Genomic DNA, 126,581 nt, shown 5'->3' with positions numbered 1-126,581 from the left:
TCAAAACTCCAGAAAATATCGAAAGAATGAGGCAGTAAGTTGTGCGTTCTCCCCGGCGTTCGGCTGCGTCCCGCAGCTGCTATGGCAATTTTTGACTCCACTGTTCCACGAATTTTCCATGGAGACCTTCAACTTCATCCCTATATGGCTGTTGTTCAAGAATTGACTGAACGCGATTTTGTTGCCCGTCAAAATGCATGTGATATGCTGATTGACAACCTGCCTGAAGACGCGGTCATTTGACAAGGCTCATTTCCACATGCGTTTCCTCATGCAATATTTATGGGGTTATTTGAAATCCCTGGTTTACGTCGAACGACCACGGACCATACCACACCTCAAGAACAACATTCGCGACGCCGTTGCCAACATAACGAAATTTGAAAAATCGACTTTATCAGTGTATGCGCAACGGGGGTCGCCATTGGTCTGATGTAATTTCCAAGACAGCATGGAAAAAATTGAGATATTATATTCTCATATAAAAAAAGATTGAAAAAATATCTAAAGTACTTTTGTTTTTATTGACCTTTCAAATAAGTAAGTTTCTCTGGCGCACCTTGTAGAAAATAGCAGTTCAATTCTGCATGATTAACCTATGTTTCGTGATTTGGCAAAGTTGAATGATGATGATAGCAAGTAACTTAGTTTTATTAAAGTAAAAAATGCATTTTATTTGTTTATTAATACATATCATAGGCTATTCAGAATAGCATTGACAATCGTCATACATATAATTCAATACAAATAATGATTACAGATATAATTAAACAAACAGTATTTATAATAATTTTAAGATTAATCAGCCTTCAAACAGGTTGTGATGACTATATAGGAATCTTGTTAGCAACCATTCTTTTACCCTAGACCTGATAGTCAAGACAGAAAAATTTGCTCTCGCCTTTTTTAGATTGAAAAATTCTGCATAATATAAGATCATTCGGAAATCTATATCTCAAATGAGAACTGAATTATGATTTTTCAAAAATGAGTAAAATTTAAATTGTGAAAAACACCTAATTTTCAGCTTCAACCATCATCACCAACTAAATTGTCGTCACATTGATATTTCGCACAATGCTATAAATTCATGAGATTATGTTCTATGAGAATCACCTGTTAGATGCACTTCATTCCAGTACTTCCTAGAGAGGCGCGCATAAGGACACCTCAAGGATCAAAATTTCAAACACACATAACTTTAGACAAAATGCTCGGATCTCATCGTACTACACTTCATTCTTTTCAGCTCGTCAAGACGGTTCCAAATCATGCATCATAAGTGAAATTCGGTCGAAAAATGGAAAATTTCCATGAAATTTTAATGAATAATCATCATAGACTGCTAAAAATAAAGCCTGTTTTCAAATTACTCATAATAAGGGTTCAGTCATTTTTTATTTAGAAACGCACATAATATGAAATAGCAAAGAAAAAATAAAGTGAAAGAAAGTGATTAAATTGAAAATCAGTGGATAAAATTGTTAAACTCACAGAAAGAGAATCTTCGCCAACCAAACTACTTGCTACAGCAAGAATATTCGGCGAGTAGAACTTTTCATACATAGATGCTGCTTGACAGGTATCGATCATGAAGAAAATCTCATGGTATCTGAAAGTAAGATAATAAATGTTTGATAATGGTGTAACGACCGAAGCTACAGGGTGGCGCACGATATGATCCAACATTTAGGTTCAACTCACACTTACACGACTCAAGTCGGCTCTAGTCTCTTATCATGTGTTTTCAAATGGCGACACTCAGACCAGTTGATTCTAGTCTCCGCGACTGTCACCATTTGAAAACACAAGACTAGACTCGAGTCTCTTCTCGACCTGAGTCGCTTGAGTGTGAGTTGAACCTTAAGGTGCGTACAGATATACATGCCTCCAACACGCTCCGCAATCGCTCCGATCATTAACGTTACGGGAGATGTTAGGTCTTCTCGCGTTCCACTCTTGCTCCCTGGTCGATCATCAATCGCTCTGCTCGAGTGACGTTCGATTGCGGAGCAGAGCGAAAGTCTGTACGCACCTTTAGGTTCAACTCACACTTACGCGGCTCAAGTCGAGAAGAGACTGCGGCTCTAGTCTCTTCTCGACGCAGCATGTGTTTTCAAATGGCGACACTCAGACTAGTCGAATCTAGTCTCCGCGACCTCATGACTGTGAGACTGAGTCGAGCCTCGACTTGAGTTGTGTAGTACCGTGCATTTTTAATGAAAGTGAGGTTATGTTTTATAAAAGTGATGTTTTATCATTTTAGATGAGAAATAATAAGAATTAGATAGGCTAAGACAATATATTTATAAAATATATAAAATAATAATTATATATTTAATAATAATTTTATATATAAATATATATATATATATATATATATATATATATATATATATATATATATATTATTAATATTATTATTATAAATATTATTATTTTATATTAAAATAATAATAATATATTTAATAATAATTTTATATATAAATATATATATATATATATATATATATATATATTATTAATATTATTATTATAAATATTATTATTTTATATTAAAATAATAATAATATATTTAATAATAAGAATTTTTTTTATAAAATTTGTTACATGCCAAGTAGTGACGAATTAGATCTTATATTTTTAATAAAGTAAGGTTAGAAAATGGAGTAGCATGGAACTGAAGTAGTGACAATGAGCAAGAAAGTCGTAAGGTCGAGAGACTGGAGTCGTACGATTTGAGTCGAGGGAGTGTGAGTTGAGCCTTAGTTTTGTCATAGAAAGTTTATTGTGAAAGCAATACAGAAAAATTAGATATAACTTGTTTACTGTAAACCTGGAGATTATTTTGTGGCCATTACATGTTCTATGTGGCCACCTTCTTGTCTGATAACTGCTTCAACACGAACGCCTATGTTATTGGTGACTCGGCAACACATATCCTCGGTTATCTCGTTACATGCCTCAATGATTAGCACTCGCAGATCCATCAGTGTGTTAGGTTCTTCCTCAGCTTATCGCAAGAGGGTTTCGATTAGAGAATCAGTGGTTCATGCAGGATGGAGCCAGACTACACACGGCTAATGCTGTTTTAGACTTTTTGCATGAAAATGTCAACCAAAATACCATTTCAAACCGATTTCCGAAAAGTTATATCTCATTTTCTGTATTGATTTCACAGACAGACAAAAGATATTTATTTTTAAAAAAAGCAATTTACAAAGCAAAAATCTCATGTACTCATTTTCAATATAAAACAACACAAAGAACAAAACAACCTCATGAATACACTAAGCCAAATAAATCTTTAGAAAATGGTCTGCATGGTCTAAGTTTCTCAATAAACTTTCCATGACAAAACTAGATGCTGGATCATATCGTGCGCCACTCTGTATATTAAGGTCCATGCTATAATGATAGTATTTGATTAACATTGGTGTTGCTATCCTTGTCTATCATTCGATAACACAGATAGCGCTATCCTTCACTAGTTCTGCAATTGTGCCAGATCGTTTTATAACGATGTTAAAATATAATTAGCAAAATATTCAATCTCAATTTTAAATCATTGATAAATGATTTTTTCAAATCATTTTTTTTAAATCATTGACAAATATACTTTTTTGGCGAATAAAATATAATTGATTATTATTAACAAGAATGAACAGTTGATTACAGTTTGTTAGTCAAACCATAAGAATAAAATAACGCAGAGTATAGGTCGTTTATGTTCCAAATTTCACTGTTAACTTACGCTGATAGTCCTAGTAGTTCTATTTCGAAAAGCTAAGTGACGCTGGAAGTCTTTAATACTGTGCTATTCTTACACTATCACCCCAACAAAACAGTAATAATAGACAATAGTCGACAGTAATCGACTTAACAAATCGAGTTAACAAAAAAATCGCCTCGAAATTTCGAACATAAACGACCTTTACCATGGGATATCACCATAAATGATACAGTATCACCACGCATGATACAGTATCAACACAATATGATACAGTATCATCTCATCCTGATAAATAACACAGTGTGCATCTAATGGCATGGATATCTTCCTATGCTATATTTTCTCTATGGTAGAAGATAGATGGAATTTAGATAGATGCAGCTTAGAGTGATGGTGGGTGAATATATTAGAGCAAGTTGTAGAGATTATTTCAAAGAGAAAGAACCAGGTGTATACCTACTACCAGGTGTATATATTTTGGAGGCTCTTTGTTTTATTGATAAGAATAAAGATAGGTTCAATACAGGAGAGTTGTTCCACTCATACAATACAGATAAAGACAAAACCTCAGAGACGACATTCATCGAACTAGTATGTATGAGAGAGTGGTAAAGAGTGCAGGAATTCGGCTGTATAATTCATTGCCATCACGCGTTAAGGCTCTCACAGGTGAGAAGTTTAGAATTAAGGTGAGGGAGGAGTTGTTGCAGGTTTGTCCTTATTCCAGTGAGGAATTCTTTTTGTATTATGAAATGCAAAGATTGACGCCTTAGAATATAATTGACAAATCCGTATACCCCTTTCATAGGTGATCAGTGGGAAGAAAAATTAAAATGAAAAAAAAATATGAAGTATAATGAAGAATGACCTCCTTTTCTGCCACATCTGTTCGAGAGCATCGGCCAACTCCTGACTGGTGACCTCTTCGGAGTCCTGGAACTTGAGAAAGCCATCCCCGCCGTGGCCAGTGAGGTAGACTAACACGTTGCTTCCCTCGTCAGTGAGCAGCTGTTTCGACCGCGGCGTGTCGGCGGGCAATCGCCCGGTCAACAGCCGGACAAAGTTTTCAACTGTCACCTAAAACCATGAGGCATTCTTCTTTAAAACACCCATCATCTAATTTTGCAAAGGGTACAGCTAACACGATCTTATAAATATTATGAAATACAAGTAGGTAATAATAATAATATCGAGTGACCTGGCTGGCTCAGGTCTGGTGTCAGAGTTTTCAGGTCTGCTTTATAGGCAGCCGGGACCGACGAACTTAACGTGTCCATCCGAAACACGAGTAGATGTAAAACTAGATTCACACACAACAGTGACAGTGACTTTACACCTACTCGTATTTCACTCGTAATTCACTCTGATGAACAGTATTAGAGGAGACTGTGGTTTATAACTAGGTGATGTTTACTGTTCACAGAACTACTACTGGTAGAGTAATTTTGATTCTTTTCCACAGCATAATGTAGGATATATACAGCATTTACGTGCTATGTTTGTCATATCTCTTCAAGTTGCAAGTACTGTGAAACAGGTATGATAGTCAACAAACAAAAAACGTTCATCATAAAATTGTTACCATATGAGACATTAATTTATGTTGTTGGTTATTCATCTTGTTTTCACTGGAATTATTACTATTGTAATATAATAATGTTTAATATATAATATAATAATATATAATATTGTTATATTGTAAATATAACTTTAAAGTGAAAAACACTCACATTCTTTGGTGTGGCGACGACCGTTTCGTGCTGGTGTTGCACATTAATAGCATTAATTTACTTCTAACTCACTGATTGTATGTACACAAAATGCAGTTAACTCTGCATTGGAACCGGCATGTAGAAATATAAATTTCAGCATTTTTTAATGAATGATTCAGTCTTGATTCTCTTACCTCATAGCCCCTATAATCGACTTCTACATCATCTCCATAAACATTGATATGCTGGTTGGCATTATTGAATACAGTGGCAGGCCTTGGATTTCGGGGGTTACAAGCCATATCATCAGCAACCATCAATATTATTTGACTGTGGAAACAATGAAATATTAAGACATTGATAATGCTAGTATTATAATATTAAAACTATTTTTGTGTCAGTTCATTTTGTCATTAAATTAACGAATATTACGGGATTTAAGTTACGTTACATTATTTCAATCATCATTATTGATGAAGTTTATTAATACTCCGTTCACTTCCGCTTCCGCTTCTGACCGATTTTCCCTCCACTATTGATGTAAAATAAATTCGCAGATAAACAAATAATCAATAATAGAGCTTGAGATTCTCTATAATATTCTATAACAGATTGTGCTCAGCTCTCTTCTTCTACCCTGCGACGTTGAAGATTTTTATTATTCGTTTTTTTTTTAATCTTTAAAGCCCGGTACAGACGCTCAAGTTTACCATCAGTCTTTTGCTCAAGCAAAAGACGGATCGTTTGGTTCAAGCAAAAGAAGGATGTAGAATTGCGTCCACACGCATCCGTCTTATGTCGTCCGTTTTCCTATTTTTGTGCTCACAAGCTCAGTTCGTCAACTATGGAAGAGCTAGTACTCTTGGCCACTCTTGTTTTGTGTGTAAAAATAGGAAGAAAGGTAGAGTTCCTTGTTCACGTTGGAGTAGGGACTGGTTGTTAAAAAGACACAAATTTGGGTAATAATTATATCGTATTTTTTCGCTGATTCAACTGGATAATGCTATATTTAACAACATAATGACAAAAATAATCTGATAATCGCTAAATGGCTTTGTTTACATGTCGTATCTCGAGACACAGTGATTGTAAATGGATTGAATTTTTTTAGTTAGTATTCTTATCAACAATATAGTACATCTTAATATATCATGATAGTAAATCATAAATAATATCAACATAAAATTCTGAGAGTATCATGAGAATCAAGAAAGAAAAAAAAGGGTTAAATGGCGTTATATACAATCGATAAAAAAACTTGCTTGTTTTCAAGTACTCGCGAGGCATTTTATCAATTTGAGGGCGCTGGATCCGAATCTGAAATCATAATTTCTTTATCTCCATTTTTACGCGATTTAGGTTTTGGTGAATAGGCAAAAGACGGACGGTTTGATGGAAACAGATTCCCGGCCGATACATTTTAAGTTTGACGACTCAAGCTTGAAGACCCATCCGTTTTACCGTCCAGACGCAACGACTTACATGCTCCGACTTTTGCTTGAGCAAAATACTGAAGCTAAATTGAGCGTCTGGATGGGCCTTAATAGTAAAATTAAAACAAATTATAGTATTAAATGTTGTTGACAAATAAAATTCGTTGTTGTTTTCCTTCTACTCTCATTTAAGAGTGGTTTCATCACTAGAATTTTGTCTTGGATTGTGTCATTTTATATGTGTGCAAAATAAGCTTATATACAGAGTAGGCCTATCCCACGAAAGGTGTAACAGACGAAGACCATAAATTCTACATGAAATTTGCTACAAAAAATGTCCAGTAAATGTTCTTATATCGAGCTTGATTTTTGAGATATATCGATTTCAGAATAACGAATTGAAGATATACTTAAATCTTAAGAAGGTGAATTTTACTACTACTTACCTATCTGGTATTCCCAAACGCTTGACACTCCTATAAATCGAAAGGACATTTGCCACATGTCTGTAGTTGAACCAAAATCTTGAGGTATCAACCAGAACTGCCCAATTATTTGTATGTCGAGCCTGAAACCATATTTTATACCACAATGATCTAGGCGTAAAATAAAGAAAATATCACAATGTCCATAATTTTTTACTCAATATTTTACTCACTTTATAAAGTAAGTAAAAATTATTGGAAGGCATTGTTGCCACTTTTCTTTTTTAACCGACTGCTATGCCCTTCTTGTTCAGGGATCTGAGAAGATGTATACCACAAGGACATCTCCGCATATTTTGCCTTCTTTCAAAGTGTGATGGCATATGGTATCACCTTGTGGGCTGGTGCATCTAAGGTAATAAAAATATATAGGCTACTGCTGGTGCAGAAAAAGGCCATCCGGATTCTTTGTGGAGCAGAATTTTTGACCTCTCTTTGTGAGTGAGAAGATTCACACTGTTTTCAATCTTTTCATTTAAAGGTCAGCTATAAAGGCCTTCCACAGTGTCCAGACTTTGTCTACTAGGGGTGATGTGCATGACCATGGCACCAGAAGCAGGCTGAGGCTGGACCTGTCATATTATAACTTGGGGAGGATCCAGAGCAGCCTAATCTACCAGCCAGCCAGAATTTTGGACAAGCTGCCAGTTTCAGCCAGTCGCCTGAGACGGTTTTGAAGAGGAAACTGAGGGCTTTCCTCAGGAGGGCACCGAGCCCCTTTTATTCTCTGAGGGAGTTCTATGATTGTGATCCTCAAACTGTAAGTAGATACTTCTTGCCTTAGTCTTGCTGCGTGGTATGTCTCGTGGCATGCTTTGTGTGTTTTGACTATTGTTCTTTTCCGTCTTATTTCAGCTTTTTATTGATTTTGACTTGTTCACTTGTAGACATACCTATGTAGTATGACCACACCATTAACAGAAATAAATCTTATTATATTAAAGCTTTACTATTATTATGGTAGATAGCTGTTATTAAAGTTATTCCGGTAAATCAGTTTTGATTGATTGTTGATCAATTCTATATTAAATGGTATTTCATTTGTATAAACACATATTTTCCATGATTTAAGGCTACCGGTATCTACTAATAAATATTAATAATTAAGATGAAATAATCTGATAGTTTATAGTTTCTTACATAGTCTAGATGCTGCGATTTGGCAACGATGCAGAAATACTATATATTTCTTAAAGGTTGTAGTCTAGTCTACCTTTGGATAATCAATCTTACAATGAGATTAAAATTCTAGCTTTCTTACTTAGGCTACAAGTCACAATAGGATTCAAATTTTAGCTTTCTTACCTAGGCTAAATTTTGAATATTCAAAACTTCTCTTTAACAAGACTTACCTCAACTTGAGAAGATTGGAGAAAAACTGATGTTGAACAGACCCATAAAAACAAAATGCTAACAATAAAAGACATTATAGAAACTGCTGGTTACTGATGCTGAGGAATTTTGTACATTCACTTCAGTTTTTTAAATTAAGGTTAACAGAACTCCAATCTAAGTACATGATCAGGTTCTATTCATATTCGGATTATTAAGATTTGAAATTGAGAAAGTTTGAATTTACATTTTTTTTAAGATTGGATACATGAAAAGCAATAGAAACATATTTATGTTAGAAGAGTATAAACATAACCTATAATAATCTTTGCTTTGATGCTTTTTGCGAGTATCGACTATCGAGTAATCTCAAAATTCGAGGTTTGGTACTATCGATATTTCAACTTTTGATATCTGCAAAAAAAAATATGAATGACATTCATTTCATCTAGATTTTAGTTCTTCTAGAGTTAGATGTCTGATCAAAATTCTTGCTCATTGTGCATATTATTTGGGATTATAAGCAATTCTAATATAACCATTTAAAAACAAATCTTATCTCCCTAACCTTTCTTTTTGAAATATAAATTTTCATTTTAGGTATGTTAAATTAACCTTATAGCCTAGGGTAGACAAACTAAAATTTAAAAGAACTGAGGCCTTACCAAATAGTTGGTAATATTATTCAGTTGATCCCAAATCAGCTGTATGGGAGGATCTCAATTAGTCAAAATTTCAGTTAGTCTAGTTTTTGTTGCTTTCAGATAGACCAGTCGATATAGTCAGGACCTCCTTTATACCAAGGTCTTTCTATAGACCTTGCTTCAGATAACTTTGATACTTACTTGGTACTTGATATCTAAGGGCGAGACCACATTAGGCGTTTTTCAGGCTTATTCAGTCGGCAGGGAAGATCTCCGTTTGGCTGATTGGATTGGCGCCTACAAAAACCGCATAATAATATTATGGTCTCACCCTCAATCTTTGACCAACAGGGCTGGATTGATTGCGTGTGGGTTGAAATGTAGGTTGCTTCGAAAACATTCAATGACGATCAAATTTCACGATATACGTCCTTGTTGATCTTGTCGAGTGTTCTGAGAAAAGCTCCCTTTCTATTGTTATATTAATATTATTCTTTAGCATTGAAGTCAATTCGACCATAATCAGCTAGCAATCGACAGGAACATTGATTATTTGTAATTTATGTTAATTTTAGAACAACTACTAGCTACTCTCTGTTCGTACAATTTTGACAAAAGCAACTTCAGTTGTTTCCGGTACGAACACAACTATAACGGCGTATAAAGGTGTGTACCGACTTTCGCTCTGCTCCGCAACCGAACGTCACTCCGGCAGAGCGATTGATGATCGACCGGGGAGCAACAGTGGTTCGACCGGGGAACGCGAGAAGATCTAACATCTTCCATAACGTTCATGATGGGTGCGTGACGGTGCGACTTTGGTTCGATGGTGGTACGAGGGCGGAGCGTGCTCGGTGCTGGTTGGAAGCGCGAATATGTGTACGCAGCTTTAGACGCGTTGAATTTATTTTGCTCGTCTTGAGAATACATGGCCTCTTATGGGGCGCGTTTATTACGCTCGTATAGTTTTACACACATGAATAACAACTATGAATATAGTTGTTATTGAATAAATTATGAATATAGTTTTACACAATTACCTAACAATACATCCGGTCAACGAGCGAAAAAAAATCATAGTGCGTCTAAGACGCCCGTATAGTTGAGGCCAAGGTACCTAGATACCTCATATTTTAGGTACATTTGTTGGGGCCTCTCACGGAGAACTGAACGGGGCACTTGCCCCCCCCCCCATTGTTGACAGCCCTCAATTACTGAACATCAAATTAAAGTCTGTTCTCCAATACTTTTATTGTGGAACTTGATATACAGTACAATAGCATAATAGCGTAAGATTTTCACACTGATAATGTCAATGAAAGAGAATAGAGTACATCAAATAGGATCTAAAGAGAAAATATATTTCAATCAAATATATAAAATCTAGGCAGTAATATTTTAAGATACAAAATCATATGTACACTGTTATTGTTGTGAAAGTGGTGGAGTAAAAAATTTAAAATAACAATCACCGTCGAAATAGAGGAATGAGAATGGTGGTTTATTGATAAGGGTGAACTCTACAACAATCCTTGCCTCTTCAAGTCTTCAAAAGTTTTTCTATTGACAACGTTTCCCAGTGAATCTTCGAATTCTTCTTCTTGTTCAGGTTGCCACCTTTCTTCTTGTTTCTGCGATTTCAGTTTCTCCCACACTGGAAAAATTGAAAAATACGTGAAATCAGACATAGATTACCATAGAGAAATCCCTAACAATAAAATGGATTTGTATGAAACACATTCTTTCAAAACATAGATATTATTACAATATATATTCCAAAATACACACCATAATGGCAAGTACCAATAGTTGATTACCGACCACTTGAAAAATTAAAAATCTAGATACTATAAATTGAAATGGAGTGGATACGGCTAAAATATTCGTTTTCTAGCGATTCAAACGTTACTTGATGGACCATAATTTATGTTTATTTGAATTTATCCTTTCTGAAAGAATCAAATTTTTGTATAACACGACTAAGGAACAAGAGCTTATCAACATTAAGTGGAACTGATTTAATTACAAGACATATTTTGTATGGAAAATTAATTTGATGAAGCAACAAAATTCTGGTTTAGGTAAATTAGAAAAGTACACTTACAAGATAGGGCATCTTCAATTTGAGTCACATTTGCAAAATGTGCAGTGTTAGGGATTCCCAAGCACCTCATTCCATGAGCATGTCTCCATTCCTGGAAAATATGAAATCATTATTTTATTGGATAATTAAATACTGGTAACGTTTTTAGAAAATGAGCTCCTCCACCTTGATTATTGTACAAGAGTTTTTCAGCATTTTGAATAATGATGAATGCATTTTTAAATAATCAGCATTATAAGGAACATGATATGCAATTGTTATAGAAGGATATGGATTTAATGAGATAATAAATTCTCGATAATAGGTTCCCGGGTTGACAAATAATTTTTGTATAGTAGCGCTCATAGAATTTTCATCTATCTGTTTACCCTGTTGTCAATATTTGCAGTGGCAGAAGTCTTCGGGGTGATTTACAGCATTTAATTGGGATTTTCGTTTAATAATAATTATTAAAAAAACCCAGCCTGAGGAGTTTCTTCAAAGTAATTGAAGCAGAAGTCCCCAGCTGTGATGAACCCTTGGGTCTGAGGTTTCATTAGAGATGGCGGCGGAAGAACCATTACTGGTCAACGGCGGCTCTCAGGTTCTCCAGGAGGATCAAGACCTTGGTGTCAGGTGGCAACCGACCGTAAAACCATATAGCCAAAACCCCATATCCAATCATGAGGCACAACACAGAGAGAAAGCGACATAAGGCTAGGGCGTCCCCCTCAAGCGACGATGGAAATGTGACACATACTAGGGCGTCCCCTGCAAGCGACGAAAACTCAAATAAGAGACACACACCATCAAAGATGGAACTACGTATAGGTTCTTGGAATATAGGTACAATGACTGGACGCAGCGCTGAGCTAAGTTCGATTTTAGATAGACGTGACATAAACATATGCTGTGTGCAAGAAACAAAATGGAGAGGTGCCAAATCGCGACAGATCGGAGATGGCTTTAAACTGATTTACAACGGAACAGAGACCACTAGAAATGGTGTTGGTGTTATTCTGGACCACCACCTCAGCAATAATGTTGTTGAAATATGCAGAATAAATGATCGAATCATGTATGTAAAACTTGCCTTGGATAAACAACCATGTCTGAACATTGTTTCTGTCTATGCTCCACAAGTGAATTGCCCAGAAATGGAAAAGCAAGAGTTCTGGGAGGAGTTACAAAGGCATCTAGCAACCATAGCTGTGAAAGAACTAACAATGGTATGTGGAGATCTAAATGGACACGTTGGTATGAATGGTGAAGGTTATGAGGGCTTCCATGGAGGCTTTGGATACGGAGAGCTAAATAAAGAAGGGGAAACAATTCTTGAATTTGCAGCCGCCCACAACCTAGCAATAGTGAACACCTTCTTTCAAAAGAAGGATGAACATCTGATCACATACAAAAGTGGAAACTGTAAGACACAGATTGACTATGTCCTCATTGACAGGAAATATCTTAGGCAGATCAAAGATTGTAAGGTTATCCCTGGGGAACCACTTACTTCTCAACACAGGCTATTGTTAACTGCCTTCAAACTGAAAACGCCCATTAAGATGAAAAGACCCAAAGTAGAGAAGATAAAATGGTATGCACTGAACGATGAGAAAGGAAATAATGTGAGACACAAAGTAGTAGAATATTTTAGCAAAACAGTCTCCCCAAGCAACCACAGCTCTTCGACAATATGGGCAAACTTTGAATCTTTCTGTGTTGCTACAGCAAGAGAAGAACTGGGAGTCACAAAAGGAGCGCTACATAACGCTAAAAGCACCAAGTGGTGGAATAAGCAAGCCCAAGACAGTGTAGCTGAAAAGAAACGCCTGTTCAAAATTTGGCAAAACACCAAAGATGAGGCTGATAAAGATAAACAGGCAAAGAAAGTAGCAAGAAGAACAGTGGCATCTGGAAAAGAAAAAGCTGAAACAAACTTATACCAGCAGCTTGAGCAAGTAAATGGAAATGAAATATATAGAATTGCTAAACATAGACATAATGAAACTAAAGATTTTGGAGCTACAAAATACATCAAGGATAAGCAAGGTACTTTACTTACTGAAGACAAAGACATCTGTTCAAGATGGTATGAATATTACCAACACTTGTTGAATGAGGAATTCCCAAGAGAGCCAGAAGTAGAGCAACCAAGGACAGAGGGACCTATAAATGAAATCACTGAAGCAGAGGTAAAAAGAGCTATCTCAAAAATGAAAAATCATAGAGCAACTGGACCAGATGATATACCGGCTGAGCTCTGGAAATTTCTCAGCTCGGATGGATTTATGTGGCTTACGGAGCTATTTAATAACATCTTGACCAGTGGGAGAATGCCAATGGCATGGAGAGAAAGCACTTTAGTCCCGTTTTATAAGAATAAGGGTGATGTCCGTGAATGTGGAAACTTCCGTGGTATTAAACTTACTTCCCACACATTGAAGATATGGGAAAGAATTATAAGCGAACGTCTTCAGAATGTAATAAACCTGACCGAAAATCAATTTGGCTTCACTGCAGGTAAGGGAACGACTGATGCAATCCACGCAATAAGGCTGTTGATGGAAAAAGCCCGAGAAAACAATCAAAATCTCTGGATGGTGTTTATAGACCTTGAAAAGGCCTTCGACCGTATACCAAGGACATTAATATGGCAAGCCTTGCGATATCAAAACATTCCTGAAGTCTATATAAATCTCATCCAGGACATGTATGACAATGTACAAACACGTGTTAGAAGTAAAGCCGGTCTATCAAAGAGTTTTGGTGTAAAAGTAGGAGTTCATCAAGGTAGTGCTCTCAGCCCAATTTTATTCAACATTACAATGAACTACCTTACTGAGAAGATTCAGAGACCCCTGCCATGGAACCTGTTGTATGCAGATGATGTAGCATTGATATCAGACAGCATAAAAGAAATACAAGATACTCTGGAGCAGTGGCGAGGAGCTCTTGAACCAAATGGGCTGCGCATTAGCAGGACCAAAACCGAGTATATGATGTGCAACTTCGACCCAGACACATTTGGTAGGACAAATCTAGATCTCAAACTAGATGGCATCATACTACCTAGAGTGAGCAAATTCAAATACCTAGGGTCAGTAATTTCAGACGATGGCACAATAACAGCAGATATAACACATAGAACAACATCTGCATGGAACAGATGGCGCGAGCTAACAGGTGTCCTATGTGATCCAAGAATGCCCATTAGAACAAAAGGCAGGGTCTACAAAACATGCATACGACCGGTTCTACTCTATGGAGGCGAAACATGGGCTTCATTGAAAACACATGAGCAAAAGCTTCATATCACGGAAATGCGCATGCTGCGGTGGTCAGGAGGATTTACCCTTAAAGATAAAATCCGTAATGAACATGTACGTGGCAGTTTCAAGGTAGCGCCTATTGCTGAGAAACTTAAAGAGTCCAGGCTGAGATGGTATGGTCATGTTATGCGAGGACCCGACGATCACGTGGTGAAAAAGTGCCTCTCCATGGCTACACAAACAAGAAAAAGAGGTAGGCTAAAAACTACCTGGATGACGAATGTCCAGAAGGACATGAAAAATTTGGATCTTTCTACAAACGATGCCTATAATCGGAAGGAATGGCGCCTCAGGATTGGTAAAGCCGACCCAGCATAACGGGAAGTGGCGAGGATGAAGAAGAAGAAGTTTAATAATAATAATTATCAATTAGATAATAAATCATCGATGAAGTTGGCAATTTGAATTGACCTGTATATAAAAATTTCTCCAATAGAAGTTAAACTTTCAGTAGAATCTTCACTATAGTAATACAGTATTTAAGAAATTTCATTCTATTCTAATTATTGATGAATCACAGTTTCAGTTTCTCCATTGAAGGGAATATCAGCTTCAACACGTAGTAAGTGATTCTTCCAATGAGATGGATCGTATTAATTTACCTAGGCCCGGTTGCTCAAAAGCCGGTTAAATTTTAACCGTGATTAATTTCACAAGAACCAATCAGAGAAGGCACTTTTGATAAGACGGCTTCTCTGAATGGTTCTCATGGAATTAATCACGATTAAAATTTAACCGGCTTTTGTGCAACCGGCACCTGGTTTAAATAGGTTCAAAAATTGAGTACCAATATCAACTACTTACAGCAAAGTGTCTCTGAAACGCTTTCGGTCCTTTGTAAATGAAATTTCCACAAATCTCACAGTTGTAACTTATATTGAGTCCGTGGAGTTTATATAACCAATAGGGTATTGGCTGAAAATTACAAAAAATCAATTATTAAATATTCACTTCAAGATGCACACGATTCGCCAATAATTAAATGAAATTATTTACATGAAAAATGTATCAACCAATATTAGAAAGTATTTCAACAAATATATATTTCTGTATACTATGGCCCGTGCAAACCTTAGTTTCATTGCCAATGTTATTTCAATATAACAACAGGAGCACAATGTTGCCGTTTTTATGCCGAGTCTATCAAAAAAGGCCTACGATCTCTTTTTCACTCTTTCTCTCACACAATAATAAGCTCACAGGCTCTCTGGATTCTGTGAAATCTGGCAGTACTGTACTCTATAAGGAATCTAAGGTTTGCACATACAATAGAAATAATTACTCATTCATTTGTTTAGGAAATACACACATAGCCTTTATCATGCTCATTTCTAAAATTGTTAATAGCAAAGTTACACCCAACATTTTCCCCACCATAGATATCTAAATAATTACAAAATATTTTTATAATAGAATATTTATTTATTTTTCCTACAGTTACGTTGAAAAGTGGCCATTGCTGCACTGATTACAGAACGCAAAGAATCACTTTTCCGCTCTAGTGCGGGAATAGTTATTTGTGCAACTAGTGCGCAAAGTGACAGTTTGCTGCATCGAAAGAAACGTTTACGCCCGAGCCGTAGGCGAGGGCGGAATGGTTTCTTGAGTGCAGCAAACGAACTTTGCGCACGTATTTCACATTAAATTTTCCTACAGTTACCATTGAATATGAAAAGTGGGTAATTATGGGTAAAATTGCCTGAATAATTTAGTAGTGTTTGAATGGCGGGGGGCAGCTGTGTGGTGTGTGCTGTGGTGGCACTGTGCTGTCGTTGTCCTCCATTATAATATCTACTTAATAATTAGCGCGTTGTGCTTCGTTGCACCTCTGCTCACTATAGCAGCCACAGCAGTCACTGTTACCAACTTCATTTTGATTTTGCTGCACTGGTGCTCCATATAACCTACTAACTATTTTGCGTCATGCTGCAAATCTGGAGTACGCAAAGTACTCACTTTGCGCACTAGTGCGGAAAAGTGATTCTTTGCAGCCTGCAATCAGTGCACAAATGGTCACTTTTCAGGGTATCTGTAGGAAAAAATTTTTCTGCACTCCAGATTTGCAACATGGCAACGCAAAATACTTAGTAGGTTATATGGAGCAACAGTGCAGCAAAATCAAAATGAAGTTGGTAACAGTGACTGCTGTGGCTGCTATAGTGAGCAGAGGTGCAACGAAGCACAACGCGCTAATTATTAAGTATATATTATAACCAAGGACAACATTTTTATTCAATTTGACAATAAATTAAGGTTTTTATCAATAATAAAATTACACAGAAAAACATTTGATGCATTTCAGGCAATTTTACCCATAATTACCCACTTTTCATATTCAATGGTAACTGTAGGAAAAACTTAATGTGAAATACGTGCGCAAAGTTCCTCTGCTGCACTCAAGAAACCATTCCGCCCCCGCCTACGGCTCGGGCGTAAACGTTTCTTTCGGTGCAGCAAACTGTCACTTTGCGCACTAGTTGCACAAATAACTATATTATTCTAATTTTTACAAGAAAGCACTGAATAAAAGACACTTTTCAACCGACTACCACAGTGTTCCTAAGGCTCTTTCTGGAGAAACTACACAATCTTCCCCTCAACTTTCTAAGAAATAGACAACCTTTTGGAACAATTTTGAGATGGCTCAAAACCAGATGTAATGGGACTAAAGTGATAGTTGAGCCCCGAGCCACACAATACGTACCATCTACGGCCATCTCAGTTAGTTTTTTAATGTGTTCACCTTCTAACGAAAACTATCCGGTGACAGCCAGTCATCGATGGTTGTGAATTTTTATATCTAATTCAATGGGTGGTTCACCAGTTTTTGTTGGAGTAAAAGCAATAAATTTTGTCTTATTTGAATTTAATGTGAGAGTTTGCTCATCAAACCATCGCTTAGCAATGCTTAATCCTTCATTTGCGTTTTCATATGCCTCTCTCCATGATGATCCAGTAAATAACAATACTGTATCATCAGCAAGAGATATCTTGGTGGAATTCGGGATATTTAATTTGAGAAGATCATTCAAATAAATCAAGAATAATATTGGCGATAAGACCGTTCCTTGAGGAAGACCAAAACTTGTTAGAATTCTTGTATCAGTTTTATTGTTCAAGGTCATAGTTTGTAATCTATCCTGCAGATAGCTGGTAATCAACTTTTTTGCCACTCCATGGATACCACATCCATTGAGCTTATCTATCAATGTCGAATGAGGTATGGTATCAAAAGCTTTGGCCAGTCTAGGAAAACAGCCAGTGTTTCAATGTTCTTATTGTAATTCCTGTTAACTGAATCAATCAATACCATCTTAACCTTAACCTACATCTAACTCGTGCTTAGAAGACTCTCATAATAAAACTGTTGGATAAACCTTTATTTTCTCTTCCAGATATCCATCCATCTTAACATTGAAATGTATAGAACATTTAAAGACAAGTAATGGATTATTTTCAATGTTTTCGTTTGAATGAGTTTTCTTGAGCAAAAGTTTACAAAATTCGACAAAGTATATTTGAAAAAGTTTTAAAAACAATAGAATTAATATCTATAGTTGTTGACAATTTAAGAATGTTGTTGATAGAAAAACAAATCATGTAATTGTAATTGGGAATATATTTATTAATTTACAACCATGGAGTGGCCGTAGTCGAGTGGATTAGATGATGGCTTTATAAAAAAATCAAATAATTTTTATTTTGCATCAAAACAAAAAAAAAAACATAATTCAGAGGCCCGGGTTTAAATCCCGGCCCGGGCAAGATATTTTTCTCGGCCCACTCCTGTGTTTCGGATAAACACAGATAAATGATTTATTTCTGATGAAAACTTAATTGATCCTTCATTTTAAAAACATAAGAAAACTACCTTTCAAAATAAATTTAATCAAAACACTTTGGAGGGCAAATGTTGGAGATTTAAAATGATGTTTTAAAAAAGTATGCAGAAAATAATTGATTAGAGGATTAGCAAATATGAAAATATTTACCTATACACTTGGCCTTCCAAAAATGCAATTTCTTTTTGACGTTCAGAGTCTCGGCTTTTTCCCGGCTTACTTTTCGCAAGAAGTGCTGGATCCAATGACTTTTTGCCCTTGGTGCTGAAAAGTCTCTGAGCTCGCTCTTCAAGTGTCCTACAAAGTTTAAGAATTTATTTGAATTAAGATCATACAATTGAATCTTATCTACTAATAAGTAATGAGAAATGAATATTGAATGGATAAAATTCTCCGTTTTTGAAATATTTTCAACGACACTAGAGTCTAATTTCTTTGAATATTAGTACTAGTACTAGTTTTAATAACTAATATTCAAATAAATTAGACAGTAGTGTCGTTGAGAATATTTCAAAAACGGATTATCAATTGCAGTTTGTCATGGATAGTGAAATAGATGAGTATAAAATTCTCATTGGTGAATGTAATTAATGAGTGTCATAGGCCATATTTCTTTTTACACGAAAAACACATAATTGAAAGCACATCATAATTACCTATATAAATAAGAGAATACATAGATGGACAAAAACAGGAAGTTTTACGAGGAGACTTCAATAAGTAACGGGCAAACTACTATTCCTGAAATACGGCTAAATTTATCTACAAGAAACTTTCAGGAAATGGAGTTGACAACCTTACGATGAAATCTGAGTAGTTCAATCATATTTTGTAAGGATAACAGCAAATTTAATCAGTTAATGATAGCACGTCCACTCAAGGATGCAACATGAAACAAAATAAGATTGAACATGTTAGGTGAGCTTATTTTCAAAGTATTCTTTTGAATGTCGTGTTGTTTTGGGGTAACTGTAGCCATGTTAGCAGTGTGCTTTTACTTCAGAAAAAACCATCAGGATATTAGCAGATGCTCGTAATAGAACTGAACATTGTAGACCTTTGTTTAAGTTGAGGATCTAGACATTCATAAATCTTTATATATACTCTGTTCTAATACATGTAAAAACAAAGGTAGGAAAAACTGCAAGACATACCATACGTTATTATGCAACAAGAAATAAGAATAGGCTGAATATATCATTCCAAAGGCTTTCAAAGTCAATGAATAGCTACAATATTATAGGACTGAAACTGTACAATAAGTTACCTCTAAGCTTAATAAACAACTCTACAGATAGATTTAAAATGAAACTTTTCAAATGGTTAGTGAAGACACCAATGTATTCTATACAAGAGTTCTTTGTTCCGATATATTTATTGATATTTGATTCCTTGATTGCTTAAAGCTTTTCTTTCTTGTTTAAACCATATTGACTGGGCCTTGTTTAGTTCTATGTTTGTATAGTGATGAATATTTGAATTCTTCTGGGTTTACTTTTGATGTAGTTATATGTTTGTGTTTATTATGTATATACTTTCAATTACATTAACTTATATCCTTCTGACTTGTATAATGTCTAGTATTAGTTTTGACTTTGTCTATTGCCAATGTTGCTTAATGACAATAAAAATTTATTTATTTATTTATAACAACTGTACAGGTGTCATCGTAAGGTTGCCAACCTCATGTCCTGAAAGTTTCATGTAGATCAGCCGTTTTTTGAGGAATATTAGTTTGTCTCATTACTTATTGAAGTCTCCACGTAGTTGGGGGTGATGAAGAATCTAAAATCTAGAAGGGGTATCAAAAATCTCTACAGACAAAAAATAATTTACTGTTGCCATAGTAGGGGCACATCATTGGTAATTTACTCACTAAGCTCGCAAATATTCATCTATTCATATTCTACATAAGTTTCATAATATTCATGTAAAACTGTTAAAATTTCAGGAAGACACAAAAGACTCAAGACAAAATCTTCTAATCTTTCAAGTCATACAATACTTCAAATTTTTAACTACAGTAATATATTAAGGATTAACAACTTAAATACTTAATACAACTATAGTGAGGTCCACGTTATAATGGCAGTGTTTAATTAGCAATTGTATTGCTATCCTTGTATATCATTCAACACAGCGGATAGCGCTATCTCTTTCTCACTTTGCTCTGTTGCCATATTGTTTTTTAACAATGTAGAAATATAATTAATTAACAAAATATTTGATCTTGATTATGAAAATTCATTATGAAATCATTGGAAAATATAATTTCTTGATTGATAAAATATCATTGATTATTTAAACGATAATGGACAGTTAATATTACATCAATAAACCGGTATCAGTTACCCTCTATAGAAGGCATTGAGAAGACAGAGGAATAGAATAGAACTTTATTAACATAATTCAGATAATACAAAAAGAGAAAAAGAAAACTCATTCACGGCAACAGTATGTAATATAAAGTATAGAAGCAGTAAAAATCAGTAAAATATTGGATCAAACTTAAAATGTAATAACTATTCTGTACCACAAGGATCGGTGTTAGGTTCATTTTTGTTTCTGTGCTACTTAGGGGGGTTGCCTAAATATATGTGCGATTTAGTTGAAAATAGTAAATTATGCTTATACGCTGACGATATAAGTCGGTGCATTGCTGATAAGGACTGGAACACAACAGAAATTAAATGTAACAATTCTATATCATTAACTAAAAAGTACCTAAATCACAAACATCTGCTACTTAATGATAACAAAACAAAGTTCCTCCATTTTACTTGTAGAAATTCAGAGGTAAAACAACTTAATTCCGTAAATAATAAGAAAGAAATTAAATTTTTAGGTCTATATCTTGAAAACACACTTAGTTGGTCCGTTCACATTCAAAAAATATGTAAAAAATTAAGCTCAGGAATTTTCGCGCTGAGACGACTAGCAAAAATTTCCAACTTAGAAACGTTGAAAGCAGTGTACTTTGCAATGATCCACTCCCACATTTCATATGGAATTGAAATATATGGAGGAACAAGCATCTCAAACTTAAAAAAAATACTCCTATTACAAAAAAAGCAATAAGAATAATTCTAAATCTTGATAGAGAGCAATAATGCAAGCCATTCTTCAGTAAGTTAAAGTTCATGACGGTGTACAGCCTGTACATTTATAGGACAATATTATAATAAAAACTAACGAATCTAGATTCCCACGGCAAGTAGATATACATTATTACAACACAAGAAATAAAAATAATTTTACAATAAAGAAACACAATAAGGAAAAATATAACAAAGTCCAACGTACATGGGAATAAAATTTATTGGTTGTCTCCCAGGTTGCATAAGACATGAACCTGATAGATCAAAATTTAAGGAATTGCTGAGAGCATATTTGATGGATTTAGCATGCTACAGTATAAACGAGTTTACTGTAAAAAAATGAATTTTATACAGTCACTAATTTCTCTTTAGCTTTAAGTTAGTTTTTGACTTTCTCATGTACATCTTCATGTATGTTTGGAAAGAAATAATGATTGATTGATTGATTGATATCATAAGAGAGAGTAGGGTTGTGTTTGTTCGCATCAAAACATGTCAAATTGTGGATTGCATACCGGAAAAACGGGAATGATTTAGATCTCCAAATTTTGCACTTAGATTTTAAAAATATCAATCTCGAGCACCTCGAATCCCAAATTTTAATTTTCCTTCTAGATTTTTCAGAATTAATGTATAGATTCCATTCACGGGACATGAAGTTTCATGTGGCCTACGTTGTCATTGTTGTTTTAAAATGTGTTTGTTTATAAGGAGGTTATAACGTTGTTACAAGACATTCGGTTTAGAGCTCAATCGTGGTCTAGCGGTAGAGTACTCGACTTGGGAGCGAGTGTTCCTCGGTTCGAGTCCCGGTCCATCCAATTTGTTTGTGCTTGATTTTTTCCCTTAAAACGTATTATTATAAATTATTTTTTGATGGAAGTTGTTTTCATTATGATTGAACTTTCCTTTTATAAAATAATTATTTAATGTGAAATTTTGCAACCTGTAAAAATGAAATGGACATAGCATATGCTGTATCAATGGAATTCATAAGAAAAACATGAATAGATCACAATACAATTAGTAATAATTTATATTCTTTAATTAAAAAGTACTATCAGACACAAATTCGGAAACGAATATTTATTTATTTCTTTCTAACAAAAACGAGGAAGACTACAGGCATTAAGCCAAAAACAGTCTTCAATTTAGTATTGTAGGTTTTTTTAAGGTACCGGTATTTGGGAAACAAATAATGGCTACCTGATTCAAATTAAGTATGATCTAATCGATACTAAAATTGATGTATTGAAAAAAATAAATATTATACTGTTAGGTTTTCAAGTATTATGACTTCTTCAGTTATCTATTAGATAATAATGGAAAGAATTGGCTTATACACTTATTATACACATACGGGATAGGAAATACATGAATGACGCATCATCTTGAAAATTTGCATATAAATTCTTAATTTTTACCAAGGATGATTACAGGCCTATTTTAGATTCTTCAAGAATTCAGTAGCTCAAGTTTTTGATTAGACCCTTGCGCAGCACGGGTTACCTGTTAGTAACAAATAAAAGTCAACGATTCTCACTGTAAAATACAAAGGTTTTGAATCAAAATAGTAGGTATGACCTTGGAAAATGATCGTTTTGAAAATATTGACAAGAGTTGAGGCAATTCCAGCCTCACATCAACTACTCACCCTCCACATTTCAGATTGAGAGCCATCAAAGCTGATTTGAGACGATCCAAACCAAGAGAGGCAAGCTCCTCCCATGATGAGAAAGCAGACAGGTCAAGATGCGCACCAATGTTCGTCAGTACACTGCCAGTCTCTTTCTGTTCATAAATAACAACAACAATCATTAATCAATTACTGCATTTATTGTAATTCTAGTTTCAAAAGTTTCTAGTTTAATATTGTTTACTTCTAGTTTGATAATTCTAATTCTAGTTTAAATTATCATTTCATCGAGTAAACTAAGGTTACTCTTAGGTTGATAATTCTAATTCTAGTCTAATAATGTATCATCTCATCAAGTAACTAGCACTTTCCATCACCCACGCACAAGCAAAAGTTCATGTGAGCATCATCCGCAATAAGTCTTCTCACGGAAGGGACTTGATGTTTATCACTTGAGCACCATAGCTGAAATTTCTAAAAGCACTACCAGTAATCTAGAATGGTTAAGAGCTTAGTCCAGTAATAGAATAGACACGCCCCATACTGAAAGTCGATGAAGCCAACATCTAATGCCATATGATCGTCACCACGTCAGCATCGTATAAAAATTTTTCTGTAGAGCTTGTTTACATTGTTTTCCATAGCAGATTGTGTCTATTTCAGATGGAAGTAGATTATTAAAGAACTAAAATTATATAATTAAGAACTTATAATTTTATATTAATAATGCTCACTTCACGCTGGGGCGATATGGCAGTAGATGTTGGCTTCATCGACTTTCAGTATGAATATACAATGGGGCGTGTCTATTCTATAACTGGTCTAAGGTTAAGAGCTACAATTCAAGTAATTTATTTACTGATAAGGAAAGTCAGAATATTTTTAAAATGATATCACAGTGTGGTGCAATTTTTTTAGTTCTTTACAACACATACATTTTTGATAAACATTCTATTTCCACTAGGAAGTGAAGTAGATTATTCGGAAAGGTCTCTGTACTTCTGGATTTCAGTTCATCTACCCTGAGAGTTCATCAGTTCATCTACCCACAACCTGAAAGTTTCTGTTTAATTGTTTTAACGGTAAAACGGTGGGTTAGGGAAGTCAATTTTTTTTGGAAATGGCAATATTTTGGTATTGATCAAAAAGTTTTTTCATAATTTCAGATAATGTCACCCGATTATTCGAGCTAGATATTTTATACTTTAAGTAATCTAATTGAACATGACACTTACTTATCCGAAATTGACAACCATCCTCACATAAAAGGATGTTTTTGGATAACTAATGATAGCTATTGAGATCTCGTCTTTCGGAGGAGACGATAAGTCGTCTGTCCCGACTACCTAAAAAGTACTCATCATCTCTCATCTTCATCCTTCTCACTCATTACCCACGCACAAGCCTAAGAGCCTCAGTATTATTATTATTATCATCATTGTATCCTTAATATTAGAAAATTTTGATGCGTTTTGTGCGAAAACAAACAATCTTCATGGAAGGGTCTCAGTTCTTCTGGATTTCAGTTCATCTACCCTATAAGGTTGGATGAGCATAGCCTAAAAGGTTTAGTTTAATTATGTTTCAATGGTAAAAGGGTAGGTTAGTGTTTTTGATTTTAAATGGCAATAAAATGTTGGTAATACTCTAAATGTTTTGATAATTTCAGATAATAAATACAAATAATGAAAAGACAGGATGAAATGTCACCCTTTTTATGTGTATTTTCAATGTGTTTTGAATGTATAAATCGATTTTAATTGGGTGAATAAAGAAAAATCAATCTAGTAAATTGAAATTCTGCGAAAGTTGATACAATTCGAAAATAGTATTCTAAAACAATATCTAGTTTGAATAATATCATTTTTGCCCTTCCCACCAATGTTATATGGCGTTTTCAAATGTTCCCGTTATTCTGGGTCACCCGGTATAATAAAGGAAAGAATTGGCTTATACACGTACGGTATAGGAAATTCAAAAATAACGCAACATCACGTCTGAACTACTGGACTGATTAACTTGAAATTTTGCATATAGATTCTCAATTTACTGAGGATGATTATAGGCCTATTCTGAATTCTTCAAGTTTTAAGTAGGCCAAGTTTTCAGTTTGTCAAGTTTCAATTACACCCTTGCACGTGTTACCTGCTATTCAGTAATATAATAATAGTATCAATAATCAATATTTTCCATATCAATAATTCATGGATTATCAGTAAATTTGTACTCACGGGCCATCCAGGAAATGTACCAGCCTCCCACTGTTCCTGGAAGACTTTCTGAATACTGTCCATCTCCTGGCCTATGTCGAGGAGAGGCTTTATTCTCAGTACGTAGGATTCTAGGTACTCTAACAACATCTCCAAGTACTTCCGGTATTCGCTATTTTTGCGCTCCTTCGGCATCTCGAAAAGATGATCGAACGTTGTCAGATAGGTGATGTAATCGACTTTCTGCGAATTGGAGAGAAATACATCTTAAAAGTGGAAATTATAAGCACACATGCATATTCATATCTACAGGTTAACGCTAGTTCGCCTCCATGGTGAACATTGGGTAACGCTAAATGGACTAGCAAATGATGGCGGTCAGACAAACTTATGTTCTCTTGACCAAAAAATACACACATTGTGAATAGTGTATTTCTAGGCATTTGAGACTCATGAGCTATATATTTTTTGTGTATCTGCCATACGCTAAATAAATAAACAGGTTTTCAACGACCATAAGAGAAGCTCAAGAACCAATGGAGATCAGTTAAGCTTTCTCAGTGGAAATGATGTTGGTTGCTGAATGAACGTTCCTTTAGAATATCATACCATGGAAATTGAAAGAAATAATTTTACATTATTGTATTTCTAGTTTATATAATGCAATTCCATGATGTAAAATTAATATGATGTTAGATGTATAAATTAATATGATAAGCTGTTAACACTGAGCGGTATGACTCATTAGTCGCACTGATGAGCTATCGCTTAGATAAGTTGAGAATCATGCGCCTGGTACTCCCGTTGGAAGGGTGATCGCTTGAGCCAACTCCTCTGAATATGATTCATGAGTTGTAAAATCGCTTCCCGGTGGTTCGGAACCCACCTAAAACTGTAGGTCCATTCATCTCCCATTATCATCCGCCTCATTAACCACGCACAAGCCTAGAGCTCATGTGGGCATCACCTCAGCAAAAAAAGAACTGATCATAGTAGGCTAATTGAATTATGTAAATTGTTTTTCTTTTTTTTAGTTTTTCAGTTTATCAGAGATTGACAATGATGTAACAACCGATCTTTCTAAGTATCAATAAATCTGTGGTTTTGACAATTTCTTAGTATTTTTATTTAATATGTAAATTGTAATCGAATAAATGTATCAGTAGAATAACCATATTGAAAATTCAAAATGGAAATAGTAATTAGTAATATCGAATCATGGAATTGTGTTATCGAATGGATACGATGAGCCAAATTGACGGCTCAATACATCAGGCTAGGTGATACTATCCTGTAAGCAAGGAGCTCCCAAGCTACAAAAGATGAAAGAGTATTTTTATTCATTCAAGTAATTGAATGATAATTATAATAATTTTAGCTTTGAATACAAATGTATTGGAATCGGTCAATTCAATTAAAAAATTCAAATTTATTATTCTTTGTCTCTCCCCAGTGTGCCATTACAGCGTTGGAGTGAATTCAATGTTATTTATTAGTTGAGACATTTTTCGAATTATGTGATTTTGATAGCTCTCAGTAAATTTGTTAATTACTTACTTCAACTCCTTTCAAATTTATGTATTTCTCATAGCATTCGTGTAAATCAAGATATTTTCCGTAGCCTTCTTCATCAGTAAAATCAATCAGATCTGAAAAAACAAAAAAAGGTTTCTTGTTTATTGAACAAACTTTTCCCCATTATTACAGCTAAAAACAGCTACTACCTAATTAATAAACGACCACTTCAACATAGATGATGGTTCATAGTGAGGTTCACGGTATAATGACAGTATTCGATTAACATTGGTGTTGCTATTTTTGTCTATCATTCGACAAAGCAAATAGCACTATCCTTTTCTAGCTCCACAGCGTTGCCATATCGGTTTTAGACAATGTAACAATATGGAGATTTCTTTGGAATTGATCTTTATTTAATAAAATAATTGAAATTTCCATTCAGCAATTGAAACTATTAATGTTTATTGGATAAAAAAGGAATAACATATTTAATCTATTTCAGTTTTCACAAATAATAATTATTTAAAAATAATTATTTTCACAAATAATAACATTTAACATTAAGATGATTGGAAGAGAATAAATAAGGTTAACTTCGAGGTAAATTCTTTACGAATTTGGACAAAATAAAAAGTCCAAAATAAGGTCAAGTCTTTTAGGTCTTCTTTCAAAAAAATGTAGTAAAATAGTTATAGCTATTTCTATAAACCAAAATTTCAAATTTTGATGAATTAAACACCAAATTAAAAATAAATATTGACTAAATTCACTTACTCTGCATTTCTTCGGTTGGGTTCTCCCTCATTTTGTGATCTCTTCAAATTCAACAGACATGGGAACACAGATCTAAAAAAAAAACAAATTAATTATCATTTCAAACAATTCTTAGCATTGTCAGATACATTGCCATCCATTATGTACAGGGTGCATTATGAATCAGTCACTAACAACAGAGATACGATAAGTGGATAACACCAACAAATAAGTATATTTTCTATAAAATTTCTAATTTCCAATGCTTTTGCACAGTAAGGGACAGGCCATATCAAGCGTTTTCCAGGAGTTTTTTGAGTCGGCAGGGCAGAAAGCTCTCTGATTGGCTCATTGAATTGGCGCCTGAAAAAACGATCAATATGGTCTGGCCCTTATACTCCATAGTAATCCACAGGAAACATGGATTGATTCTAGCAAACAGAAAAGATGATTCTAAAACATCTGGAATAATTAAATAACCAATAATCGAATCATAATCATTCATCAATTCTTAGATCAATTAACTGAGATATTTCTATGACACTGGTGAACTTTTAAATCAGTAATTACAATAGTGTGGTTTGAAAAGTGAACTCAAAATTTAACTTACCGTAATTTTATGATCTGTAACTTTTTAAATATTCATTCCACTGTTTTTGGTTTATTCAACTTCAATTCCAACTGCGATATTAACTTCTTTATGTTTTCAATTATTTAGACTACATTACATGCATATTGTGGTGACACTTGTAATGTATTTATGATGTGATGTTTATGACCTGTGTTAATATTGTATTATATACGATGCATAACATGATAAATAAAATGAATTGAATTGACTTAAATCATATAAATATTAACTTCACACCTAAAATATTCACTTTCTCACAAGAATATTAGATATTCAAGAAAGTCCTTCCTCTGAGACAGGTTCTTAACAGAGACAATTTTAAATTCTCTTCTGATATCATAACCTTCTGATGTCAGCGCGACACTCTTCCCAAATTGCCACGCAAAGGCCAACAGAGAAGGCAAGCGGTAGCACAGTAACCATTTATACACACTTGGCAAGAGTGTGGATGCGGCCTAACTTTACCTCGTTGGGAAGTCGCCAGTAGAACTCCTTGATGTTCTTCAACCTCGAGTAGAATTCTCCAAACTCGTTGGGTCCAGAAAGAGCAGCCACTTCCTCTTTCCTCATACCATCTCTGTCTTCGTACAAATCTTTCAGTTTTTCGGTGCTCTCCATGTATTGCTGTACAAAGCAAACGTTTCAAATACAATAAAATGTTTCGAATTTGAAAGCCATAACGAACAACGGATTTTTCTAATAATGTATCAATCAGAAGTTGAATATCAAATTTTCAAGAAATAGAAAGCACAGTTCTTACAAAATAAAACCCAACATTTTCAGTACTGTATTTTAATTACGATAAAAATGGTACTGATTTAATAACATTGGTAGGCTACATTACGATGGAGTTTTCTCTAGTCTATTAATTAATTCAATTTTCAAGTGCTCATCTATTCAGCTATTCCGGTAAAGCAATTGAGCTATGATCAATGTACATAAAACATATCATTCAGAAAACATTAAAACAGAATTTAGGATGTGATTACATTAAACGCTTATAGATATGTGCAGGTGCAAACTTGTTATGCATGACCAAAAGCTTTGATGTGAAACAAACTATGGAGCAATGGGAACACTCACACTGAAGAGAACGCACTGGTTGCGTTCAGTGTGAGCAGCTGCATGCACTTCACAACGTGTTTTTATGGCTCTTTCCGGATTTTGTTTTTTGGCTCATGCATGATCTGACGTGCACTTGCACTTTTTCGCATTCAATGCGATCATACCATTAAATATTACAAATTACTCAAGTAACACGGTTACACAACTCAGCCGTTCTATGGAGAGTTTATATATGTCAAGTTATAAATATTACGTTATTAAATCTTGAATCACTTTTAAATCTTAAGTTTCATTTCGAAATGATTTGTGAATTTAGAAGAATATTAAGGTATTATATAGCAAGCAACTAATGTCACTTTCAACTTGATTGAAAGTTCAACTCACATCAAGTAGGGCTTTCAAACGATGATCAGAATTGATGGTGTCACGAAACTGCAACAGACAAAAGAAAATAGCATTTTGAAAATATATTGTTTGAGCACTATATCCTAGATATGTTATGTTTGAAGGGACGGATTCAAGGATACAAAGGTTCAAAGAGCCCCACACGTCAACCGGAGCTTATTGTTGTGTCTAAAGTACGTTAGTTAAGCAAGACAATACCTGTGACCTTTACAAGATCCAGGAGTTTTTCCCTATAGTAACAACCCATTCATCACCTGGTTGCTTGCAGGCAATCAGAGCCCTTCTCCTTGCCCCTAGTCTCTCGCAATCCAGTGTGATATGCTTGGCAGTCTCTTCAGACTGATTGGTCCTCGTGACCTACGAGTTTCACCCATCTCTGGTCTCTTGGGTTTTTTATTTTTACCGCCCCGAAGTTTTGCAGGGTTAATGGGGTGGCTCGTTGGAGTAAGTGATAACGCGCCGGTCTAATAATCAAGAGAACTAGAGCTCGAATCTCGACCGGGGCAAAAGTTTTTGACCACAGCACAATCACAAAGATACGGCCACCCCGACTTTCGAAGGAGGCGATAAGCTGTCGGTCCCGATTACCTAAAAAGTAGTCATCTCCCATCATCATCCCTCTCACTCATCATCACCATCCCACGAACAAGCCTAAGAGCTTATGTGGGCATCACCCTAAGTATAAAATCCTCTCCATGTCCTGAGAGGTTTTGTGCCTGAATGGCAGCCCTTCTTTGAGCAATGGTAAGGTTTGATCTTTCCACCCGCAAACTCGTGACCTATGTGAGTTCCACTCCTGGCCTTTTTTGCCCAAAAAACAAGAATCTGATAAATAATCACCAAAAATGTGAGATTTTGTCATTAGAGTAACATACTAAATCGTTTGTAACTAATAATTACGGTGGTCATTAAACTACACTAGCCTAAATTGACTATTTATTAAATAGAAACTAAGATAAAATGATTGGTTAAAGCAAGGATTAGCTGAGTTTGGCTGGGGCTTATCTTTGGCTGCTTGAAAATAAACACTGGCAACCTAACCTAGAAAGACATGTTAGTAATCGAGAGATTAAGATTGTATCCTACAGAATTATTGTTAAATAAATAACGTGAGCCATAAACGAAAATGGCTTAGTTACAAAATAATAAAATATATTAGAGAAAAATATTGATCTACTTACGCTTGATTTCTTATGAAGCATTTCTTTTACCATGGCGTCCATAAGCCGTTCTCGTTCTTCATGATACCTTCTTTGTTGTTCCAAAATAGTTTCCATGTTGAATGAAAAATGGTTTGGATTTAAAAAAAAGACAGATAAATAGCAGCAAAAATGAGTCTCAATCTAACTTTATACTAATATTATATTCTAATCAAATCTAGCTAGCTAGAAATCGTTGTCATCATTCTATGGATGCAACGAATCGAACTCGAACATTGTCTGATTGTCAAGTCAACGTCAATAACGAACAATTGTCGAGTCTCGACTGAACGAAATGTTCGAGAAACGAGAATCGATATAATATATTGACTTTGATATCGATGCTCGATATCGTCTCTTTACTCTCAGTGAACTTAAATCGATATTAGGATATTGATAGTTTTATTGAGTTTTAGATATTATAATTCCATTTATTGAAAGCATTTAAAAGCTTATATTAGGGGCTATCGCGGATCCGGGTGGGGGTCGATAGGTCCTGATTTTGAAAATGTGTTTGATTTGTACCATGTTATATAGGGAGTGGCAAGGAAGTCACAAAAGTCCGCGCCATTCATACATTCATTGCTTCTGTGTGTATATATGCATTCATGGGCCAAGGTTATAAAAATAATCTTACACTTAATATTATGTTAAATACTAATAGAATCAAGTAAGTTCTGGAGCCACTGACGCCTCTTCTCCAGCATCATGAACTTCTGTCAGCCCTCCATGATAGGAGTGTTGTGGACACTCAGATCAGATATTAGGTGATTCATTGATAGAATTTGTCCACATTGGCACAGAGGATCAGAGGTGTATCCCCATGCACCTGCGTCCTAAACCGGTTAAGCCCACACCACTCTCTACGTTTGACGTGTCATGAGGCGACAAATGCGGTCGATTTTCATTCCTGAACCTTCCGACAAATGACCCACTTTGTCGTCGACCCTGTTTTGCGCTATACCCAACAGGACAGAAAGCTCTCAATCAACCAATCTGAGAGATTCCTGCCCTGCCGACTCGTCTAAAAAACGCCTCATGTGGCTTGGCACTGACTAACTATTTTCGAGATTATATCGAGAATCGATTTCAATTTACTTATACAGTAGTCCTACAGTATATGAGAATACAGTAGGTACCTGAGAGAGGAGATTGTAAGAATAATGAATGATACAAATGATCTAATAAGAAAGTATTTATATACATAATGATTTCTAAGGAATAATACTATTAAAATATAATTATTATGATACACCACAAAGAGTGAAGTTTGAAATAGAATAAAATAATTACAATTTAGCATTGAAATAACACCACTGATAAATAAATCATGATAGTAAACAACAATGAAACTGAAATAGCCTACATTAGAAATAAATTCTCAATATCATAAATAAACAATAAACAAATGTACAAAATAGATACATTCATCTTCAGTGATTAGCATTGGTTGAACCGTTTTACCCTCAATGGAGAGTGAAATAAGAATAATAATAATTTAGTTACGTGCATCACATTTTCATCATCATGTAACTAATCATCTTACATCTATATACTTGGTATATAGAAGAACTATATTGGGGAAATTCAAGAGATAACAAAGATGAATATTGTTCCCTAAAAACACAAATCTAATTATTTGAAAGTTGTTCAAATTACTGAGACTGAAAATAATTTCCACGTTGAATTTGTTTAAGATCTGTATTAAGAGTAAAGGTACTCCATTTTTTTAGAACAACAATATTTTCACAGAATTCAAATACAATATGTTAAAATCGTATTTATTGTTTTACAAGATGTTTATAATCGAACTCATATCGACAATCAAGTTGTGTCAAAAGCCTCATTCATAATTTTTTAGTTTTATGTTCTGTTTTGAAAACAAGTCTCGCAATGAGATTCCCAAAATTTAATTGCATGATAAAGTGTATGAAGGAGACATAAAAAAATGCTCTTTCTCTTGTCGAGCAAACAAGATTTAGCGACTGGAAATGAGGGAATCATGTTTAAATTTTAGTTTTATTCGATATCTGTCTTTATTGAAATCTCATTCATAATTCAACACCTTAGTATGGTGATAAGAATGTTACCTACTTGACTAACTTTCAGAAAGTTGTTTCTAAAAAACAGAATTTTCTGTTTTAGTTTAAAAAATTAAAACTAAACTATTTTTAAAGAATGATGATGATTACAATAATCCCTTACAACATGCACCACATGTTAGAACAAGAGAATGATAAAATTTTGCATATTTAAGTTTTTTTTATACCCAATACTATCTAGAATGTAGAGCTGTAAATATTTTGGTTCTTGATTAGTCAAATTAGCTCTAGCTTGATGCTTTCTGTAAAAATATGTAAATCTAATGCTTGTTCTCTAATTAATCAATGAAGATGAAAAAAATATAGTATACTGTTAAGGTAGGCGCACACTGATCGTCATAGGACGGATCGGACGATTAGATTTGATGCATTGTTTTCAATTGGAGTGCGCATACCTATCCGCATCGTATAGGTGCGGATCCGCATCCTATAGGTATGCGCACTCCAATTGAAAACAATGCATCAAATCTAATCGTTCGATCCGTCCGATGACGATCTGTGTGCGCCTACCTTTATGCGGCGGTCTGTGATGGGAAACTCATTCATCATCGGTCGGATATCGATAATTACAGATATAAATATTTATAAGCTAACAATTGGACAGATGTTAAAATTGTCTAAATTATAATATTATACATGATATTTAATAATAAATTCAACTACTTAAAATAGCATATAGATGATCCAATATCAACAGTTAAAATCAACGTTACAACTAAGTTAGATACAGATTAACAACTGAGCAGCCATACATCCAAAAAATACAACAAATTCATAATTTAGAGTTTTTACTTGGAAATCATGTTGTATTTAGTAAAACACAAATACCTCAGTAAAACCAGTTTTTACCAAGCACCACATTATAATAACTCAAATAGATATTGTTCCCTTAAAATTATACACAACACTCGACTTTTTTAAAATGCATCAACCTATTCAAAGTTCAATTCCAGAAGTATAAAAACTACTAGTTAAATATTTCGTCATTGAAAACTGCTTGAATATAATGTTTAGTCATTGATTTATTTGTTTCATTTTAAATTGATCAATTTTGAATGCCTTTTGTTACAGAAACATTATTGCAGTGAGAACTTTAAATTTCACTATCCATCTATACAGGAATCATACTAAATTCGTAACCCCGAACTAAAGAACAAGCTTTTTAAAATATCGAGTATACACACAAAACTGATGCACCAGACAAAATGAAACTCAAAAAGCAATTATTTATAATATTTGAATTAAATATGGGCTAAAAGTCCAATAAATCTACTCACTTGAACAGAATTTGATTACAAAACTAGGTGTATAACATCTAATTCGTTTGTAATCAACTCAATCTTACCACATAACAGATTTTATAAAGAACTTTGTAATCTTCATTTTTATATCATAGTTAATGGATAGTTAATAGTACTACAGAACAACCGAAATAACGATTTGAGTTTTTGAAGAGTCTACAAAGAGCTAATTCAATCTATTTGTTCCATGAATGGATATTCTATTTCAAGTAATTGATGTTAATTGGAAAACTCCTCATCTTGTAGAAATGGTATTACAACAACATAGGCGTTTCAATTTCAGTATAGAACCCTATCAGCCAATCTAAAGTAATTAAGCTATAATAAAAATCAATGAATATAAATTACAAATACATCCAACTCAGTTTCTTGGAGGCAGATTATTCTGCCAGGGCTCAGTTCATGTGGTGAAATTAAGGATGAGTTTATTGTTAACTGAGCAGCGATCTGATTTCTTTGTGCATGTGACAGAGAAAGTCAACATAAGACGAAGAGCCATCGGTACCTCTGTCCTCCATCAGGAAATGCTTCACTACTATCTCCAGCTTATCTCTCTGTCTCACAATGGTCAGCTGCAAAAACACAACACATTGTCAACATCGTCTATCAAATTGTAGTCATAGAAGCTCAAATTTGACAATAATTATACACTTTTACATGTATACATTGTTATGCTATACCTTAGTTGAAAGTATTATTAAAATTTAATTGATTGTATGGTAAGAGATGTTCTGGTAATTCTCCATGATTGAAATAAAAAGGCGTTGATGTTGTCAATACCACTATACTGTATTCATATAGCCGTAATATAGTGGTATTGACAACATCAACGTCTTTTATTTCAATCACTTATTTTCCTGAGGAGTACTGGATGAAATATTAAAACGCAAAAACAACTTATCGAATGTACAATTGTGTGAACAAATTTCTAAAAATAGTTCAATTATTGCCATAAAGAAGTTCATGAGTGACTTTGGGCTTCAGCCTGTTGTACCTGCTGTAATTTCATGTAATCAATAAATTGCCAAGATGTAAGCTTGGAATTTTATGCAGACATCAAGCCCTTTCTATTTGGTGAAATGAATAAAACATTTCATAAAATTCATCTCCTAAGTGATATACAGTAGTTTTATGCTCAGTGTCACCAAGCTCGGTCAAGAAATTTGAACATGGACAAATCAGGTACACTTTACAACGAGTGCACTAGAGCATATTATGTTTCTATGGCAATAGTTACAATCAATTATAAATTATATAATATATATATATATATATAATATTACTATATTACAATTTGCAATAAAAATTGTGGGTACCCGGCTTGACCGTGTTCAAATGTCTTGACCGAGATTGGTGAAACTGGGCACTAGCCTTGTAACATTCCTACAGTAAAATAAAAAACCTTGGAATTCGTTGTCATTTAAATTTATAATAATGAGCAGGTTGTTACATTGATATAAACAAAAATGACCTGGTGACAGTTGGTAATTGACCTTCCTAGATGAATCCAAAAAGTGAGAAGATAATACACCAGCATTAACCAGTCAAGTATTTCTTATGGCCCGGTTGCACAACAGCCGGTTAAATTTCAATCGTGAAAAGAAGGCTTCTCTGATTGGTTCTCTTGAAATTGATCACGATTAAAATTTAACAGGCTTTTGTGTAACCGATACTTAGGGAATCGGTTTCCGAGCTCGTGATTTAGCTAAGTTACAGACTTAAACAGCTGGAATAAGAAAATTGGTTTTCCGAAAGGGGGCGTAGTCGCAGTGAACGTTTAAATTAAATTTTGAAAAACTAGAAAATTGAACACAACATGAAATAAAGAGAAAATAGTGTAGTTTCAGCTATTTTGAATTATTTAGGAATGTTTCATTTCGTCAAGGAAAAACGTTTCCAATTATAGAAATGAGAAAATAAAGATTTCTTTTGCTGCGACTACGCCCCGTTTCGGAAAGCCAATTTTCTGACTCCATCTGTTTACTAGATCTTACCTAAATCCCGAGCTCGGAAACAGGCCCTTAGAGTTTGTACCTGCTTGGTTGCCGCATTAAGTGTTATAACACTTAATTTTTCACTTATACATCTATTATGATTAAAAAGTGGCACATCATTTCTACTATTACACTCAGAGACATTATAATTTATATTGTGTCTATTTACAAAAAAATTATTGAACATATCAGGAGATATATCTCTTCCTGCCGGCTCTTTCTTATCTTTCCTATTCAAAGAGTTATTTATTATATCCCACATCGCCTTAGCCTTATTATTAGAACTACCTATAAAATTTTTGTTGTATTCAAGCTTAGTATTATGTATTGCAGCTCTATATTTATTCTTATAATATTTGTATTCTACATTATACCTCTCTATTCCAGTATCTCTATACGTTCTATACAATGTCAGACACTGAGTTCTAAGCTTCTTTAACTCTGCATTATACCATCTGTTTATTTGACCATTTAAGCGTCCCTTGCACTTTATTTTTCTACTTGGGAAGGCTACCTCAACCTGTTGCATGAAATGATGGAAAAAAATCTCTACCTTTTCAGTGATTGTTTGAAAGTATAAATTGGCAACCAATTGAAGTTATTCAATAAATGACAGAAATGTTGGCAGTGGGAACTATTTATTACTCTAAGAAATCTATATGATGCAACAGGGCTTGGTACTTGACCATCATTGTTAATTTTCAGCACAACTGCATCATGATCAGACATGACTGTATGCAGAACCGATGAGATGCGATTCTCCTCTTGAATTGTTGTGAAAATGTTATCTATGCATGTTCCACTATTATCTCTTCCTGGCCTGGTAATTTCAAAGGTTACAGGGTGTAAGTTAAAGGCTTCAGTCAGAGCCAGTAAACTCCTTGTAATTCTATTGCTTTCTTTGATATTGATATTGAAGTCTCCTGACACTATCAATGACTTATTTCCACAATTTAGCGAACATAATACATCCTCAAACACAGAGAAGAACAATTCAAGATTAGTGTCAGGTCTGTATATGGACAAACATATTACATAAGGATAGGAATCTCAATAGCTGATATTTCACAAACTTGCTCTACAGACAACTCATTAATTTTATTTAATTTTATAGTATCAAGACAATTCTTAACTATAATCATTGTTCCTCCTCTAGTCATATTGGCTCTACAATAGTAACTTGCAATCTTATATCCAGGAATACCTATAGACTCAACCTCAGCTGTATTTACTAACCAATGCTCGCTTATACATATTATATCGAATAAACTCTCCTTTATCAAACATGTCAGTTCATCATAACTACTATTAAATCCTTGAGTGTTCCAACCAACAATAGAGATATACCTTTTACATGACAGTTCTTTTCTTATGTATGTGTTCAAGTTTGCTCGTGAATTGTCATTGATAGGCCTGGAGATATGAGATAAAATGCTCAAATCTTCACACAATGATATTGAAGTTGAATTATCATTTTCTTTAGATCTACACCCATTATCTGATATCCGAAATTGATCATACTCAACATCGGATAGCTCTCCTAGTTTTTTAGAATTATCGGCTCCCTACAGCTAGGAACTGAATTATAATTCAGCTCATTTAAAATACACTTGACAATATATTCTTTACCCCAATAATTCAGGTGCAGACCATGCTGTGTATGAAACTCGATTCCAAGCCCACTCAACTTGAAAATTGTAACATTTTTAAAATGCTTACTTATTTATCAATCTCTTTATTTGTCCACGTAATAGCTTCATTCACACAAGACCATTTAGGAAGATCATATCTGTAGGGGACATCAAAGACAAAAACTCTTGTATGCCTCATCTCTTGAAGCCTACGACGCAGTGTTGATATGAATTCCTTGGCTTCATTCCTAGACACATCAATTGTCCCCACTACGAATACAGCTACATCTCTTGGTCCAAGGTTAGAACAATCAGTTATAGATTCTTTGGTTACATCCTGAAATCTAGCACCAGGCTTTAGAATACTTTTAATGTCTGAATTATTACTTTTATTAATTAGTTTATTAACAACATTTCTGCCCTGACTATCCATGTACAGCCTGATTTTTGTTTTGGGTGCTGATATTTTTGTTGCGGGTGTTGTGGAAGAAAGAGGTTGTTTATTGGGTTGACTAGGCTTTGAATTATCCGACTCCTCCTCTTCTTAGTAGGCTCACTACTCAAAGTCTGTGAAAAATTGTTTCTAGTTGCTAGGCGGGGTTTTGTTTGTTACACTAATTTTGGAAGGCACTGAGGCATTTACTGATATTATGGGAGTGTCATATTATAGCATTCGCATGTGCCCAAAATAAAAATATTATTAAATCGAAGTATCCGGTTGGGTTACTAGAAGCATTATCCAGATGATTAAATTAAAAGAAATGTGCACGGAAAAAATCGTTTTCGGGATATTATTGAACAAATTCAAGGAATTGAGAGCTGCAATAAAAAGTGAAATCAACATAGCACAACAAAATTATATAGAATCTCTACAAAATAACAACATAAATTCAAACGTTAAACACTTCTGGAACTATGTTGCGAGTAAAAAAGAGTCTAGATCGGACTCAAAGTGTTTTGAGTGGAATGGGTGCAGGTATACCGATCGGGAAGTACCGCAGGCTTTTGCTGATTATTTCTCATCTGTTTACAATAACAGCAACAACCGTAATAACATCCAACATAATAATGATAATGAATCATATGACAGCATTTCCTCATCTCCTCATCTTGACATATTACAAGTTTCATATATTTCTGAAAATGAAGTAAATCAGCTATAAATAAACTTAAAGCAACTAGATCTTGTGGGCCTGACGGTGTACCAGCATACATTATAAAAGGTTGTAGAGATATTCTTATTCAACCTTTACAATTTATCTTCAATTTGTCCTTGAGATTGAATAAATATCCTAAAAAATGGAAAGCTGCAAGGGTGACACCTGTTCATAAGACTGGTGGAAAGAATATAATCTCGAATTTTCGTCCCATTACTATCCTCAATTCTCCAAGTAAGGTCTTTGAATATATTTTATATAGCAAAGTTTTCAACCATGTAAGACCGCAATCTCCTCATTCCAACATGGGTTTATGCCATCGCGCTCAAACTATAACTAATCTGTTGCAGTTCACCCAATCTGTCTCTTCGCAGCTAGACATGCATGGTCGTATGGATGTTATCTATTTAGATTACAAAAAAGCCTTTGATTCGGTGGATTTTGGGATTCTGTTGAAAAAAATTGAAATGGTTTTGCCTGTCTGATAGTTTGATTGCATTTTTGAGAGTTATCTAACCGATAGGATGTCTTATGTGGTTTTTAATAATCACAGATCTCTTTACTTTACCAATTCTTCTGGGGTTCCACAGGGGTCAAACCTTGGTCCCTGTTGTTCGTCCTACTCATGAATGATCTGCCTGACCATATTAAAGAATCTAGTATTTTGCTTTTTGCAGACGATGTAAAACTTTTCAGACCTATTTCTAGTCTGGAGGATTGCTGTCTCTTGCAGCGGGATCTGAATGCGATTCATGACTGGTGTTTGAGAAATAGATTGGAAATAAATATATCAAAAACAAAATACATGATATTCACACGTTAGAAAAATCCTTTCATTACAATTACAATATTAATAATGCAATCCTCGATTGTGTTATCCGTATAAAGGACCTGGGCGTCATAATGGACCCTACTCTTGAGTTTAAGGAACACCTAACACATGTTATGAATGGTGCTAATAGGTCGCTAGGGTTTTTATTTCGAAATTGTAGGCCTTTTACAGCATGTGACGTTGTTTTGAAATTGTACTATGCTACAGTGAGGAGTAAACTTGAATATGCTGCTTTAGTTTGGGCTCCATTTCACAGCAGCGCTATTCTTGATTTAGAAAAAATTCAGAATAAATTTTTAAGGTATTTTAAAAAGTTCAACGCATTCTGTCCGATAGCTTTTTCAACAGACAATCTAAGGTTGATATTTATGTTCAAAGATTGGAAGAAAGGAGATCTGTCAGTTCCCTCTTGCTATTATATAATATCCTAAACAATCAAGTATTCATGCCAGAATTTATAAGTATGTTGCAACTTCATGTCCCGTTTAATAGACCAAAACCAAATATTCTGTTCCACATGCCATTTATCAGAACGACTCATCATTGCAATTCTTATATATACAGAACTTTACGTTTGTACAATAGAATAAGCCACTGCATTGATCCGTTTGCTGACCGTTTCAAAACCTTTAAGAAATCCTGTGAACTAGCATATCGCTCTATAGCTAACTCATGATTGATAAATAATTATACTAAACTCCCTCCTTTTTTTTCTCTCTTCTAAAGCCCTATTTTCCTCTATTCTCTATTTTATTTGTTATTTTATTTTTCTTATAATTTTTATTTCATTCTTCTTCATTTTCTATTATCATTGGTTTATTTTATTTTTCATTTCGCCTCTTCTTATCTTATTAGTATTCAAAAATTGTGTTTACAATTTATTTTATTTTCATTCTTATTTTGCATCAAATATTATGTATCTAAACTAGTTGATGTCAATAAGGCTCTTCATGGATTTATTCTGTGAGCTTTTGTATGTAAATAAATAAATAAATAAATAAATAGCTATTTTGAGGTTTCAAGTAATTACATATTATCTTCAGGACATGCCATCTATACATATTAGTGTCAAAATTATCAAACTTAATAATCTTATCAAGGCAGCTATTCATATCTTCAGATCTAGATTTTACATAGCTTTCGAGGTGGAAGAGAACAAAAATTTCACAGTCATATGAATTTGTCTGCTGCAAGCAAGTCACATGAGTCACCTTTTTTGTATCAAAAATGGGATTCAGTCTTTCCACTAGAGCATCCAGTGTTCGCTTATTAAAATTCGATAGCGAGTCAAAATTATAGAAGGATTTGTCAACGTAATCATAAATAACCAGGCTCCAATGTGTGCCGTTCCACCTCGAATTTGAATCAACAGAACAATAATTGTCATTAAGTATGAAAGCAACATTCTTGTTGACGTACAGACCTGAATTGAAAAAAGAGTGAGCATAGTCACCATCGTTAATTAGGAGTGCAACCACAACCGGGTCCACCACAACTAGGTCATTATAGCTAGAGAACAATGACTCAGTATAAACACTTATATCGTCATCACTTAGCCATTCCTTACTGATAAATGAAGACAACCGTTTTGTCATTGTGCCGTCCTGGGCTTTGGCGGTGTGGGTATCAGCATCAGTCTCTGCATCCTTGGCACTTGCAGCATCAATACGCTGCAACCGTTGGAGATCCAGCTCAATGGACCGATTCAGGGCGGCATTCCGCTGCACCTCCATCTCCCGAAGTCGACTTTTTAACTGTTCATTTCTTCCTCTAGAAGCAGCAACTTTTCATCCAAGAATTCATGAGCAGGGCTTTCAGAGGTGGACGATGATCTAATACACTTTCCTGTTCAGTAGCATCACTAACATGAGAACTATTTGGAGAAGGCAGAGGTGGCGAAGCATGATCTGGGTCTGTATTATGATGTTTGTGCGCACCACATACCTCCACAGTTCCATCACAAGAAATTTTTGTTTTAATAGAAGCCGAACACTCCTTATAAAGGCATCTCCATGTGATAGTATTGGTAGCAATTGAGCGAAAAGAACAACGGTACTTTGGCTTTTGTAAATAATTCCCGGTTTGCCCTTTGTAGTTTTGAATTTAATAATGTCATCTGCCATTTTCTTTGATAGTTTCTTGCAGTAGAAGTCCAACCAGTAAGCAAAGATCAAAATTATAAAGAGTTACCTGTTTTGAAAATGATTGATGTCTAGTACAGTAATTCCATTACTAGGGTAAAAGGAAAATATAAGGGAAGAGAATGTGCTAAGAGAGCGGTCAAAGCAGGAAATAAGGAAGCTCCTGAAAAGAAAAGGAATATAGGAAGAGGAAGAGAGAATCAAATTGAGACAGGTGTAACGTAGATTTTCAATACCGCCGTTAAGACGAATAGGAGCCGCAAGTAGCTTTCAAAAACTGCCGCCGAAATAGCAGACTTGCGCAGTTCGCAATGATAGGTTAACGGTAACGGTACTGCCTGGCTCACAGTAAAGCGTCAGCCGTTGCCATAGTGATGAGACGCGGTAGATCAGCTGATCGCGAGTGAAGCTCTGACAGCTCTATAGAGATAGATAATCAGTTCGAGTCGGCTTCAACCGGCGTTATCATACTCGACTGAAATCCACCCTAAAAGGCCTCAATCTCACGATTTATCCCACGTAAACAAACAACAAGCAAAAACCACCACAAAATGGAGTCAAAACTTCGTTGTACGGGTCACTTTCAGAAGTAAACGCTTTCACCCCAGCCCACGCTTGAAATATGGATTCACGAAACAGGTACTTCACAACCTAATAATTACAATCACTGTACTCTATAGGATAACTTTTCCACTAATTAGCACGTAAACGAGAGAAATTACAGAGCACCAAATACTTTAAACCAACAAGGTAGCCCAGTGCTACCAACCTAATAACCAAACAACAAATAAATCAAAATCTATTTCAAATGTTGAATATGAAATTGGAGACTTACATCCTAGTCAAAACGTTTTTTATGTTATGTTGATTGACATTAGAACTAACCATTAATTTTCATTTCACTATAAATCTTACACTAGGCTATGAAAAACTATAAAACTTCAGTTCATCCATTTATGACCCAAGTAATTCTGAGATTATAAGAGCAGTAAAAATTATATAGTCTGCTTACACTATCAGAAATTGATTTTAAACCAGTTCAAAAGGTTTCCTTCTCTTCAGCCTCCTGGTAATATCTTCGTTCTTTAGTAGTTGGATTGCCTCAGGGTTGACATGATGATGGAGTCTCGACTCATGCCGCATGGCAAATCGAATTATCTCACTGGACACAAATGGAATGCGTACATCTCTATACAAATCATTATTTCTGATGTACCAAGGAGTGTTGACCATATTCCTTAATATTTTATTTATTACTATTCAAAACTTGAATGTAAAACGCAAGACATCGACTTGAAACCAGGTAAAATAATACCTTGTTACAAGGCAGCCATTTCATTTTAAATACAGTACATTTTTTTGTTGAGATGCATTTGAGGGTACTCTTACGTTACGGTTACATCAGGTTTACGGGTGAAATAATTGTCCGATTCACAATTTACCAGGTAAAAAGTTCCGCGTTCCATGGGATGAGTTTTGACAGATTCTGTACCAGAAACCAGTTCCAGTTCCAAAATCCTGCCCCACAGTCGAAGCGTGGTAAATTGTACGACCTGGTACAGTTCCAACTATCTGAGCTCTCATTGGTTGATTATTGTAGTCTGCTTGCCTCTCTGCGCATGCGCTGATAGTTTGTTTACCATAGCATAGCCATAGAATACATAACCAACAATATTATGTTTGATAACCATTCATTAAATGAATTTTCCTCTATAGAAAATTTTAGAGTATTGGAATAAAACAAATGCACACTTTTCTTGACGGTAAGTTTGTAAAACAGTCTTTCTTCATTCACACAGCTAGTAAACGACACATTTTAGTGTAAATCAACTTTATATGTGCGCGCCAAAAGCTTGAACCAACGATTTTGAAATGGCGTTCCATGGAAACATTTTGCACTAGTCACGTGATGGAACAATTTACGATTGGAACTGGAACAGAGAACTGTACACAGAACGTACGAACAGAGAACTGTACGTTCTGTACACAGAACGTACACAATGTAACCAATGTACATGAATAATGTAAGATTAAGGCCGCCTGTATGAAGATACTCGGTCTAAACGGAGAAATATCAGCTGTTCGTTTAAACCCCGTATGAAACACATTATGTTAAATGCAACCATATCTACAAGTAAACGTGGTTTGGCGTTAAACATGGATTGTGCATACATGCCCCTTAGTAAGCTACAACAAATAACCTGATACAACTATTTTTCCAGTGTTCTCGTGAGACACTGTACTTGGATTTATACTGAATTGTGAGAGATACCATAGAGAAAAGATAGCATAAGAATACATGCCATGGTATAAGTCGTTTATGTTCCAAATTTCAAGCCAACGTTTTGTTAATTCAAGCCGATTACTGTTGCCTGTCTATATCTGTCTATTATTACTATTTTTGCCAGGTGAAAGTGTAAGAACGGCACAGTATGAGAGACTACCAGCGTCACATAACTTCACCAAAAAAACTACTAGGACTATCGGCTTGAGTTGAAAGTGAGATTTGGAACATAAACTATGGGATACATTATTGTGCCATATTTACACTATTGTATCACCATAAATGATACAAAATCAACACGATCATCAAAATATGATACAGTATCATCTAAACTTGATACACAACACCATAATTCGATACAAAACTTCCAAACTTTGAATGAATTCTACAAACCGTGATATCTTCTTATGCTACCTTTTTCCTTGTTAATATTGATTAGCATTGACATTTGGAATATAAACGCTCTACACCATAGGATATCTTCTTAAGCTATCTTTTCTCTATGGAGATACATGTTTTTGAAGGGACGGATTCAAGGATCCAAGGGTTCAAAGAGCCTCACACGTCAACCGGAGCTTATTGTGTGTCCAAGTACGTTAGTTAAGCAAGACAATGCCTGTGTCCTTTACTAGATCCAGGAGTTTTTCCCTATACTAACATCCCATTCATCACCTGGTTGCTTGCAGCCAAACAGAGGCCTTCTCCTTGCCCCTAGTCTCTTGCAATCCAGTGTGATATGCTTGGCAGTCTCTTCAGCTTCTTATTGTGTGGAGATCTAACTCCGCCTAATAGAGGAAGATTTTATTTTCTAATTTTACTTACTTTGCTTAGCGAAGAAGTTGATAACAGTGTCCAGTTCACATGCTCTGTAGAGGTCAACCATTTGCACGCAAGTAGAGAGAGATAGATTGAGAATACGGACGCGTCTCTGTCCGCTACAGGAGGTGTACAACAGAGCCGTCTGAATGAAAACCCCTTCCTCCTCGGTTAACTTGTCGTCATGCTTGATTTCAAGAGCAACCGCCTGTAAAAGATCACACATAATTCAGATTCAATGTTTGTAAAAAATCACTATAGGACTCTAGTGAGGTCCACGTTTATTGCAGAAGAGTAAGATAGGTGATTCTTCAATATCTACTACAAGAAACAGTATTTAAATGGTACTAGAATGTTTGTACCGTATGTGTTTGGCTCAACTCACACTTACGCGACTCAGGTCGAGAAGAGACTCGACTCTAGTGGAGAGCATGTGTTTCCAAATGGTAACACCCAGACCAGTCGATTCTAGTCTCCGCGACTGTCACCATTTGAAAGCACATGCTCTCGACTAGAGTCGAGTCTCTTCTCGACCTGAGTCGCGTAGGTGTGAGTTGATCCTTTGAGTTCACATTGAACTAATCCATTATTTTAAAAATATTTCAATTAGCAGCCGGTACTAAATATTCTTCTCTTCTCAATCATTTTCAACTGATTATTTAACATATTCAACTGATTTATTCATGTTACAAAAGGCACTGATTAATAACATTGAGCTCGTTTTTGGAACACGGTATACTGTTCCAAGCGGTAAGTTGTGACTAGCGGTAAAACGTTCCGCGTCCCATGGGAACCATTTTGACAGTAAATTTTCCAAAATCCAGTTACCGGTAAATTATTCCTGCCTCGCACTCTGACCGCGGTGCATCAGAATGCACCACAATCGCAGAGCTGTCATTGTTCGATAGGATGAACCTTCTGCGCATGCGCTGATAGCTTGTTGGTCTACCATAGTAAAAGCCACAGAATACATAACCAACAAAATTATATTTGATAACCAATCGTTAAATGACTGAAGAATATAATATATAAGAGTGATGAAAGTGGAAAAAGTGCAACTCTCTCTAGAAGGCTAGTTTGTAAAGCAGCCTTTAGTTCATTTACGCAGCTATTAAACGACACACTTAAATGGAAATATCAACTTCAAAATTGCGCGCCAAAAGCTTGAACCAAAGATTTTGAAGTGGTTTTCCATGGGAACAAGTAGTTTTGCAAGTGATAGGTAGTCACGTGACATGGAACAATTAACAACTAAAACAATTTACCATTTACCGTGTTCCTAGAACGAACCCATTGGTAGATAAAATACTAAGGCAATCCTTGTTTTATTTTTCTTCAAAATTTACATGATGACACAGTCCAAAAAGTAGGTTAGGCTGTGCTTTCTTCACTTGTCCAATTTTCAGTACACACACTCACAAACATAAAATTTAAATAGCCGAATTGAACAACGAAATTACACTCAATAAGTACTAAAAACAATAAAACATTGATCATTATTAATGGATAAATGAATGACATTTCTGTAACATCCTAAACTTTGGGTTAAGTGGAAGAGGGGGCTCTTAGTGCCTCAATTTCACCCAAAACACTTCTAATATTTTAAAATGTTATAAATGAAGCTAATTATCCATCTATCTAATCTTTCTATTGGTGAGATTTTGATATTGTTATACTAGTAATATTTTAAAGTGTGATAAATAATGGTAATTATCCATCTTTCAGTGTCTCAGTGTTACCTATCTATTGTTATTGTTACCTTATCGCAATCAATAGAAGCGAGCTCCATGTCAGTTGTATTGGACATGAAGAAGTGACCGTAGAAGTCTGTGGGTCTGATGCCAGTTGACGTCCTCACCCTCATCACTGCATCAAAAGCGATCGGTCGACTCACATCGTGTTTTATGTCTTCTATTAGCCGGTCACCATCTAGATCCGCCTGAAAAAAGAGAAAAAAAAATAGTCAATTATAACTCAACTTCAACATTAATATGAGTCTCCGTTCAGATAACATTAATAAATCCATAAGAAAATAAACACTCAAAAGTGATAAAATTTGTTGAATAGGAATTGATATTGTGAAACATTTCCATAATTAAAATAAACACAGTTCAAATTTTGTCACTTCTACATTTTATTAGATTTGTTCACAGGGCTGCAGTTTCGTTTCAACAAGAAACTGCAGTCCTGAGAACGAATCTAAAAATACTGTGGATGTGACAAAAATTAAACTGTGCTTTTTCTTAAATGTGAATAAAATAAAAGGATAAATAAGAATAAAATCTGGCTTATCACTTAACACAGTGGTTCTCAAAGTGTGGGGCGCCCCGCGATGAATGCTCAGGGGGGCGCAAAGCTTGGTTGGAAAATGTTTTAAATTTACTTCTAAAATAATATTACGATAAGCAATGTTCCTATTTTTAAATTAAATGTAATTTTCACTCATAAAATATTTATACCAACCGTATTGTCAAATTCAAATTCTCAATCAATAAGTGCTCCCTTAACATGATAGAAAAAGAAAACCTCATTCATCTCCAAGGTGACTTTGCGCTTAAAATGAAGTTTGAAGTATATTCTCTTACATCCTTCTAGATTGGTGTGGAAAAGGAACACCCAATTTTGAGTAAAAATACATTGAAGATATAGACTCCATTTGCTACAATAATTTATCCATGTGAAACTGGGCTTTGTGCTCTAGCTGCCATAAAAAGTGAATATAGACCAAGACTGGATGTGACCCAGGAACATTAGTGTAGCGTTATCGGAGCTGACACATTGTTTCAACAAACTCTGTGCGAAAAAACAAGCTCATCCTTCACACTGACGCTCTTTGTATTGTTAATTTCTATGAGAAACAAAAATAACAACTATGTACTATAGTAGCTGTAGTACCTGAATAAATTATAATTTTGTTGTTTGTATAGAATTTGTTGTTTTATTATGATTTAAACTATTGCAACATCATTGGGGTATGTATAGAATGTGCAAAACTCAACTAAATAAATATTGAGTGTAAAATATGTAGGTATATACGTACGTATACTACGTATTATGTACAACATGTATAGTAGTCTATGCTTATACATGTAGAGGGTCCGGCTTACAGCTGAATATGCAGGGGGGGGGGGCGTGAAGTAAAAGTTGAGAACCACTGACTTAACTGACTCTACGTCAACTACAGCAAGATGACAAAACTAAATATTCAAATTGCAACTGAATGTTTGTATTTAGACGGAAAATATAAATTTATCATTTACACTCATCTTGATGTTTATCAATACAAGTTTACTGAATAAGGCTGTATCAAGAGTACACTAGGCAATTTTATAGTTTTTCAACTATAAATGAAAGATATTCCTCTAGTACATGGGTTTCCCATAGATGAGTAGATTAATTTTTGAAAAAAATAATTTCTTTATATCTGCAGTAAATTCATTATTATTCTCTCATGCATTATAGTATCTTACGTCACATGGACGGGAGGGGGTCTTTTGCAGGCGAGAATGATGTTTCTAGTCGAGGCGTTAACCGAGACTAGAATTTAATTCGAGCACTGCAAAAGACATTCACGTCCAAGTAACGTACACTATTTTTTGTCATAATAATCTGAAGAAGATAATTGATAAATAGGAAACATAACCTGCTTGTGCAGAAGTTACTATATGCATTCTATAAACATGATCTAGTTTAAAAATTCCGAATCTTGCGGAATTTTGCGGAAGTTGACAAAACTTCCACCTGGAGCACTGAAGGTGGTTTTTTTTCTAGAAGTTTTGCTGTTCCTATTTCGGAACTAGGAAAACATATGGTTACATTACAGCAGAGTATACTGTAATGAGAATCATATGTTTATTTGTTCTGCAAACAACTGTTTACCGGCTTGACTTCATGCATGGAAAACAGCTGAGATAGAATGACTATGACAAAAAATTTATTACATATTCAATGAATGAGATGTATTCAACAGGTTTCATTTGATATCAATTTTCTAAGTTTGAACAAGTGAACGTATAAAAATTTCAAAGTTTAATCTACCAATATCAAAAGATATACTGTTGGACTAATTCGTTCTTCAATTCAGAATATAATAATTGACGTTAGTATAAATAACGGTTAGAAATAGACAAGTTATATAAATTTACCTGGAAATAAGTGTATTTGAAAATTTCGCCACCAGTGAGCCTGCAAATTTGGCCGATTGTCGCTAGATCGATGTAGGAGTTGTTGAAAATGAACAGATCTACACTGCAGGCCGCGCCAACACAATCCTGGCCTAGGTTGTTGTATACATTATTTTGCGGAGCTGAAACAATACAAACATCATCACAATCCTCATTCACTTTCAATAGTCTCATTCAAATATAAAAAGTATACTTTATACTTGAGGTCGTTGCCAAGGACTGGGGTTTCCAGATAGGCAGAGTCGGAATTCTCTGATCACAGTAAAATAACCCACATGGTCATTCACGCTGTGGAGGTGCTTGACTCCTAAAAAGAGTTTCCTCGTAAAAATCTCAAGTTTAATGCCTAATTTCCTATCTAAATATACATTTCGGTTCAACAACATCATGTTCCTCATCATCTAAATTCAGCTAAAAGACTGACAACGATAAATAATAGAAGAGGTTACTTCTACAGAGTAGTCAAACTCCATATAAAATGAATAAATAAATGAATTTAATCTGTTACAAGCTCATACAAACGAGTCAAATCGATATAAAAGTTGGCGCAGATGAATCGGATGGTTTTAAAATATTTGTCAAACTGTCAATTTTAATGGTATTGGATTCAAATAGAATACAAAACGTGTAGTTACAATGGAAGTTTATTAACAAAAAAATAGTTTAGTTAGATTGTTTTAAATTTCATCCAACAAATGCCCTCCTTCACGACAGACGCATTCTTGGAGTCTGTCCTAAACGTTTCACACTCAAGCACATAACCTAGAATTGATGATAACCACATTTACGACATGGACAATATAATGCTCGAACAGGACGGGGCAACTACACATACCCCTAGGATATCAATGCAAGCTGTACGCGACCCCCTCGCTCACCGGACCTCACAGTACGTGAATTTTCTTATGGAGTGATTCAAAAACAAGTGCCTACATGAACAAACCCCGGACCATTCAGAAGTAGAAGGCAGCAGCAATTCACAACGAAATCACATCAATTCCTAGTGATGTGCTTGAACGGGCGATGCGGAACGTCATCAACCGAATCCAAGAATGCGAAATTAATTATACATAATCTAATATTGAAATCTACAAAATACAATTTTATATAGTTAATCTTCCAAAGCTCATGCTTTGATTTTGACTTTGATCTTGACCAATATATTATTTACAATTCAAAAACCAGTGACCAATCTAATCTAAAAATTCATAGAACAACAATACTAAATTAATTATTACCTAAAACAGTCTTTTCCTTGTCAGTTCCCAGCATTTTCCTATCATCTCTGTTTTTCAATTTGCCAGGAGCTTCTGCTATGGGCAGTGAAGAGTGGAACATCAGAAGCTTTCCAGCGCACTCCGCTGCCTGAAACCATTCACAATTCCAAACGTAAGATAATGAAACAAGAGGTAAAATATGAATGAGTTTGTACAATTTATTCTTTATTAATGTTACAAATGACACTGATGTAATAACACTGGTGTGTTTTGAAGGGACGGATTCAAAGGTTCAAAGAACTTCACACGTCAACCGAAGCTTATTGTGTGTCAAAATCAAATATTGCGTGTCAAAAATTGTGTATCAACACTGGTAACTTAGATAAAATAATACGGTATCTTTGTGCTAAATCAAAGAATGAGGGTACTTATAATTTACAACATATATACCAACCACGAAGTTGGTAGTTCTACTCAATTGGTGTACACACGTACACACGGCAGTACGAGTTGATTACCCTTGAGCGGCTAACATCCTGTGTGGATTACGGTCGTTTAATGAACATGAATCATTGGCCCATATGAATAAAACCAGAGCAAATGCTCATGAGCAAGAGCATGGAGCATAAGGTTCTGCTCATGAGCAAAAGGTAGAAGCAAAAGCATTTGCTCATTTTTATATGAATAAGCTTTACTTTATACTCTTACCTTATGCTCCTGAACTCTGGAGCAAATGCTCACGTATTTTAAAGATTTTTCATCAGCTGATTCGCTTTTGTAGCCTTAATTTGTTTTTATAGCTCACGGAAGCGCTAAATATGCAAGTAGGGGGCACCGTTTGTGTTTGCGTCGTCTGCTCTTTAGGTTAACCTGAGTTTTAGGTTAGTTGAGTTTAGAATTTTGAAATAATAGCGTAAAAAAATGTCATCTCTATAATAATCTTCAGCATATTCTTATAATATCAATAGCCTTCTTCTAATCGTCTACACTCTCATCTTCTTAAATGCCTATTTCCTATTTTGTGATGGCTATCTTTATATCAGGTAGCTTATCTTTTGTATTTATTCTTTTGTAGGGATAATGGCGATATATATAATGGTTGAATCTAAAAAGAGTTTTATATTTCTCAACTATTGGTTGTTATCGTATCTGGTATAGTTTCCTCTTCCTCATACGAATTAGTTGAGCCATTTTACTATGAGCAAAAGGTGATAAGCTGCTCTAGACTAGACTCACCTTTTTTGAAGCATTTGCTTCAAAAGTTGAGCAAATGATCTAGTTTATTCATACAATTTTGAGCAAAAGCTTTTACTTTTGAGCAAATGCTCAAACTATTTTTTCGACGAGCATGAGCATGAGCACGTTTATTCATAGAAAATGGAGCAAATGCTCCTTATTTTAGAAGTATAAGCAAATGCTCAACTTTATTCATATGGCCCAATGTGAAAAGAATTAAAGCGAGTATAACCTCAATGAGTGGATCATATTTTGAGCAATCATATTCATAAACAATCTTTAGTAATTAAGAAATCAATAAGATAATAGAGTAAAGAATCGCTTATTGACTAATATGCAATCAAAATTCGGGAATGGAATAGTAAGGGCTATAAGCCTGTTTTTTCGTTTCCAATCATTTTATGATCTATTTGTTTTGTCATTGTTGTTAAATAAATAAATATACATGTAGGGGATAGGAAATTCACGAATTTCGCATCATCACGTCTGAACTACAGAACTTATTAATTTGAAATTTTTCAAATAGATTCTCAATTTACCGAGAATGGTTATAGGCCTATTTTCAATTCTTCAAGATCTCAGTAGGTCCAGTTTGTAAAGTTTTTAATTAGATCCTTGCGAAGCACGGTTCAGCTGCTAGTGAGTAATAGAGTATTATTTTTCTTCTTCATATAGTCTAACTATACATTTTCAAAACAATTGAATATCCGTTTCATAAATTATATTAAAAACAGGGTAACATGACTAAAAGATCTCCCTGAATTACCAATGACCTCGAATCTGAGATACACTCATTCTAGCCCCAAAACTTACTTGAAAATCGGTTGCGCCTTCAACTCAATCTTCATTTGAAATTTTGTTTCTTACTTTATATTAAAAAAAGGCATATTTTCTTTCAAAATTATTTTTGATGCGACTGATGCTTCTATCCTTTTCTATGTGTCTATTGTTTCTATGTCTCTACTGTTTCTATTACTTTTCTATACGTCTCGAATATTTGTTTATATAATAGGATATGTATCTATTCTGTTCCTTGTGTCTATTGTTTCTATTCTTTTCTATGTCTCTATTTTTCCTATGTCTCCAATTCTTCCCCTCTGATGTATATCTGAATAAATATGATTGATTGATAACATTTTCAATTCACCTTGAGAGCTTCAAGACCAGCTTGGATGGCAGGAGCGAGGATTGTTTCAGTTTCTCTGGTATCGGCGAACATGCGAGGGATCTGCTCCATCAGCTGATCGATCACCATTTCAGACTCAATCGGGTCGACCAGGAATCCGTCCAATAGAGGCATAAACATGTCGTTCACGTCTCCAACAACCATCATCTGTGGTTGAGCCAGACACGCCTGAAATGAATCAATTAATTTGTTAAAACATATAAAATATCCCATTTAGGAGTTACCTCTCTACTAATATTTACAGCTTATCTATACTGAGCTAAAGTTAAGATTCGTTTTCGTTTGTGCGTAAATGCCTTCGTCGACTACGACAGGGAGAGAATCTCAGATTGGTTGATTTCAATTTGTCTACATAACCTAAAAGATTATGTTCAATTATGTTTTAATGGGATAGGTTGAGCTTATACTTTTTTATACTTTTAAATGGCAATATGTTGATATTATTAGAATTGTTTTGATTCTTGAATAATAAACACAAATGATGAAAAGTTATTTGATCAGCTGTTTTAGCACACTTGAAGTTTGGACAAAATGAATGTCAACAATGCTTGTCGTCGTCGACTGCGGAAATTTACGCATAAACGAGAATGCACCTTTATGAAGCTTCACGTGACCTTCACTTGAATTGAGCCAGGCTAAAGAATCATTGACCGAACGCAGTGAGGTCTATATTTTAACTAGGATTTTCTTTTGTCTGTCTCTATGTAACGCATTTACGGCCAAACGCGTTGATAGCATTCTATGAGATTTGACAGGAATATTCCTTTTTTAACTGCGCGTCGATGTATACACAAGGTTTTTTGAAATTTTGCATTTTAAGGATGATATGAAAGGAAAATGAATTTCCTCCATACTCCGATATCACTATATATATATATATACTATAGATATATATATATATATATATATATATATATATATATATATAATATATATATATATATATATATATATATACATATATCATTTACTCTGAAGATAGGATTAATCAGACTAAAGACTTATTCATAATCAATCAGCTGACAAGTGGATTATTCATTGCATGCATTACACAGATGTCTGGAGAAGCCGGTGAACAGGTGACACCAGATACTTGTGGGTGAGAAAACTGCTTGAGGTCTACTGTTCACAGAACTACTAGTATTACTTTTGAGCAACATAGATGTATCCGGCATAGATTTGAGTAGAGTCGGAGAACAACTGGACGTTCTGGTTGATGATGGACCAGGCTGAGACATTTTCAAAATACTCTCCCCCAACCTCATCACCTAAATTCTCAGCTCTTGTATCAATTTAATCAAGAACTGTAAACATAACCTATTTTTGGACAATTTCTATCTAAATTTGGGAAAGGAACAGTTTTTGGCTTTAAGCCTGTTGTTCCTTCCCCAATCATTCATGATTGAGAATGATATTGTATGTATCAATGTAGAAATAAACAAATTCTGGGTAACAGATGATTCAATTGAAACACTCTGGACATCATCTCCAGCTTCAATCACTAAGTATTGAAAACTTACTGCAGGATAAAGTTGAAAAACGTATATGCTATAACTGCATGTTTGAGGGAATATACTTTTCACCCGCTAGAGCCTGGTGTGTCCAAATGATCACAGCAGTAAACTTCATCAAGGCATTAAGCAATATAGCTATCTTCTGTATAAAAGAAGTTGAGACTTGGAGAAAATATCAGTGTTGCCAAATTGTGCGAAATTTTATTCTTTTCATGCAAGCCCATATTATGACAGGATGTATTCAATTCGACAACACAGTCGATGCAGATTTTTCAATTCGAATATATTCAGGCATATGGACTTGCATGAAGATATTTAAATTTCGCACTGTTTGGTAACACGGATGTTTTAACAAAGTCTCAACTTATTTTCTACATAGTACTATAATATTGAATGACAGCTATCTAATTCATATATTAATTTATTCATACATTGAAACTCAATAGCGGAAGGCGGTGACGTGGCAGAGGCGAAGAAAAGTCAGTCAATCTAGAAGCCATATTATAAACATCTTCATCAAAATATGAAAACGTCTGGTACTTTACCAAAATTGGAAATCTCATAAATGAAACATACAAGCAATTTTATTATTGATAAAAACCTTAATTTATTGTCAAATTGAATAAGAATGTTATCCTTGGTTATAATATATAATGAATAATAATTAGCGCGTTGTGCTTCGTTGCACCTCTGCTCACTATAGCAGCCACAGCAGTCACTGTTACCAACTTCATTTTCATTTTGCTGCACTGTTGCTCCATATAACCTACTAAGTATTTTTCGTTGCCATGTTGCAAATCTGGAGTGCAGAAAAATTTTTCCCGCACTAGAGCGGAAAAGTGATTCTTTGCGTTCTGTAATCAGTGCAGCAATGGCCACTTTTCAACGTAACTGCAGGAAAATATAATTCCCATAAGTTATAGTTGGACTATTCCCACTCAGCTCGGCTGAGTATGAATAATACCATTAGTACTTATAGGAATTATATTTTCACTGCTCACTGTTGTATGCGAATCCAGATTATTCAAACAATATGATTCTATTCTGCAGTTTCAAAGTTGAGAAGTTGCTGAATTTGAGCTAGTTTTTCGAATAAAGATGATTTCCATTGAAAAGTAATACTTCTTTGAAAGAAGGTAAGATTTGAAATTTCATTTCACTTCAAGTTCAAGATTCAATCTGTGCAAATTTAAGAAATAATCTGTCAATTCAAATAATTTGCAATAATGCACAAAATTTTGGATGTAACCAAAAACATTTTCAATTACTCTACTAAAAGATCACTCTTTAGTAATTCAAATACTCTTAAATGGTCGATACACCATTTCTTCCGTTTCTCTTTAAACAGAATTTCGTTGAGAATATTTGCGATTTTCCGTACTCTATGTAAAAAATGTTTAGCCTAAAGGTGCGTACAGATATACGCGCCGCGAACATGAGCAATTCACTTTTAATCAGCTGATTACATCTGTATTTTTACAGAAACTGTAAGATAGAGATATAAAAAGCTTGGCATCAGCTGATTAAAAGTGAATTGCTCATGTTCGCGGCGCGTAAATCTGTACGCACCTTTATACTGCATTGATAAATAAAGTGACTCACCCTGCAATATTCTTTTGTTGCAACATATTCATAGGCACCAAGAAGCAGTTCTGGACTGGAGAACTTGTCAACTCTCTCTCCAGTATGATCCAAATGTTGAAAATATTCAGGAGGAACTGAAACATTACATTGATATTGATACTTCATATTGTAATCTAATAAATCCAACTCATTTCAACTTCAATTTTATTACAGACTTCTATGAATCCAATTGGGAATTATCTTCGACTGAAATTTTATTTCATTGTTTGTATAATTGTAGGTAACTAAATTTCAATAGTGGATATCGGTAAGCGCACAAGTTTATACTTATGCTATATCAACCTACTCTCATCTTATAATAATAACTAATTTGAATATCCAATGAAAGCAATATAAATAGAACTAAGGAGTTATTCTATTGTGAATATTGATTGAAGAACTAAATATCATAAGGAAATTCGTTGAGTGATAAGGTAAAGCCACTCGGCTGGCAACTGAGAGGTACCGGGTTCGACTCCCGGTCTGGGCACAGTTTTTTTGGAAAGTTTCACTCAACGAATTTCCTTCTGCTATTTAGTTTTTCAGTCAATATTTACAATAGAAGAAGAACTCCTTAGTTCTATTTATATTGCTTTCATTGGATATTCAAATTAATTATTAGTGTGTGATCACGTTGGATGCTTATAATGCAAGTGCACGCTCTGCAGATAAGAAACAAAATCTGGAAAGAGCAATAGGAACATTGACACTGAACGCGAGCACTTGCTGGTTGCATCAGTGTGAACAGCTACATGCAAGTCACAACATGTTTCGATGGCGTCTTCCCGATTTTGTTTTTCGGTTCATACATGATCTGACGTGCACTTGCACATATACGCATTCAATGTGATCACACCCTTAATTATAATATCCTAGCAGTTGGTCAACCGCCATAACTAATGAATTTTCCCAACTCCTCTCAACTTTCTGTACTAGGTTCGCAATAATTGATGTGTCCAACTTGACAGAAATCCTCTCATTAATTTCGATGAGTGAGCTGGAGATAGTAGTACTAGTAGTTCTGTGAACAGTAGACCTCACGCTCAGTAAGTTACATTGACCTGTTGTTATGTTTTCTCAAAAATTAATAAATAATTTATCAATTTTAAATGTCTAGAAAAAATCCTAAATAAATATAGAGCTTTCTGTCCTATCGTACCGTGACGTGTCGTCCCGGAATGTGAGTGTGAGCGCTGTTATCAGGTCTGGCTGCAACTGTCTACAACTTTGATGGAAAGATACATTTCCAAGATGTTCGATGTTTTTGAACGGGTAGTATTATAGTAAACTGTCTACTAACGTTGATGGTTTATGATGAATAATTCTATAGTCTGATTTTTACGGTAATATTGGCGTATGAAGGAGGCTCCTTTTTCCTTTTATATTATCCTTGAAATGCAAAATTTCCAAGAACCTTGTATATACGTCGACGCGCAATTTAAAAAGGAACATACCTGTCAAATTTCATGAAAATCTATTACCGCGTTTCGCCGTAAATGCGCTTAAACATTAAGAGAAATGCCAAATCGTCGACTTGAATCTTAGACCTCACTTCGCTCGGTCAATAATATTCTAGCAGTTGGTCAACCGCAATTTCTAATGAATTTTCCAACTCCTCTCAACTTTTTGTACTAGGTTCGCAATAATTGATGTGCCCAACTTGACAGAAATCCTCTCATTAATTTCGATGAGTGAGCTGGTGATAGTAATATAATTCCACTTTTTGTGTAGTTGAGAAGTTGATATTGTGGTAATTATTCATATTGAATGAAAAAGACTAAGAAATTGTCAAAAACCACAGATTTATTGATATTTAGAAAGACCGGTTTCGGTTATTACACCATTGTCAATCTCTGATAAACTGATTGATAAGTTTATCAAAGATTGACAATGGTGTAATAACCGAAACCGGTCTTTCTAAGTATCAATAAATCTGTGGTTTTTGACAATTTCTTAGTCTTTTTCATTCAAGTAGTATAATTCATTCATTTAATTCATACAGTCTAATTTATTATTTCACACAATACTATTGAAGTTGACAGATACCTTCAGTAGTGCCTTTGCACAGCAGACAGTGGAATCTCCGGCCTCCATCAATGAACTGCATGAATGGAGACATGTATGCCTTGCAGCGCACACACCTCACCGGTCCGATCTCGCCCATATTCACTATTGGAGGCGGCAATTCGTTGCTAGCCAGTCTGGCAAACGGGCTGATCACCAGGCCGAACGGAACCGACGTCTGAAAACAAAAAGATTCTTCAATACGCAATCAATTCAGTAAACATGCTGAGAAAAATAATAAATCAATTCATCAATCAACTATCAATTCAGTTGCTGGAAAAATGAAGAAACCAATTCAACAATTCACAATTAATTCAATAAAGGTTATTACACACCCAGTTACGTTTAGCTAGGAATACGTCTTCGGAAGAGGTAGCCATTCTATCTCCCAATATTGAAAGCTACGCTACGCTGGTGAGAACGTGACGGATTCGTAGCTTGGATTTAACATTGGGAGATGGGACGGATAAGTCTTCCGAAGACGTATTCCTAGCAAAACGTAACTGGGTGTTTAATGACCTTAAACGTTGTTGAGAAAATCAAGAAATCAATTGAGTGAACGTTGCTGAGAGAATCAAGAAATCGATTCAGTGAACGTTGCTGAGAAAATCAAGAAATCGATTCAGTGAAAGTTGCTGAGAAAATCAAGAAATCAATTGAGTGAACGTTGCTGAGAAAATCAAGAAATCAATTCAGTGAACGTTGCTGAGAAAATCAAGAAATCAATTGAGTGAACGTTGCTGGCCAGAGTGGCGAATGAACTTCAGTCAGCATTTAGGGGAAGACTGCAGGAAAGTAGATGTTCATTGTACCCAAAATTGGCACCCTTCACAGACTATGTCCATGAGCTGACTGACTTCACTCTTATTAAATGGTTTATGAAGGCAAGGACGGAGTTAGTCCAACTCAATAAATATTCTCACAGCCAGGCGGTGAAGCTTTGCTCTCTGTGTAGCCTAAAAGAGGAAGAGGACATAATTCATTTCGTCGCCAGGTGTCCGGTTCTGGCGGAGATACGACGTCAACACTTTGGAAGGAGTCTCTTGCTCGACGCCGAAGATACTTCATGATCCAGGAGTTCAATTATTGAACTGATTTAAAAACTCTGAACTGAATTAAAATAATTCTGATAACACTTTGGAAGGAGTCTCTTGCTCGACGCCGAAGATACTTCATGATCCAGGAGTTCAATTATTGAACTGATTAAAAACTCTGAACTGAATTAAAATAATTCTGATTACATTATGGTGGTCAAATAAAGTATTTATCAACTCCCCCAGACGGCGATACGCCATGGGGAATAAGCCGACATTTTGTCTGTACCTGTTTATTTAATGTAATGAATATTTATTATTGTTAATATCAATATTGTTAATAATTACTACCTATGTTTATTACGCATGCAATTGTTCAATAAAGGCCTTTATTTATTTTTATTTATTTTATTATTGAATGACAATTTTTATTGATATCCTTTGAGTAATACCTTCCTGAACAAGAATCTGGAGTAAATGATCATCGAGTCAGATCATCAATAAATCATCAACAAACGATAGTTTTTTTATATTTAAAAACAAACTTTGAAAGATACAAGTGAAACATCTATGAACATATCAATTTCTAACATAATGAACATACTCAACAAATGACAGTCTTCTTATCTTTGTTTCAATTGGATTCGTATGGATTTTGTTGGTGGGGAGTCCCTTGCGGGGAGGTTCCACCTCGCCTCAATATATCATTTAAGCCGTCAATGGGCCTTACGACGTTCATACTTCAACGGGGACCGACATAATAAGCTAAACAAACTTTAAAAGATCGAAGTGAAAAACTTATGAACATATAAAATTTATTTTCATCATGCAAATAATTCATCTATTGTTGCAGCAACATACCTGTTTCATGACATCAACTGTTGTAGGAATATTGTACATGGTTGACCGTATGAATCGAGGACTAGCATTGCCTTGATCGTTGACTGTGAAATCAGTGGTGACCAGCGGCGGAGGTTGTCCTTTCAAGTTAGTGGTGAATATACCGGACTTGGTTTTTCGATCCTCTTGCATGACTTGAATCTGAAATAGAGTAAACTTTATTCATAATCCATAAGGGTAATCGCGATGTATCTTTAAATAGCTGAGCTGTTATATTTAATTATTTACAATGCAAATGACACTAATGTTGAATGAAAAAGACTAAGAAATTGTCAAAAAACCACTGATTTATTGATAATTAGAAAGACCGGTTTCGGTTATTATACCATTGTCAATCTCTGATAAACTGGGTTTCGGTTATTACACCATTGTCAATCTCTGATAAACTGGGTTTCGGTTATTACACCATTGTCAATCTCTGATAAACTGGGTTTCGGTTATTACACCATTGTCAATCTCTGATAAACTGGGTTTCGGTTATTACACCATTGTCAATCTCTGATAAACTGGGTTTCGGTTATTACACCATTGTCAATCTCTGATAAACTGGGTTTCGGTTATTACACCATTGTCAATCTCTGATAAACTGGGTTTCGGTTATTACACCATTGTCAATCTCTGATAAACTGGTTTCGGTTATTACACCATTGTCAATCTCTGATAAACTGGGTTTCGGTTATTACACCATTGTCAATCTCTGATAAACTGGGTTTCGGTTATTACACCATTGTCAATCTCTGATAAACTGGGTTTCGGTTATTACACCATTGTCAATCTCTGATAAACTGGGTTTCGGTTATTACACCATTGTCAATCTCTGATAAACTGGGTTTCGGTTATTACACCATTGTCAATCTCTGATAAACTGGGTTTCGGTTATTACACCATTGTCAATCTCTGATAAACTGGGTTCGGTTATTACACCATTGTCAATCTCTGATAAACTGGGTTTCGGTTATTACACCATTGTCAATCTCTGATAAACTGGGTTTCGGTTATTACACCATTGTCAATCTCTGATAAACTGGGTTTCGGTTATTACCCATTGTCAATCTCTGATAAACTGGGTTTCGGTTATTACACCATTGTCAATCTCTGATAAACTGGGTTTCGGTTATTACACCATTGTCAATCTCTGATAAACTGGGTTTCGGTTATTACACCATTGTCAATCTCTGATAAACTGGGTTTCGGTTATTACACCATTGTCAATCTCTGATAAACTGGGTTTCGGTTATTACACCATTGTCAATCTCTGATAAACTGTGCACAGTTTTTTTTTTTTTTGAAAGTTTCACTCAACGAATTTCCTTTTGATATTTAGTTCTTAGAACTCCTTAGTTCTATTTATATTGCTTTCATTGGATATTCAAATTAATTATTAGTGTGTGATCACATTGGATGCTTATAATGAAGTGCACGCTTGGCAGATAAGAAACAAAATCGGCAAAGAGCAATAGGAACATTGACACTGAACGCGAGCACTTGCTGGTGTGAGCAGCTACATGCAAGTCACAACATGTTTCAATGGCGTCTTCCCGATTTTGTTTTTCGGCTCATACATGATCTGACGTGCACTTGCACATATACGCATTCAATGTGATCACACCCTTATTATAATATCCTAGCAGTTGGTCAACCGCAATTTCTAATGAATTTCTGTGAACAGTAGACCTCGCGCTAAGTAAGTTACATTGACCTGTTGTTATGTTTTCTCAAAAATTAATAAATAATTTATCAATTTGAAATGTCTAGAAAAAATCATAAATAAATATAGAGCTTTCTGTCCTATCGTACCGTGACGTGTCGTCCCGGAATGTAAGTGTGAGCGCTGTTATCAGGTCTGGCTGCAACTGTCTACAACTTTGATGGAAAGATACATTTCCAAGATGTTCGATGTTTTTGAACGGGTAGTATTATAGTCCACTAGACAGCTGATTTATGATGAATAATATTCTATAGTCTGATTTTTACGGTAATATTGGCGTATGAAGGAGGCTCCTTTTTCCGTTTATATTATCCTTGAAATGCAAAATTTCCAAAAACCTTGTATATACGTCGACGCGCAATTTAAAAAGGAACATACCTGTCAAATTTAATGAAAATCTATTACCGCGTTTCGCCGTAAATGCGCAACATAAAAACATTCAAACATTTAAACATTAAGAGAAATGCCAAACCGTCGACTTGAATCTTAGACCTCACTTCGCTCGGTCAATAATATCCTAGCAGTTGGTCAACCGCAATTTCTATGAATTTTCCAACTCCTCTCAACTTTTTGTACTAGGTTCGCAATAATTGATGTGCCCAACTTGACAGAAATCCTCTCATTAATTTCGATGAGTGAGCTGGTGATAGTAATATAATTCCACTTTTTGTGTAGTTGAGAAGTTGATATTGTGGTAATTATTCATATTGAATGAAAAAGACTGAGAAATTGTCAAAAACCACAGATTTATTGATATTTAGAAAGACCGGTTTCGGTTATTACACCATTGTCAAAAACGGTCTTTCTAAGTATCAATAAATCTGTGGTTTTTGACAATTTCTTAGTCTTTTTCATACAAGTAGTATAATTCATTCATTTAATTCATACGGTCTATTTTATTATTTCACACAATACTATTGAAGTGGACATATACCCTCAGTAGTGCCTTTGCACAGCAGACAGTGAAATCTCCGGCCTCCATCAATGAACTGCATGAACGGAGACATGTATGCCTTGCAGCGCACACACCTCACCGGTCCGATCTCGCCCATATTCACTATTGGAGGCGGCAATTCGTTGCTAGCCAGTCTGGCAAACGGGCTGATCACCAGGCCGAACGGAACCGACGTCTGAAAACAAAACAATTCTTCAATAAGCGATCAATTCAGTAAACGTGCTGGGAAAATGAAGAAATCAATTCATCAATCAACTATCGATTCAGTTGCTGAGAAAATGAAGAAACCAATTCAACAATTCACAATTGATTCAGTAAAGGTCATTACACACCCAGTTACGTTTAGCTAGGAATACATCTTCGGAAGAGGTAGCCATTCTATCTCCCAATATTGAAAGCTACGCTACGCTGGTGTGAACGGGACGTTCACACCAGAACGGATACGTCTGGATACGGGATACGGATACGGGAGATAGAACGGATACGTCTGGATACGGGATACGGATACGTGAGATAGAACGGATACGTCTGGATACGGGATACGGATACGGGAGATAGAACGGATACGTCTGGATACGGGATACGGATACGGGAGATAGAACGGATACGTCTTCCGAATGCGTATTCATAGCAAAGCGTATCTGGGTGTGTAATAACCTTAAACGTTGCTGAGAAAATCAATAAATCAATTCAGTGAACGTTGTTGAGAAAATCAGATAACGTTTTTTTTATTGCAATCTAGTCTAAAGAGACTAATGATCAATTTTTTTCTAATATAATAATGGGTTAAATATTATAAAGATAGATAGTTCTCACCAGGACAACTACTTCTAGCAACTAACTTGAAATTAACAAAAGTTAACAATAATAATATATAAATATAAAAATAAGTATTATGTATTATATTACATTTATCATGTATTATAATATACACATTCACAATATAATAGAAAATATATTCACATTCATAATATATAAATATAAACTGGGTTTCGGTTATACACCATTGTCAATCTCTGATAAACTGGGTTTCGGTTATTACACCATTGTCAATCTCTGATAAACTGGGTTTCGGTATTACACCATTGTCAATCTCTGATAAACTGGGTTTCGGTTATTACACCATTGTCAATCTCTGATAAACTGGGTTTCGGTTATTACACCATTGTCAATCTCTGATAAACTGGGTTTCGGTTATTACACCATTGTCAATCTCTGATAAACTGGGTTTCGGTTATTACACCATTGTCAATCTCTGATAAACTGGGTTTCGGTTATTACACCATTGTCAATCTCTGATAAACTGGGTTTCGGTTATTACACCATTGTCAATCTCTGATAAACTGGGTTTCGGTTATTACACCATTGTCAATCTCTGATAAACTGGGTTTCGGTTATTACACCATTGTCAATCTCTGATAAACTGGTTTCGGTTATTACACCATTGTCATCTCTGATAAACTGGGTTTCGGTTATTACACCATTGTCAATCTCTGATAAACTGGGTTTCGGTTATTACACCATTGTCAATCTCTGATAAACTGGTTTCGGTTATTACACCATTGTCAATCTCTGATAAACTGGGTTTCGGTTATTACACCATTGTCAATCTCTGATAAACTGGGTTTCGGTTATTACACCATTGTCAATCTCTGATAAACTGGGTTTCGGTTATTACACCATTGTCAATCTCTGATAAACTGGGTTTCGGTTATTACACCATTGTCAATCTCTGATAAACTGGGTTTCGGTTATTACACCATTGTCAATCTCTGATAAACTGGGTTTCGGTTATTACACCATTGTCATCTCTGATAAACTGGGTTTCGGTTATTACACCATTGTCAATCTCTGATAAACTGGGTTTCGGTTATTACACCATTGTCAATCTCTGATAACTGGGTTTCGGTTATTACACCATTGTCATCTCTGATAAACTGGGTTTCGGTTATTACACCATTGTCAATCTCTGATAAACTGGTTTCGGTTATTACACCATTGTCAATCTCTGATAAACTGGGTTTCGGTTATTACACCATTGTCAATCTCTGATAAACTGGGTTTCGGTTATTACACCATTGTCAATCTCTGATAAACTGGGTTTCGGTTATTACACCATTGTCAATCTCTGATAAACTGGGTTTCGGTTATTACACCATTGTCAATCTCTGATAAACTGGGTTTCGGTTATTACACCATTGTCAATCTCTGATAAACTGGGTTTCGGTTATTACACCATTGTCAATCTATGATGAACTGGGTTTATCAGAGATTGACAATGGTGTAATAACCGAAACCGGTCTTTCTAATTATCAATAAATCAGTGGTTTTTTGACAATTTCTTAGTCTTTTTCATTCAATATGAATAATTACCACAATATCAACTTCTCAACTACACAAAAAGTGACACTAATGTAATAACATTGAAAGATAAAATAATAAGATAGTCCTTGTGCTATTTTTCTTCCAAATTTATAGGTGAAAAAGTCCGAAATAAGGTTAGAATAAGGTTATATATATTCATATTGTTTTTTAATTTACTATTGATATCTAGTCATGAGACTAATGAGCAAATTTTATAGAACCTAACCTACTAAATAAAAATAAAATACAGTGAAACTCTTACAGCTAAAGATAATATTATGTACTTGAATTAAATAACTGTACTATAAAGCATGATTTTATCGTTTCACTATTTATTTATTTTTATGGCTTTTATCGGCAGAGAGATCCTTTCGGATGTTCTGCCTTGCCGTATTACCCAATGTCATTTCCTATCAACACTCAATAGGTTATGTATTCGGATCTTCATGTTTTCTCACTAGAAATTTGCACTTCAAATTCCTGAGTTTTTATTTTATAAAGTTTAAAATCAAGAAAACATAGCCTAAATTTTCAAACACAAATTCACATTTAAAAAGCAAACAAATATAACATTTTGATGATAAAATTGAACTGAAAATTTAACAATTTTTCCATGGCAACCCAAGGTTAATTTGTAATAATTATAAAATATGTTTGTTATTGTATTGTTCCACTCAATCACCGCTCTGCTTTCTCACTTGAAACCACTTGCATTACGCTAATTAAAATGGCTTCCTCCTTTTGAGCCTCCGCACCAATCCTCCGTTGTCTAGCAGCTGGATTGCCTCGACGTTGTTGTGTTGGTAGAGCCGTGCTGAGCTGTTATATGCTGAGTTGTGATATTAGGGCTATTGAGGCAATGTTTTTGTATTAATCAAGCTAAACTGATATTTGCTAACTTGGGATAGTGAGCACCCAAGCTTGAATTATTTCAACTACAATAGCAATCAAAGCGGAAACTCATGTAACCCATTACTATAATCTCACTTTTGAAACTCAAAAGTGTTTGAAGAGGTTAGAAAGCTATAGAATGTCGTTTCAACAAAAAAATCTGGTGTGGCGCACTCACACAACTTTCCTTGCTATTATGAAAATTGATCAGCTGACGCTAGTGTTCCCGCGCATCTCAAGTCTACTATTCAAAGATCTGAGCCAGCTGGTGACAGGACAATAACGCTGGATACATACGAGATCTGCTATCTCTTCATAGTGAATGATTTAATAGAATCAACAGCTGCCAACAGTTTGCAATTTAATAAACTCCTTTTTTCAAATTTCAAGCTTATTTTTCAATTTTAGGTGAAAATGTTACTGGACATTAATTGAATGGAGTGGCCGTAGTCGAGTGGATCAGATGCTGGCTTTATGATTCAGAGGCCCGGGGTTCAAATCCCGGCCCGGGCAAGATATTTATCTCGGGCCACTCCCGTGTTTCGGATGGACACGTTAAGCCGTCGGTCCCGGCTGCTTAAAAAGCAGTCGTTAGATCATGTCAGAGGCCCTGAAATTGATCAGCTGCGACCTGAAAACTCTGACACCAGACCTGAGCCAGCCAGGTCACTCGATATTATTATTAATTAAAGAGATTTTCATGCTCAATCTTTTCCACTCGAAATTCTTCGTTTAAATTATATCTGAAACCTGATAATTGGAAATCTAAAATCAAACTTTGCATAGATGGGGGCGGAGCTCCTGAAATTTTTACAGATATGGGACTTGTGGCAGTTGATATAGCTTATCAATGACTATTTTAGGTATGAATTTGATCAAAAATACTTGGAGCCATTTTCGAGAAAATCGAGAAAACCCCTGTTTTTGACAACATTTTCGCCATTTTAGCCGCCATCTTGAATTGCATTTGATCGGAATTGTTCGTGTCGGATCCTTATAGTGTAAGGACCTCAAGTTCCAAATTTCAAGTCATTCCGTTAATTGGGAGATGAGATATCGTGTACACAGACGCACATACACTCATACACATACACACACACACACACACACACACACACACACACACACACACATACAAACCAATACCCAAAAAACCACTTTTTTAGACTCAGGGGACCTTGAAACGTATAGAAATTTAGAAATTGGGGTACCTTAATTTTTTTTGGAAAGCAACTTTCCTTACCTATGGTAATAGGGCAAGGAAAGTAATAACCGGATTTAACGCACTGATACCTACTGCTACCTCAGCTAATTCTTTTCTCAATATACTTCTCAATAGACTTAATATAATGTATAGTCTACTACGTAGACTAAACACTGGATCATCAAATAACAGAATTCAACAAATAGCTCGACTTAGCTGGCTAGATTATCTCAAAAACCGTGAATCCCCTATTGCTTATCATCAACTACCAACTAATACGTTGAGAAAGCTCAAGAAATGAAAAGGGTACTACAAAGATGAGTCATAACTAATAATATTACTTACCAAATTATGTTGAATTCACCAATATAATGAAATTGCAAATCTAATGACTAATTAAAACAATGAATCAGAGTAAAGAAATTAATATTCTTCCACTCAACTAATAGAAAGTGAGATAAAGACTATAGTGAGGTGCGCGTTATAATGGCAATGGAGAAAGATAGGAGAAAAACGTTGCCGATCCTCTGTCTTGGCAATGCCTTCTATAGACGGTAGCTGATACAGGTTTATTTATGTAATATTAACTGTTCATTCCCGTTTAAAATAATTTATATTTTATTAAGCAAGGAATTATATTTTTCAATAATTTCATAATGAGTTTTCATAATTAAGATGAAATATTTTGTTAATTTCTAATTCAACATTGATAAAAGACGTCCTGGCAATAGAGCAAAGCGAGAAAGAGATAGTGCTACCCGCTTTGTTGAATGATAGACAAGGATAGCAATACCATTGCCAATCAAACACTGCTATTATAACGTGGACCTCACTATAGTAAATTATAACTTAGCTGTGACGGTGATAATTAAAATTATAACTAATTAGAATTTGAATGCTAATGTGCACTCTTGAATGTTATCCATCTAAATTCGGTATAGAAATAGTCAAAGACTCACCAGTTTGTTCTATTATTTTACCCATTTCAATAACTCAATATTTTCCAAATTTTTTATCGATTATTGGGTGCGATATTCGATTTAATTCCGTTTTTCTAACCCATATAAATTGAAATGAATGAATCAAAGTGCAAGTAACAGTGATAGAAACAAGCAAATCTACTACCAAGAATGCATTTAATGCACAAGCGCGGTTAACGTTTTTGTTGGTGGCTAACGTTTTCATTATCTAAAGTTATCAAAGCATTTGAAATAATACCAGCATGCCTTTCAAAAGCCAAAACCTAACCCCCTAGCCTACCCTTTGAAACATTAATCTGTTTATTTTGTTTAATAACAACTTAACTCTTTCAACTTGTACTCTTTTTTTCTTGTACATGTACATAATATTATATAATTACTTTTTAATTGAACTCACTACTGGAGTTCAAGTATAACTTTTGCCAGTAGAGTCAAAAATGTTTCATCAATTTGCTTAATATTATCTGGTAGTCTCTCAAATTGTGCCTTTCATACACTATCACCCCAACAAAACAGTAAATTTGACAATAATCGACAGTAATCGGCTTGAGATAACAGTAAAAGTTGCGACATAAATTCTCTATACCATGGGGGTATCTACTTACGCTATTGTTTTTCTATGACACTATCTTCTAGGTTATGTTACTATTGCTGATTGATTCACCTGATGATAGCTCACTTACCAGACTTGTCATTTGATCAGGATTGAGCCTTTAGACTAGGATAGCAACACCGAAGTAATTCAGATACTTCCATTATAACGTCACTTTAGGAAGATGATACAAGGATAGCATGATAGGATAGGTTAGGATGATAGACAAGAATAGCAACACCAATTTGAATCAAATACTGCCCTTATAACGTGGACCTCACTAGAGGTTGTGTTACTATTGGTAATTGATAGGGTACTTACTGGACTGGGCATCTGGTCAGGATCAAGTCGCTTGGCTTGATTGGCCTGGCCGAGCGGCGATGGGTAGCCGGGTGGGTAGCCTGGTTGTTGCGCCGGGTAGCCTGGTTGCTGCGCTGGGTAGCCTGGTTGCTGCGCCGGGTAGCCCGGCTGAGGCTGCTCGCCCTGGTAGTAGCCCTGGTTGAGAGGAGGTGGCATACCAGGCGCACCCTGACCCATACCAGGCGGCGGCATTCCTCCCATAGAAGGTGGAGCCTGCTGAGGTAAGTGGCCGCCTTGTGCATTGTACGGTGACTGAAACTGACACAAACATGTTACTTTAGATTACAGTGAACATACTAATGACTGTAACCAGTCTTATTGCCAGTGTGTTCCTCTCTTTGTTCATGATTCTGTAAAATACCTAGGCATCATGATAGATTCTCGACTGAGGTGGGAGCCACATATTTCTTATGTTTGTAATAGATTAAGGAAAACATTTTATAAGTTTGTTCAATTGAGAAATATTCTTCCATTGTACCAGTTGAGGATGGTATTCCTTGCCCTAATCTCTTCTGTAATTGAATACGGCATTGTTGGATGGGGAGGTTGTGGATCTTCCATCTTACAACCCCTTATTTTGCAGTATAAGAAAATTGTAAAAATATGTCTGAATAGACCAATTAGATATCCCACTAACCTAATCTATAAAGAATTCAAAGTTCTAAGCCCTGAGGATTTATATAATTGAACTTATTAAAATATGTATTTGAACGACCATTAGATTTTCCAGTGACTCCTGAACATGGATATACAACTCGTGGTCAAGCCAGAGAGAAACTGTATGAGCCGAGATGTGTAACTGCATCTGCGGCTGGTCATGCAGCCTTTCAGGGTCCTCGTTTATTTAATGTTTTACCTTTCGATATTTCTAGAGAGTCCTCCTTATCGATTTTCTGTAGAAGGTTAAGACTGTATTTGTCGGCTTCATAAATTGTTTCGTTTCGTTTTGTTTCATTGAAATATGTTTAACTTTATTCTGTAAACTAGGCTATATAAACTAAGCATTGTAATCAATTTGTTTCTTTTTGTGGAAGATGTGTATTTTTGTTTAGATTGCTTAATGGCATGAGATAATACTATTTATGTAAGTAGCTCTATAAAGTACTTGAAGCAGCTGAATCGTTTTTCTTATATATTTTCTGTAATTCATAAGACGAACCACTCCTCGACGCAGGCCTAGCCTAATGAGGAGTGCACTTGATATTTTTTATGTTTTATGCTTTGTAAAATTGTACAATGAAGTGAATAAAAGTTATTATTATTATTAATGAAAATTAAAGACTGCAACTGACTCAAATATGTTACTTTAGATAAAATTAAAGAGCCTGATGAATATTTAAATTTGAATGTGATTTGATCATTATGATCAAATCTATCTGAAATATACAGTGTGTACAAAAAAGAATGGCCCGATTTTAAATAGCTATATTTATTAGGAAGAAGGGCTTAACACTAACAAATTGCATACTTAAATACTCACAAAATATTTGAGTTTACGAAAATGCATAATAAATGTTCAATATGTCCTCCATTGGCTGCACGGACGACATCTAGTCTGTAGCTTCATTCATCCCAAACTGATCGTAAGGTGTCTTCTGTCACTGAGGCTACAGCCGCTGATATTCGGGATTTCAGTTCATCAATGTCACGAGGTAAGGGAGGAACGTAAACATGTTGTTTGACATATCTCCACAGGAAAAAATAGCATGGTGTTATGTCAGGGTACCTAGTTGGCCAAGAGTGTAAAGCTTGGTCTCGCGGTCCTGTACGCCCTATCCAACGTTTAGACAAGTTCTTACATGTCCGTGCAGCCAATGGAAAGCTTATTGAACATTTAAGATGCATTTTCGTAAACTCCAATATGTGTTAAGCCCTTCTTCCTAATAAATATAGTTATTTGTGAAAATTACTGTTTTTTCTCCCTGAGGGAGAAAAAACATTTTTCACTCGTGATATACACAAAATTTTTCCTCCACCTACATTTTTATAAAAACTGCAAAAATAGTACTTTACGTAACAAGTCCGGTAACGATAATTTACCGCATAAGTATGATTGTTTCTGCCCTCAACTACGTTTCGGGCATATCATACAAATGCGATAAAGACGTTACCGTACGAGTTACGTACAATGTTTTTTGTCATACTTATCTGAGAAAGAATAATATTGCTGAGAAACAGAAACCATTACCTTCTGCTGTTCGAGCTACTGCATTCTATAAACATAACCTAGCCCGTAGCGCCTAGTTCATAACAGACAGACCCTTCAAATAAAATAATAGAGGCCTAAATTATAATATTTCAGATGAGTTCTTATAACTTGAAAATCCTTGAATGAGTTCTTTAGTTATTTGAGTTAGCATATTAATTACTCAGATGTTATTAGGACTCAGTAAAGAGAACATATGATCTCTTCACAGTATAGTATGCTGTAATGAAAATCACATGTTTTCTTTTTCTGCAAACAGCTGTTTACCGGCTTGATTTAATGCATGGAAAACAGCTGCAATTGAGTAAGTATGACAAAAAATAATTTTTAAAAACGTACGTGACCAAACTATGTGTTACAACATAATCTAAAAAGTAAACAGAAACAGCTGGCTTGTAATCACAGCGCTATCTGTCGGCAAAAGTTGTAACAACAATGGCCGCCACAACTACAGCTATGATGAAGTTCCCGTTTCCAATTTGATTAGTTAATGAGGAATATTCATTGGCTGGTATTTTGAATAACATGGAATAAAAAAAATTATAGATTTTTTTAGTAGGCCTATAGTGATATGAAGTTTGTAATAATTTTATCATACAAACATACATTTCATATATTGATCAAATGTCTGGTTGAGGTATTGAATTTAGTTTAGTAGTTTAATGACTACTCTATATGCTTCCTCATCTGAGCTTAGACCTTCTAACCTATTTCAAATGCACGTTTTTAAAATAGAGATGCTTCCCATGTTATTTTAATGGAGTTTCTTTTCCTCCCTAGAGAGTTTTTCTGTTTTTTAGTACCGAGAGTGAAAAAGTGTCACTTTAGTATTATGATCCAGGTAGTAAAGTAAGCACTTTAGACAGGAGGTGGAGGAAAAAGCTATTTGAAATTGGGTCATTCTTTTTTGTACACACTGTATTTTATACGTCAAGAAAATATGTTTATTCATGATTCAATTAGAATTTCCATGGTTGAGAAAAAATATTTTAGTAGTTCATGGTGTTTCTTTATAGTCAACAAAAAATTAATTTGGAAATAGTGTGAAGGAGAAAAGGATAGAGCTATCTGCTTAGTCTAATGACAGATAAGCATAGCAAAACAATGTTAATCAGGTGCTGACTTTATAACGTGAATCTCGCTATAATAAAGCGTTTACTTACTCCCATAGGCTGAAATTTGCCGGCCGCCGGCGGTGGCATAGACCTCTGCAAGTTGCCAGGCTGAGGAAGGGGGGGCATGCCGCTGCCCCTGGGGGCGGCTTGCCCTGGAGGCGGCATACCGTTGTACTGGGGCGGCATGAACTGTTTTTGCTGCTGCTGTTGTTGATAGAGTTGTTGTTGTTGTTGTGGTGGCATTTGTTGTTGTTGTTGAAGTGGAGGAGGGGGCATTTGTTGTTGTTGTTGATGTGGAGAAGGGGGCATTTGTTGTTGTTGTTGTTGAGGGGGAGGGGGCATTTGTTGCTGTTGTTGATGTGTAGGAGGAGGAGGCATCTGTTGCTGTTGTTGAGGGGGCAACTGTTGTTGCTGCTGGGAGGGCAACTGTTGCTGCTGATGCGGAGGAGGCATCTGTTGTTGCTGTTGTTGTGTTGGAGGCGGAGGCAACTGCTGTTGTTGATGAGAATCAAACGATTTGTTGTCGGAGGGAGATCCTCCATTGACGGCCGGCGGAAAACTACTATTAGAAATGAAGTTGGAAGGTGGGGGCTGTCCAGCTTTCAATGGCATACCTGGGAATCCCTGCTGACAAAATAAAATACAAAATTACTACACTGTATATTGATACATAGAATTTTATTGAGACTTATTGAAAACTTGGGTACGGCTGTATATCAAATTCTTTTATTCTAAGTATCAATATTATTGTAATAAAGTGACTTTTGTCAATTTCTTTGTGACAATGAAAAATTTTGATTCTTGATTCTATATAGATGACCTCGATAGACGTTACTTTTCCATAGAAGTAAACAAGTAATTTTATTCTTTATTGATTCATACAATAAAAAATAAATTTAATTGTATCTACTAATTAAACTAAATGAAATGGACAACAGGTTCATTCCCAAAACTGTTCACGTTCTAATTCATATTAAGGTGCGTACAGACTTTCGCTCTGCTCCGCAACCGAACGTCACTCGAGCAGAGCGATTGATGATCGACCGGGGAGCAAGAGTGGAACGCGAGAAGAGCTAACATCTCCCGTAACGTTCATGATCGGTGCGAGTGCAGAGCGGGGGCGGAGCGATGGCGGAACGAGGGCGGAGCGGGTTGGAGGCGCGTATATCTGTACGCAGCTTTATATCCTGCAGTCCAAATGATTTTTTATAATTTGATATAAATCTATAATACAATAAGGAAAGAAATGGCTTATACACGTAAGGGATAGGAAATTCACGAATGATGCCTCATCTGAACTACTGGACTGAATAATTTGCAATTTTGCATATAGATTCTTGATTTACCGAGGATGGTTATAGGCCTATTTTAAATTCTTCAAGATTTCAGTTTGTCAAGTGTTTAATTGGACCCTTGCGGAGCACGAATCAAATAAAGGGGAGTTTACATTATCTATTTCATTGTGTAAAATGTTAAACTTGAGGAAAGGCACAACAAGTTCATGCCCCAAAACTCTCCAATTTCCAATTTTTATAAAAGCATACAGTTCAAATCGAATTTGTATAATTTGAAGATATAGATACTCAACCTGAGGAAAGGCACACAGGCTCATGTCCAAATCTGTTCACTTCCCAATTTATACTATAAAGTCCAAATCAGATGTTAATAACCTAGTTATATAATCCAATTTATTTATTCATAATTGATTTGATAAAAATAACTTGCCTGTGGAGGTGGTTGTCCATTGATGTTGAGACCAGCCATCTGGTCGGTGGGGAGAGGAGGATGAGAGGAGGGTTGCTGCGGGTGGCCAGGGGCGTCTCCCATTGGCTGAGTCGGCGCATGCGCAGCGGCAGGTCCCGTTGGAGGCCTGGACATTTGCATGCCTGCACAAAAAAACCCATTACGATCTTGGTTATTGGAAAAATGTTTACACTATGAACAGAGATAGTGAGGAATTTGTCCATATTAAGATGAAATAAAGGCGATATTGTCAGTTCCACATAATTTTTTTGGAACTAACAATATCTCTTTCATTCACATTGAAAAAATGTTTGTCTTCAGTTGCAAGGCAGAGGATCGGCAACGATGTTCTCTTATCTTTCTCCGCTGCTATTATCTATCCTGCGCCTCTATACACAAGAAATCTCAATTGCAAACAATACATAAACATTAGTTTCGATTATCCGACCTCCTTTAGTTGAATCCTTACAATGTGCATATGAAACCGGCAAATAAAATGGAATAACTTTACAAGATTTGAAATTCTAAATTATGAGCACGGCTCTAAATAGTTAAATTATATGAATGCTTCATTATTTATTTTTCTTATAGCTTCTATTGACAGAGATGTTTTCGGATTTTCTGCTTCGTCTTTATACTCGGCACTATAAATACGGTTTTTTCATTTTGTATAGACCAATTAAAGACCACAGTAATTCACCATCAACCATAATCCGAAACGCCATCATTATTATTATTTACGTTGGTCTCCCGCTTTCGCCTACAATACTCTTTCATCCTCGCACTCTGGGCGATTCGTCTTTCGAATTGAAACGACCAAGTTTCAATTCTGGGTTCGTCTGGGAAAACATTAACTGACATTAGCTGATTCCGTAGCCCTGCTCTGATTAGTAAATTTTCCTCTGTAATATTTATTTTTGCATACCCTTCTTAGACTCTATAAACCAGTTCAACTTTGATCTCCCACTTATTTTCTTGAATATTTTATTTGTTCATCTTCCGGGATCCATTCTAAACAAATGAGCATCGATCGCCAATCTCCTCTTTCTGATCACTTCCGAAATCTTCTCAACATTAATTGTTGTTCTCAACATTGTATAAATTAGAATTGGAGCCGTTTTGGGCGTAAGTTAGCCTGTGATACTTTTCTGTAAGTTATATGATTCTGAATGATTGAATAAATAAATAAACATGTCTATAGATTTCCTCGTTGCTGTAAGTGAAAATATTATTCTCGTTGTGTTTACCAAAAATCTTTCTTTCTTCTATTTGCAACTTTTCACGGTCTCCCTTTCTGTTGAGAACTAAGCACTCAGAAGCGTACAAAGCTTCCGGTCTTTTAACAGAGTGGTAATGCCTCAGCTTAGAATTTTTTTAGATTAACCTCTTGTAAATATTCTTTGTCAATCTGTAAGCTAGTCTCATTTTGTTTACTCGCTGGTTTACAGAATCTTTCTCAGATAAATTGTCGGCAACAATCTCTCCCAAATACTTGAAGCTTCTAGTCCGTTTTATTCGACCATGGTCCGTGTTTAAAAATTCCGAAGCATTTTTACTATTTGACATCTGTCTTTTCAAAAGAGATTTGCAGCCCGATTTTCTCTGCTTCTTCAAGAACATTTAATAGCTGTTCAGCTGTCTCTGGTCATCTGCAAAGCCCAAACAGTCAATAAGCAGATAATCTTTTCTATACCCAATTCTTAGGTCACTGTTAATTTCAACTCAACCAGCCTCTCTCTCCACGATTTACGAAATACGGTTTATTATAATAATATAGACGTGTGATTTGTTTTATATAGTATTCCATTCAGTTATTGCAAATTTATTACAAGGCTTGGAATTACTTTAGTTTGTGTGAATTATACTAAAAAAATAGTTGAGTTTTTCATCTCTATTTGATCTTCCTGTGCTTTGTTTGGATCGGATAATCAAGCTTACTGTATTGAGTCTGTGTGAGAGTTTTGGATTAGGTCCAAAACTTAGGTTCTTCTGATAAAGTCACTTGTTTGTTATATTTAAAACTACGCGGCAATGGTGAAGTTAGAGATATAGATTCTAAGCCTAAGGTAGTTTCTAGATTCATGGACAATAAGCAGAAGTGATTTAGTATGGATTTTTGAGTCCCTCAGGGGAAGGTCGCACTTAACATGAGGATACTTTTATATTCAGGCTAGATTAACCAGAATATATATTATCATTTGAGCCGTCATTGCGCCTCTCGACTGTTTCGCCAAGTCGCTGATCAAACTGGAAAGCTTGGCCACGTTGTTCTTGCCATCCACACTACGATATAAAAATTTGTGGATGCTCGGCTGGCCACTCGCCTCGACAAAAATCGTAACAAAGGCCTGTGAAGGCAAATAAAGGCGAGCACTTGCAAAGAAGCATCTACACTGTACGCATTGGGCGAGAGTATAGATACGACATAAGGATACAGAGTACCTATAAAGGCACTTGATATATTAAGGACTGCACGGCAATGGTGAGGTTATATTGTTTCTTGAAACATTAACATTTTGTTTTCATAACAATAAATGATTGATTGATCGATTCTAGATTTATGTCTAATAAATGAATTTTTATGGCTTCTATTAGTGGGGTGTCCCATACAGGAAGGTTCCACTAAGCCCGAATAAAAAAATTTAGAGCGTCATTGTGGCCTCACAACTGTAATATATTAGCCAGGACCAACATGCCCATCCGATAACACGAGGGTGACCTGGCTAAAAACTTTTGTTCGTATTCGGGACCTCTAGGCTGATACGTAAGCACTGTAAACACTAGACTACGGATCACACCTTCTTGGCCAATTTACTAACCTTGATCACCCGCCATGGACGGTAGCGGTCTGCTGTTTGCGGCAGATAATCCATTCTGCCTGGCTGGCTGAGGAAAGGCAGCGGGAGGTCCTTGGGGTGCTCTCATCTGATTGAGAGGGGCTGCAGTGAACCCACCTTGTTGAGGTGGTGGGGGCATCGGTCCCCCATACTGACGCGGTGGTAATTGCGATTGAGCTATGTACTGTGGATTCATTATCCACGTTCACTGCTGTAAAAGTGCACAAAAATATCACATAAAAATACTGTTCCAGCTCTTGGCAACGACATCAAGTATAATTAAAATTTATGCTAGGTTAATCATTGGATTGTTAGCTGAGAAAATATATTATTTAATTAATAACATTGTGTTTACCTATATTGAAATACATATGAGAAAATTTAAAAAGAAAAACTTCCTCGGCTATGCTGATGATAAAAATTTATTCAATGAAATCACTCATTATTATAAACATAAATTTATACAGTATTTATCAGCACATATGTTTTCTTTTCAAAGAATGCAACAAACAAACAAAAAGACTTTATAGGCTTTTCTTTGCACAAAATTATTTGGCAAGTAAGCTACAAGACAAATGAGTTATAATTGATTGTATGTTAAGTTTTTATGTTTTATAAAATGTAATGGGTTCTTCAAAATAGCCCAATATAATAAAAATCTGATAAGATACCTTAGCTCCAGAACCCTAACCTAAATACGAATGTACTTTACAGTATTGGTAAATAAAAAAATAAAATATGTTCACCGTGGAATCATGAAACATTGTTCACGTATTTCATAGTTTTCTGTTTAATGGAAATTATTTGACATTTGTCAAGAAACTTCAAATTGGTGTGTCAACGAAAGACCATAATGACAGCTACTTATTTAAGAGCCTCAAAGTATTTACAAACAAAAGAGGCATTAAAAATAAATTATTTGAATAAAGGTTTACTCACCCAAATTTAAGATCAATTAAATTTTACAAAAAGATACCAGCATAATCAATAAAATAGAAAAATGAATGAACCCAACTATTTATCATCTGCTATCGTGCCACGTAAGGTTGTGTTGCACATGCGCAGTGAAAGCCACGTCAAGTCAAAATTGCATCGCTCCCTCACCAAACTGATCATATGTTTGTACCGAAAGGTGTCACAAATACATTCTACCAACAGCAGTAGACTGAACATTAAATAATGAATAATCTATAACTAGAAAAACAAGAAAAACCTAAATTGAATCAGAGTTGGAAAATTAGGTAGAGGCATTATTATATCTAATTGCATGAACTTCTGCAACAAAAGTCTTTTATGTTCAATATATGATCAACTTCATCTCCTCATTTTGCAGCATTTTCTAATTTATATTCACAAATTTATAGTAATAATGTGCTATTAGTTTGAATTAATATTAAATACACATCCCTCTTGCTGAAATAACTTATTTACAACCTTCCTGAAGGTTATGCCGAGTCATCACCTGAGGAGAGGTAAATAATTTTCAATCTATGGTAGTGGCAGTATTGGTCAAGAAAAAATTCTCGTCAGTAGTCAGAGTTCCAAATTTTGATAGTGGGATTCTTGATTTCTTGATGCCTGAATAAATTCTGACTCATGATTAGCGATTACAATTTATAAACCATCTTCAGAACTTTATACCTACGAGTTTGCTTGTGGCTTTAGAACAGTGAATTACGGTTGTATTGTGAGTAGTGTAATATTGTGCAATTTATTCTTCTATTGTTAGTGTGCTCAATTTAGTTCAAGTGCATAAGGTAATTCTATTTTGAACTTGTCCAATCCAAATCACATATTTCAACATGAGTTTGCAGTGGACCTTGATTGCTGGATTTCTATACCTAGAAATTGCAATTGTTCTATTGTTGGTTTTACCTGTAGCGTCGCCAAGACGATGGCAAAAAATTTTCAAGTCGAGATTCATTCAGACATTTTCAAATCAAGCGGGTTGGTATTTTGGACTTGTTCTTGTAATTTTGGTGTTGTTTTTACTTGATGCAATCAGAGAAATGAGAAAGTATTCTACCAACGATCATCCCGAAGGTGCGCACTTACATTTGGATGCTGAAATGCAAGGAAACATGAGGCTCTTCCGCGCACAAAGAAACTTCTACATCTCAGGATTTGCTTTGTTTCTAAGTTTGGTTATCAGGAGATTGACCACCTTGATTTCAACTCAAGCACAACTTCTGGCTCAAAGTGAAGCTGCTATAGCTCAAGCAAAATCTGCCACAACGGCTGCCAGAGATATCATGAGTTCCAAGAGTTCTGGTGAAGCCGCACAGAACAGTACCAATGAAGCTCATGACAAAGAAATTACAGAGTTGAAGGAGAAACTGAAGAAAACCGAAAAAGAGTTGGAGCATTCCAAAAAAGACAAAGAGGCAATGGTATCTCAGTCCCAAGATTTCTTGACTAAGTCTATAAGGTTTTCCAGTCAACTAACTTACAAAGAATTCAATTATCAATAAGCCTTTTCATCAATATATATTAATAGACCTTTATTCCCTTTTCTGATAACATATATACATATTAACAATTAACTAATAGGATGTTGCCATATGATAATCAAAGTAAACATTTATTAAATTAATTATTTGAAGATGAAATTGAAATAAATAAATAAATATAATTTTATTGCCATTCAACTGATCATAGTTACAGACAACGTCATATTCTGATTCTAATTCAACACACAACAAACTTGTGGAGTGGAATGGAGTACACACCATTGTCAGCTACACTATCTTCCTTCAAACTAAATTCCATTACCAAAATCCAACAATTGTTGCAAAAATTACGTTCCAAGATTTTCTAAATTCATGGGAGAAACATAATTTTTCATGACGCATCTGCAATTCAGACTAGGTTACATCTATTGTGCAACATATTATCTGGAGATCTCAATTTTTAAGATGTAAGAGCACTGTACATTAATAGTTACATGAATCCTAACAGATAATATCAGTGTGTCGATACATTTGAAATTTATTATCCTATTATATTAAGCGAGTAATTTCTGTATATATCTGGTTATTTATGTTTTACGGATCCTGAAAACGGCTCTAACGATTTTCACGAAATTTGGAACATAGTAGGTTTATGATATAAAGATTCGATTGCACTAGGTCTCATTCTTTGGAAAACTCGCTGACCGACATTAAAAGGATAATTTATCCTTGGAAAACAGATGATAATTTCGTCGTCTCTCGATAACAGAAGATGCGTGTGCCTGTGAGGGAGAGAGACAGAATTATTTCCAGCTGTGTAATCATAATCAATCAGCGAGAAATTTTATCTAGCTAGACAATTTAATCGATTTGATCAACATAATCTGATTTGTTGACATGACATGATAATCCTCCTAAACTAGAGTAGCCTATATAATAATTTTTCAAGTTGATCATTATTTGACAATTTCAAGTGATTAGTGAGTGTTATTTTGTTATTTAATTTGGTTTGTATATAATCTAAATTATAATTTTTTTGTTTTCAAATGTTTGAACAGAAAATTTAACCTGAATTCAAGTGTATGGAACATAACCTACTTTCTTGACTATTTATAGTGTATAAATCAAAATTCGGGAAAGAAACAGTTTGGGCTGTGCTGTTATTACTTCCCCAATCATTTTAAAGAATTGTGTTTGGTTTATCAAAAGTCAATAAAAAAATAACGAGGGAAGCTCGGTGCCCCAATATTTATATTGATGGAAGTTCAATGTTTTTTGAGATAGGCTACCTAATTGTACTAGAATAGAAATTATTAATAATTATGTTTGGCATTAGAATAGAATTGATTGCATCATGAAAACATACCCCTCTACCGCGAATCAGCCTCCACTCTATCTCTCCACCTCATCCTTGGCCTTCCTCACCCTCTCGTCCCACCCAGATTCATATCCTGCATCTTCCTACCTAATGGTCCTACCCCATCTGTAGTCTGAATGACTACAATGATCTGAAATATCATTAAGTTATTCTCATTGTATACTCTAAACAAAACTGTCACAAGAGTGATATTATCTTTTATTTTTTACAGGAAAAAGACTGCAAACAAGTTAGGAGGCAAGCTATTCGGTAATCTTCAATTTTCTATCGGAGATCTAGCATTTCGCACTGTTCGTTTTCATGCTCTTAATAATCTCTCTTGTATTTTGCCCACAAATTCTCACATTTGTTTAATTTTCATGTTGTTATATGGTATATGAGTCTGGGGTTTGTTTGTTTCACAGTATAGAAATTTAATGTAATTAATTGTGGTACAAAGGGAAATGGATTATTTACTAACAATCTTATTCCAAATTGCATTATCCCATTGTTTTTTTTTTAAGAAAATGACTCATAGTAAAATCTTTTTGTACGGTAGGTTATTTAATTATTGATAGTGAAGCTAAAACTTATTAATTGAAACAATAATAATTATCGGACAGATTATTAATTGATTAAAATGTGTTTCAATTTGATTTTCTACAATATTTAATACTTGATTTTTTTATTTCATGCAAGTCGCAAATAGTGAAAATTGTATTAGAATGTGTTGTTAAAAGATAAACAATGGAGTTTATAAAGCGATATTAAAAATATATTTAATCAAATTATCAACTATTTTGTAGGATGCGGAGAAGTGATATTGATAAATTAATGATTTTTTTAGTTGAGAAAGAAGTATAGAAAATTCTTTAGCCCTTTAAAGTTTTAAAAATAGTAAGCTACTTTGCTGGATAATTTTTGAACTTTTTCCTAATGAGTGATTGTTATTATAATATCGCAATTGATTGTATTGATTGGCTTTTCTCAATTGTGAAAACTTTGAATTATAACAAAATCCACTTACTAGAGAAACTAAGATGATGCCGTTAAATCACATAGAAGAATATCTTATTCTATCTTTTCACAATTTGCAAATTTACAAGTATATGAATTGAAAAATCTTATTCTTTGAAGATAATTAAATTTGTTCATGAAAACCAACTGATTTTACTTCCTTCTTAGAATTAATTTAAATTTTAAGGGTTTTGTAATTGGGTTACGTCTATGTAAAACATGTTAACTTCATCTAGTATACATCAAGATACTGAATTATTATTTAATTATTTGTAAAAAAAAACTTGTAAAATTATGGATTGTATATAATAAAAATGAATTTCGTTGTTCCATAACTTGCTTCAATTGTTTTGAATCATTTAATGGTAGACCAGATCTGGGTTCGAATATTTCAATCCTCTCACACTTCAATCAATATTTCAATATTGATTCTCTCAATATTTCAATCCTCTCACTCTCACTCAAGGTATTCTACTATTCAGTTCAAACTACTGAACTAATTTTGTAAGCTATTGAAAGTGATTAAGATCCTATTCATAGTCAGGAGCTGTGTTTCTCAATGCTATTACGATACAACGTTAGCTCCATAGTTGTGAATCTTGAAGGAAGTCTAGTTTGCATGCAACTAAGCAGACTGCAAGTATTTTTAGATCAGCTTCAAAGTAGGAGTAGGGTATCCCAGCTATTAGCACAGTCTCGCATTCTTCTCGGTAAAAATAAAACCCAGATTCATTTGAATAAGCCAAGAATTTCCACTTTACTCTCGAATTGCTGCCATTATTCTATTATGGCAATACAAATTATTCATTGGTGTCTCAATATATATCACTTCATTTTATTCTATTACGGCAATACAAATTATTCATTGTTGTCTCAATATATAACACCTAATTAATTCTTAATACAACTTATTGTGCAGAATTTGCACTGATTTCTAAAAATGAATTATTCATTGGTGTCTCAATATATCACACCTAATTAATTCTTGATACATCTTATTGTGCAGAATTCGCACTGATTTCTAGAAAAAATTATTCATTGGTGTCTCAATATATCACACCTAATTAATTCTTGATACATCTTATTGTGCAGAATTCGCACTGATTTCGATTTAATCTCTGAGAATAACATTAATAATAATTGATAATATTATTGGTTATTGAGGTATTCACACATTTGACGTCTTTTAATGTGTGAATAATCCCATAAGATCAATTATTATTGTATTCTATTCCTGCCAAGCAGATCATAACATAATTTGTTAGCATGGCTTCAATGTAACACAATATTATCATAGAGAAAATATAGGTAGGCTAGCATAATTATATGATATATGCTATTATTTAGTGCGGTTTTAATTTATTCTCAAGACAATTAATTATGGCCGGTTTCCGAGCTCGGGATTTAGGTAAGTTCTAGACTTAAACAGCTGGAGTCAGAAAATTTACTTTCCAAAACGGGGCGTAGTCGCAGTAATAGTAACAGCAAAATAAATCTTTATTCTCTCATTTCTCTATAATTGGAAACGTTTTTCCCTGACGAAATGAAACATTCCTAAATAGTGAAAAATAGCTGAAACTCTACACTATTTTCTCTTTATTTTATTTTGAGTTCAATTTTCTAGTTTTTCGAAATTTAATTCAAACGTGACTATGACAATGACTGCGACTAAGCCCCGTTTCGGAAAGCCAATTTTCTGACTCCAGCTTTTTAAAATCTAGAACTTAGCCAAAACCCGAGCTTGGAAACCGGGCCTTAGTCTTTGAACTGAATCAAGACTTACAAGCGATTCAGAGATAGATATGATGCAATCTATTTTCGAGGCTTATAAGGTTGTCAATATTGAATTAATCAGCCAAAATTGTATAGATGATACAGAGATGTATTTTATACATTTCATACTGAGATGATTAAGATATATCATCAAATCAATATTAATAATAATATCTTGTGACCTGGCTGGCTGAGGTCTGGTGTCAGAATTTTCAGGTCGCACCTGATCAATTTCAGGGCCTCTGACCTGACCTAACGACTGTTTTTGAGAAGCCAGGACTGACGACTTAACGTGTAGATCCAAAACACGTGAGAGGTTAGAGAAAAATATCAATGTCAATAGAATGAGAATAATATTAATTGAACGAAATTCCAAACAAAAGATCAAATCAAATTTTTATGACGTGGCCTATACTTGTTTTATACTTGTCGTTGGCAATAAATGGATTTGATTTGATCTTGAATCATCTGACAAATATTTGCAATGTAGCCTACAGTCCTCAGAGGATTTGGTAGTATTTATTTGGAATTTCGTTCAACTAATATTATTCTTGGACAGAGGAGTATTTTTCTTAGTGTAAGTTGGAAATTTCCAAATAACTTAGCAGTAGTCAGATTATACAAATCGTTCTCAACTTAATATAAATCTATGTAATGTTTAGTCCACACTATCGCCAAGTCGCTGGCCAAGTTTACCACGTTAGTCTTGCCATGCACACTGCAATGTGACCATTTGCGAATGCTCGGCTGACCACTCGCCTTCGCTCGACAAAAATCGGAACGATGGCAAATAAGCAGCCATCTACACTCGCGCTCGTCGTCATTTGTACGCATTGGGCAAGAGTGTGGATGCGGCATAACATGAATGTTGGCATTGGATTTTCGTTTTATAATAATTAATTCATTAGCATTTGAATAATTGCAATATCTCAGTATTTTCATCTGTAGACTGGCTGGCCGCTATGGCTTTGTATAAAATGAGCGCTGCTATCCAGAGATTGTCAGTTTGGTGTAAGGGTAAGCATTCCTGACCGGCAATTGGGAGGTACTGGATTCGATTCCCGGGCTGACAAATAATTTTTGAATAGTAGCGCTCATCGAATTTCCATCAAGCTGTTTTACCCTGTTGTCAATATTTGCAGTAGCAGAAGTCTTCGGGGTGAATTACAGCATTTAATTTGGATTTTCGTTTAATAATAATAATTAATTCATTAGCATTTGAATAATTGCAATATCTCAGTATTTTCATCTGTAGATATAAGAAGTTACTTCTTCTGGCATAAAAATGGAGTGAAGGAATTGACTACTTTTGATCAGCTCTTGGCCGTCTGCCCATGAAAACTATGCTCTATTTATGAAAAGTAGAGGCTCAAAAAACAAGACTTATATTGAATAAATTATAAATTAGGCCTACAGTGACAAAAATCAGAAGTTCTGCAACTTTGATACTATAGTCTGTTTATCGAAACGAGATACTTCAGCATAACGTTTGCGTTTGTATAAATATATATGTAATGACTCATATAAACTATTAATAGCTGATATCAGCTACGATTGCTTGTTAATTAATAAGATAAGCTGACATGAGTCATTACATTTTTAATAACACAAGCGAAAACTTGATGATGTCTCTCCTTTCAATGAACTATAGATGAAGTTTGAATAATTCAAAATTATTTTAACAATTAAAAATCGTACGGAAGTGTTCAATCTGCTACAGTCGAAGTGCAATACAATTTGCTATACATATTGTTGATTTATTATATTAATTATATTAATAATTTTATTCTGCTATATTACTAGTCCAGTCAAGAAAAGATTATATAGAGGGAAAAGTTTGGAAGACAATTTTTGACCCCGCAGTTCTGTTTAGGGTAGTAAGGAGGTAAACATATCAAAAGTCCCCACCCCTACCCCTTGTGTTAAGGAAGTGGGGGTGGTTCAAAGGTACCACCTTTTTTTGGTTTCTGGCATGTAACACGAAAACTATAAAAACACTGCATTCTCATCGGCTACTTTTTAAATTAATAAGAACAATATAAAAAATCTTGATAAGTAGGTACCCTTTATTTTTTTAAACACTTTAAAATAGTTCAACAACTAGTTTTGGTGATGACACCATCGTCAGGTTATAAAATAAAATTAAATTTTATAGATTTTATAAATGAAATTTTATTAAATTTTGTAACCTGACGGTGTGATTACCGAAACTAGTTGTTGAACTATTTTAAAGTTTTTTTAAAAAAATAAAGGGTACTTCAAGATTTTTTATATTGTTTTTATTAATTTCACGAAAACTATGTATTTTACCGATATAACTGTTATATACAAAATTAAAGCTTACATAATTTCCTACAATATAGACTACATCATCTACAATATTTCATCTTACAATTTTTTCTATATCTTCTTTAATTTTCGAGATATCCGCTCTTGGAGGTGTATCATTTTGAAAAAACAAGTTTGCCTCCAATTTTTTTTCGCTCTTATAACTTTTTAAAAATCGATCGGAAAAATCCATTCTGATTATGAGCTTATAGAGCATTGAATTCTCTTCAATTTGATGCATTTCACACTTATCTCCAGTTTTTCAACAATAGAACAAGTGACTAAAGAATTTGAAGGGAATGTTTTGTACACAATTTTTGACTTTGCAGCTTTGTTGAGACTAGTCAGGAGGAGAAAATATCAAAAGTCCACATTCCTAACTCATTTGCTAAGGGGTTTAGAAGTAGCATTTTTTCAGCTTTTTGCTTCCACGCTCATATCTTGAGAACAATACGTTAACTATTCAAAAATGAAGCTTGATAAACTCTCTACACTTTTTCTTCAGTGGAATTTTGTAATATTCCCAACAGTTCCCGAGATATTCGCTCTTGAAGATGTGCAATTGTTGAAATAACAGGTTTTTATGCGGGTGTTTTGCTCTTTCAGGGCTTATAACTCTCCAACAATGCATCGTAAATATTAATGCTTATCGTAGGTTTGTAGAGCATAAAATTTTCTTTGAAATGATGTATTATTTCACTATTCTAATTTTTCGTTTCATTGTTATAGCACCTTTAATATAGGGGGTAAAATTTTCAATATTGCAACAAATGTCAATTCAGCAGTTCCACACCTTCAACAGAGGGAGTTGAGATGCGCCCTTTTGCTATGTACACATACTAAATAGTCCAAATCAAGCTGCAAAGTCAAAAATTGTGTCACAGACACCCTCTTCAAATTTCATTGTCGAATGATCAAATTGTTGCAGCATTTAAAATTTGACAAAAAATGGTACCTTTGAACCACCTCCACCCCCTTAGCACAAGGGGTAGGGGTGTGGACTTTTGATATGTTTACCTCCTTACTACCCTAAACAGAACAGCGGGATCAAAAATTGTCTTCCAAACATTTCCCTCTATACCCTCTTTTGAGCATTCATTGTCTGGACTAAGTTGTATGTTGTAACATTTAAAATGATTTGTAAAATTATAAATTATTGTAACCATGTTACCATAGACGACAAGCCTAGTAACAATTGAAGAATAAAATCTATTCATCAATGTTGACCTACAGTGTGAATCGATCTTGACTGTCTATGCTTGTTCTCTATTTCATTTAAAGATTGGCCTCATTGGCTTCTCCCTCCTATTTTAAACAAGAATGAACAGTTAATATTACATCAGATATACCGCTATCAGCTCTCTTCTAAAGAAGGCAGTGGCAGGCAGAGAATTGACAGCACTGTTCTCCTATCTTTCTCCACTGCCATTTTAACGTGGATCTCATCATTGTCCAGCAACTTCCACAGAGAGCGAACTTTCGTTCCCAGCGATTAAGAGTCAGCAGAAGTAATTTAGAAGTCAGGTAATTTTTTATCTACTGATGGTATGAAGAGATTAGAGTGATATATACTGTATATAGAGGCCTATACATTATAACGTGGACCTATCACTATAGGAGTAAGTGCCGGTTTCACAACAGCCGGTTAAATTTTAACCGTGATTAATTTCACGAGAACCAATCAGAGAATGCGTTTTTGAAAAGACGACTTCTCAGATTGGTTCTCGTGGAATTAATCACGGTTAAAATTTAACCGGCTGTTGTGCAACCGGGCCTAAGTGAACCGCTCGCATAAGCAGACGCAGATAGATGTGTACCTCATTATATTCTACTATTGTGAAAAAAGTTTCTGCTGTTGGTGGCAATTAATCAATTTTTAAAAAATTAACCAATTTTTTAATTAATTAATTTCAAGCTGTATCCCCACTAACCAGTAACAGTCAAAGCGAGTGAATATATAATTTCCATGAGTTCTGTTTGGACTGTTCTCATTCAGCACGGCCTAACTAAAGTGCGAGATAAATTACTTTTAACATGAAGAGGAGAAACCCATTTCTCCCTCCACAGTTTGTAGCGTAGACACAGACGGACATCCTGCGCACAATTGGATGCGCCCGTGTCATTTTGCTTCATGTTCTTGTGATGAACACATCTCCGTAACATACACAAACCAATATACCTGCTGACCAGTTCACTTCTTGGAACATTGCCAGCAATAGATGGAGGGGAGTGTTGCCGCGTAGCGTTACAAAGCTCTCTCACTCAGACACAAAAGAAGGAGAATGCTGCTAGGTAGTGGGAGTGATTAGTGGAGGATAGAGCATCGGACCTCTCCGTCTTCGAGAAAGAGCCGTGTTAAAAGTAATTTATCTCGCACTTTAGTATGAATAATCCCATTTGGACTCATAGGAATAATATTCTCACTCTACCGGTACTTTTACTATCACCGGTGTATGAGAATCCAGCTTCAAGCTCCTATATATCGTAATTCTATAACGAAATCAGTCTGCACACAGGGACAATAGTAACGCCCACTAGTTTTCGCGGGAACACGGACTTTGAGATGTATTATGTACTTCCGGACATTCCGGAGTTCCGGACATTCCGGAGTTCCGGACATTCCTAATTCCGCGTTTCCGTCAATCGACATAAAATTTCTATATGGGGATTCAAAAACCGAAAACCCTCACAAAAAAGTAGAGCATGGACAAGATTCGCCCAAGTGAACATTTTTTTTGTTCAATAATGTCCCTGTGTGCAGGCTGCTTTATAGTCTAAGGCCCGGTTGCACAAAAGCCGGTTAAATCTCAATTTCACGAGAACCAATCAGAAAAGGAATTTTTGAAAAGACGGCTTCTCTGACGTGAAATTAATCACGATTAAAATTTAACCGGCTTTTGTGCAACCGGGCCCATGACTGTTGTATATCTGTAGCCTATCAAACTGGATATATCGACAAAATTACATTCTGAATGATAGGATTTATAGGAGCTATACAAAGAGAAAGTTAACTGAAACTCTCAAGCTAAAATGAGATGAATTTTAATATTGACAAAAAGTTTTTACAAATAAATTAATGATAATATAATACGCTACTGTACAAAATGTTTGTATAACAAATGCAAAATAATTTATAAATACTACCAACATTACTGTATAAAAACATTGGTGTGATGACTTTTTTGAGCGTTGTTTTCTTCATGAACGATTTCTCTGATCAATTGGTATATCATTCATTTCATCCGCTAATTTTTGTTTTCTGAAAAATAGAAATAACATTGAGATTTAATACGCCTTAGTTATTATCTGTCTATAGTCTACATTACTAAATCAAATCAAATCATTTTTTATTTTGACAAAAAAAAACACAACTCAGTGAAATAAAGATATAAACTTCTATACAGTTAGTTCCTGTCAAAATAAAACTACTACTTGCTTAATTATTCTCAATTTGTATGCAAGTAGGAGGTCAGTGAAAAAAACGTTTTTAATGGCAACATTCACACACACACTCACACATCTTTCTCTTTCAAGTTGGTATGTACAAAAAAGGTAAAAGAAGTATTGTAATAGAATATGGGAATCAGATAATTACAGAAAAATAACTCAATAGTTTCAGGCAGACATCCAGTAAGCCATTTTGATAGGTACTGTATTTGTTTTTTCAAAAGTATTTTGTTCTCAATATTTCTTATATATTCAGGTAGATAGTTGAAAATTTTGACCCCAAAAAGACAAAGGATTTCTGAAAAAAGTGTTATACACCCTGGGGTGTCTAGCTAAATTTTTAACTACTCTTCTAGTTCTGTATACATTATCATTTTCGAACATTTGCCGACTTCGATTGCCTGATAACATGCTTCTACTTCTACTAGAAGTAGATTGGTCAATTATTTGGGGTTTTCAAAAATCCAGGTACAGAAAATATCCAAGTAGGGTTCAAATGGACCAAAGCTACAGTATTTATAATCGATTTATAGGAAGGAGAGTGGTCAATAACATAAAGTTTACCCTTGTGTGCGTATAAAAGTGGTAACTCATAGCGCATCAAATAGTTTATTGTTAGTGTGTGATCACATTGAATGTAATATGTGTAAGTGCACATATCATGGTTAGGTTAGGTTAGGTTTGGATGGTTAGGTTAGAATTACTTGACACACACAACATTCAGATCATGCATGAGCCGAAAAACAAAATCTGGAAAGTGCCATTTGAAACACATTGTGACTTGCAAGTAGCTGGTCACACAGAACGCAACCAGCAAGTGCACGCGTTCAGTGTGAGTGTTTCTATTGCTCTTTCCAGATTTTGTTTCTCATCTGCACGCTTGGTCATATTAAAACCAAGCGTGCTCTTGTGATAAGCATTCAATTTGATCACATCCCCCAAGACTCAATACAATTTGTATTGTTTGACTGTGAATAAAATGAATTGACTCTTGAATACCAGTTCACAATGGTACTCTGGACGTACATTCTTGATTACTTCAATAGTCTATGAAAAATGTTAGGTGACCAATGTGAATCGGTCTTTTGCTGCTCCAAGATCCACTCTTACTCGCTTATGTTTGTTTACATCGTCTGTCAGCTCACATTGATAGACTACAGTTAGAATTTTTCAATTTACAGTTACATGTGTCAACAGTTACAACGGTTTGCATGTGTTCAATTTAGAGGATAGGTTTTATTCTAATATAAAAAAGAGATAAATTGATGTTTCTTTGCGCTTCAGTCACGAAAACGGTTGGCATTTGAAATAAAGTCAATATTTTGAAGACTGTATTAGGTGGTATCATATGGAAATGATAGCGATATGCTGTCATATACTATTATATTAAGCGAGCAATTTCTGTATTTATATATCTGGTCATTTTTATATCTGTCTTTTTTTATATCTGGTTATTTATGTTTAACGGATCTCGAAAACGGTTCTAACGATTTTCACGAAATTTGGAACATAGTAGGTTTATGATAACCTAACCTAACCTTACCTAACCTAACCTAAAGATTCGATTGCTCTAGTTCTCATCCTTGGGAAAACTCGCTGAACGACATTAAAAGGATAATTCATCCTTGGCTGAAACAGCTGTGAATAGTAAAAAAGTGAGTATGTGAAAAATCAAAATATCGCATCCCCGAAATTCATAAGATGACGTATAGCCAGCTGTGAAATATAAACACGATAATTTTAGAGAATTGTGTTCTGTTTATCAATAAATAAAAATAACGAGCGAAGCTCGGTGCCCCGATATTTAATATGATAGCGATATTTTTTTCTCTATGGTTGAATTTGTTAGTGGATATTACATTTTAAGAGAAAAAAGAAAGTTTTAGGAATCTTATGTTATGTTCGTCAATAAATATATCAATAAGAATATCGAAAACCGTAAAATCATAAAACATTAATAAAAATATTATTGTTTTGTACTTTTCATGTTTGTTGATAATAAACATTTATTATTATTCAAAACAGCCAAAAGTTATGATACATTTGGTATAAAAATTTACAATAAATTACCTACAGATAAAAGATAAACAGATATGGTAATAGATTAGACAGAAAAAAAATTAAGACAAGGTTATTGAATTGGCTTGTGATAAATCCTTGTATAGTGTTGAAGAGTTCTTTGTGAGTGAAATAATCGTTGCTTAGAGTTGAGAGGTTTCTATTTGTGTTGTTCTATTTGTGGTTTGTATTGTTCAAAAGGCTCAAGTTGTGCTGTAAGGAATATATTTGTGCATTCAAATTGATTGTAATACTGTATTTGAAAAATCTAATTGACTTACAGTTTACTTACTGTATTATTTTTCAAGACTCAGTAATGTAATTTTGTGTGTACAGTTGTTGTAAAACTTAATTTTATCTTTTGTCGTACTGTATTCAATATTTGACTTTGCCTATTGTTCTGAGAATTTAACGGCAATAAAATCATATTTATTCATCTTATTATTATAAATAGTACCCGTACCTGCCAAATTTCTCTCCATCGGCGATTGTGTCTGGCAGTTTCTTATTCAAAGTTTCTGGTAACCACAGGGCAAAAAACACCGATGATAAAGATAGCAATCCAAATACTATCAATGGTAAAGGCGTGTATATTTCAGTCTGAAATTAAAAATTAATACATTGAATGAAACCAATAGTTTTTAAATGAATGATTCATTTAATTTCTTCTAAAGCAATATTGCAATAAGACTTGACGATTCAAAACCTATTTGGAAAATAACCTATTCAAAATCTTTGGAACAGGTACTGTTTTGGTACAGGTAACCGATTCAAAACCTATATTTGGAACAGATTTTGTTATCTGCAAACTGACTCATATCTATCTAAGGGGACAAAATATTCAAGAATTTTGAAGAATGTTGAAGAAGAAAGCCGGCCAGGTTAACTGAGACGATCAAAGCGTTGCACCCTTAAGTTTGGTAGTGCTAGACCTAGTCGTGGGTTCGAATCCCGTCAGTAGGCGTGGACGTTTTACATCCCATCAAATCACCTACGCACTTCCCATCACCCACTCACAAGTTAAAAGCTCATGTGGTCATCAACCGGGAAAAAATTCCTAAGATAAATAATTTATGTAAAAATGAAAACGAACCAGTATGTTTACGTAGGGCGCAAGAATACCACCAAATCTTGCAAACGTTGATCCTGCTCCCATTCCAACATTACGTATGACAGTCGGGAATTGCTCTGCTGTAAAAATGTACACAGTCCCGTATGAGGCCGTAATTGCGAATTTCCCAATCATTGCCGATGTAACTCCTAACCAAGCCATTTCTGGAACAGAGAAAACAGCATTCAAATAATTCATTTTGAAACTTGATAATGAAATACCCAAAAGAATATAGCAATAGAAAATAATCATAGAATAAGCAATTTAGATTAACGAGATTCTTCTAAACATTTCTAAAAATTAACTTTCTTATTATTATACTTAATAGAACATTAATATTTATCTACTAATTTGATAATTTTGTTGTATTATAAATTTTTACTATTTTATTATAAAAAAACTTTAATCCCATATCAGTCAATGAAGTTTGTAAATAGTAATTATAACACGCAATAAGCAACTAATTACCTATACCCCAACACATATAATTTATAGTGGGGTGTATATTTATTCATTGAAATTATCATTTATTCATTGTTGAAGCACCGCCGATTTATGTAGTTACATTACAATACTATATTATCAATATTCTAATGTTGAATTCAATCTTCATTGTAATTAATAAGTTTTCATAATATGTGAAATTTGTTGCATAATTAGCTGCTATACTGTAATTTATTGTAAATTCGTGTATAAACCAGAATGTATTGTAACTTACTTGAATAAATAATTCTATTCTATTCTAATCTAGTTCTAGATTGTTTATTCTATGCTACTAGTAATTCCATGTAATAACAGCATTCAAATAATTTACCTAAGGTGAAAATGTTTTCAACATGGTTTTTCAGAATTGAAAAGAATTCATACTGAAACTCAATAAATTGGTTGAATTCGCTTATTAATGAATCAAGAGCAGGCAAAATTAAGCGTTTTTTCAGGCGCCAACCCAATCATCCAACCGGAGAGCTTCCTGCCCAGCTGACTCTATAAACGATTGAAAAATCGCTTAATTTATGGTATGGCCCTGACACAGTCCACCACATCGAATGTCAACCTGCAGCTTACATTGTAATGAATTACAATCAGATAATATTATGATGTATGATTCATTGGAAGGCAGAGTATGGAACATTTTTCTTATCATGTTGAAGGCTAAAGGTGCGTACAGATATACGCGCCGCGAACATGAGCAATTCACTTTTAATCAGCTGATTATAACTGTATTTTTATAGAAACGGTAAGATACAGATACAAGGTGCGGCAGTCAATCGGGCGATTTTAAAAGCGTTATCAAGAGTGAATGATTTAGATTTGACATGAAACATACAAAAACACAGAGTAAAGATAGTAGCATTTAGTTTACAAACTAAAAAAATAGAAAAGAAAAGTCCTATTTTCGAAAAAATAACATCTGTCAGACGTCCACCATTCCTATGTATGCACTCAGTAAGTCTTCTGCTAACATCGCTCATTACTCCAACTAGCCTACCGCTATGTTCTCTGGTGTACGCCCTTTTTTGCACTACCACCTCTCTTCTTCACTGTAGAACCAGTTGCCTCAAAGTTACGAACCCAGGTCTTTATGGCATTGGCTGATGGAACAGCATTATTACGATGAATCTCGAACTCTCTTCTAAATTCACGCTGAGCGATCACATAGCTGTCCCCGTTTTTAATGCTTTTACGGCATAAGCACGCTGTGCTCCTGTCCACTGCTCCATTGCTACTAAAATGCTTTAAAGTTTTCTACACGATGGGCGTAGCATCGTTCTCCCCACTCCAGCCAAACGAACACAAGCGCTGTTGCAAAATCGCCCGATTGACTGCCGCACCTTGTATAAAAAGCTTAGCATCAGCTGATTAAAAGTGAATTGCTCATGTTCGCGGCGCGCATATCTGTGCGCACCTTAAAACAATATTTACCATTTCTCATCTATAACCAGTTGAACCAATAATAATTTAAATAAGAATGACAAAAACTATACAGAGTGTTTCTCAAATATACCGACTAACTTCGTGAGATATTTCCTTACATCAAAATAAAGAAGTGATGCCCACGTTATAATAAAATTGGAAAATGATAAGACAACAGCGTTGCCGATTCTTGGCCTTGCCACTGCCTTCTTTACAATACAGCTGATACCGGTATATCTGATGAAATATCAACTGTTCAATATAGTTTATGATCAATTATTTTTCATTTGTCAAGAAAACATTTTTTACAATGATTAAATAATATCCTATACTATTAAACGAGCAATTTCTGTTTATATGTTTGTATTTCACCGGATCTCGAAAACGGCTCTAACTATTCTTACAAAATTCAGTACATAGTAGGTTTATAATATAAAGATTCGATTGCACTAAGTATCATCCTTGGGAAAACTCGCTGAAGGACATTAAAAGGATAATTATTATTCATCCTTGGAAAAACAGCTGATAATAATTATTTCGTCGTCTGTTGGTGATGGAAGTGAGTGAGCGAGTTCATGTGTGTGGGACTGTGTCAAAATTATGACTCAGCTGTTGAACTTTTGTAATCATTCAATCAGGTACTTAGTGCCGGTCGCAAAAAAGCCGGGTAATTTTCAATCCTGATTAATTCCAGTAGATCCATCATTTTGAAATGGTCTTCTCTGATTTGGTTCACGTGAAGTTAATCAGGATTAAAATTTAACCGGCTTTTGTGTAACTGGGCCTTTGTGAGGGAAATTTTTTGCACTCCTCTGGTAATTAATCTCAATTCACAGTGATTTAGAACATTTCTGTATGAATGTTATTATAATATCTTCTTTCGTAATAACTTTTTTATGCTTTTGTACTCCAGAGCGAAGCTCGGTCCCCGATATTATTTTCATAATCGAGAATAAATATTTTGTTAATTATGTTTCTAAATAAATAAATAAATGTCCACGAATAAATAAATAAAATAATAAATAAATCAACTGTTGAAAAAAAATCTGGCATCGAAGCTATAAAAGGATAGCTTTATCTGCTTTGCCAAATGATAGACAAGTATAACAGCACCTTCTTCTTTAGGTACCTTCTCCATTTCGGAGGTTGGCTACTATCATGACAATTCTTACTTTGTTGACTGCTAGCTGCTCGGAAGATGTCCTGTGACGAGCAGTTGAATGCTTCCATCACGTTTCTCAACCGAAACATTCTTCTACGTCCCACTGAACGCTTACCAACAAGTTTACCTTGTATTATGATGTGCAGAATTACGTACTTAGGACCTCTCATAATGTGCCCAAAGTATTTCAACTTTTTGATCTTAATGTCACGCACAATATCCAGTTGTTTACCCATACATCTGAAAACCTCAGCATTTATGACTCTAAAGGTGCGTACAGATTTACGCGCCGCGAACATGAGCAATTCACTTTTAATCAGCTGACTATATCTGTATTTTTACAGAAACGGTAAGATACAGATAATAAAAAGCTTGGCATCAGCTGATTAAAAGTGAATTGCTAATGTTCGCGGCGCGTGAATCTGTACGCACCTTAATAGCAGCACCAATGTTAATCAAATACTGCCATTATTTAATTTATTTATTTATAAGGTTAGCAAAAAAAAAAAAAATACAAGAATCGGAAAAGAAAAAACAGGCTATTGCCTAAAACTTCTTCAATTTCCTAATTTAGTTTTAAATTGTACAAATATTATAGGTTATGTCCATTCAAATTTCTACACCAAATCACAATCTAAAATATAAATTAGAATAAACAATTTTAAATTTGGATGGATTAATAATAAAAGTTAAAATACATTATAACGTGGACCTCACTATATCATACTGCCACAGAAAACGAACTTCCTTTCTTCCCCACCGATTAAGAGTCAGTCGAAGTAGTTTTCAAGTAAGTAAGAAAACAGGTAATATTTTACCTGCAGGTATGAAAAGATTGGAGATGAGTGCCAGTCCGGCAACTATCATACTGCTACAGAGCACAAACTTTCGTCCCCAGCGATTGAGTGTGAGCAGAAGGAAAGTGTAGGCTGGGTACTCCACGATGCCAGACAGGACAAAGTTCACATACTCGTTGCCTGCCAAGTTTCCTGTGTTCCACGATAACCCGTAGTAGGTCGCACTATTTACAAACCTGCAAATTTAACCATCCACATATTCATGACATGTATTCTGACACAAACATTTGTAAATATGAATGTGAGGGATCACAAATCAGTTGTAATGTATTTTGACTCAAATATAAATTAATTTATTCTGACACAAACATTTATAATTAAAAATGTGAGGAATCACAAATTCGTTATAATGTATTTTGGCGCAAATATAAAATTATGTACTCTAACACAAATATTCACTTTCTTGGTAAGGACTAAATGACATTAATAGTCGAAACAATTTCTTGGTATTATTGACTTGAAAATGACAATAATAGTCGGATTATGTTATGAGGAATAAAGTTGAAAACAGGGTAATTTGATTTCTAATGTTTATGCAAATTTGACACAAATATTTGTAATAAAAATTTGAGGGTTCTCAAATTCCTTATGCTTAGTATCGCCATTATATCTTATTGCCATAGTATCTTATTACGCTTCTCTAGCTATCGCCATCGGAAAGATATATTCGCAAATAAAAAATTACTAAGCGGTACCTCAATCGTTGTTAGGGAGGATCTCACTAAAGAAAGAATGAACGTATATCGGCAGGCTATTCAAATGTTCGGTCGAAATAAAGTCTGGACTTTGGACGGTGTTATCCATTACATTAATGGGGACGGAGCTAGAAGATCTACCGTTCGAGGTTTCGTTGAGGATGTTCATTGAATAAACGGTGAAGACTCAGTGACTGGACTATTAATAATTAGATGATGCTTTCTTTTTCAATGCCGTTTCTTTGATATATTTATTTTTATTAATATTATATTCTTATCATTTCCTTGCTTTATTCTGTTTTCTCATTTCTGTATAAAGTTTTTTCTTCCTTATAGCATTGAATTTAGATTTCTCTATACAAGTATTTTATTTTTCTGAATTTTTTGACTCTTCACTTAATCTCAACTTGATATGTAAACGATAAGATGCTGTGTTCTTTGTCAATAATTTTTTCTAAATATTAATATCTTCATTTATTGTATCTTATATTTTCCTAACCGTAGGAACGGTTGCTTATTTTGTTTTTCTCATTTTTCTAGGACTCTCTTCTTTAAAGTATTGTAATCCAATTTTGCTCTTTTCAATCTTTTATGTGTTCAAGATTCTATACAACTCATATCGTTTCACCTAAACTTGACTCGTCTCATGTGAAACACAACAAAAAGATGTTGCCTTCCTTTTCCATTTTCAGCGTATTCACCCATTTCTCATAAATATTTTTGTCATAGAGCGCGAACTCTTTTTATGTCAAATACTAAATCATGAATCCCGATTTTGAATGTAAATATATCTCATCAGTGGATGAGTATAATGGATACATTTGTAGTGAGGATGGAGTTACTTTCTTCCATATGAATATCCAGAGTGTGAATAGAAACTATGACGAATTATTATTATACTTGAGTAATATGTCAAGGAAACCGGACTTTATAATTCTCTCCGAAGCTTGGATTCAGCCAGATCAGAATATTGATGTGTTTGAAATCGAGGGCTATGCCTCTGTGTCTGCTTGTGCAGATGATAGATGCGGTGGCATAATAATTTATCATAAAAATGAGTTTTCTTGTAACCTAGTACAGAGTAATGTTGAAGGATCTGACTCCTTGGTCTTGAATTGTGCTTACAATGATGTTAAATTTACTGTTGTTGGAATCTATAGATGGCATAGAGTCGCAGTTGACCGTTTTTTAGACAGCTATGATACATTTCTGCAGGATATGAACAGTGATATATTGATATGTCTTGGTGATTTCAACATTGATCTAAATAGGACTGATAGGGTTGCTGATAAATATCTCGAGATAATAGCCTCGGTAGGTCTAGAAAATTTAATCAATATTGATACTCGTGTGACTGAGCGTTCTGCAACATGCATCGATCATATCCTGTTCAGAGGTATGCCACCTTCATCTGTGCGTTCTGCAGTTGTTGAGGCTGCTATAAGTGATCATAGAGCAATTTGTCTCTCTATTGCTCTCGCCAAGCCAAAGGCCAATTCCGAGCAAAAAATATTTGAGAGGATCGACTGGGAACGTCTAATAGGTGTACTAGAGCATGAGAGTTGGTCGGCCGTCTATGAATCTGTTCACACCGACATGGCTTATGACAGCTTCTGCTCTATTTTAGATGATGCTATTCGGACATCCAAGCATCAAATCATCATTAAAAATCACAAGGGTAGACTTTTGAAGCCTTGGATGAGGGAGGGTCTGTGTCAGGCGATAGCATCGAGGGATAGGTTATATAGGAGGCTTAAAAATGATCCAAGTAATGTTAGGCTGAGACATGAATTTGTTAAACTCAGATGTAAGATTAAGCGGTGGATAAGAAATGCCAAAGAGAAGTACTACTTTGAGTGTTTTGAACGCACAAAGGGTGATTCCAAAAAGCAATGGAGACTGATAAATGAGTTGGTAGGTAGAGGTTCATCAAAGCAAAGTGTTTCAAAAGTTGTAAACAACAATGAAGTAGTAGAGGATGAACAGGAAATTGCTGATTTATTCAATAACTATTTTATTGATTCTCCCAAGTCAGTTGCCCCACCACCTTTCCCATCATCATCAATTGATGATTACTACAACTCATTCAGGGATGATCGCTGTACCTATTCATTGTACTGGTCTCCAATTCACTCCATGGAAATTAATGGAATTATACATAGTTTGAAAAGCTCAAAATCCCCAGGCATTGATGGATATACCTCAATAATGTTTAAAAAGATCTGCCATATCATCAGTCCAGTTCTTGCTCACATATTCAACTTGAGTCTCTCTGAGGGCACTTTTCCAAGTAAACTAAAGATGGCTAAGGTTATACCAATTCCAAAGAAGGGAAACTCTAAGGATGTTCAGAATTATAGATCTATATCACTGTTATCCATTGTTGCAATACTGTTCGAAAAGTTAATAAAGGTTCGAATGATGTGCTTTTTGAATTCATTCAATTTTTTCTCAAAGAGCCAGTTTGGTTTCAGAGAGGGCTTGGGCACTGAGCTGGCTCTAAGAAAATTCATTTCAGAGATTTCAAGCAACATCAACAGAAAGGATATGAAAAGAGTTGCTGGAATGTTCTTGGACATCCGGAAGGCATTCGATACTGTGAATTATGAGATTCTGCTGCGAAAACTGGAGCTGGCTGGCGTGCGTGGCTTGCCCTTGGCATGGTTCCATTCCTATCTACATGGACGTTCTCAAGCTGTGAAGGTGGGTTCCAGAATGAGCTCCTTTCAGGAAATGACCTGTGGAGTTCCCCAGGGATCAGTTTTGGGGCCGACTTTGTTTTTGATTTACATCAATGACCTCTACTCAGGCCCCTTCAAGGGGAAATTCACAGTATTTGCAGATGACACAGCCCTATCCTATGGAGCTGGATCAGATGTTGAGCTATATGAAGACATGTCCGATGATTTAAAACTATTGTCTCTATGGTTCAGCTTCAACAAATTAAGTCTCAATATCGAGAAGACTTCATATCTGAACTTTGGAATATCTTGTTCTTTCAGACTTCTCAGCCCCCTGAAATTCCACAGTGTTGGATGTACTGATGATCATTGTGGATGTGGGGTAATAAAGCAATCTCAGGTAGTCAAATATCTTGGCCTATCGGTTGATGACAATATGATGTGGAAGAGTCATATTGATTCTATGAAGAAATATTCTCGATGCCTACTACACAGATTGCATCATTTGAAAAGATTGTGTCCAAGGTTCGTTTTAAGGAATATCTATTTTGCATTGTCTCAATCTCGTCTCTCTTATGGACTGGTGTGCTGGGGCAGCACATATATGACCCACCTGAAATCACTCATCACTCTTCAGAAGTCTATGATCTGCCTCATTGATGGAGGATGTAGACGTGGGGACTTCTTGAATGCTTGTCAATCATTGGATGTCATGCCTCTAAGATACTTGTATGTCTTCGAAGTAATCATTCAGTTCTTGAGTGGTACTGAAGATGGCGCGTTTATCCAAGCAGAAAGGCATTACAGTACAAGAGTAATGGAGAGGCTATGCACTCCAAGGCCGTTTTTGACATTTTTCCAAAAATCTTTCCTCTTCTTGCAAGGCAGATTTTACAGCAGGTTGCCTCGAGACATCATTGATTCAGCATTCCTGAGGCATCGTTTCAGAATCAATCTTAGGAGGTTTTTGCTTACTCATTGCATTGATGAGATTGAGGGTTGGTATCGAGTGGTTGATTGATTGTTGTCTGGATAACGATGAGTAACTACTTTAATGTATCATTCATTGCTGTTTTTCTTTTTTCTTTTCCTTTAAAAATAGAAATTCTCAGTTTCTATTATTCTTTATTTTTCTTCTTGATAATAATTTCATTTTTTTTTTTTTTTTTGGTCATTGGGATTTTAACACTGCATGGGCACTCTTTATAACACTGCATAAGGGCTTATCTTAACTCCTGAGCGCGGACGAAAATTTTATATTTTTTTGCGCTCAGTAAAATTTGTCAAATCATTTTTTAAATTATAAGTATTATTGTATACATTTATATATATATTTTCCCATTCATACATTCTTGATAAACTAAGCTCATGTTATATGATTAATTCTATTTCATTTTTTGTTTATTAAGGAATTTTCTGATTATATTTTCTGTGATGTATACTATTAGCTTTGTTGTAATATGCATTTTTTCGCGATTAATGCCAAAATAAACAAGTTATCGAATTTACAAAAAATGTTACTTTTTATTTATGAACGATATGGGAAATAAAATGTTTCAGTTTGGAAAGATACATTTTTTGAATTTTTAAGAGAAGTTCTAATAATATAGTCGAAACCGTTAATGATCTGGAAAGAAAACGGAATCTGGAAAATTAGCACTCCAACAACCCATAACTCGCTTATTAGACCACTTGAAAATTTCAGTTGCCACTTTTTCTCACTTTTATAATGATTTTAACAATTATATTGAAAAAGATTATCCAATTAAAATGATGAAAAAAGTGTACCGAACAGCCTAAGAATCGATATGCGAAATTTCAAATTAATCAGTCTAGTAGTTGAGACGTGATGATGCGTCATCATTCGTGAATTTCCTATATCCCGTACGTGTATAAGCCAATTCAATTCATTCCTTTTATTATAAAATAGATTAAAAGATTAGATTCGAGGGTCACAAATTCGTCATATTATAATTATTAGGTATAGAAATTACTCGTACCCACTATACTTTTTTATATAAACACTAGTTTCGAGTACAATATTTGACACTTGAAAATGGCATGAGTGCTCGATACTAGCTGTGTTTATACAACATTTTATAAGGGTCATAAGCACCATCAACGTTGAACGCTAAACGACGGTTACTTGTTAATATGGTCACATTTATTCAAATGTGTATAATTTCAAATATTCAAATGTGGTTGAAAAATATCAGCTTATTTTTCTCGGTTTTAACTGAGATGATGCATATAGACCTAAAAAGTACAAAGAGGGTACTAGAAATTTCTATAATAATAATTAAAAATTCAATTAGCCCTATCAAAATTATTTGATATTCAATTGAATTGAATTTATTCGTTATAAATAATGTACTTTCACTCAAATATTCAAGTATTCTGACACAAATATTTGTAAATATGAATGTGAGGGTTCACAAATCTGTTTTAATGTATTTTGACTCAAATATAAATTAATTTATTCTGACACAAACATTTATAATTAAAAATGTGAGGAATCACAAATTCGTTATAATGTATTTTGGCGCAAATATAAAATTATGTACTCTGACTCAAATATTCACTTTCTTGGTAAGGACTAAATGACATTAATAGTCGAAACAATTTCTTGGTATTATTGACTTGAAAATGACAATAATAGTCGGATTATGTTATGAGAAATAAAGTTGAAAACAGGGTAATTTGAATTTATTCGTTATAAATAGTGTATTTTCACTCAAATATTCAAGTATTCTGACACAAATATTTGTAATTAAAAATTTGAGGGTTCGCAAATTCTTTATACAGTAACATGTATTTTGCTTCGAATATTTTTTAAATGCATGTGTGACTCAATATTTTGGAAAAAATAAATTTCATAACAGTTAAAACCAACAATATTTCATAGTAAATAGTGCAGCGATGAGATCACCGAACAATGCATACTCATTGCGTTATCAATCTTTAGTATCATAATCAATGTAGTATCATAATCTTTAGTAGTATAATCAATAGTTGGTGACTGGTGAGTTGATTTGTTGGTACTTCAAAGAAATCATAAATCATGAACAAATCATCAATGATTTCCAGCAACAAGCCCACCTCTATCGAAAAATACATGTTAGGGCGTGCTTGGGCTAGACTTTTGTGTTGACGTATGCCGTGTCACCAGAGTAGCACACATTGAACTTTTATAGATGTTAAAAAACTGTTTGAATCCCTGCAACTGCACATACAACGCTCATTTAGGTAAGTGGAATAGCCTTCCTGTAGTGAATTCTCGTAACCTTGAAGAACATTTTGAAACGCTCTGTATATGAGAACAACTTCTCTAGCTAAGGAATAGTTGGTACACAATGTTTATTACTCACCATAAGAACAGTATGACCAATGTCTTGGCTCTGAGGTATGGCGTTCTGAAGAGGTCGATCACAGTTGGCTCAGGTCCACTTCCAGTTGGTTTTACAACTTCATTTCTTGAAAGCAGATTTCTCAAGAGCTCTGGTGGGATTTGTACTTTGTTTTCTTTAGCCACACTCCTCAGTATCTGTTCTGCTTCGTCTTTTCGTTCTTTAGTCAACAACCAGCGAGCAGATTCTGGAATAAACCTGAAATTGATCATTGGCATTTCTCTTCATATACAAAATAAGGGTTAACTATTCAACTTTTAACAGAGAGGGTAGTTCAAGGTCAAGCAACTGTTTGGTAGATCAATGTCTCTTTTTATAGTCGACCACTGTATACTTCAGCAATAAGTCTTCAAAAGATAACCAACAGTAGGCTAATAATTACTGAAGAATTAATGAATACTTCAACGTTTTCATTGTTTAGAGTAGTTGAAGGTCAAGCAATTGTTTGATAGACCAATGTCTCTTTTCATAGTCGACCACTGTATAGGCAATACCTACTATTACTTCAGGCCCCACAACTAATTAATGACGTCATAGCACGTAGATTAATTCTTCCTAGAATCATAGTAGATTATCAATGTATGCTCTCTAACTTTTGTTACTGTATCGATTTTATATTGGGTGAAATACTATCTAAATTCCAGATTAAAGACATTTGTATTTTATTAAATAGAAATTTATTTAAATAAAAACACTATTTACAAATAGAATAATTTCTCCATACGTTCAGCTTGATAGCGACATATTCGATTTAGAGATAGAGTTATTGATAAATTCATCTCAACCAAAAATACTTAATAATAGCCTGTATCAGAATCAAAAGAAAGGAAAATCAAAGGTAAATCAAATTAGATGTAACTCTATTTTAGGAAAGAGGCTCCCACAGACTTGATCGCAATAAATCTGTGGTCTGTGGTAAAGAGAAACACATCAGGAGAATGTTTTTCAGTTAGGTAAAATCTTATGATGTTATGGACAGTTCCAACACTTGCATTTACTTTTTAATTATTCATTAGTTCAACAGTTTTTTCATACACTTTATTTACACTGTTCTTTTACACTCTAATAAATTACACTGTTATCTCACATTTCATTTACACTGTTCTTTCACACTTTAATCAAATTTTCCTCTCACACTTCAATTACACTGTTCTTTTATACTTCATGTAAACTGTTGTTTTGTAGGATTGAAGTTTTTTCTTCTTATTCCTTGTATACATTTTCGTTTCAAAGTTTAATCTCTCGGAAAAGAGGATAAAGAATCTTTTGGAGACTTGTTATAATTCCCGCGACAATTGGATACACAACAACAGAATCCTATGATTAAAAACCCCAAATTTACCATTACTTTTCACAAACGAGTATTAGAAGAATGATAAACAAACCATATTCATTGAAATGGAAGACTGTGAAAATAGAATTCGTAATTTGAATTTTGTTGGTTACCAGATCAGATGTGATAACAAGCATCAGCGCTCTTATTTCTCTTACCTATCACCAGTAGATCATCGATCTACATGTGATGAAGTCATAGTTTATCATAGCTTCAGTTGTGGGGCCTGAAGTAACAGTAGGTATTGGTGTAGGGCCTACTTCAACAATAATTCTTCAAAAGTTTATCAACAGTAATAATTAGAGTTTATTGAAGACTAATCATTCTTCAATTCATAAAACATACATGTGCTAATCAAGCTGTAAAAGTTTTCTTACTATCACTCTAAGTAGTCCAAAATGTCCACTCCTCATTAATATGTTTAATAACGACAGATTTGCGTTTTGATTGTATTGAAATTGGGCAACTTAGAACAGTTGGGCCCGTATCACATTAAGACAACAGTGAGACACCAATGGTGTCCTGGCGGTTTCTAGGCTGGTGTACAGGCGGTTTCCCAGTTGGTGTCACGAGTGAGACACCAAGATGTGGTGTACCAGCTGGTGTCCCTAGTGTAGGCTAATCAGCTAATGCCCGGCAACTCGATCGGACACTTGCTGTACCAACCTGATGTACTAATGTAATACGGGTCTCGAAAACTTATTGGAAACAGTATTTTAGTTCTGTTTGAAGATCTCATAACTCGCTGAAGGACATTAAAAGGATAAATACGTCCTTGCTCCTTGGAAAAACAGCTGAAAATTTTGTCGTCTGTCGATACCGTAATGGAAGTGAGTGAGCGAGTGCATGTGTGGGTTATTCCTCAGCTGATCTCACGAGAAGAATAATCCAGCAAGAAAAACTTATTTTTGTTTATCCTTTTTTTTTAGAGAACATGTTTACTTCAGAAAGTCCAAAATAGAAACTAGATGCTGTTAGTGTAGAAAAGTACATAGTATATTAACAAATATTGTAGCAAACATAGTATATCATTCTATAGATTTTATAGATAAACAAATGACACGTAATTTAAGCAAAAGCATAGATTATTGGATTGAGCATAACATATTCTTCAAACTAGTTGTATAGAGTATAATATTGTATCCAACAAGCATTGTTACTATAAACATTGAGCAATGGTTTTTTCATTTTCACGTTCTCGAACCAGGTACCGTATTGTAAATGTTCCCTCATCATCTTTTTTTTTTTTTTTTATCGTATATTTTTATGTATTCCCTGTGTGAAATATTCACTTCATGATGGCCTCAAGACGTCACAGTGGTTAATTGGATTCTACTTTGTCATATAGTATGTACTATTCTTAAGTTTTTAATTTTTTTTCTCTTCTCTGAGCCTTTGAGACTTTTGTACAGTGCTGTAATACTTTCTTTAGCTCTTTTTATTTTAATTTTTATATCGCTTCTTACTTGACCTGAATTGAAGCAGAATAATTTAACCGCAACTCACTGCCAACACACAAGGACTCTTATGTTGGCAGTGCCGAATATTACATTGATTACATTGATAATTATTGTTGTGCAAGTTACAATAAATGTATATTTTTAGGTGATTGTATATTGCATACTTTAGTGATTGTATTGTACAAATATTTGTATGTGATTTTTGGCAATAAATTCAATTCAATTAAAAAAAAAAAAAATCGAATTCATAGTATATTTATTTGTAATTGATGATGTGTTTGTTTTTTGAAGTGTGAATATATTGTTATTTTGATGAGCGATAGTAGCTTAACCTAGATTTTGATTTGGACTGTAGTATAAATTTGAAAAGGGACAGTTTTGGGCATAAGCCTGTTGTGCCTCCTCATATAAATGTAAAAATAATTGTTCGACTGAAAAAATAAATAAATATAAACTATAAATTCAATATTTCGTTACAAATTTTCTATGCTTTTACACTCCAGAGCCAAGCTCGGTCCCCCCCGATATTCGTTACTTATCCATGCAGTATTCAATGCAACACCTATCTCATTTGAAAAGAGACGAGTCAGAAATTTTTATATTCACAAAGTAATAAGACTAATATTCTTACCAGTAATAAGATATGAATAGAAGTCCAGGGCAACGAGATGGCGATTTCAAGCCACCTCCAATTTCTCAAAAAGTAAGCAAATAAGGCAGTCATAATGTAACCTGTGGTGAAAAAGAATTGACAGGCCACACCAGCAAACATACGTTTCTTGGGCCCAACCATCTCCAAAGCTGCAAATAATAAACATTATGTCATGAATGAAAAAAATTGGAATTCAATCAAAATACAAACAAGAAAAATTAGTAAATAAAGATTGGTAAACTGTAATGATTTAAGTTACAGTTAAGCCGCGTTTACAAAATGTTAATAGCTTAGTCCTTATAGATTCTATTAGACTGAACGGGACTTTACAAACACATATGTTCATCATGTGTATGATAAGTTATGTTCAATCTAATAGAATCTATAAGGATTAAGTTATTAACATTTTGTTTATATTTTGGTGTAAAAGCAGCTTAACTATAATATATTGAGCCAATTACAATTTATTGCACAGCTAGAAGAAATTATACCGTACTATAGTGAGGTCGACGTTGTAATGCAGTTGCAGTAGCAAGCCAGAGAATCAGCAACGATTTTCTCCTATCTTTCTCTACTGTCATTATAACGTGTACCTCACTATTTATGGAATTAAGTTGAAATATTGGGAGAACGATTTGTTATGAGTCTTGAATTTCGTTTTCGTATCATGATTTCCAGCTCTAAATAAAATTTGTTTCAATGGCGACCATATAAAGTTGTGCAAGCTAGTCACTGGAACAGTTGATTTCGTCAAAGCTATTTCCATATTCTTAATCCTGAAGTTTTCTCTAGATAATTCATAAAATACATGTAGCCAACATTTTTGAAATCCCAAGTGATCATTGAGATAAGACTGTCATTATAAACCATTGTCATAGTTTAAAATTTATTGTTAATTATCACTGTATAAGATCATATTAAGAAATGGATTGGCCGTAGTCGAGTGGATCAGATGCTGGCTTTATGATTCAGAGGCCCGGGTTCAAATCCCAGCCCGGGCAAGATATTAATCTCGGGCCACTCCCGTGTTTCGGATGGACACGTTAAGCAGTCGGTTCCGGCTTCCTAAAAAGCAGTCGTTAGGTCATGTCAAGAGGCCCTGAAATCGATCAGTTGCGACCTGAAAACTCTGACACCAGACCTGAACCAGCCAGGTCACACGATATTATTATTAAGAAATAAAACAGGATCGTCAGAAAAATGATTTTTAAACTATTTCTTACCCAATGAAAAGTATGAATAGAACATTTTATTTTCAAGATACCCTGAAGAATCAGAATTAGATGAAAATTTCGATTTAGGCAACCAGAAATCTGATATGTTTTAGGTACTTGAAATCTAAAAGAAAATTCTTTAAACATGACAAATGCATCAACGAATAGGTAGTTTTAATTTATTCAAATTGCCTCTATTGACAAGGAGATCCATGTGACCTTTAGGTAGCCTAATGATACCATAGAGAACATATAGCGTAAGAAGATATCCCATGGTATAGGGCGTTTATGTTCCAAATGTAGACTTAAGTTGATCGTCCATGTAGTTCTTTATCGTGAAGCTATGTGACGCTGGTAGTCTCTCATACTGCGCCGTTCTTACACTATCACCCGGTCAAGACAGTGATAATCGACAGAAGTCGGCTTGATATAACAAAAATCGGCTTGAAATTTATTTATTTAAATACATCGATACATACTTATCATTCTCAACTATGAATGACTGGGAAAGGAACAACAGACTTAAAGCCCAAAACAGTTCCAATCCCAAATTTAGATAGAAATTGTCCAAAAATAGGTTATGTTTACACTAATTTGAAACATAAACGACCTATTCATTTCAATTTCCATACCTATACCATGGGGTATCTTTTTTTATGTTATCGTTTCTCTATTATGGTACTCACCCAACACATAAGCGACAAGGAACACCCCAGATGTAGCTGCTCCGACGATCATCCGCAAAAACACGAAAATGAAGTAATTTGGGGCCAATCCAGTAAGTACGCCTGCGCATGCTTGTAGTATGAGCGAGATGAAAAATATAATTCTCCTACCATATCTGTGAAATAAAGAAAAATCATCGTTTGAGTACAATAGAACCTCGATATAGTACAGTGGGCTACATTTTTCTGTAGTCCCTTCAAACGTTCATATAGCTTTCCACTCTGTATATAGTAGCCTACATCCCGGTTTTGTACAGACCTCGTAATAGTACATTTTTTGAGCGGTCCTTGAGATGTACTGAATGAGGTTCCACTACTTGTACTATAGTGAGGTCCACGTTATAATGGCAGTGGAGAAAGATAGCAGAACAACGTTGCCGATCATCTGTCTTGTCAATGCCTTCTATAGACGGTAATTGTTACAGGTTTATTGATGTAATAGTAACAGGTTATTCTCGTTTAAAATGATCAATTATATTTTATTGAGCAAGAAATTATATTTTTCAATAATTTTATAATGCATTTTCATAATTTAGATGAAATATTTTGTTAATTATCAATTCCACATTGTTAAAAGACGATCTGGCAACAGAGCAAAGCGAGAAAGAGATAACGCTATCCGCTTTCTTGAATGGTAGACAAGGATAGAATACCATTGCTAATCAAACACTGCCATTATAACGTGAACCTCACTATAGGAAATATTCCATTATAATATGTTATTGAGATGGAAACATAACAACAGTGATTCAAATAGGATAGAACATCCCTAAATCAAATAGATTATGCTGAACTTCAAAAAAATATAGTCAAGAAAACAATATTTTTAATCCAAGAAATGGATATGTTTTTAATACAGTTAGGAAGAGCAATGTAGAGGATCTTCCACCACACTTTTGTTCAAGAATTCCATCTATTCTTGAAATATTTATTCATTTTTTCAAGTCTTATAAACTTTATTGGTTCTTTCGAAGATATATTCATGTAAATTTGGTCTTATCCAATCCATGAATGAAAGTATGCCTCTAAAATTTATTTTCCCTTCCCTTTTATTAATGCTTCTAAATTTAATAATTGATCTCAATGTTTTTATTGTGATCTAAATTAACATTGATTCATATGAGGTTCATAAAAAGGTCAACGTAGTTCAACATCAAATTCATAGGTAAAAAAGAAGGGAAAAGAAATCCAAGATGCTTTGAGGCATAATCATTTCATTCATGTGAATTTATGTTATTGAATATTTAGAATGTTGATATTGAAAGAGATGTCGAAACTGTGGTTCCATTTCAACCTCTTTACAAGTAAAAATAGGCTACTAACGTTCTAAATAAATGAAGTTTTTGGCTTTAAGCCTGTTGTTCATTCATAGTTGAGAATGATATTGTATGTATAAATGAATAAATAAACAAATAAATGAATGAATAAATAAATGGATGAATCTGAATTCCCACACAACAGTAACAGTGAACAGTGAAATAGTTATTTGTGCAACTAGTGCGCCAAGTGACAGTTTGCTGCACCGAAAGAAACGTTTACGCACGAGCCGTAGGCGAGTGTGGAATAATGGTTTCTTGAGTGCAGCAGAGGAACTTTGCGCACGTATTTCACATTAAATTTTTCCTACAGTTACCATTGAATATGAAAAGTGGATAATTATGGGTAAAATTTCCTGAAATCCATCAAATTTTTTTCTGTCTAATCTTATTATTAATAAAAACCTTATTTATTTAAAATTGAATAATAATAATTAAATTAAAGAAGGCACATAATGGCAAAGCAACGACGTTCTCCACTGCCATATTATAACGTGGACCTCACTATATCACAGTCAGGGTTACCAACTTAATTTTGATTTTCCTGCACTGGTGCTCCATATAACCTACTAAACTATTTTGCGTTCTCATGCTGCAAATCTGGAGTACGCAAAGTAATACTTTGCGCACTAGAGCGGAAAAGTGATTCTTTGCGGCCTGCAATCAGTGCAGAAATGGTCACTTTTCAAGGTATCTGTGAGAAAATATAATTCCCATATGTTCTTATGAGATTATTCACACTCGCTCGGCCGAACTTATGGGAATTATAATTTCACTGTCACTGTTGTGTGCAAATCCAGCTCAACAGTTACTCACTTATCGGATAAGGCTCCAAAGATGATTGATCCCAACAGAACACCAATCATGAATATGGCATCAGCTGATGCCTTCCACCACGCTTTATGACACACCAAGTCCCACTGAAAACTTCAAATGAGTTAACGATGACAATTAATAGGTTGAATAATGAGCAGAGAAATGCACATTCAAACTAAAATGAGCTATTGAATAAAAAGACTATATATTGTCAAACCATAGAGAATCTCTGGTAGAAAATCTGTGGTTTAAAAATATCTAGTACCAGTACATGGGTATTAAAATATAAGAATATTAGTTCAGCAGAAAAGAGCACTGAGAATTATCATGAATATTAAAAGGAGGGACTCTGTGAAACAAATTTTCTATCAGCTAGGCATATTGACAGTCTATGGGCAATATATTTTGACGTCATAATGTACTTCAAAAAATTCACTGATTTAGAAAAGAGAAGTAGTATTTCACATAGATATAATACTAGATCAGGAAGAATCGTACAGAGACATAATTTAGATTTTTTCAAAATGAAGACAACTTTCATGGGAGATGAATATTTTAACATGCTGCCCCGAAATTTAAAGTCCATAGAGGAGTTGACGAATTTTAGAGCTAAGCTGAAGAAATATCTTATAGGATTGTCCTTATATTCATTTGAAGATTTTTTTCAGATTTATTGTAATGAATTTCTTATTGACTGTTTTTGTGTGTTTTGTTATTTTATTATATATGACGTTATTCAATGTATCTGTACATTTGTTGAATAAAAAATACCGTATTTGAATATGAATATGGGTTTCCCATAGTTGACTAGGTTAATTTTCTTAACATCTTTAGTAAATGTTAAATTGTATTTTGAATATTATGCACATTTTATTGATTTGATTGCTTGTTTGTATTTTGATTGAAATAGAATTTATTATTATTATTTTGTTATCAATATGGATAACTGCCTATCACAATATCTCCTTCACAACTTCTCAGAAAGTAAAATGAGCTATATCTAATGTAATAAGGATCTTGAACGATAGCTGTGATTAATACCTATAAATTAATAAATTTTAATAAATTAGTACATATTTATTATCTTTTACAGGGATTTTTGATGATTTTTCGTAGAACTACTATTATATTTTATTTTTTAGACAATATTGATTTTCACCTAAATATTTCAATTCTCACACAAAAAGGAGAGAGAGCCTGAGAGAGCCTGTAATACAGGAAAAAACTGCGTACAGATATGTTTATAAACAATTATTGATTGTACAGAACGTTGGCGTATGCACAACCAATATTTGCGAACTTTTTACTGAATTAAAGAATTTCTAAATATTTTTGAAACTTGCCTCATTTAAAAAATATTCGCACAAAAGTGTAACTTGTTACACAGATAAGGTTGAGGTATTCTCTCTTTCTCAGCTTTAAGGGACAATTTAAATTTATTCAATTAAAATTGTACAAACAAGACAGAGTCAGAACAGCACCATGTAGTGTACTATGAATTGCAAGGATTCGAAATTGCTGGAATGCACAATATTTCAAATTGAAGGAAAAGTATACTGGTCACATTTAATAGTTGAATATTATCCGGATATATGGAAAAAACTGAATTCTTTACTTGATACCTTCAAGCTAATTCTGTTGAGATTTGAAAAGAGAAAATGGATAAGGTGAACTCTGCTTTCACTCAGTTTAATTTCGATAGGTCCCTTCTCAATTCCGCTTTATACCTTCAAGATAATTATCTTAAAAGGCAACCTAGATAATATAAACTTCGTTGAAGTTGAGAGGTTGAGACATTTTATTTCAAAGTACAACAGTAAATACATTTCTCAACCAACAAAGTAAGCGTTTCTGAATATCAACTTTCAAAAAGGTGTCAAACTTATAAATTCAACAGAAGTTCAACAAAAAGTGTATAACTTCATATCAGCGTTATTATCATATTGAGGTCCACGTTATAATGGCAGTGAAGAAAGATTGCAGAACAACGTTGCCGATCCTCTGTCTTGCCTTCTATAGACGGTAGCTGATACAGGTTTATTGATGTAATATTAACTGTTCATTCTCGTTTAAAATACTCAATTATATTTTATTATTCAAGAAATTATATTTTTCAATAATTTTATCATGCAATAATTAAGATGAAATATTTTGTTAATTAATTATTAATTCTACATTGTTAAAAGACGATCTGGCAACAGAGCAAAGCAAGAAAGAGATAGCGATATATCCGCTTTGTAGAATGATAGACAAGGATAGTAATACCATTGCTAAACAAACACTGCCATTATAACGTGCAACTCACTATAGAAAGTGCTATGTCAAAAAACAAAACAAAATCAGCATAAAACAACTTCAATCCATACCCCGCCCCCCACTTTTTTCACCACAGTTCTTGATTTGGTATATTATGATTTTTGCTATCGTTTTGCATGTATTCATTTGTATATTTGTATTGTACCATGTGTGCGTAAATGATTGAACACATTTGAGAACAAATCGTTTTTTTTTTTTGGAAGTGAATTTTCATGAAGAAGTTTCAAAGGCAAGATTACGAATGTATTTCAACCTCAAAGTGGAAGTTTTATTGTGCATTACATGATGAGTGGATTCTGAATTCTCAATTTAAAGCTCAGTTTTTGAGGGACGGACACAGAAATGTCTCCCGAAATGCCATTAAATTTGATTTTAATAGAATTTTTACCTCGGTCAAAGTAGTGCTCTCATAATTGGTTCTATCATACACCCATGAATCACATTCTGAGGTAGAATTACTAGTGAGGTCGATCACTCTACACCCACTGAATGTGTGTGTCAGCTGGTCCATGGGGTAGTAAGTTGACATGTTATTCCGTAGAAACCCATAATTACTGGTAGAGGGCTCCCAAGAAAGTTTACACCTGCAAATTAGAATGGAAATAAGTTTACAATATTCAAATTGCAAGGTAAGGTATTCATTGCAAATAAATCATTATATTATGAAGGCCTACAATTGTATAATTAAACAAATATAATTACAATGTTGATAATAATTATTGTATAATTAATTTTCGTTTATGAGGGTGATGCCTACATGAGCTTTAGGCTTGTGAGTGGGTAATGAGATGGTTCATAAAGAGAGATGAGTGGCACTAAAGTTTTAAGTGGGTTCCGAACCACCGAGAAGCGATTCTTCAACTCATGAATCACATATTGAGAGGAGTCGGCAAGTGGTCACCATTGCGCATGATTCGCAACTTATCGGAGCGATAACTCATTAGCACTACCATTGAGTCAAACCGCTTCCCGCGAATTAATATTTTATTAAAACGAATATTTTAATATTCAAAATTAATTAAGGTAACGTAATAATTATGGTACACACACTATATATCGTATGATATATGATTTATAGACAGCCAAGACAGGTGTTCAATTTTACCACATACAGGCAATTCTTTAATTTTAAATGAGTGTTAGGATTATATAGTACGAATGAAGCATATAAAGGTAAAATTCCTAAACGACGGCTCTAGCCGCGCTGTAGTCTATTATTAAATTTTATTTATTTATTCAAAGATAGGCCTACACAAAATACAATTCACCTTAGCAACAAAAAAAAAAAAAAATCATTGAGGAAGGAGAGAAGGACCAACAGGCACAGCCCAAAACGGTTCCTTTCCCGAATTTTGGTTGTAGTCTATAAAATATTATGTCTACATGTATCGTCTAGAATAGGATATTTTACAGAAACAGACAGACTACAGCTGTGAATGCAGTGCGACTATAACAGTTATACAGCTAGCACCTTCAGTATTATCTGCTCTGTGCTCTTTCATTCATTACGTGATCTTTCATTCATTAAAATGTGTTCTGCAACGATGACGAAAATCTCTACACCGTACCTCACTTGTTCAGTTTGCTACCCAAGGCATACTAGTGCATTGATGGTTATTACATCTTAATTAACCCATATGATGAATACCCCATACATGGGTTGTTCATTATACTACGTGCACAAGGCAAACCAGGAGTAAATTAATGTTCTCTTGTAACAAATCTTTTTTAAATATACATTTCAACCTACTTAACATTCCAAACTACTTAGGTTATGTTTAAATACTTGATACACTTTTAAAACATTTGATTCAATAAAGACGTAGACTTTTAATATGCATTTCACTTGAATTAACCAAAAAAAAAAATTCAACAAATACTGAACATGTTCAATCAATTTTAAACGACTTTATACACTTGTAAGAACAATTGATTCAATGAAGCTGCAGACTTTTAATATAAATTTCACTTGAAAAGATAAAAAAAAAATATTGACCCAATATTGAATATGTAGATATGCACTTTTATGTTGGATATGTTTTGTTTTGGAATGGAATTAAATTCAAACTACTTAATACACTTGTAAAGACACTTGATTCAATAGAACCGTGTAGACTTTTAAAACACATTCCATTTGAAACAATTTACAAAAAACATTGACCTAATATTCAACATTTTTAATAAATGCCCAAATTATATTATATTAACCATTAACACATGATATATTATCCAATAACACATAATATTGAACATATTTAATATAATGCACTTTCAAGTTGGATATGTTTTGGTTTGGAATGGTGTGTGCGAGAAATAATTACTTTAAACCTTACCTGTAAGGAACTCTGGCCTGAATGAAGACGCCAACGAGCTTGTGAAAAGCACAAGATATGGCTGGAAGACAGAGTAGGAAGTAGATTCGCTTTTGGTAGCGACCAAACTCTCCCAAGTGCTCCAGGACATCGTCATAGGCCATCTCACCTTTCTTTGCATCAACCGATCTGAAAAATATATATACAATATTTATAAAATACCAATTTTACAACAAAAAATAAGTCTGAAAACTAAAAATATAGGATTAGTTATAAGCCCAATGTCAGCTTCATCAAATGGAAATATGTGTAGCCTACAGAAACTTTGACTGAGTAAGGCTAGCTTCACACGCATTCGGTTTCATTCGGTTCGGTTAGTTTTCGGTTCGGTTCGATTCGTTACTGAAAACGAGTGAGGCTTTCATACATGTCAGGTTTTTAATTCGTACGGTTCTAATTAGGTATTTTCTTCTCAAACACAGCTGTGTTTGGATTTTCACAGTTCATGCTGGTATATTTAAATATAACAGCTGGTGTTAAATTGTAAGATGTTATTTCTTGAACAACAAAATTTTAAAGTTAATTAAAAATTGTGAATTATTTGAATAGTTTCTTTATGATTATGTTAATTTTGGATGTTCAGAGAGATTACTATTTTTAATTGAAAATTTGTTCCTTGTTTTGACACATGGTAGGCCTATATAAACTTCATCTTTTCTCTCCATTGATGAAATCATGTAATATTCGTGGAAAAAAATGAAAAATTCCCCCTGAGTTTTAATTTATATCTTTTATATTTTTTAGCAAACTATTCATTGAGAAAATAATGTTCCTGTGAACTAACATAAATGAATTTACCATATGATTTAGACTATGAAAATTTTGAAACAGATATCAAGTTAAAATGAAAACAAAAAAGGCAAGCGTGTGTAAAAGACTTTGTTTTTTCCTGTTTCCCTAGCAACGAATTCGAATAAAATGAAACCTATTCGTGTCGAGGGGGCGTTCGGTGCTATGCAGTTGCTATTCGGTACCGAATTCAAACTGAATTACCGTTTCACACTTATCGGAATTTGCCGAAAACGAAACGAACCGAATGAGTGTGAAACTAGCCTAATGCATTGAACTTGAAAAAAATCATGAAGCAATCAAAAGCTTGGCTCCAAATTTATCGACTTCAGGCTCTCTGGGGTTCTGACCGAACCTGTGATAACTGCCTATCATGGATATTTCGAGCCACTACTTTCATATGGCATAATGCTCTGGGGTGCTTCGAAAGACTCATTCATGGTTTTCAAGGTTAAAAAAATACGTATCAGACTCATGTTTAGAAAGCCGCTTGTCGATCTTTAAATCATCAAGAATCATGACAGTTGCTGCTCTCTATATTTGTCACTTCGCTATCTTTTTTTACAAGTCACATGATAGTTGGACCACAGGCTCCCACATTCACAATCATTCCACTAGGTCAAGGAATGTTATGAGAGTTGAGCTTCACCGAACCAGTTTGTACAACTGAGTACTGAACACATGAGTAGGAGGGTTTATAATTCGTTGTCAGCCCAGTTGTCACCCTCTTTAGAAGGATATTTTTAATATTCTTTCCGAAGAATGGCCATTGATATGTCCAAAGCTCCGCCAATTTATGTAGATGCATAACAATATAATTATCAATAGTTATTATATTACAAATTGCTTTTTCATATCATATACAGTTCAATAATTATTTTCTTAGTCTATATTATGTAAATTCATCTATAATTTTGCTGTATTGTAAGCTATTGTATATAAGTGTATTTAAGCCAGTATATATTTTAATCTACATGAATAAAGTACTCAATCAATCAATCTTTTTCCCACCCCATCATTACCCTCCTTCATCCCATCCTTTCATATCTTCCTCCTTTTCATTTTTTTATACTTTTTTTACCCTCTCAAGGATTGAAGGATTTTTCTAGTACAAAGATATCCATTGGAAAACCCTTCAATCCTCCCCCCTTTTTTTTGTGTCACAGTTCTTGATTTTAGTCTATTGTGTTCAGTCTCAGAAATGGTAATGAGTAATGAGCCCCCGTCAAACTGTTAGGGTTTACCCTTGACAGTAAGCTTTCATGGGGCGAGCACATGCGCCAGGTTGAGCAGAGTTGTTTTGCTGCTGAGAGGTCTTAAATACTGTACAGTGTGCCACCTCATTATTGACCGAAGCAAAGCTGAGGTCTTAGTTTCGACTCGATCGGCTTTTGTCTGTTTGTTTGTACCGCATTTACAGTCGCAGTTCTTGTCCGATTTGGATGAAATTTGGTATACAAGCTCTTCGAAACAAGGCGCAGAAACGTATGTGTAACGATTTTTGATAAGACCTCTGGTTTTAATATAAATTGTGTCGCTCTAAAATGTGCTGTATTGAATGAATGGTATCGTTGGAATGCTATCGATAGAGGACAAGAGTTGTCAGCGTGTAAACCTTGAAACGTCTGAGCCGCTCCAAATCATACTGTATTTATTAACTGAAGAAAACTTCTCACTTAATTGCACCATTTCTTTCCTTTTCAACACGATATTTCCCTGTATCATAGATGAATAGTTTCTAGACCTACCGAACCGGCCGGAGACATCACAGCTTAGTTAGTTAGCTCTTGTTTTCGTTTTCGTATGAGATCGGAAACCGACTTGTGAGCATAAACATTCTGCATAGGCATAACAAGTCGCCATAACATTGAATCCACTTTTCATTAAAAACATTATTAGCAACCTCCTGTCATTGTCACCAACAAATCAATCTTATTTCGAATCTATTTCCGTCTCACTATCGTCTGTGAGACGGTTCATCGTCTAAATTGCCTACTGCATATTCCATTATTCTATCAGTTGACCGATTTCTTATAATTGATTGTGAGAAAAGTTGTAATATTGTAAATATGGGGACAATAAGAAGGTACCTTCTTGAGAGACATTTATAAGTCCGGTGTCCTTGGAAACAATGTCTTTAGCACTTTCAATGGAGAAAATAATAGAGAATGGATAAATCTTCACAATATACTGTACTTTCTTAATGGCCCTTCTCATTAGTTTGAAAGATGTAGGCTATTCATGAGCGAGGTCTACTGTTCGCAGAACTACTAGTCTTAAACTGTGTTGTTTTGGCTTTTATTAGAGCTTGATTTTGTATGGCTCTGGGGTGGAGCCACAGATATCATCCGAGTCCTTCGTCTCCAGAAGAGGGCCTTGAGGATTATTTGTGGGGCTGGTAGATTATCCCACTGTCGCCCGCTCTTTATTAAAGAGAGGATCCTCACCGTCTTCTCCCTCTATGTTCTTCATACTCTTTGCAGAACACATGCAAACGTGGGGTTGCTCGTGACCCGATAGAGCTTCCAACCGTATGAGACTAGGGGCAGACTCAGGCTGGATGTACCCTACCAGAGGCTGAGCAGAACACGGACTGGTCTGGCCCATATGTCTATCAGCCTCTATAGCAGGCTGCCTCTGTTGGCCAGGGATCTGCCTGCTGTGCGGTTTCGAGGGGCTCTGAAGAACCTGCTGACGGATCACCCTCTGTTCTTACTCCGTGAGTTCTTTATGTTGAGAGCAGTGTGGTGAGTACTTATTTTCTTATTTGATTTCTGTCTTAGGGCAGCTGTTTTTATTTCACTTTTTATTGACAAGTGGGCTTCACTTTAGTGATCCCTTTTATGGACCCAACTAATTAACTACTAAAATACTGAATAATGTCGACGAGTCTGTAGCAGTACAGACAGCTGTATACAGTAAAGCAAGATGGGATACCAGTGTGAGATAGCAATGGTGTCCCAGCAGTGGCCTGAGTGACACACCTTCGGGACATCAAAGTTTGGTGTCTCAACTCTATTGTGTCAAGTGCAATAAAAACTAATGTCCTGCCATTATATCGGACACTTGGTGTCCCAATGGTGTTCCAACCTCTTATGTAATACGGACTCAAATCAACTGTTCACCAAAGAATGTGACCTCGTTGAAGTAAAAGTTGGGACCTTTCTTTATTGCGATGAGGCCATATTTTTCGGTGAACAATTGAGTACCGTAAGTCACCAGGGCCCTATTGCATGAGAAAAACTAATCTAATAATATTAGTAGTCAGCTGCTTATTAGAAAAGGAAATTACAAAAATATTGGTTTGCATTTTCTCATGCAACAGGGCCCAGGCTTACAAAGTGTTCAATCGAGAAGAGTCTTAAATTTTATTAACTATTTATTTATTTTTTTGCTGAGGGTGATGCCCCCATGAGCTCTATAGTGAGGTCCACGTTATAATGACAATAGTTGTTCAACTCTGGAATTGCTATCCTTGTATCATTCTCTATCATTGCTATCCTCTATCATTCGACAAAGCCGGTGGTACTATCCTTTTCTAGGTCCACAACGATGCCAATTATGTTTTTGACAGTGTAGAAATATAATTAATTAATGCAGAGAATCTGCATCGCTATTCTCCTACCTTTATTCACTGTCATTATAACGTGGACCTCACTATATGCATGTGTGTGGGCAAATTATTAACCTAATCATTTTGAATTATTAATTTATTTTTCTCGTCTCGTTGAAGGAGAAAAAAATGAAATTTCAAATACCTATTAGTCACAACTAAATAAACCCACCGCGTATAAGCGTACGGGGTGTTTACGGTAAGCTGACAACCCCTAACCTTACCTTACTTGCCATGATCCAAATTAGTATTCAATAACACATAGATAACTAACCAAACTAATACTAGAAAGCTTTAGATGTCCCTACTGCACAATTTGCGTAATTGCAATTCTCTGCAATAAGATTTTGGTTTTCCATTTTTTCAACAAAACTCCTCTAACCTAAAATTATTAACCCTACAAATAAGACACATGGGAGGGAGGTTTGGAATGTAATGTACAATCTCCTAATAACATTGGTATATTAAATAAACTTTATGAGATAAGAAACGATGAAAATCAGATACTGATTTGATTACTGTGGAAAAAGTTATTTGACAAAATAAAGTAAATGAAAAATTATGATGCAGAGTGGTAGATGTTATTCAAAGTTATGATTGGTTTCATCAAATAATATTGACAACAAACTGTATGCCAACTAAACTGTAATTCAACATAAAAAAACATAATTTAACAACTAATGTGACTAATAAAAATTACATACTCATTTTCCAGGAGCAAATCATGGAATTCATCTTTTTTGTGTTCCGAATTTTCGTCTGTATCTGTAGTAGCAGTCATGTCAGATTGTCCTTGGAACTCAGCTGGAGCTTAAAATAGTTCTCTTGTTTTCAAAAGCCGGCAAATAAAAAAGGAGTGGTTCTAAATTTAAATCGGTCACAGGAGAGAGAGCAGATTGGGTGTTACGAAATCACTGCAAGAGAAATCCTGACAAGACGCTGCTTTGCTACACCAGGCTACAGTACGCAAACGCATTCTTGCTTGCTGATTGTAGTATCTGAGATTATGAATGACCTACCCCAAAACCAGTATAGGGCTTACCATACTCTACTTTACAATAGGCCTACTCACTACTTTCTTTTGAATGACAAGTAGCGAGGTTATTGATCTTGCGCTTACGCACAGTCACTTTCCGTTTCACTGACACACATGCTTCGGGGTTTTACAACGTTCGTATTTATAGGACTATATAGCAGTGGCCGACTGAGGAGTCAAAAGTCAAGATACTTATTTCTGCCTCCCCCCTCAATAAAAAACCAGTCGAAAAAGGGGTTTCGGTTAGAAAATTATAAAGAAAGATAAAAGTTGAATTCGTCACCATCGATATAGGATATAACCCTCCCAGAGGGTAATTTTCCCAAAAGTAACTTTGGCCTACCAAGATATCCCCCTGGAGCTTTCCTCCCCAGGCCGCCCTTATATATAGTTGAAAAATGCAGTTAATTACGGTCATCAAATAATATTGACAACAAACATATTGACAACATAATATTTGACAACCCAGAGGGTAATTTTCCTAAAAGTAACTTAGGTCTACCAAGATATCCTCCTGGAGCTTTCCTCCCCAGGCCGCCCTTATATAGTTGAAAAATGCAGTTAATTACGGTACATCAATTATCTCTGAAACCATTCATCGGAAAATTGTCTATTATATGCCATTCGTTTTTTTATATCATTGGGTTTCCCAATAAAACTAACATTTGTCTTGATAAAAGATATACCGTATGTTGTGTTTTTTTTTCCGATTAACTTTTTAGAAAGTGATTTTATTGAAAATAGGTCGAATTATAAATGTAACCCCTTTTATTGCACATCCATTGAAGTAGCTTCTATAGTCCTGTATTATAGTTCTGTATTTACGATTCGATTTGACGCTGTGGAAGGTGAAACAGCCGACGTGGTACGGTGTGATTGACCCCACTCTTCCCCTACCACAAGTTCCCCCACTCGGCCGGCGACCGAGAGATACCGGGTTCGATTCCCGGTCTGGGTACAGTTTTTTGGACAGTTTCATTCAATGAATTTTCCTATTATAGTTCTGCGATCAATATTTTCAGTAGGTAGCAGATGTCCTTTAGTTCTACCTTTGCACTATAGACAGGAACCTTCGGTCTATATAGTCAAAGGTTCTACCGTATCTACTTGCATGGGATATTTTAATCGGTTATTATAATATTCCAGCAGTGGGTTACTGCAATGCTAATAATTCTTTCATAATATAATAGCCTATTTATTATTTATTTATACATTGATATATACAATGTCATTTTCAACTATGAATTATTGGGAAAGGAACAAACTATGTAACCACAGCCTACAAAATTTATAGTGGAAATTGAAATCCAGAGATGCAATTTTGGAATTTGGAGGTGAATTTTTCATTATTGAGAGCCTTGAAGAATTGAAAAGGCAGAGTGTCACAGAGGAATTATATAAGAGGCTGTTCAACTTTGGCATTCAAATACGATGTGTTTGGCTATCACACTGATTGACTGCTTCCGCCAAAGACGGAATCGTCTTATCGTCACAAAGACTCAATTAACAGAGCCTACCCCAAACCCTCAACTTCACACCAGCATAGTGTGAGATAAGAATCAAGACTCTTTAAGAGATATTCACTGCAACTCACTGTCGACTTCATAATAAATTATTTTCCAATGACAGTATAGGAAATCAGTGTCTTGTACACCAACACTACGGTACCGTAGTTGAACTTTACATTCCATTCTTATCTCAATAATATTTCTAAATTGATTTTCTCTTGTGAATATTTGTCTTACACTTATAATTCTTGCATTAATTATATTCTATCTAGCCTTACATTTTTAGTCTCATTCTATATTTGTTGCATGAATTATATATTCTGTATATAATTTCTGTATTATACAGAATATCATTACAGTATATTCTGTAGGGTGTTATTCGTTTTTTATGCTACGTGTGATTTCTGCTGTAAAATGTTTTATGTGCAATGGGTCTGTCTAGACCTAGCACAAAATAAAAATCAATCAATCAATCTTCTCATTTGAAAAATGTTGCTTGTCTACTCAAATCAGTCTTCTTGTATTTTGCCAACATCCATGCCTTCCTTCAATAACTAAAGTTTTTGTTATCGTCATAACTTTGTGAAATTCAAGCGAATTGCCTTTTTGGCTCTACTTTTAAAAGAATCATGGATAAGCATTTGATAAGAATCTTCAAAGAATAATATCATTAATACTTATAGAGCCTTGTGGAAAATTATATTAATGCTACTTGCTATAGCCTAGTGAGATTTTGTTAATAGTATAAAGAACTTTATATTTTTGAAATTATTATTTCTTAAGTGTGATTTGTTCAGGAAAACTTGGACCACTTTTTTATCACTTAATTTTAGACTTTGAGAATGGAAATATAAGCCTACGATACACAATAAATAGAATAAAAATAATTATGAGGCAATCATTAGGGAACACAGATTACTCTAAAATGAAAAATGTTATCGACAAAATTATGACCGTATCGGCCAAGAAATTCGGAAAAAATAGAGTGAGATTTTATGAGAAAACAATAGGTTCGTCCGATTCACGAAATTTGACGTATGTTTCTGGCAGTACCGTAACATAATAGAAAAAGCTACATTAATTAAAGCTATTAATGCCTCTCGTCAATATCCATAGAATAAACAATAAATATGTACCGTACCCATGAAGTAATAAACCGGTACTCAAGTTTGAAAATATAAAGCAGACAATTTGTTTTCGAGTACTGTATAATATTTAAGTTTACTCTGCATCCCCCCCCCCTAGAATCGAACAGTGAAACTACAAAGAGCTGTAATGGAATAAATCTCAATTGAAAAGTAGTATGCTTTGATTACAATCTCGTTTGACACAAGCAAATTGTTTGCACGACACTATGAATGGAAAATTCTTGCTTTGATTCATCTGATGACATGATCAATGACTTTATTTATGCTGTGATTTGCTCCAATATAATGATAAACAAAAAATCTAGACGTAGGTTTAAAGTGATGATTTGGAAATTAAAAAAAACACAACTGAATGGGTCATCTCCATTTTTGTCATTCTCAATTTCAAGGAATCTTTTGACAACATGATATTCCAACTAACAGTCTCCCGAATCTGCATGTATTGCTGATTTTCTTCCTTTTTATTTCTTTTTGATCTCTTGAGCTGTTTATAAAAACGTTTATTGTTCAATATATTTATGAATAATGAATTTATTGCCAAATACAATATATATTTTTACAAACAAAATAATCATTAAATTACAATAGTTTTTGACGTGACAGGAAAAAGAAGCCTTGAGCTTCAGCCACGAGTTTAACTTTATTCTTTGACTTTGCTTTGCTACTGATAGGAATTTTCTTTGCTATTATTATTCTTATTTATTATACTATTATTTAGAGAACTCTTCCCTTCACACAGACTCGTCTATGTGGATAAAAAGATTCACAATTTTGTTGTTAGATAGTATTTTCTCATTGTAATGTATTTGATTTGTGAATAAATTTTGATTTGGTTTGAGGTACGGTACCGCTGGTACGGCTACAAATTCAATATTGAACTCTTTAGTACGGTACCGTACGGTACCGGTATCCTTCATTACTTGAATTTTGACTATTAGCAAGTAAATTGTTTTCTCTTATTCTACAAGGTTGCACAGAAAAATATTATTTTTATGTTTGTAAAATTTCATTATAGTACCCGTTTTAAATAAACTTGATAATGATGTGAACATCAAAACTAGTTGTTTTAATTTGTTATTTTATATTAAAAACTTCTCTAAAAGGCTATTATGATGGTATATTTATTTTACTAATAAGAAATTAAGTAGCCCTGAATTTATATATTTTAAGAAATTATTTTTATAGCCTTCACACATTTCTATAGTCGTTTCTATTTTTGTTTCGGTACAACTACCTAACGAGTTTGATTAAAACCGCAGAAGTCTGACCGACTAGAAATTCAAGAGGCTATTGTAACTTTGGCCTTATCCGAAAATAACCTGCTCTTCATTTTATTTATTGCACAAGCGGTTTAGGAGCACTCCAACAAGTGTTGTCTCCTCAAACCCACTTCTTTAATTTTCAATATAACAGCTCAATTTTCAAATTTTCAAATTCATTTTATTTCCAGAAAGTACATTTTACAATATATTCCCTGAAAATTACTCCCTCCAATATGGAACAAGTCCGTGTTTAGAGGAGGAGTCAATACAACAATAGGCACAATACAAGAAAGAAAAAGTTGACTTTCTTCTGCTGTAGTTTACAAGCATAAGCTATTCAAACATATTTACATACAACAATACTAACACATAAATAATTGAAAGGAATATAATCTCAAATTCTTAGCCAATAGCTAATATAGAAAATAATTTTAGCCAAAATAGCATTTGAGAGGCGAAACATTTTAGCTCAAATAACCTTTAAGATTGGCGACAGATTTTAGCCCTAAAAATTACAGAGCTCAAGTATGTTTTGGTACCTATATTTTTTGCAAATTTTTATTATTTTACAACTCCATTTAATTTATTCACAACTCTAATATGTCTATTGTTGTAAGCGAGGGTTCAACTGCACCCTTCCAAACCCAACTTGTAAATCTCAGCGATTTTCTTATAAGAGAGAAATATGTTCTCCAATAATATATATATAATATAATAATACAGTAATATATCTACCTAACTTCTGATTGATCCAAGTTAAGAGTTATATTTTAATTTATAATCTGTAGGTTACTTGAACTTCTTCTAATACCTATAGGATATTATTATCATAGAATAGATATACTTGTCTATTCGTCTTTGGCTATTTGCAAATGTTCAATGTAAGTAACTAATTTATTCTCAAATTCCATAAACTATATCCTATATATAAAGTTATATATAATTTATAGCATATCATATGAAGAGAAGTGTATTTATTGGAAATGAAAAATATACATTGTGTTGTGTAGCCATCAAATTGTCTTTTTTTGTGACTACTCTTGAATAGAAATAAAAATATAAATCTATAAGTACCATTTTTTAAAATATTGATTACTAACGACAGGTTTCAATTTAAAAAAAGTGTACTTAGATTTGTATTTTTATTTTTATTGTGTTGTGTAGCCTACAATATATTCGGAGAATCTATTTCTGACACATATACAGTACGGTAGATCATATAATGTAGGAAATAATAAAAAATTATCCTTTATACTAATACTTGGTCTCGTTTCACAAAAGCATATTCAATTTGAATCATGATTTAAATGCCATGAGAACCATTCAGAGTTGTTTTTTAAGAGAATACTTCTCTTATTTCCTCTCGTGGCATTTAATCAGTTAAACAGTTATAAATTGAACAGGCTTCTGTGCAAACAAGCCTTAGTATTTTATTTGATCAGAGAAAATCAATAAAGCTACTGCTTACAAAATGAAACTAGC

The 126,581-nt window shown here is 34.6% G+C and overlaps 5 protein-coding genes across 5 annotated transcripts; 1 reads left to right on the top strand and 4 right to left on the bottom strand.

Moving 5' to 3' along the window:
- Positions 1-1,401: 1,401 nt before the first annotated feature.
- On the bottom strand, positions 1,402-9,008 carry LOC120349723 (putative GPI-anchor transamidase). Its single transcript, XM_039420263.1, has 5 exons — positions 8,716-9,008; positions 7,325-7,446; positions 5,640-5,775; positions 4,602-4,810; positions 1,402-1,612 (listed from the first exon to the last, which is right to left on the bottom strand). The coding sequence occupies exons 1-5, from the start codon at positions 8,788-8,790 to the stop codon at positions 1,402-1,404; spliced, it is 753 nt and encodes a 250-aa protein (XP_039276197.1). The 5' UTR covers positions 8,791-9,008.
- Positions 9,009-10,679: 1,671 nt separating this feature from the next.
- LOC111053887 (splicing factor 3A subunit 3) lies at positions 10,680-31,328 on the bottom strand. Its single transcript, XM_039420262.1, is given in 12 exon segments — positions 10,680-10,993; positions 11,444-11,534; positions 15,559-15,687; positions 18,746-18,893; positions 23,349-23,485; positions 25,562-25,783; positions 27,098-27,189; positions 27,833-27,868; positions 27,871-27,904; positions 28,908-29,066; positions 29,892-29,939; positions 31,094-31,328. Coding segments are annotated over 12 exon segments (1,326 nt in total). The 5' UTR covers positions 31,190-31,328; the 3' UTR covers positions 10,680-10,859.
- A 2,646-nt stretch (positions 31,329-33,974) lies between these two features.
- LOC111053885 (protein transport protein Sec24C) lies at positions 33,975-78,363 on the bottom strand. Its single transcript, XM_039420261.1, has 15 exons — positions 78,222-78,363; positions 77,265-77,493; positions 74,428-74,588; positions 72,751-73,329; positions 69,343-69,639; positions 60,289-60,468; positions 58,376-58,571; positions 56,309-56,424; positions 53,154-53,375; positions 50,792-50,918; positions 49,515-49,675; positions 47,129-47,308; positions 45,376-45,577; positions 41,340-41,911; positions 33,975-35,086 (listed from the first exon to the last, which is right to left on the bottom strand). Exons 2-15 carry the CDS (start codon positions 77,476-77,478, stop codon positions 34,946-34,948), a joined length of 3,348 nt encoding a protein of 1,115 aa, XP_039276195.1. The 5' UTR covers positions 77,479-77,493; positions 78,222-78,363; the 3' UTR covers positions 33,975-34,945.
- A 61-nt stretch (positions 78,364-78,424) lies between these two features.
- LOC111053890 (B-cell receptor-associated protein 31) lies at positions 78,425-79,768 on the top strand. Its single transcript, XM_039422128.1, has one exon. It carries the CDS (start codon positions 79,085-79,087, stop codon positions 79,751-79,753), a length of 669 nt encoding a protein of 222 aa, XP_039278062.1. The 5' UTR covers positions 78,425-79,084; the 3' UTR covers positions 79,754-79,768.
- A 9,465-nt stretch (positions 79,769-89,233) lies between these two features.
- LOC111053891 (organic cation transporter protein) lies at positions 89,234-121,070 on the bottom strand. Its single transcript, XM_039422127.1, is given in 12 exon segments — positions 89,234-89,466; positions 92,176-92,312; positions 92,806-92,987; positions 96,718-96,932; positions 103,501-103,737; positions 106,964-106,992; positions 106,994-107,133; positions 108,885-109,039; positions 111,056-111,159; positions 113,760-113,955; positions 115,705-115,872; positions 120,850-121,070. Coding segments are annotated over 12 exon segments (1,701 nt in total). The 5' UTR covers positions 120,927-121,070; the 3' UTR covers positions 89,234-89,405.
- Positions 121,071-126,581: the final 5,511 nt, after the last annotated feature.

The sequence above is a fragment of the Nilaparvata lugens genome, chromosome 2 (assembly GCF_014356525.2).
Source record: "Nilaparvata lugens isolate BPH chromosome 2, ASM1435652v1, whole genome shotgun sequence".
In the NCBI taxonomy this organism is placed as follows: Eukaryota; Metazoa; Arthropoda; class Insecta; order Hemiptera; family Delphacidae; genus Nilaparvata; species Nilaparvata lugens.
This window is presented reverse-complemented; position numbering and strand designations above follow the sequence as displayed.

Bases quoted from the DNA above. Each gene is read 5' to 3' on its own strand.
- LOC120349723 (XM_039420263.1), bottom strand. From the start codon at position 8,790: ATGTCTTTTATTGTTAGCATTTTGTTTTTATGGGTCTGTTCAACATCA. The intron at 7,447-8,715 runs GTAAGTCTTGTT...ATATGGTTTCAG, and splicing joins TCCAATCTTCTCAAGTTGAG to GCTCGACATACAAATAATTG. The intron at 5,776-7,324 runs GTAAGTAGTAGT...TTGTTTCCACAG, and splicing joins CGTTTGGGAATACCAGATAG to TCAAATAATATTGATGGTTG.
- LOC111053885 (XM_039420261.1), bottom strand. From the start codon at position 77,478: ATGAATCCACAGTACATAGCTCAATCGCAATTACCACCGCGTCAGTAT. The intron at 73,330-74,427 runs GCAAGTTATTTT...TTATTTTGTCAG, and splicing joins ATGGACAACCACCTCCACAG to CAGGGATTCCCAGGTATGCC. The intron at 58,572-60,288 runs GTATGTTGCTGC...TTTTGTTTTCAG, and splicing joins CAGTTGATGTCATGAAACAG to ACGTCGGTTCCGTTCGGCCT.
- LOC111053890 (XM_039422128.1), top strand. From the start codon at position 79,085: ATGAGTTTGCAGTGGACCTTGATTGCTGGATTTCTATACCTAGAAATT.